The sequence below is a fragment of the Pristiophorus japonicus genome, chromosome 10 (assembly GCF_044704955.1).
Source record: "Pristiophorus japonicus isolate sPriJap1 chromosome 10, sPriJap1.hap1, whole genome shotgun sequence".
NCBI lineage: Eukaryota > Metazoa > Chordata > Chondrichthyes > Pristiophoridae > Pristiophorus > Pristiophorus japonicus.
In genome coordinates this window covers 200,742,341-200,886,519 of record NC_091986.1, presented here as the reverse complement: position 1 = coordinate 200,886,519, position 144,179 = coordinate 200,742,341, and the positions used below count along the sequence as shown (strand labels likewise).

The 144,179-nt window shown below is 46.2% G+C and overlaps 1 protein-coding gene across 1 annotated transcript; it reads right to left on the bottom strand.

Annotated features, from left to right (window-relative positions):
• Positions 1 to 44,159: 44,159 nt before the first annotated feature.
• LOC139274903 (SH2 domain-containing protein 1A-like) lies at positions 44,160 to 142,855 on the bottom strand. Its single transcript, XM_070891630.1, has 4 exons — positions 142,556 to 142,855; positions 137,113 to 137,173; positions 73,560 to 73,701; positions 44,160 to 44,866 (listed from the first exon to the last, which is right to left on the bottom strand). The coding sequence occupies exons 1-4, from the start codon at positions 142,687 to 142,689 to the stop codon at positions 44,823 to 44,825; spliced, it is 381 nt and encodes a 126-aa protein (XP_070747731.1). The 5' UTR covers positions 142,690 to 142,855; the 3' UTR covers positions 44,160 to 44,822.
• Positions 142,856 to 144,179: the final 1,324 nt, after the last annotated feature.

The following is a 144,179-nucleotide window of genomic DNA, read 5'->3' as shown; positions in this document are numbered from 1 at the left end:
TTTTACATGACGGGTCTCTCGGCGATCTGGACGTCGGCGGTTGAAGCTTACACCCTGGCGGTTGTTCTCGCGTTGCATGTCGGCGGTTTGGTCCCGGCGGGCGTGTTCAGATGTGGGCGATACCATGAAAAAACTTAAGTGGAAACTTAAGTGGAAAAACAGCTGTACCACCGAGAAAATCGCCGACAATGAAGGGGAAAGTCTAGCCCTAGATCTTTGTGCTCAAGTCTCTTGGAATGGAACTCACAACCTTCGGACTCAGAGGCGAGGGTACTACCCACTGAGTCACAAGGGAGGAGAGAGGCTGAGTGTCATTGCGGTTCAACCACTACCACAACCTGTGTCAGCTGTGGCTCAGTGGGTAGCACTCTTGCCTTTGAGTCAGAAGGTTGTGGGTTGAAATCCCGCTCCAGAAATTTGAGCATATAAATCTAGGCTGACACTCCAGTGCAATCTTTCAGATGAGATGTTAAACCGAGGCCCCTGTCTGCCCTCTCAAAAGAGGCACTATTTCGAAGAAGAGCAGGGGAGTTATCCCCAGTGTCTTGACCAATATTTATTCCTCAATCAACATAACAAAAACAGATTATCTGGTCATGATCACATTGCTGTTTGAGAGAGCTTGCTGTGCGCAAGTTGGCTACCACATTTCTTCCATTACAACAGTGACTACACTCCAAAAGTACTTCATTGGCTGCAAAGCGCTTGAGATGTCCAAAGGTCGTGAAAGGCGCTATATAAATGCAAGTTTTTCTTTCACCTCTGGAACTTGGATCGAATCCAATTCTTAAGATGAAAGACGTATCTTTCTTGTTGTTGTGAGATTCTTTAGTGAAATTAGTTGGGTAGTCTTGAGCAAATTCTTTGTGGGGCTTGGTGCCCATATTCAGCACTAATTAGCATTAAATTGACCTTGCTTTTCCTCATAGAAGCCATAACACTAGCTAGTTTGAAAAATGAATTGCTACACTGCTGTTGTAGGGGGGGACGCTCTTCTGAGTTAGGGGTTAAGGCATCTCATTGGGGCCATATAGAATAAGTTTTATCGTGCACCTAGATCAGACATGGGAGTGTTTGATGTTGACCCTGTTTGCAAAGGGTAGAGACAACATTCTATTCCTCAGCACTGACATTCCTCACCTTAATGAGCACAAAATGCCCCCCAGCAAAATAGAAAGAATCAAATGGCACAGTCACAAAGATGTGCTATTACTGGCTTGTTGGTTTGCAATGGACAAAGTTAATTTTATTCTCATCGATCACATCAGGTTGTCCTTCAATATTTCCAAACTATAGTAAAGCCAGTTAAACCATTTTGATTAAACCATTCTGCCCCATACAGTGAGCTTGCATTACAACCAATGTTGTATTCTATAAAGCATAATGGGCCCAGACTTTGCACGAGAAATAACGTTGAGGCTCTCCGCATTCGCCATTATTAATCTGTAAATCGGACAGCAGCTTCAGGTGACCACACATACACAGTTAAATGTGGGAATCAGGAAGGTGCTATCCTGCTCCTCCAGAAGTATCTCGGCGAGAGACTTGGCATTGAAACACGTGGAACGGCGTGAAGTTGCTGCACTTACATGATAGATACCCACTAAACTCGCCAGAAAAAGTTAGAGCTTGTCCATAAAAGAAAAAGAAAGACTTGCATTTACAAAGCACCTTTCACAATCACCGGACGTCTAAAAGTGCTTTACAGCCAATGAAGTACTTTTGAATTGTAGTCACTGTTGTAATTGTAAGTAATTTTTTAATGGTATGATAACTCTTAATTATGGCCAGATAACCTCTCTAGCACTGAAACTTAATGTTTACAAGTGTGGAGTCTCATTCCTTCTGATATTAATTATTGTTGGAGATTTTTTTTAAATCAAAAACTTTAAATACGTTTTTAATTTTCTTTCTCTTTTATCTCTTTCTCTTTACATGATCTTTCTTTCTCTCTCTATATTTCACTCTCTGTATACAATTTGGCTTTGAATTAAGCATCCTAACTCACACTTCCTGGTTCAGACTTTGCACACCTCATTAATAATTCTTCAATTTGATTGGTTGAGGAGTTTCTTGCCCTGTTCACACAGGTCCCAGATCCCCCGTAGAGGGCGCCATGCCGAAAGGCTTTCTAATCACAGTAAGTTCCAGTGCAAAACCCTACAGAAAGTCTGTGGGCAAGTGTAATGAACAACTGGCATTGTTTTTCACCGCTGACCGCAAAATCCAGACTAACATGTGAACCTGGATTAAATCCGCTTAATCAATACTCAAAGTTGCATTTGGGCTTAGCAATCTTAATCTCATGTTTTATTCAATATTTTACAGCTGGATATACAACATTCACTTCTCCCGAGCATTTAAATTCATCATCATGGACGGTCCCTCAAAATGAGGATGACTTGCTTCCATGCCAAAAAAGGATGAGTTCACAGGTGTGTCAATGAAGGACCCGAACTACATCCTGAAGGGTGGAAGATGCCCTTGGGTGAATTTTTTTAACATGTGGTGGCCGTTGCACACCAGCCACCACACGGGCTTGACAGAGCAAGGTCTTGGTCCAGTGGCAAGGATTACCCAGGACGACTGGAGACCAGCCCTGCTTCACGGACCTAGTGCCCACACACTATCGTAGTGTGGGCTGGCCCATGATGCCCCCTGGGCCCCTGGCCCCAAACTCACGCCTCCCTTGGGCCTCGATCACGTCCTTCTACAGTCTCTCGCCGCTCCTTCGCCCCGACCTCGCCACTCCTGCTGTATCTGCCCACGCTCCAATCACCGACCTGGACCTTGATGACGTCACTCTTCGCTGCAATCGCCCTCCTGCACCAGCTCGCGCTGCTCCCTGAAATGGCTCCCGAGGCCGCTGTTCGCCACTCCTTTTATGGCCCCGACCTGCCGCTGGTGTTCTCACGCAGGTCGGGGCCTCCACACTGCATTTAAAATAAGGCTGCGCTGATTAACAAGATGAGGCCGGATCAATTTAACCTATTAAAAAGATATTCCTGTCACTAATCTATCACTGGCATAGATTATTAGGCAGCATTTCAGTACGCAGAAAATTATTTCAATTGGATGCAGAAGAAAATGAACATCACAACAACCTACCGTTCCATCAAGCTCTCCAAACTCTTTTGCAATTATCTATGCATTTACACTACGCTGTGTCTTTGTCTCTTATCCTGTCATCTGCATCTTTGAATAGGAAGAATGTGCAGTGCCTCTTTCTTAGTCTCAGCCGCTCCACTCCATATTCTCTACTTTTAAAGCCGTATCATTTCATCAGACTGCGCCGATTCTGACGGTGGAATTAAGAAATCTGAAACCGAGATCTAATCTATTATGAAAGGTGTGTGGAGAGTAGACAGTGAAAGATTGTTTACACGGCTGGTGAGTGGGTAACAAGGGAACGTAAACTCAGAATACTCGCCAGAAGAACAAAGGAGGAAGTTAGAAGTAGTGTTTTCAGCGTTGTTACAGGGTTATTAGAATGTGGGCTGCTTTACCACAAATGGCTCATGAGGCAGATACTGGAACACCATTCCAAAGGGAACTGCGTAAGTAGTTGAAATGGAAGAATCCAAAAGAATATGCGACTAGAGTCAAAGGCCTACAACATGGATTGCGGGCTATTCGGAGGGCGATCCAGGTATAGAGCACGCTGCATGAGCCCAGCGTGACAGGACCGCGGTAAATTGGTTCCCCGGCCTCATTAGCACAGTACCAGCGAGCTGCGAGCACCAGTCCCGGGCCCAGAGGCAGCATTTTGAGCTGAACTTCATTTTGAGGGCACACTTCAGTCAGGGCATTTTTCCCCTCTGGCAATTTACGGAACACTTTTCCAATGCAGTGTTGAGGGCTGCACTGTCGAAGGTGCCGTCGTTCGGATGAGACGTTGAACCGAGGCCCCGTCTGTCCTCTCAGGTGGACGTAAAAGATTCCGTGGCACTATTTCAAAGAAGAGCAGGGGAGTTATCCTGGTGTCCTGGCCAATATTTATCCCTCAATCAACATAACAAAAAAATCAGATTATCTGGCCATGATCACATTGCTGTTTGTGGGAGCTTGCTGTGCATAGGTTGGCTGCTGTGTTTTCAACATTACAACAGTGAATACTCTCCAAAAATACTTCATTGGCTGTAAAGAGCTTTGAGACATCCGGTGGTCGTGAAAGGCGCTATATAAATGAAACATTGTTGGAGGGGCCAACAACCAGAGGGCATAGATTTAAAGTAATTGGAATGAAGGTTTAGAGGAGATATGAGGTGAAATTTCTTCATGCAGAGGCTGGTGGGGGTCTGGAACTCACTGCCTGAAAGGGTGGTAGAGGCAGAAACCTTCACCACATTTAAAAAATACTTGGATGTGCACTTGAAGTGCTGTAACCTACAGGACTACGGACCAAAAGCTGGAAAGTGGGATTAGGCTGGATAGCTGGTTGGCCAGCATGGACCCGATGGGCTGAAATGGCCTCCTTCCGTGCTGTAAATTTCTATGATTCCATGACTCTATGAAGTCTTTCTTTTTCTGAATCTCAACCTTCCTATTCCAGTGAAAGGTTCCACCCTGAACGCTAATCTATCGTTCCCCCTCAGACGCTGATGTCCCCTGCTCTGCATTGCCAGCATTTCTCAGTTTAAATTTCAGATGTCCAGCATTTGCGCGCTTTCTTTCGGTTTATCCTAATGTTGGCCACACCGACGTGTGAAGGATAAACTCTTAGGCACTCTCAAGTTAAGGAGCAACTTTAACAATGCAACATCACTGCCACAATATCCTATAGCCATTCTTCTCATGAAAATATATATATTATTCATACACTTGAGTTTTATGCAAAAGCTAAGTAATTGCTTTCATGAACTAAAGACAACCAACCTGATGCCACAACAGGGGGTGGGGGACAGTTATCTCAAAGGCCTGAATTATATTTAGAATGGACCAATTATTCCAAGGAAATTCCTTTTATGTTATCCTCAATTAAGTTTTCTCTGAAATTCTTCCTCTCTGCTACTTTAAATTGTGTAGATGTCAGTAATGTAGATCAAAGAAAGGATGCTGCAATCAGCAAATCATAGATAACAGGATTTTAAATAATAAATTGTCACACTGAAGATAATCTGAGAGTCTGCAATCAAGATTTATCATCCAGCTTCAGTAACACTGTAAAGTTATGTGTCAATGGGGAGAGGAAGATGAAATCTTATAATGTATATTTTAAGGAGTTTACTGGAACTTTAAAAGCATGTAAAATAAATATGCAAATTAAAATGTTACACGAGGTAGCATATACAGTTTACCATCTCCCTTTAAAGTGCAGCTCCTCGCAAATTTTCTGTTGAGAAATTGAGTACATTTACACCCGTTGGTGCTTCAAGGGTTGAAATTGTGCTGTGCGATATTGGCAAATAGTTTATTTTAAATGTGTTTAGGCCTTTGTCAAGATAGCAGAGTGAGAAATTTCATTGAAACAAACAAGTCACTTTGGTCCCAAGTATTGCGCAGAGTGATCTCAACTCCGAGAACCTTTCGAAGCAGGAATAAGGCAGTAAGCCCGAATGCACCATGGAACATCTTGGTGTTCAACTTCCAACTCTATTGGATGAGCCAAACGGCCATAATCGCACCGCGAACTGTCTTATTTGATATGGGTGCATCAGAAAAATGTATCCCAATATATGTTGACACTGAGGTTTCAGAGTAGCACGTCTTGGAAACTAAAATTCAATCCTGCAACGAGAAAAGTGAAAACATAAATGAGAGATTAATGAAAGGAAACTGCTTGAAACAAAGTCATTGGGGCAGAAATTGCAGTCCCCGTGTCAGCCTACCTTGAGCGTACGTCGCCATAATCTATCGGAATGGCCCCGCTACTTCCGGCTTTCCACATGCATCTGCAATTTGTCAAGGTACGCCTTGACGGATCATACAAACCGAAAGTTAAAGCAATTTTCCCAACAACTGCCCACGGAACACTTACGGCTGGTAAAAGCAGGCGAAGGCCCTGCTTTCATCAGCATAAGGGTTATTATAAATCTTAGATTAAACATTTAAAAATGAGAAATGACGTACAAACACTTTAAATTAGTTTATGCAAATATTGGCCAAGTTTAAGATGTTTAAAATTATTTTTCAAAAAAATGTTTTGTTATTGTATTTGCTGCAATGAAGGGACTTATGAATAAAATTGAAATTCAGAACATTTATATTTATTAGAATTGTGTAAATTCTTTAATTATTTGGGGATTTCATTGCTTGTCATTAGGGAATTCCGTTCGGAAATGACGGCAATGGAATCCTATTTTGTGATTGGAGGACTGGGCCCACGTGATCCCAGGCCCGCTTCCGAACTGCCTGCAAATTCAGCCCCACTGTAATTAAAAACTTGTAACTGCGCAAATCTGGTACATTTGGAAACCAGGAAGTAATGTAATCTAATCTACTGAAAGAAAAAACCCTCAACACACTCTTGTTCTCCTTTTTTCCACAGAACCTTTATAAGGCACTTGGATACCTTGTTACAATCCTATTCTGGCTTCTCTTGATTCTGCAATAAAAGCAGAAAATGCTGGAAATATACTGCACCTGAAGAACAATGTTTTATGCGCGACCTGAGAGTAGGAGCATTTTTTTATATTTGTTCCGGGATGTGGGCGTCGCTGGCAAGGCCAGCGTTTATTGCCCATCCCTACGCTGGGGTTGAACTGCCTTCTTCAACCGCTGCAGTCTGTGTGATGAAGGTGCTCCCACAGTGCTTTTACGGAGGGAGTTCCAGGATTTTGACCCAGCAAAGATGAAGGAATGGCGATATATTTCCAAGTCAGGACGGTGTGTAATTTGGAGGGGAACTTGCAGTTGATGGTGTTCCCATGCACCTGCTGCCCATGTCCTTCTAGGTGGTTCCTTCTAGTTCGCTAAGATTGAGACCATCCGTTCAGCTGCCTCTGCCTCTTCCCTTCCTTCCCCTAGCCCACCGGGACAAACTTCTTCGAAGGATGCCTCCTGCCCTAGCCCTAACCTCACATCTTTCTCCAGTGTCTTTCCGATCTCCCCTTATGACCTTTCCAAGCTCATCCTGTCCATGGGACCCACTTCCTGCTCCCTTGACCCTATTCCCACCAAACTGCTGACCACCTAACTTTCTTTTCTGGCTCCCATGTTTGCTGACATTGTTAACGGTTCTCTTCCTCAGGTTCTCTTCCTCTCCTCAAAAAACCAACTCTCAATCCCTCCGTCCTTGCAAACTGTTGTCCCACCTCCAACCTCCCTTTCCTCTCCAAAGTCCTTGAACTTGTTGTCACCTCCCAAATCCGTGCCCATCTGTCCCTCAATTCCATGATTCAATCCCTCCAATCCAGTTTCCGCGCCTGCCACAGTACCGAAACGGCTCACATCGAAGTCACAAATAACTTCCTTTGTGACTGTGACAAAGGCAAACTATTCCTCCTCATCCGTCTTGACTTGTCTGCAACCTTTGACAATTTAGACCACTGTAGCCTTTTCCGACACCTCTCCACCGTCGTCTAGCTGTGTGGGACTGCACTCACCTGGTCCCGTTCTTATCTATCTAATCGCAGCCAGAGAATCACCTGCAACAGCTTTTTTTCCCAGCCCCGCATCGTTACCTCTGGTTTTCCCTAAGGATCTGTCCTTGGCCCCCTCCAATTTCTTATCTACATGTTGCCCCTTGGCGACAACATCCGAAAACACAGCATCAATTTCCACATGTACGCTGATGACACCCAGTTCTACCTCACTACCACTTCTCTTGACCCTTCCACAGTCTCTAATTTGTCAGACACCTTGTCTGACTGGATGAGCAGAAATTTTCTCCAATTGAATATTGGGAAAACCGAAGCCATTGTTTTCGGTCCCCACCAAAAACTCCGTTCCCTATCCACCGACTCCATCCCTCTCCCCAACTTGTGTCTGAGGCTGAACCAGGCTGTTCGCAACCTTGATGTCGTATTTGACCCTGAAGTGAGCTTTCAACCACATATCCGCAGTATAACTAAGACCGCCTATTCCCACCTCTGTAACATCCATGCATTTGTTACCTCTAGACTTAACTATTCTAATGCTCTCCTGGCTGGCCTCCCACATTCTACCCTATGTAAACTAGAGGTGATCCAAAACTCGGCTGCCTGTGTCCTAACTCGCACCAAGTCCCGCTCACCCATCACCCCTGTGCTCGCTGATCTACATTGGCTTCTGATTAAGCAACACCTCGATTTCAAAATTCTCATCCTTATTTTCAAATCCCTCCATGCCCTCGCCCCCTCCCTATCTCTGTGATTTTCTCCAGCCCCACAACCCCCCACCCCCCCCCCGTCCCCCTGGCCGAGCTGTCTGCACTCCCCTAATTCTGCCCTCTTGAGTATTCCTGATTATAGTCGCTTAGCTATCAGTGGCCATGCCTTCTGTTGCCTAGGCCCCAAGCTTTGTAACTCTCAGCCTCCTAACCTCTCTTTCCTCCTTCAAGACATTCCTTAAAACATACCTCTTTGACCAAGGTCACCTGCGCTAATTTCTACTTATGCGGCTCGGTGTCAAATTTTTATCGCATAATACTCCTGTGTAGCGCCTTGGGACGTTTCATTACATTAAAGGAACTATATAAATACAAGTTGTTGTTGTTGTTGGCAGGTTTGGGAGGTGCTGCCGAAGAAGCCATGGCGAGTTGCTGCAATGCATCTTATCGATGGTACACAATGTCGATCCTACATAGGAACACTCACTGCGCTTCAAAGTAGTTAATTGGAGATGAAGAGCTTTCAGAGTTATAAGGGTTGTGTATCCGCAAGGGATTCTCCTGCTCACCCATCGTTACCTTCAGCGGAAGAGCCAGGAAAATCCCGGGAAAATGCTGCGAATAGAATTTATGCCATTTTTCCACGGTTTCTGTGGCTGTTCTGCTGAAGTTACAGCAACGGGAAAACTGTTAATTTGTGTAAACTTGTATTTACTCTGTACAGCCACCAGAAGGCTCATCCCCTGGAGTCCTAAGGGATCCCATAATCCCTTGGGAGCACAGGTATTTAAGGAGGCCTCACAGGTTGAAGAGGCGCTCTGGAGACCTGCAATAAAAGACTAAGGTCACATGTTACTTTGAGCTCACAGTGTTCAGTCTGACTCTTTCTCCATACATAACAATTGGCGACAAGGATGGGATACAGATTGCGAACCCAAAGATGCAGAGAACAGTGGTCATCCTGGAGAAATTCTCGGAGGGAGATGATTGGGTAACTTTTGTGGAGCGACTTGACCAATACTTCGTGGCCAACGAGCTAGATGGGGAAGAGAATGCTGCCAAATGAAGAGTGATCCTCCTCACCGTCTGTGGGGCACCAACGTATGGCCTCATGAAGAATCTGCTCACTCCAGCGAAACCCACGGAGAAATCGTATGATGATTTGTGCACACTGGTCCGAGAGCATTTCAACCCGAAGGAAAGCGTTCTGATGGTGAGGTACCGGTTCTACATCTACAAAAGGTCTGAAGGTCAGGAAGTGGCGAGTTATGTCGTCGAGCTAAGATACCTTCCAGGACATTATGAATTTGAAGGACATTTTGAGCACATGCTCAGAGACTTTTTCGTACTTGGCAATGGCCACGAAACCATACTTTGCAAACTTTTGACTGTAGAGACCCCAACCTTGAATAAGGCCATAGTGATAGACCAGGCGTTCATTGCCACCAGTGACAATGCAAAGCAAATCTCTCAGCACACAAGTGCGGCTACAAGTACTGTGAACAAAGTGATGTTGTTTTCGAATCATAACGTACAGGGCAGGGCAGGGCAGATGTCTCAGAGTCCACCATCAAGGGTGATGAATGCAAGGCCATTAACAACTTGTTGGCGCTGCGGGGGTGATCATCATTTCCATTCATGCCGATTCAAAGGGTATGTTTGCAAGGGCTGTGGAACAATGGGACACCTCCAACGTATGTGCAGGCGAGCTACAAATCCTGCTAACCTGCAAACCACCATATTGCAGAGGAGGACAGATCCACGGAGGATCACAATGAACCAGAGCATCAGACCGAGGAGGTAGAGGTACATGGGGTGCACACATTCACCACGAATTGTCCCCCGATAATGCTGAACGTTGAATTAAATGGACTCCCGGTGTCAATGGAGCTGGACACGGGCGCGAGCCAGTCCATCATGGGCAAAAATACTTTCAAAAGGTTGTGCTGCAACAAGGCCTCAAGGCCAGTCTTAACTCCAGTTCACAAGAAACTAAGAACTTGCAGAAAAGAACTGATTCCCCTAATCGGCAGTGCTACCGTAAAGGTCTCCTACGATGGGTGGTACTGGGCGATAGTCCCACGATACTCGGTAGGAGCTGGCTGGGAAAGATACGCTGGAACTGGGATGATGTCCGAGCGCTATCGCCCGCTACCGACACTTCGTGTGCCCAGGTCTTAAACAAATTTCTTTTGCTGTTCGAACCAGGCATCGGGAAATTCTAAGGAGCAAAAGTGCAGATCCACCTAATTCCAGGGGCGCGACCCATCCATCACAGGCTAGAGCAGAACCATACATGATGAGAGAAAGGGTAGAGATTGAGCTAGACCGGCTGCAAAGAGAGGGCATCATTTCACCGATCGACTTCAACAAATGGGCCAGCCCAATCATTCCTGTCCTCAAGGGAGACGGCACCATCAGAATCTGTGGCGATTACAAAGTAACTATCAATCGTTTCTCCCTGCAGGACCAATATCCACTACCAAAGGCCGGCGACTTCTTTACAACGCTAGCGGGAGGAAAGACGTTCACGAAGCTGCATCTGACGTAATCCTACAGGAGCTGGAAGAATCATCGAAGAGCCTCACCTGCATCAACATGCACAAAGGTCTTTTTATTTATAACAGATGCCCGTTTGGAATTCGATCAGTGGCGGCGATATTCCAAAGAAACATGGAAAGCTTACTGAAGTTGGTCCCGCACACCGTGACGACATCTTGGTCACAGGACAGAACACAGTCGAGCATCTGCAGAACCTGGAGGAGGCCCTTAATCGAATCAACCACGTGGGGCTCAGGTTAAAATGCTCAAAGTGCGTTTTCCTGGCGCCTGAAGTGGAGTTCCTAGGAAGGAGGATTGCGGCGGACGGTATCAGGCCCACCAACGTGAAGACGGAGGCAATCGAGAACTCACCGAGGCCACAGAACGTAATGGAGCTGCGGTTGTTTCTGGGACTCCTGAACTACTTTGGTAACTTCTTACTGGGTCTCAGCACACTTTTAGAACCACTGCATGTCTTACTACGAAAAGGGGATGAATGGGTTTGGGGCAAAAGCCAAGAAAATGCCTTTGTAAAAGCGAGAAAACTGTTATGCCCAAACAAATTGCTTGTGTTGTATGATCTATGTAAGCGTTTGGTACTAGCATGTGATGCGTCGTCACATGGCGTCGGGTGTGTATTGCAGCAAGCAAATGATTTCAGGAAACTGCAACCGGTTGCTTATGCATCCAGGAGTCTGTCTAAGGCTGAGACAACCTACAGCATGATTGAGAAAGAAGTGTTAGCGTGAGTCTATGGGGTAAAGAAAATGCATCAATACATGTTTGGGCTAAAGTTCGAATTGGAAACTGACCATAAGCCACTAATATCCCTGTTTTCTGAGAGTAAAGGATAAATCCTGATGCATCGGCCTGCATCCAGAGATGGGCGCTCACGTTGTCCGCATACAACTACGCCATCCGCCACAGGCCAGGCACAGAAAACTGCGTCGATGCTCTCAGTAGGCTGCCACTGCCCACCACAGGGGTGGAAATGGCGCAGCCCGCAGATCTAGCCATGGTTATGGAAGTATTTGAGAGTGAGCAATCACCCGTCACTGCCCAGCAGATCAAAACTTGGATGAGCCAGGACCCCTTATTATCTCTAGTCAAAAGCTGTGTGCTTCACAGGAGCTGGTCCAGTGTCCCAGTGGGAATGCAGGAAGAGATAAAGCCGTTCCAGCAGCACAAAGATGAAATGCCTATACAGGCAGACTGCCTTCTGTGGGGCAATCATGAGGTGGTTCCCAAGAAGGGCAGAGATACCTTCATCAATGACCTTCACAGTACCCACCCAGGCATCGTAATACATGTTCGCAGTTAAGCAATGTACCCAGGGAGGCACCGCTAAGCTTATGGTCTTGGCCCTTAAAATCGTGGTCCAGTGTACACGTCGACTATGCAGGCCGTTCTTGGGTAAAATGTTCCTTGTGGTTGTAGATGCGGACTCCAAGTCGGCTATCACGTCCGCTGCCACTACTGAAAGCCTGCGGCCCAGTGAGGGCCCAACAAATGATTCAACAACACCAGCTTTCACACCGAGACGATCAACCAGGGCAAGAAGGGCCCCAGATCGACTCACATTGTAAATAGCTACACTATTGACTTTGGGGGGGGGAGTGTTGTTATATATGTGTAAACTTGTATTTACTCTGTACAGCCACCAGAGGGCTCATCCCCTGGAGTCCCAAGGGATCCCATAATCCCTTGGGAGCACAGGTATTTAAGGGGGCCTCACAGGTTGGAGAGGCACTCTGGAGACCTGCAATAAAAGACTAAGATCACATGTTACTTTGAGCTCACAGTATTCAGTCTGACTCTTTCTCCATACATAACAAAAACTGTCACTGAATTTCACCCCCGTAGCCTTAGAACTCGAGCCAAGCTGTTTTAAAGCAAATCCCAGGAAAAGATGTGTGAGAATTTGGAATACATTGGGCCCCGAGCCCATAGATGCAAAGTCAATTGTGGTGTTGAAAAGGAAGATAATTACTTTGGAAGCAAGTGTATTAAGGGATATAATGATAAGGCAGGACTTTGGGATTTTAAAGGCAGAACTTGCATGAATACCAAAAGACTCAATGGGCCAACTTTCACCTGCTGTTCCTATGACACCATAGAATCAGAGACTAGTACAGCACACAAGGAGGTCATTCGGTCCATCAAGTCTGTACCAGCTCTTTCGAAGAGCAATCCAACTAGTCCCACTTAGAAACATAGAAACTTACAGCGCAGAAGGAGACCATTTTGGCCCATTGTGTCCGCACTGGCCGACAAAGAGCCGCACGGCCCTAAAGGTTACATATAAACCTATGAACAATGACAGAAAGGCAAAGAACTAGCCCCCGGTCTTTCCCCATAGCCTTGCAAATTCTTTCTCCTTCAAGTATTTATCCAATTCCCTTTTGAAGGCTACTATTGAATCTTTCTCTACCACCATATCAGGCAGTGCATTCCAAATCCTCACCACTCGTTGCGTAGATATAGTGTTATATAATTGCTTTAAATCAGCGGAAATGAGTTTACCTTCATTTCAAAGTACCAGTGACCAAGGAGACAACAGAAAAGCCGTGTAGACAAGGACTGCACTTCCCCTCCTTCCCTGCCCTCCACCCGCCCCCCTCCCCCACTCACTCCCAATATTCATCTCTGGTAAGGCAACAGGAAGCAGTGAAAACTATTTCATATATAAACCGTACTTTAGCCAAACTTCAAAATTCTAACCTAATGCTAAGTAACAGCTGGAATTTGAGGGGTATGGATTGGATTACAGATTGAAAAAAGCAAAATCAACCAAGGTCCCTAAATGATGCATAAACTACTCATGGCTCCAGAATATCTAGTATGGTTTAAGTGAGAGGTAGGTGATTCCTAGCTTTTAGCTTAGAACATAAGAAACAGGAGCAGGAGTGGGCCATTTGGCCCCTCGAGTCTGCTCCGCCATTCAATAAGATCACGGCTGATCTGATCATGGACTCAGCTCCACTTCCCTGCCCGCTCCCCATAACCCTTTATTCCCTTAATTGCTCAAAAATCTGTCTATCTCCACCTTAAATATATTCAATGACCCAGCCTCCATAGCTCTCTGGGCAGAGAATTCCATAGATTTACAACTCTCTGAGAGAAGAAATATCTCCTCATCTCAGTTTTAAATGGGCAACCCCTTATTTTTAAACTATGCCCCCTAGTTCTAGATTCCCCCACGAGTGGAAACATCCTCTCTGCATCTACCTTGTCGAGACCCTCAGTATCTTATATGTTTCAATAAGTTTACCTCTTATTCTTCTAAACTCCAATGAGTATAGACCCAACCTACTCATCTTTCTTCATAAGTCAACCCCTTCATCTCAGGAATCAACCTAGTGAACCTTCTCTGAACTGCCTCCAATGCAAGTATATCCCTCCTTAAATAAGGAGACCAAAACTGTACGCAGCATTCTAGGTGTGGCCCCACCAATACCCTGTACAGTTGTAGCGGGACTTCTCTGCTTTTATACTCCATCCCTTTTGCAATAAAGGCCAACATTCCATTTGTATTCCTGATTACTTGCTGTACCTGCATACTAACTATGTGTTTCATGCACAAGGGCCCCCAGGTCCCTCTGTACTGCAGCATTTTGTAATTTCTCTCCATTTAAATAATAATTAGCTTTTTTATTTTTTCTGCCAAAGTGGATAACCTCACACTTTCCCACATTGTACTCCATCTGCCAAATCTTTGCCCACTCACTTAGCCTGTCTATATCCATTTGCAGATTTTTTGTGTCTTCCTCACAACTTGCTTTCCCACCCATTTTTGTAATCAACAAACTTGGCTACATTACATTCGGTCCCTTCATCCAAATCATTAATATAGATTGTAAATAGTTGAGGCCCCAGCACCGATCCCTGCGGCACTCCACTAGTTACCGTTTGCCAAGCGGAAAATGACCCATTTATCCCAACTCTCTGTTTTCTGTTAGTTAGCCATCCTCTATCCATGCTAATATATTACCCACAACCCTGTGAACTTTTGTGCAGTAACCTTTTATGTGGCACCTTATCGAATGCCTTCTGGAAATCCAAATACACCATATCCACTAGTTCCCCCTTATCCACTCTGCTCATTATATTCTCAAAGAGCTCCAGCAAATTTGTCAAACATGATTTCCCTTTCATAAAACCATGCTGACTCTGCTTGACTGTATTATGCTTTTCCAAATGTCCTGCTACTGCTTCCTTAATAATGGACTCCAGCATTTTCCCAATGACAGATGTTAAGTTAACTGGTCTATAGTTTCCTGCTGTCTGTCTGTCTCCTTTTTTAAATACAGGTGTTACATTTGCATTACATTTGTAGTAGGTTTTCTGACATTGGTCCCAGGAATTATTTTATTGGTGAGGTTAGTGATCTCAGAGCTTGGCGCGAGATGTTGTAAGGTATAGAAAAAAAGAAAGACTTGCATTTGTATAGTGCCTTTCACGACCACCGGACATCCCAAAGCGCTTTACAGCCAATGAAGTACTTTTTGAAGTGTAGTCACTGTTGTAATGTAGAAAACGCGGTAGCCAATTTGCGCCAAAGCAAGCTCCCACAATCAGCAATGTGATAATGACCAGATAATCTGTTTTTTTATGTTATGTTGATTGAGGGATAAATATTGGCCAGGACACCAGGGGATAACTCCCTTGCTCTTCTTCAAAATAGTGCCATGGGATCTTTAACGTCCACCTGAGAGAGCAGACAGAGCCTCGATTTAGCGTCTCATCCAAAAGACAGCACCTCCGACTGTGCAGCACTCCCTTAGCAATGCACTGGAAGATACTGGGTCACAAAGCCCAAAACATTGTCACACGCATTGGAAACAAAGTAGCCCAGAAAACTTAAGCTGCTGGAGAAGCGTAAGCTCCATGAGATAAAATATTATCTGGTAGCTATGTGTAGTGACATCAGTGTGTGACAATTTTGTCTGCTCTTCATCTCTAAGTACATTCTGAAAGAGACGCATTTTTGACTTCCTAGAAACCCCGGAAAATATCATAAGCAAGACATTTACGAGCTCAGAGTAACCAATGCAGCTGTAACACCCGTACTGCAAGAAGGACAAATAGCTTGACTGGTGCTTCAAGGGTTAAGCTCCAGCAGCTCTCCTTCCACTGCCTGAAGTGGCGTGTCCTTTCCCCAGTGCCGCATGTGGTCTAATGGCATAAATAAGTCTACTGGGAGCATCCCGAGCAACTAATGAAGCAGCAGCTTCCAAATTATGTCTAAAAGGGATATCATGATTGGGGGGAGAAGGAATTTTCACCCCATCAATCTGCTCGCTCGCACAACATTTTACTTTTTGGCCGTGAGTCCTGTAGCAATGGCCGCTATTAATAAAATTGTGTGTGTGTTGCGGGGGGGGAATAAAACAAATTAATATTTTTATACGGTGCATTTACAGCGTGATGGGGATTTGCTGGTGAAGTGTTTTAGAGTGCTGTCCCTTTACCTCAGGGAACTGAGTTCAAAATAAGTCTCCTTTTGCTCTGACAGCTGTTAGGGGCCCTAAGTGAAATGAATTTAGACAATCGCAAATCACTTCCCTGTGGACGTGAGTTCACAGTACAAAACTGCCCTCAAATTTGTTGCAATTGGCATCTCTTCAGCATTCTCAGGACCTGCGAATAGGCAGTGATCGTGTGAAAACGCGAGAGGTACTGCAGGTGCAGTAAGGGCTGATCTTCTGAGGCCTGAGTTTAGGCCCAGGCTCAGTGCAATGCAGGGTAGCCGAGCTTAGCAACCAGCCTGCCTCAGTGTGTCCTGGGAGCTACATTCACAGAGAATTGTCCCGGCCCTTTGCGATAACACATCTCACTATGACGAGCGCAATGGAGCCAGAAATCAGCCGGAAGTCAGGAAGTGGAAGGCCTAAAAAGTTAGGCCGGAAGCGTGAGATGCCAGGTCCTGACATTCACGCTGAGCGCCTGTAATGTATTTGCTTCATGGATTCTTTGCTTAAGAATTCATAGCAACACATTGCTATTAAGAACAAGTTGGTTTATTCACAAAGTGTTAACAATCACACTACACATTACCCAATCATCCACCAGGCTCACAACTGCATACCTCATCGTGAATGACCTAGACGCAACTGACTGGGGTTTTATTGAGTCTTGTGAACATCACGTGACTGGCTAAGCCATTCACAGTGCAACAGCTCTACAACTATTTTAGTTGATCTGTAAATCAAATGACCCCTTATTAAAGGGACACTAAAAACCGACAAATAACCAAATTAAACTTTGGACATTAAACGGATCAAATTAAAATTTGGTTGCCGGGGGTGATGATGCACTCCAGTCCCTCCGGTGCCCATCTCTCACGGAAGGCCACGAGCGTACTGGTGGACACCGTGTGCTCCATCTCCAGGGACACCCTGACGTGGATGTAACCGTGGAAGAGAGGCAGGCAGTCAGGCTGAACGACCCCTCGACCACCCGCTGCCTGGACCGGTTAATGGCCATCTTGGCCATGCCCATGAGCAGTCTGACGAAGAGGCCTTCCGACCTGCCCCCGCTCCCCTTCGCACCGGGTGCCCAAACATCAGGAGCGTGGGACTGAGGAGCAACCAGAATTTGAGGAGCAGCCCCTTCAAATATTGGAAGAGGGGCTGTAACCTCACACATTCAGCATAGACGTGGAACACGGACTCTTCCAGACCACAGAAATTGCAGGCGGCAACAGCTTTACAACTCTTTTGTTGTGAAACAAATTAAACAGTTAGTTCAAATGCCCCCTGATTAAAGGAAGGGGCAACAGCTCTACAAACCTGTGAGCATACTCACAGGTGCATACATTACACTGCCCATGTGGCATTGTGTGAGGAGTGTCATCTGTTCCCCACAAATATGGATCTTGATGGCGGAAGGGACCTTGGGGGGTGTGTGGGGGTGGGGTGGAAGAGGGGGGGTGGATGGAGGGATTCTTAGGCTGGTAGTTTTTCCAGGATCCAGATGGGCAGAAGACTGGCAGCTCGTACGCCCGGATGAATGATGGACACTGGCTGATGACGGGCCAAAGGTCGGGGCCTACCTGGGAGTCAGGGCCAGAGGCCCACAAAGGGGCATTGAGGTTGAGGGGGAGGTGCATTTGGTACTCTGCGAGCGACTTTCAATCAAAGGCATTTTCCGGCTTTCCTGGTCAGGTGGGTGTCCAGGATACAGCAGTAGTGGTGTGGGCACCTGCCATTGAAATGCCAACTCCAGTGAGCTGAGTGGCAGAGGTTCCCAACTGGTACATCACAGAACTTATGCCAGGAGGTCAGATCTGCAAAATTTGGGCCCCTCGAATATATATACTTTTCCAAGTAATCGTGAAAAAAAATGGACGTACAGTAATTTGTTAAATCCTTACAATTTCTATTTTTGCTGTAATGGATTGAAATCGCACCGTGCAATATAACACATCTTCCTTTATTCCCCTATTTAAACAAAGGTGCTGGGACAGGTTTTGTTTTAATCGGGTGTTTAATCGCCTTTGTGAAATTAGCGGACAGAGGAGTTTGATACAAGCGCATCAACATAGTCAATACCAATCTCCAACCTTGCAATTTGAACCCGTGAATTACTAATGCCTCCATTTCTCGTTTAATTACGCAGGCAGAAAAATGTGTGCAAACGCAAAAAAATAGCTGCCCCACACTCTGCTGCACAAACAACATCTTGTAAATACGATTAGAAGGTTGCAGTACATACTAGCTCTCTATCACAAGCAGCCGATTTAGCTTAGAAATTTACTGACATCAATATTAACCCACTCAGATGATATTTTAATGCCGGTATTAACCCATTTACTTCAAACAGGATGGCACCTCCATTAAAATACTAGAATGTCACATGAATGCATTCAGCCTTTGTCAGTTTGGCACAGTGGTAGCACTCTCAACTCTGAGGCAGGAGGTTGTGGGTTCAAGCCCCATTCTCGGGCTTGAGCACATCACTCAGCTGACTGGTGTATAACTCAAAGACTGGCGTATTGTCAGAGGTGCCAAATTGTGGATAAAACATTAAACCAATGCCCTGTCGACATGATCAAGTGGACGGAAAAGATCCCACGGCATGATTGAAACAAGAGCAGAGGAGTTCTCCTGGTGCCCTAGCCAACGACAATCCCTTATCCAACGGCGGCAGAAATAGATTATCTGGTCATTTATCTCACCGCTGTTTGTGGGATCTTGCTGTGCATACATTGGCTGCTGCGTTCATCTGCATAACAACACTGCTCAGACTTCAAACATTCTCTTTGGCTGTGAAGCACTTGGGCACATCCTGAGGTTATGAAAGGCCCTATATAAATGCAAATTCCTTGCTGCCTGCCTTCCTTTTTCAGTTAACATCAACAACATTCTAGGCACTTAGAATAAACGTACCAGGGGAAATCACACAATAAGAAAATTATGGCACAAGCCTTTCTTCTATCGTTACCATGACCTGTTTTGGGTAGTTCACTGATTTTTGAGAATTACCCTAAATCCTCACTTGCAGAGTCCAGTACGCCTATTACCTCTGTCTTCTCCAAGATTAACTCGCTCCCAGTTTACAATGCCCCAGGGACTTTGCCCAATCTTACCTGAATGACTTTCCCCAACCATCTGTTCCTCCATCTTTGGAATACTGCTCATCTCCCACCACTTAAGGCCGGTCATTCAGTCCCTGGTCTCCAGTCCTTTGGAACTCCCTCCCAAAATCACTTCACCTAGCTACAATGGCTCCTTCTTTCAACAGGCTCTACAACATCGACCTATTGACCATGTCTTTAGTCCCCTTCCCCTTTAATCTTTCCCAAGTCCAGTTGGACATCCCCCTCTCCACCCCCGCTCCACCACCCGCTCCCTTTATAAAATATTCCAACACATGAGGAGTGCTTTATAAATGCAAGTTGTTGTTTTTGAAACTGTCCCCTATGAAATTATCCACACTGTCTAAATCTGTGAAAGCCGGTAATTATAGTGCAGAAACCACCCAATAAATCATGGAAGGCACAATCTTAGCAACTTCATATCTGCAAGGAAGTGATTGCTGAATGAGGAGAACAGCTTTGGCACGGTATGCAACCATTGCAGGAATCCCCTGCAAGCTCATTTCAGGAACTTCGTGACCCTGCAGTTATTGGTGAGCAAACAGGGTCAATGATAACTCGATTACACTTGACTGATGGGCGTGGAAAAGGGCTGTGATGTTCATAATTCCATCCAAACTTATTTGCCATGTCGGCAGTAGCAGAGAAAACAATCGGAAAGAAAGACTTGCATTTATATAGCGCCTTTCACGACCAGACGTCGCAAAAATGCTTTACAGCCAATTAAGTACTTTTGGAGTATAGTCACTCTTGTAATGTACGAAATGCGGCAGACAATTTGCGCACAGCAAGCTCCCACAAACAGCAACGTGATAATGATCAGATAAATCTGTTTTTTTTAATGTTGATTTGAGGGATAAAAATTGGCCAGGACACTGGAGAGGACTCCCCTGCTCTTCTTCAAAATAGTGTCATGGGATCTTTTACATTCGCCCGAGAGAGCAGACGGGACCTTGGTTTAACAGCTCATCTTAAAGACGGCACCTCCGACAGTGCAGCACTCCCTCAACACTGCACTGGAGTTTCAGCCTAGATTCATGTGCTCAAGTCCCTGGAGTGGGACTTGAACCCACAACCTTCTGACTCGGGCGAGTGTGCTACCCACTGATCCACTGCTGACACTTGGAGGTGCTTGGCGCATTCCTTATTCTGAAGCCGGTGATGCCATTTGATTTGTTTTCCATAGATCCAGAGGATAAGCAGCAATATCTGCACCGTTGGTGTGTGTGATCCAGACTGTGAGAAATTAAATTAGTAGCGGGGGGGGTGGCGGGGGGGAGGGGGTTGGTGGAGGAGTGCAATGTCGGGGTGTAGGTGCAGGTAAAAACTTCAAATTGCTAGTTGCACTCCGGACTTGAATAACTTTCGAACTATTGTTGCAAAGAACGCTTTTAAAGCCTTATTCATACAGTAGGCAAGAATAATGCAACTAATGTGAATCTGACTGAAGCATTTCAGGTCTTAAGTGTAGTGCAAGTATAACAAAAGAATGGTGTTAATATGCAGATAGCATCTCCATCTAGTGGTCATTGGTGTCTAGCCAGTATAATGCTGGCAGTAAACGTGTGTTTGTACACTGTACAATTCTGGTTCCTTTGTCCCGAGATAGATTTAATTGCTTTGAATTGAAAGGCATGTGAAGGAATTCAATAATCTCTTTGGCAGATCTGGTATGCGATCAGGTAGATTTTGGGTTGCGAGCCGATTTCATCAGGCCTCCACAACGTTTGCCAAATGTCGAGGTCTCTCGGGCAGGTTTCCAAGTCGCTCAAGGTCTCCTGGATTCTGGGAGGATCGCCAGTCATGGTGGCTGGTCTAGTTCGGACACACAGTCCTCACAGGTCAGTTGAAGGGCTCACGCATGAAGGGCCTTCCCCAGAGGAGAGAGAAATTGTTAGAAATTTTGGGGATGAAATTGCCCTTTTTTATAACCCCATTAGCGCCTCTGGGTGGCGCTAATGGAACGCAATGAGGTTATCGCCCAGGGGAAGAGGTCAATCGCGCCTCCGGAGAAATTGCTCCAGAGGTTTGGGGGGGTATTTGTGGTTAGCGCCGCGCCCCGTGATTTGCGCCCCCAAAATTATTAAGAATTACATAGGATATATGACACAGAAATAGGCTCTTCGACCCAATCAGTCCATGCCGCCGTTTATGCGCCACTCGTGCCTCCTCCCGTATTTCCTCATCTAAATCTATCAGCATAACCCTCTATTCCCTTCTCCCTCATATGCTTATCTAGCCTCCCCTTAAATGCATCTATACTATTCACTTCAACCATTCCCAGTGGCAGTGAGTTCCACATTCTCACCACTCTTTGGGTAAAGAAGTTTCTTCTGAATTCTCTATTGGATTTCTTGATGACTATCTTATACTGATGGCCTCTAGTTATGCTCTTCCCCACAAGTGGAAACATTCTCTCTCTATCCACTCTATCAACACCTTTCATAATTTTAAAGACCTCTATTGGGTCACCCCTCAGCCTTCTCTTTTCAAGCAAAAAGAGACCCAGCCTGTTCATCCTTTCCTGATATATGTATAACCTCACATTTCTGTCTTCACCTTTGTAAATCTTCTTTGCACCCTTTCCAGTGCCTCTATATCCTTTTTATAATATGGCAAACAGAACTGTACATAGATTCCTTACAGGTTTAGCATAACTTTCCTACTTTTCAATTCTATATCTCTAGGTATAAACCCTAGTGCTTGGTTTGCTTTTTTTATGGCCTTGCTAACCTGTGTCGCAACTTTTAGTGTTTTGTGTATTTGTACTCCGAGATCCCTTTGTTCCTCTACCCCACCCAGACTCACACTCTCCAAGTAATAAGTGACCTCACTATTCTTTCTACCAAGTTCTCTCAGGTTCAGTGGTGCCGGTTATTCCCGTATGTGGTCCCCATGTCTTACGTTCAGGAGTGTGCCCATATTGCCCAATATTTCATCTTAGGACAACCTAACCCAGGGTTGTAACAGTATGATCTGGATAGCATATCTTACATTTGTGCCTTCAATCTTTCGCGGAAGATTAGCTCAAAGGTTATAGTAGCCTTTGGTACTGGACTAGCAATCCAAAAGTCATGGGTTTCTAACTGGCTACCAAATATCAATGAGATACTTAACAAAGAGCAGCTTGGAAAGATGGTTCAATTTATAGCACTCTTGCCTCTGAGCCAGAAGGCTTATGAGTTCAATTTATTATATAATCCAGCATCACACTGCAGTACAGGAAGAACTGTAGTTTGGATGTGTCATGAAACCGATGTCCTACCTACCTATGTGAGTTGCTAGATTGGTGTCAGCCATAGCTCAGTGGGTAGCACTCTTCCCTCTGAGTCCGAAATCCAGGGACTTGAGCACAAAAATCTAGGCTGACACTCCAGTGCAGTACTGAGGGAGTGCTGCACTGTCGGAGGTGCCATCTTTCGGACGATACGTTGAACCGAGGCCCCGTCTGCTCTCTCAGGTGGATGTAAAAGATCCCATGGCACGATTTCGAAGAAGAGTTATCCCTGGTGTCCTGGCCAATATTTATCCCTCAATCAACGTAACAACAAAACAGATTATCCGGTCATTATCACATTGCTATTTGTGGGTGCTTGCTGTGCACAAATTAGCTGCTGCGTTTCCTACATTATAAAAGTACTTCATTGGCTGTAAAGCACTTTGTGACGTCCTGAGGTTGTGATAGGTGCTCCAGAAATCTTCCTTTTTTTATATATAAAAGATTAATATTTGACAAAGAGCAGCAAATAATTGCCCTGGTCAATAGTCACAAATCAATGTGCACAAATCATTGAAAGTGGCAGGACAGGTTGGGAAAATTGTTAAAAAAGCATACTGGATCCTGGTCTTCATGAATAGAGGCATAGCGTACAAAAGCAAGATATGAACCTTTATAAAACACTGGTTTGGCCTCAACTGTTGAGTATTGTGTCCAATTCTGGATACTGCACTTTAGGAAAGATGTGAAGGCCTTAGAGAGGGTGCAGAAAAGATTTGCAAGGATGAGGGACTCAGTTATGTGGATAGACTGGAGAAGCTGGGGTTGTTCTCTTTAGACCAGCGAAGGCAGAGAGGAGATTTGATAGAGGTGTTCAAAATCTTGAGGGGTCTAGACAGAGTACCTGGAGAGAAACTGTTCCCATTGGCGGAAGGGTCGAGAACCAGAGGACACAGATTTAAGGTGATTGGTAAAAGAACCAAATGTGACATAAGGGAAAACTTTTTTACGCAGCGAGTGGTTAGGATCTGGAATGCACTGCCTGAAAGGACGGTGGAGGCAGACTCAATCACAGCTTTCAAAAGGGAATTGGATAAGTACTGGAAGGAAAAAAAAATGCAGGGCTACGGGGAAAGGGCGGGGGACTAGGACTAGCTGAAGCGCGCTTGCAAAGAGCTGGTACGGGTTCAACAGACCGAATGCTGTAACCATTGTATGATTCTATGATTCATCTTTCAACCAATGCCACTAATAACCTAAAGGTTATTAAGATTTAGGCCTTAGGTGTTACTATCATGTTCTGCCGTCTCTAATTTCACATCGAGCAGCATTGTCACATTGTCACTTATAAGGTCTTCATTTTAATATTAATTTATATTTATTCTTTCATAATTTACTATCCCAGTGAGTCACAGAGTTAGAGATTTAATCTAGCCCCATGACCCGTTATTAAAATGAAAGTGTTTGGAGTAGTCGACACTGAAGAGGTGTCTATAATTAGAAACATAGAAGAAACATAAAAACATAGAAATTTACAGCGCAGAAGGAGGCCTTTTCGGCCCATCGTGCCCGTGCCGGCCGGCAAAGAGCTACATGGCCCTCGGTCAGCAGCCCTGAAGGTTACATATAAACCTATGAACAATAAACAATGGCGGAAAGGTAAAGAGCATCCGGCCCAACCAGACCACCCCACACAACTGCGATACACCAGGTATCGCAACATTTTACACTCCACCCCACCCAGAGTCATGCAATCTCCTGGGAGAGGCAAAAAAAAGATTAAAAATCCAGGCCAATAGGGAAAACAAATCTGGGATAATTCCTCTCCGACCCATCAAAACTAGTCCAAGAGATCACTCTAGACGTATTCAATTCCCTGAAGTATTTACCATCGTATCTGCACCAGCCAACAAGAGGTTATCCAGTCTAATCGCACTTACCAGCTCTAGGTCCGTAACCCTGCAGATCACAGCATTTCAAGTGCCCATCCAAGCATCTTTTAAATGTGGTGAGGGTTTCTGCCTCTACCACCTTTCCAGGCAGTGAGTTCCAGACCCCCACCACCCACTGCGTGAAGAAACTTCCCCTCAAATCACCTCTAAATCTTCCACCAACCACCTTAAACCTATGCCTCCTCGTAATTGACCCCTCCACCAAGGGAAATAGGCCCTTACTATCCAGTATATCCAGGCCCCTCAAAATTTTATACACCTCAATGAGATCTCCTCTCAGCCTCCTCTGTTCCAAGGAGAACAAACCCCGCTTATCCAATCTGTCCTCATAGCCAAGATTCTCCATTCCAGGCAGCATCCTCGTAAATCTCCTCTGTACCCTCTCCAGTGCAATCACGTCCTTCCTATAATACGGTGACCAGAACTGCACGAAGTATTCCAGCTGTGGCCTAACCAGTGTAGTATAAAATTTAAGCATAACCTCCCTGCTCTTGTATTCTATGCCTCGGCCAATAAAGGCAAGCATTCCGTATGCCTTCTTAACCACCTTATCCACCTGGCTTTTCCCCAATTTGAGACTATTATTCCTGGTCTAATTAACGAAAATCATTGCCATACATTCAATACTCTTCTGGGCCCTAACAGGATAATTAAGAAGGCAGAGTACTACTACAACAGCAAGTTGCATTAATATAGCGCTTTTAACATAGTAAAATTTACCAAGTGTTTCACAGGAGTGCTACCAGACAAAAATTGGCATAGGGCCATAGGAGGATGCATTAAAATTAGTGACCAAAAGATTGGTCCAAGAGGTAGGTTTTAAGGAATACCATTAAGGAGGAGAGAGAGATGGTTAGGCTACTCAAAACCAAGCTTACAGTCAAATCCGACCTGCGATTAAATCAATATGTGCAAACAAATGGATGCGTGTAATCATTTTGAGCGGAAGTTTAGTTCATTTCCTAATCTGATAAACTACATTGCAGAGGGTTACACTGAGTTGACCCATTTACTACTAGATAAGACTTTCTCTTCCTATCCAGCTACATTGCTGTATATTTATTCTTGATCTTACCTGAGGGCCACACGCTGTGCAGGGACTCCAAGTGCCGACAGCTCAGATGTTGACGAGGCCCAGAGGACCAATTTCCTTCGATCCCTGGGCCTCTTGGTTCAGGTGTAAGCTGCCGAAAACGGGCCCACATAATTTATTTTAACCTCACATTCTCTAAGTCGCAAAGCTTTCATCTTTCAAAGTGCCAGTGTTCATAGTCGTTGGAAATGCGTTCAAAGGAAAATAAAAAACAGGATAAATTACCAATGGGAAACACCAAAGAGGACTATCAGATGGTTTCATGTCCATGATTAATCATTCAGTGAGTTCTAGATGTAATGATCAAAGGTGAGAAGGCAGCAGCCACTAAAGGTGAGGCACTTGCCCACTGTGAGCAAAGAGAATATCGTCAGGGGGTCAATTTGCTCTTGGTCCACTGTTTATGTGCTCTTTGCTTTGTTACTTTTTCCCCCCTTTTACCCCACTCTCAGGAGCACACAAGTTTTACACACTTTCCAGGATTTTTGATGTGTTACACCTAATTCACCAGCGAGCAACCAATCAGAACACTCCTTCAATGCTCGTATGGAGCATAAACGCCAGCATGGATCTGTTGGGCCGAAGGGCTTGTTTCTGTGCTGTAAATACTATGTAGTGTGTAATACAATGGTTGTGAACCACTCACTAACTCCCAACTGGATTGATTCCTGGAATGAGAGGGTTATCATATGTGGAGCGATTGAGTAGATTGAAGTTTATAAGAATGAGAGATGACCTCATCAACAGCAACTCAACTTGTATTTATATCATTTCTTTAATGTAGTGAAATGTCCCAAGGCGCTTCACAGGAGTGTTATGAGATTAAAAATTTGACACTGAGCCACATAAAGAGAAATTAGGGCAGGTGACCAAAAACTTGGTAAAATAAATAGGTTTTAAGGAGTGTCTTGAAGGAGGAAAGAGAGATAGAGAGGCGGAGAGGTTTAGGTAGGTAATTCCAGAGTTTAGGGCCTGGGCAACAGAAGGCACGGCCACCAATGGTTGAGCGATTATAATCAGGGATGCTCAAGTGGGCAGAGTTAGAGAAACGCAGATATCTCAGAGGGTTGTGGGGCTGGAGGAGATTACAGAGATAGGATTCAATTTTCCCCAGTGATTTGCACCATTTTTTTGGCGCATGCCGTTTTTTTTGGCCTAAATATAAAATTACAAGTTTCCCCAGTCTTTGTGCACCAGCGTAACTCAGTTAGTTAAGATTTTTTTAGGTTAGTTTATTTTTGCGTCATAGGGGGTGTAACCTGATGTCTGCGCCAGTTTCTCACAATTATGCAAGTTTGGCCAATTTACATTCCTCCCGAAAAACCTTCTGGGCGCTTAAGGAAAACCAGCGCACATTAAAATATTGCCGCAGAAAGACGCCATTGTTTTAAGGCGAAGTTTTGGAGGGAGTCAAGAACACGAATATGCATAACCAAGCTTAAATTTTTAAGAATTTAAACGCAGGAATTGGAAGTTTAATGCCATTCTTTAAGTTTGGATTTTTAAAAAACTGACAAGTCAGCACCGAATGTCTCCAAACCGGGCTCGAGGGTCGGAGCGTCAACCGCAAAATCGGTCCCTCGGCCGGACACAGGGGCTCGGGGCTTGAAAAAAATCTCAGGGGGTTGGGGGGCTGTGGAAGGCGAACGGAAGGCATGAGAAGCCTCACATTATGCATTAAATGAAGCCCGGGGGGTGTTTCCTGATCATTGCGCCTGCTCAGACCTGGGCATGGTCCATACTAGGGCGTCGACCCTGGGGAGAGAGAGACCAAAGAACCTTGTCCTGCTGCTTTGAGCTTCTTGCAACGGTACAATTTAATCATGGGGGCAATACTGACAATGCAATACTTTGTGCAAGCCTTCTGCATGATGGTGCTGCAGAGGAGACAATTAATTCAACGTCATCGCATGAGGAACCTCAGAGTACATAGGGTGATAGGCAAGAGGCCTTATCCATGTTGGGTATATCGAGACAGGCGTTCGTATTTGCACCTGAGTGATGCAGACTGTGTCAGAAGGCAGCGCTTCTACAAAGAAGTTGTAACTGAGATCTGTGAGTTAGTAAAAGCAGACCTGCAACCTAGAAGCATCAGGAGGACTGCTTTGTCAGTTGAAGTGAAGGTTACAGCTGCACTTTCATTCTATGCATCTGGATCGTTCCAGGCCATAACTGGGGATGTGTGCGCCATTTCTCACACATCTCTGCATTTGGCAGGTGACTGCTGCACTATATGCCCAGAGGAATGACTACATAAAGTTCCCCATGATCACCCAGGCAATGCATGACAAGGCTGTGGGCTTCTTCAGGATTGCTGGCTTCCCAAAGGTACATTGATTGTACCCACATCATCATGGGAGCACCTTTGGAGGATTCCGAGATGTACAGGAACAAAAAAGGCTTCCACTCCGTTAATGTGCAGCTCATGTGTGATGGCATTCATCGCATCATGTCAGTTGATGCAAGATACCCTGGGAGAATCCTACGTGAGAGCGTTATATTTGCCATGATTCAGCAGCAGCCAGAAGGGCAGAGCTGGCTACTGGGAGACAAAGCCACCTGGCTCATGACGCCCCTACGCATAAGCCGGACAGAAGCTGACCGGGAATACAACATGTCGCACATTGCGAAGTGCAGCGTAATAGAGAGGACCATTGGCAACTTGAAACAGTGTTTCCGATGCCTGGACTATTCCAGAGGCTACTTGCAATACTCCCTTGAGATTGTCAGTCAGTTCACTGTTGTGTGCTGCATGCTGCATAACTTAGCCATCATGAGGCTGCAGCAGCTGGTAGTGGAAGACCCCCTGAGGTGAGAGTGGCTGATGAAGACGCAGATGATGAGGAGGAGGAGGACGAGGATGAGGAAGCCATGCAACTACCTGAACCCGTAGCACGACGGCGGAGGAGAGCGGGCCGACGTGCCCCTTTAACGATTGCTCGAGCCTTGCACCAGCAGCTCATCTGTGAACGCTTTGCTGCCTGAAGGCTCAGCGGCAACTATTCCACATAAACCATGTTTACTGTTTGGACCTGTTCCATAATGTGGTGTTGTGTTAATGGAATAAATGATGGAACTGATTCTTGTTTACTTCAAAAAGTTGTGTTAACAATGGAACAAATAATGTCAAATGATTCAGTTATAATTTAAAATGTATTTTATTCAAAAGTTTGACAAACATTTGTTTGTACTTAACTTTAAGAAAAATATTCTTGTATCAAACTTTAAAGTTCTCAGCTAAGATCACATACAAACTTTAAGGTAACTTACAAACTTTTAAACTTGTAAATTTACATAACTTACAAAAAACTTTTAATTTGAGAACAGTTACAACAGTAACAACAATAATAATAACAACAACAGCAGCAAAGAAAGGCTGCACCCATCTCTCTTCCACCTTATTCTAAGACCAACCGCTGCGCTTGGTCTTAGTGACTCCACCCCTGCCCGCAGGCAGCGGCGCAGCATTTCTTGGGTTGGTACTAAGCTCATTCTTTCGAACATCTCGGGTAATGTGAACTTTTTGATGGAGGGGCAGCCGGTAATGTGGAGGGCCCGGCTTGGGCATCTTCAGAGGCTGGTCTGGAGATTGGAGTGGGAGTGGCAGTTGATTCTGTCAATTGGCGTGGGGTCTGGGCATGTTCCCTTATTGCAGCAGCTAACTCCAACATTCCCTCCCTCATGTTCACAAATAGTGTGTCAACTACCTGCAACATTCCCTCCCTCATGTTCGCCTACAGTGTCTCAGCTACCTGTGACATGCCCTCCCTCATGTTGAGCAACAGTGTGTCCACTACATGCAACATTCCCTCCCTCATGTGCTCTGACAGTGTGTCAGCAACCTGCGACATTCCCTCCCTCTTGTGCACCGACATTGTTTCCACTGCCTGTAACATTTCCTCCCTCATGTTCCCGTACAGTATTCCCATTTCGCGTGAGAGTGTTGCTACTTCTCCCAACAATCCCAATACCTCATCACCCAACCCACTGATGGTGTCCTGGAGTGATCGGGTAAGGTCAATGCTTTCCGCACTCATTGCCATCATCTGAATGACATCTGATAGATCCTGCACCTCTCCTTCCTCTCCTCACCCTGGGTGTGCCTTGCTGCGTCCCACTGGGACCCGCAGCCTCAGACAGTGGTGCCCTGGGTGTGGCTCGCTGCACCTCACTGGGACCCGCAGCCTTGGACAGTGGGGCACTGGGTGTGCATCGCTGCACCCCACTGGAATCTCCAGCCTGGGACTGTGGGAAACCATGGAATGTCCCAACACTTGTACCACAGGGAAGGAGTTAGCAACTAAATGGGCGCCACCTGCACCTCCTCCAGAGTCAATACAACAGTGGGGGATTTATCCATCCTCTCCCTCCCCCTCCTGCTCTTGGTCTGGAAGGTGGGATTGGAAGATGTTCTCCTCTTCAGGCTCGTCCACGTCTGCATCTTCTTCTGCATCATCCGGGTTGGCCTCAAGTTCTGTAAAATATAACAGAACAGACAAATGGTTAGCAGCAAAGGAGGGGACAGGGTAGGTGGTATGAGTAGGCTCACACAGTGCAGGCAGCAGGCTCATTTGAAGAACCACGATGAATGATAGCACATTGCATCAACTGAAGCGTAGCTGACAGACATTCCCATGAACCGAAGCATGGCGAGGCCTCGCAGTACTTAACATTTCGCAAAGCCAGACTGTGGAATTTGCGGGACACAGAAATATAGAAAATAGGTGCAGGAGTCGGCCATTCGGCCCTTTGAACCTGCACCACCATTCAATACAATCATGGCTGATCATTCGCCTCAGTACCCATTTCCTGCTTTCCCTCCTACCCCTTAATCCCTTTAGCCGTAAGGCCCATATCCAACTCCCTCTTGAATATATCTAACGAACTGGCATCAACAACTCTCTGCGGAAGAGAATTCCACAGGTGAACAACTCTCTGGGTGAAGATGTTTCTCCTCATCTCGGTCCTAAATGGCTTACCCCTTATCCTTAGACTGTGTCCACTAGTTCTGGACTTCCCCAACATCGGGAACATTCTTCCTGCATCTAACCTGTCCAGTCCTATCAGAATTTAATATGTTTTTATGAGATCCCCACTCATTCTTCTAAACTCCAGTGAATACAGATCCAGTCGATCCAGTCTCTCCTCATACGTCCGTCCTGCCATCCCGGGAATCAGTCTGGTGAACCTTCGCTGCACTCTCTCAAATAGCAAGAACGTCCTTCCTCAGATTAGGAGACCAAAACTGAACACAATATTCCAGGTGAGGCCTCACCAAGGCCCTGTACAATTGCAGTCAGGCTTCCCTGCTCCTATACTCAAATCCCCTCGCTATGAAGGCCAACATGCCATTTGCCTTCTTCACCACCTGCTACACCTGCATGCCAACCTTCAATGACTGACGTACCATGACACCCAGGTCTCGTTGCACCTCCCCTTTTCCTAATCTGCCGTCATTCAGATAATATTCTGCCTTCATGTTTTTGCCCTCAAAGTGGATAACCTCACATTTATCCACATTATACTTCATCTGCCATGTATTTGCCCACTCACCTAATCTGTCCAAGTCATCCTGCAGCCTCCCAGCATCCTCTGGAATAGCACAGATGAATACGTGGCTTGAGCAGTGGTGCAGCAGGGAGGGATTCAAATTCCTGGGGCATTGGAACCGGTTCTGGGGGAGGTGGGACCAGTACAAACCGGACGGTCTGCACCTGGGCAGGACCAGAACCAATGTCCAAGGGGGAGTGTTTGCTAGTGCTGTTGGGGAGGAGTCAAACTAAAATGGCAGGGAGATGGGAACCAATGCAGGGAGACAGAGGGAAACAAAAAGGAGACAAAAGCAAAAGACAGAAAGGAGATGAGGAAAAATGGAGGGCAGAGAAACACAAAGCAAAGAACAAAAAGGGCCACTGTACAGCAAAATTCTAAAAGGACAAAGGGTGTTAAAAATACAAGCCTGAAGGCTTTGTGTCTTAATGCAAGGAGTATCCGCAATAAGGTGGATGAATTAACTGTGCAAATAGATGTTAACAAATATGATGTGATTGGGATTACAGAGACGTGGCTCCAGGATGATCAGGACTGGGAACTCAACATCCAGGGGTATTCAACATTCAGGAAGGATAGAATAAAAGGAAAAGGAGGTGGGGTAGCATTGCTGGTTAAAGAGGAGATTAATGCAATAGTTAGGAAGGACATTAGCTTGGATGATGTGGAATCTATATGGGTAGAGCTGCAGAACACCAAAGCGCAAAAAACGTTAGTGGGAGTTGTGTACAGACCTCCAAACAGTAGTAGTGATGTTGGAGAGGGCATCAAACAGGAAATTAGGGGTGCATGCAATAAAGGTGCAGCAGTTATAATGGGTGACTTTAATATGCACATAGATTGGGCTAGCCAAACTGGAAGCAACAGGGTGGAGGAGGATTTCCTGGAGTGCATAAGGGATGGTTTTCTAGACCAATATGTCGAGGAACCAACTAGGGGGGAGGCCATCTTAGACTGGGTGTTGTGTAATGAGAGAGGATTAATTAGCAATCTCGTTGTGCGAGGCCCCTTGGGGAAGAGTGACCATAATATGGTGGAATTCTGCATTAGGATGGAGAATGAAACAGTTAATTCAGAGACCATGGTCCAGAACTTAAAGAAGGGTAACTTTGAAGGTATGAGGCGTGAATTGGCTAGGATAGATTGGCGAATGATACTTAAGGGGTTGACTGTGGATGGGCAATGGCAGACATTTAGAGACCGCATGGATGAACTGCAACAATTGTACATTCCTGTCTGGCGTAAAAATAAAAAAGGGAAGGTGGCTCAACTGTGGCTTTCAAGGGAAATCAGGGAGAGTATTAAAGCCAAGGAAGTGGCATACAAATTGGCCAGAAATAGCAGCGGACCCGGCGAATGGGAGAAATTTAGAACTCAGCAGAGGAGGACAAAGGGTTTGATTAGGGCAGGGAAAATGGAGTACGAGAAGAAGCTTGCAGGGAACATTAAGACGGATTGCAAAAGTTTCTATAGATATGTAAAGAGAAAAAGGTTAGTAAAGACAAACGTAGGTCCCCTGCAGTCAGAATCAGGGGAAGTCACAACGGGGAACAAAGAAATGGCAGACCAATTGAACAAGTACTTTGGTTCGGTATTTACTAAGGAGGACACAAACAACCTTCCGGATATATAAGGGGTCAGAGGGTCTAGTAAGGAGGAGGAACTGAGGGAAATCCTTATTAGTCGGGAAGTTGTGTTGGGGAAATTGATGGGATTGAAGGCCGATAAATCCCCAAGGCCTGATGGACTGCATCCCAGAGTACTTAAGGAGGTGGCCTTGGAAATAGCGGATGCATTGACAGTCATTTTCCAACATTCCATTGACTCTGGATCAGTTCCTATCGAGTGGAGGGTAGCCAATGTAACCCCACTTTTTAAAAAAGGAGGGAGAGAGAAAACAGGGAATTATAGACCGGTCAGCCTGACCTCAGTAGTGGGTAAAATGATGGAATCAATTATTAAGGATGTCACAGCAGCGCATTTGGAAAGAGGTGACATGATAGGTCCAAGTCAGCATGGATTTGTGAAAGGGAAATCATGCTTGACAAATCTGGAATTTTTTGAGGATGTTTCCAGTAGAGTAGAAAGGGGGAATCAGTTCATGTGGTATATTTGGACTTTCAGAAGGCTTTCGACAAGGTCCCACACAAGAGATTAATGTGCAAAGTTAAAGCACATGGGATTGGGGGTAGTGTGCTGACATGGAACTGGTTGTCAGACAGGAAGCAAAGAGTAGGAGTAAATGGGTACTTTTCAGAATGGCAGGCAGTGATTAGTGGGGTACCGCAAAGTTCTGTGCTGGGGCCCCAGCTGTTTACACTGTACATTAATGTAGTATCTCCAAATTTGTGGATGACACTAAGTTGGGTGGCAGTGTGAGCTGCGAGGAGGATGCTATGAGGCTGCAGAGTGATTTGGATAGATTAGGTGAGTGGGCAAATGCATGGCAGATGAAGTATAATGTGGATAAATGTGAGGTTATCCACTTTGGTAGAAAAACAGAGAGACAGACTATTATCTAAATGGTGACAGATTAGGAAAAGGGGAGGTGCAACGAGACCTGGGTGTCATGGTACATCAGTCATTGAAGGTTGGCATGCAGGTACAGCAGGCGGTTAAGAAAGCAAATGGCATGTTGGCCTTCATAGCGAGGGGATTTGAGTACAGGGGCAGGGAGGTGTTGCTTCAGTTGTACAGGGCCTTGGTGAAGCCACACCTGGAGTATTGTGTACAGTTTTGGTCTCCTAACTTGAGGAAGGACATTCTTGCTATTGAGGGAGTGCAGCGAAGGTTCACCAGACTGATTCCCGGGATGGCGGGACTGACCTATCAAGAAAGACTGGATCAACTGGGCTTCTATTCACTGGAGTTCAGAAGAATGAGAGGGGACCTCATAGAAACGTTTAAAATTCTGATGGGTTCAGACAGGTTAGATGCAGGGAGAATGTTCCCAATGTTGGGTAAGTCCAGAACCAGGGGTCACAGTCTAAGGATAAGGGGTAATCCATTTAGCACCGAGATGAGGAGAAACATCTTCACCCAGAGAGTGGTGAACCTGTGGAATTCTCTACCACAGAAAGTTGTTGAGGCCAATTCACTAAATATATTCAAGAAGGAGTTAGATGAAGTCCTTACTACTGGGGGGTTCAAGGGGTATGGTGAGAAAGCAGGAATGTGGTACTTGAGTTGCATGTTCAGCCATGAACTCATTGAATGGCGGTGCAGGCTCGAAGGGCCGAATGGCCTACTCCTGCACCTATTTTCTATGCTTCTATTTTCTATGAGTCCCAAGGGATCCCATAATCTCTTGGGAGCACAGGTATTTAAGGAGGCTTCACAGGTTGTTGAGGCACTCCGGAGACCTGCAATAAAAGACTAAGGTCACACTTTACTTTGAGATCAGTGTTCAGTCTGATGCTTTCTTCTTACACAACATATGGCGATGAGATACAGATAGCGAACCCAAAGATACAGAGAACAGTTAGCATCCTGGAGAAATTCTCGGAGGGAGATGATTGGGAAACCTTTGTGGAGCAATTCGACCAATACTTCGTGGCCAATGAGCTAGATGTGGAAGAGAGCGCTGCCAAACGAAGGGCGATCCTCCTCACCGTCTGTGGGGCATCAACGTATGGCCTTCTGAACAATCTGCTCACTCCAGCGAAACCCGCAGAGAAATCATACGACGATTTGTGCACACTGGTCCGAGAGCATTTGAACCCGAAGGAAAGCAGTTTGATGGCGAGGTACCGGTTCTACACCGACAAAAGGTCTGAAGGCCAGGAAGTGGCGAGTTATGTCGCCGAGCTAAGACGCCTTGCATCACATTGCGAATTTGAAGGACATTTGGAGCACATGCTCAGAGACTTTTTCATACCTGGCATAGGGCACAAAACCATACTTTGCAAACTTTTGACTGTAGAGAACCTAACCTTGAGTAAGTCCATAGCGATAGCCCAGGCGTTCATTGCCACCAGTGACAATACAAAGCAAATCTCTCAGCACACAAGTGCTGCTACAAATACTGTGAACAAAGTGATGTTGTTTTCGAATCGTAACGTACAGAGCAGGTCACACATATCGGCAGTTACATGTCCGCAGATGTCTCAGAGTCCACCATCAAGGGTGATGAATGCAAAGCCATTAACATCTTGTTGGTGCTGCAGGGGTGATCATCGTTTCCATTCATGCCGATTCAAAGAATACATTTGCAAGGGCTGTGAAACAATGGGACACCTCCAACGAGTGTGCAAAGCCTGTTAAGCCTGTTAAACCTGCAAACCACCATGTTGCAGAGGAGGACAGATCCACGGAGCATCACAATGAACCAGAGCCTCAGATCGAGGAGGCAGAGGTACATGGGGTACACACATTCACCACGAGTTGTCCCCCGATAATGCTGAATATTGAACTAAATGGACTCCCTGTGTCAATGGAGCTGGACACGGGCGCGAGCCAGTCCACCATGGGCAAAAAGACTTCAGAAAGGTTGTGGTGCAACAAGGTCTCAAGGCCAGTCTTAACACCAGTTCGCACGAGACTAAGAACTTACACGAAAGAACTGATTCCCCTAATCGGCAGTGCTACCATAAAGGTCTCCTACAATGGAGCGGTGCACAAGCTACCACTCTGGGTGGTACCGGGCGATGGTCCCCCGCTGCTCGGCAGGAGCTGGCTGGGAAAGATACGCTGGACCTGGGACGACGTCCGAGCGCTATCGCCCACTGAAGATACTTCGTGTGCCCAGGTCTTAAATAAATTTCCTTTGCTGTTCGAACCAGGCATCGGGAAATTACAAGGAGCAAAAGTGCAGATCCACCTAATTCCAGGGGCGTGACCCATCCATCATGTCATGTATTTAACTGTCATTGTAACCCATGTATAAACTGACCTACGTTGTGCACTGTGAGAACATTGACCACTAGGTGGTGAACTTGTGGGAGACACTCCTAACCTGGATTTTCAGGTATAAAAGGGGAAGCTCCACCCACCTTCATCACTTCAGTGCTGGCTAATAAAGGTTACTGGTCACAGAGTGACCTTCTCTCAAGTATGGGCCTCGTGTGCATTTATACTGTATAGTAAGGACATATTATTGGCGACGAGAAACTGGGATTTAAACCACGCGAGCATGGCCTCTAGCAGCACAGACGAGAGATACTGTGTTGGTGATGATTGGGACGATTTTATTGAGAGACGACAGCAAATTACGTCACTAAGGAATGACTGGGACAGGATTCGGCCGACAAACGCAGGGCTCATCTCCTGATGGTTTGTGGATCCAGGACGTACTCCCTGATGAAGGACCTTCTAGCGCCAGAGAAGCCGGCAGACAAGACTTTTGAAGAGCTCAGTAAGTTGATCGGGGAACACTTTAAACCGGCGAGCAGCATGCACATGGCGAGATACCGGTTTTACACGCACCAGCGGCGAGAAGGGCAAAGCGTTCCAGACTTCGTAGCAGACCTCCGGCGACTGGCAAGCCTATGTAAGTTCCCAGATGCAAGCAGAGCAGAGATGCTGCGAGACTTTTTTATTGAGGGCATAGAGCACGCTGGGGTTTTCAGTAAACTGATTGAGACCAAAGACTTGACCCTGGAAACGACGGCTTTGATGGCCCAGACATTTATCTCAGGGGAGGAAGAAACCAGAATGATGTTTGACAAAAATCTTGGTTTAAATGCAGCAAATGGACAGGGAGTCAACATTGTTAATGCGGCACACAGTTCTCTAGGCAGACAAAGGCATTCGGACATGCCCGAGCATGTAGTCGAACCCAAAGGGGGAATTCAACAGAGACAATGGCTAGCTGAATGGCGATTCATGCCATCGCAAGGGACAATGCAGCCAGTAATGGGGCCATCAACACCTGTCAATGGTGCGTTTAAGAACAGTTACAGAGACAGTCAGAGACGATCGACTGGTAATGGACCTTTTGTTTCCAACAACGGCTCATGTTGGAGGTGTGGAGGCAAACACACAGCCAGAGCTTGCAGGTATCAGCAATATACCTGCAGAAACTGCAACGCCAGCGGTCACTTGGCGCGTATGTGCAGGAAGCCTGCAGCCAGGTTGATGTACGAGGAGGACGGGTCCGATGTAAGCCCTACGAGACCAAATGAATACTGGGGGAAATCGCTGGAAGCTGAAGTTCAGCGAGTTCATGTGGAGCACATATACAGTTCATACACCAGGACGCCACCGATAATGATGAAAGTGCTCCTCAATGGCATCCCAGTATCAATGGAGCTAGACACAGGGGCCAGCCAGTCCCTGATGGGTATCAAACAGTTCGACAAGTTCTGGGCGTCCAAGGACAGGAGGCCAAAATTATTGCCAATTGACGCAAAGCTACGGACATATACAAAGGAGATCATTCCGGTGCTAGGCAGAGCCACAGTAGTCATGACCCACAAAGATTCAGAGAACAGGTTGCCAATCAGGATTGTCCCGGGGGACGGTCCCGCACTGCTGGGGAGGAGTTGGCTGGCTGTCATGAACTGGAAATGGGGCGATGTCAATGCAATTTCTTCTGTGGAGCGAATATCATGCTCACAGGTCCTGGACAAATTTGACTCACTATTTCAACCCGGAATTGGCACTTTCATGGTAGTGATTCACATAAACCCGGACACCAGGCCAGTACACCACAAGGCCAGAGCGGTGCCATACGTGATGTGGGAAAAGATAGAAGGCGAATTGGACCGCCTGTTGAGGGAAGGCATCATCTCACCAGTCGAATTCAGTGACTGGGCGAGCCCGATTTTGCCGGTGCTCAAAGCAGATGGGTCGGTCAGGATATGTGGTGATTACAAGGCCACCATCAATCGGGTGTCACTCCAAGACCAGTACCCGCTACCGAGAGCGGAGGACCTCTTTGCGACGCTATCCGGTGGCAAACTTTTTTCAAAATTGGACCTGACCTCAGCTTACATGACCCAGGAGCTGGCGAGTGAGTCGAAGAAGCTGACCACCAATACGACACACAAGGGGTTGTTTGAGTACAACAGATGTCCGTTTGGGATTCGCTCAGCCGCCGTGATCTTTCAACGAAATATGGAAAGCCCCCTCAAGTCGATTCCAAGGACAGTGATTTTTCAAGACGACGTCCTCATCACGGGTTGTCATACTGAAGAACACCTCCGCAACCTGGAGGAGGTGCTACGCAGACTGGACCGGGTAGGTCTGCGACTGAAAAAGGCGAAGTGCGTCTTCCTAGCTCCAGAGGTAGAATTCCTGGGGATGAGGGTAGCAGCACACGGGATCAGACCTACTGCGTCCAAAACAGAAGCGATCCAGAGAGCACCCATACCCCGTAACACGACGGAGCTGCGTTCGTTCCTGGGGCTCCTGAACTATTTTGGTAACTTTCTTCCCAAATTGAGCACGCTGTTAGAACCGCTAGACGTGCTCCTACGCAAAGGTCGCGAATGGGTCTGGGGGGGCAGCCAGGAAAGGGCTTTTGATAGAGCACGAAATTTGTTGTGCTCCAACAATCTGTTAACGCTATATGACCCATATAAGAAACTCATTTTAATGTATCGTCCTATGGGTTTGGTTGTGTGGTGCAGCATGTTAATGCCAAGGGTCAGTTACAGTCGGTATCCTATGCCTCCAGAAGTCTGTCCCAGGCAAAACGGGGCTACGGGATGGTAGAAAAGGAAGCGCTTCATGTGTATATGCTGTAAAAAAAATGCACCAGTACCTGTTTGGCAGGAAATTTGAGCTGGAGACAGATCACAAACCCCTAACATCCCTTTTGGTCGACAACAAGGCCATAAATGCAAATGCATCGGCCCGCATACAGAAGTGGGCACTCACGTTAGCCGCCTATGACTATACAATTCGGCACAGACCGGGCACTGAAAACTGCGCCAATGCACTCAGCAGGCTCCCACTAGCAACCACCGAGGGGGCAACCGAGCATGTTGCTGAGATGGTCATGGCTGTTGAAGCTTTTGAAAGCGAAGGCTCACCCATGACAGCCCGTCAGATTAAAGTCTGGACAAATAGAGACCCGCTACTGTCTTTAGTCAAGTAATGTGTCCTGAATGGGGACTGGGCAGTCACGTACGGGGCATGCCCTGAGGAATTCAAACCATTTCACAGGCGCAAGGATGAACTCTCGATTCAGGCAGATTGCCTACTATGGGGAAACCGAGTAGTCATGCCCTAGATGGGCAGAGAGATGTTCATCAGAGAACTCCACAATGAGCACCTGGGCATTGTCATGATGAAGGCAATTGCCAGGTCACACGTTTGGTGGCCAGGGATAGATGTAGACCTGGAACTTTGTGTTCGCAGGCGTAACACGTGTGCCCAGCTGGGCAATGTGCCCAGGGAAGCCCCCCTTAGCTCCTGGTCCTGGCCCGCCAAGCCATGGTCACGCATCCATGTGGACTACGCAGGTCCTTTCATGGGAAAAATGTTTTTGGTTGTAGTAGACGCCTACTCCAAATGGATCGAGTGTGACATTCTCAATTCAAGCACATCCTCTGCCACGGTAGAAGGTCTACGGGCAATGTTCGCTGCCCATGGTCTACCGGACATCTTGGTCAGCGACAATGGCCCGTGCTTTACCAGCATTGAATTCCAGGACTTCATGCCAGGAAATGGTATCAACCATGTCAGAACGGCACCGTTCAAGCCAGCCTCAAACGGCCAGGCGGAACGAGCAGTGCAGACAATCAAACAGGGGATGCTCAGAATCCAAGGGGGTTCATTACAAAGCCGCTTATCACGCCTCCTGTTGGCCAATAGATCCCAACCACACTCGCTCACAGGGGTCCCATCCGCAGAGCTGCTAATGAAAAGGACGCTCAAAACCAGGTTATCCCTATACACCCCACCATGAAAGAAATTGTTGAGAGCAGGCACTAGTCACAATGTGACTACCACGACGGGAATGCGAGGGCGCGATGTATTGATGTCAATGACCCTGTCTTTGTCCTCAACTACGCTGCAGGCCTAAATAGCTCGCAGGCACTGTGATTGCCAAAGAGGGGAATAGGATTCTGGTAGTTAAACTTACCAATGGACAAATCTGCCGCAAACACGTGGATCAAACTAAAAGGAGGTTCAGCAACGCTATAGAAGAAGCAGAGGAAGAACACAATGTAGAGTTCACTCCTCCACAGGTGATCGAACACCGGAACAAAGCGGAGGAGAGCCCAGTCACTGTGGGCAGTCCGGACAGGCCTGAGGCAGCGCAAACAGCAAACACTCAGGCCAGCGCCCAACAACCGGAGCCCCAACTCAGGCGCTCTACAAGGGAGAGTAAACCACCAGAGAGACTTAACCTGTGATCCCAATAAGACTTTGGGGCGGAGGTGATGTCATGTATTTAAATCATTGTAACCCATGTATAAACTGACCTAAGTTGTACACCTTGAGAACATTGACCTCTCGGTGGTGAACTTGTGGGAGACACTTCTCACCGGGACTTTCAGGTATAAAAGGGGAAGTTCCACCCACCTTCATCACTTCAGTGATGGCTAATAAAGGTTACTGGTCACAGAGTGACCTTCTCTCAAGTATGGGCCTCGTGTGCATTTATATTGTATAGTAAGGACATATTACATCACAAGGCGAGATCAGTACCGTACATGATGAGAGAAAGGGTAGAGATCGAGCTAGACCAGCTGCAAAGAGAGGGCACCATTTCCCCGATCGAGTTCAATGAGTGGGCCAGTCCTATCGTTCCAGTCCTCAAGGGAGGCAGCACCATCAGAATCTGTGGCGATTACAAAGTAACTATCAGTCGTTTCTCCCTGCAGGACCAATACCCACTACCAAAGGCCGACGACCTCTTTGCAATGCTGGCGGGAGGAAAGACGTTCATGAAGCTGGATCTGACTTCAGCCTACAGGAACTGGAGGAATCATCGAAGGTCCGCACCTGCATCAACACGCACAAGGGCCTTTTTGTTTATAACGGATGCACGTTTGGAATCCGATCGGCGGCGGCGATATTCCAGAGAAACATGGAAAGCTTACTGAAGTTGGTCCCGCACATTGTGGTCTCCCAGGACAACATGTTGGTCACAGGTCGGAACACAGTCGAGCATCTGCAGAACCTGGAGGAGGTTCTTAGTCGACTCAACGCGTGGAGCTCAGGTTAAAACGCTCTGGCACCTGAAGTGGAGTTCCTGGGAAGGAGGATTGCGGTAGACAGCATCAGGCCCACCAACATGAAGACGGAGGCAATCGAGAATGCACCGAGGCCACAGAACGTGATGGAGCTGCAGTCGTTTCTGGGACTCCTGAACTACTTTCGTAACTTCTTACCGGGTCTCAGCACGCTGTTAGAACCACTGCATGTCTTACTACGAAAAGGGGACAAATGGGTTTGGGGCAAAAGCCAAGAAAATGCCTGTGTAAAAGCGAGAAAATTGTTATACTCAAACAAATTGCTTGTGTTGTATGATCCATGTAAGTGTTTGGTACTAGCATGTGATGCGTCGTCATATGGCGTCGGGTGTGTATTGCAACAAGCTAAAGATTTCGGGAAACTGCAACCGGTTGCTTATGCATCCAGGAGTCTGTCTAAAGCTGAGAGAACCTACAGCATGATTGAGAAAGAAGCGTTAGCGTGTGTCTATGGGGTAAAGAAAATACAAGACTACCTGCTTGGGCTACAATTCGAATTGGAAACTGACCATAAGCTACTTATATCCCTGTTTTCCGAGAGTAAGGGGATAAATACCAACGCATCGATCCACATCCAGAGATGGGCGCTCACATTGTCTGCATACAACTACGCCATCCACCACAGGCCAGGCACAGAAAATTGCGCCGATGCTCTCAGAGGCCGCCATTGTCCACCACGGGGGTGGAAATGGCGCAGCCTGCAGATCTAGCCATGGTTATGGAAGCATTTGAGAGTGAACAATCATCCGTCAATGCCCGGCAGATCAAAACCTGGACAAGCCAGGACCTCTTATTATCTCTAGTCAAAAGCTGTGTGCTTCACGGGAGCTGGTCCTGTGTCCCAGTGGAAATACAGGAAGAGATAAAGCCGTTCCAGCGGCGCAAAGATGAAATGTCTATACAGGCAGACTGCCTTCTGTGGGGCAATCGAGTAGTGGCCCCCAAAAAGGGCAGAGACACCTTCATCAATGACCTTCACAGTCCCCACCCAGGCATCGTAATGATGAAAGAGATAGCCAGATCCCACGTGTGGTGGCCCGGTATCGATGCGGATTAAAGTCCTGCGTTCACAGATGTAATACATGCTCACAGTTAAGCAGTGTACCCAGGAAGGCGCCACTAAGTTTATGGTCTTGGCCCTCCAAACCGTGGTCCAGGGTACACATCGACTATGCAGGCCCATTCTTGGGTCAAATATTCCTTGTGGTTATAGATGCGTACTCCAAGTGGATTAAATGTGAGATAATGTCGGCTAGCACGTCCGCTGCCACCACTGAAAGCCTGCGGGCCATGTTTGCCACACACGGCTTACCCGATGTCCTGGTGAGCGACAACGGGCCATGTTTTACCAGTGCTGAGTTCAAAGAATTCATGACCCATAACGGGATCAAACATGTCACATCTGCCCCATTTAAACCAGTGTCCAATGGTCAGGCAGAGAGAGCAGTGCAAGCCATCAAGCAAGGCTTGAAGAGGGTAACTGAAGGCTCACTGCAGACTCACCTATCCCGAGTTCTGTTTAGCTACCGCACGAGACCCCACTCACTCACTGGGATCCCACCTGCCGAACTTCTCATGAAAAGAGCACTTAAGACAAGGCTCTTATTAGTTCACCCTGATCTACATGAACAGGTAGACAGCAGGCGGCTTCAACAAAGTACATACCATGATAGCGCAATTGTGTCACGCGAGATTGAAATCAATGATCTTGTATGTTCTTATGTCCTTATTATTTGCCCAACTTCTGCCCAGCGAATGCCCGTGAAATTCTAACACCTGGTAAAAGCAGGCGTAAGGCTTGCTTTTATCAGCTTAAGAGTTTAATCAAACGTTTGTTTTTTAAATTCAATTGTTTAATCATTAAAAATCCTGTGCAACAAGGTATGTTTATTCTTAGCCCATTTAAAACATTTAAATTTATTTTTCAAAAAATAAAAATTTTGTTTTAAACATTAAATGGAATTTTTTCATTTACTTGAAGTGTAGATGTATTTTTTGAGGGTATTTCCATTGATGCTTATGGGGATTCCATTCATACGGAATCCCTATAAGTATGAATGGGGATCTCCCTTCTTTCATTCGTTGTTCCGGCCCACATGATCCCAGGAGCGCTTGCGAACCGCGTGTTCCACTGCGATACGTGGGCCTCTATCCACAGGTACCCGGAGAGGCCCAGGAGCTCAAGCCTCCGTACCTCACGGACCATTTTTATTTGTGGATCAGAGGCATTTCCCCGCGGGAAGCCTCCAATCGCAAATTCAGGGCTAATTATCTTTCAAAATGGACGCACAGTTGGGGGGGGGGGTGGGGGATTGTTGACCACTGATAATGACAAACAAGACAGCATTCCAAAGTATCATCACATCAGCCTGCCTGAACCTATGACTCCCCTCCACCAAATACAGAGCAAGGCAGTGAAAAAGTTCAGCTATTTATTCAAAGCTTACACAGTCATGAATTCCTCATTTACACTCTTAAACTTCGGAGGTGGGGGTGCGAGGGGGGGGGGGGAGGTGTAATTTGACTTCTATTTTATGAACAAACATGATACATTATTTCCATTCATTATAGTCAGGGCCAGCCTGCCCTCTTGGGTCAATTGGCCAGCTCTTTCAAAGAGCCAACACAGGCACGATGGGCAGAAATGGCCTCCTTCCGTGCTGTATCGTTCATCCCGAATTTGGTTAACCTACTGCCGACTGCCCTCAGCGGTCTACCTGTTTTTCCGGCGCTCTCCCCCCCCCCCCCCCCGTGCGAGTTTGGCGAGGCCCTTACGCCGGCGGTTTGAATGGACCGCTGGAGAGCATGCAACGCCGAATAAAGTCCTCCCGCCCGAGATTCATCCGAGCGGTCCTCCGCTCCAGCAGGAGTAAAGACCGCCGAGTGGAAGCCGGTTTTACCTGGTATGAAGACCTGCAAGAAAAGGTGAGTGAGATGGGCTGCTTTATTTCTTTTGCAGCGATTTTGTTTGAAAGGGTCCTCTGAACCTCATGTCATGGTTTGTTTTTCATTTGTTGAAGAATTTTTCTTTCCTTGCGTTCCCCCTTCCTTGGGCCCGACTCCCGCCTCGGCCTCTGCCGCCCAGAATCGCCATGTAATGCCCATTTTTTCCGCCAGGCATTTTTTTTCCCATTTTTTCACCAAACTTCTGCCCAAAGTACCGTCAGGGCGGAACTTGGGTTTGAACAAATTCGGACCCAATGATTCTATGATTAGATGGGATGAGGTTACATCAGATCATTTTACATTTGTGAAATTTAAATTCTATAAAAAAACAACACATCCAAAAGATTAAATGAGGCAGATCAGACAACACTAGATTTTTACATGTTTAGGGATACAGAGCATTTAAAGGAACAAAACATTGACAAAAAAAATCAACGAATATACAAAGACAACATTTAAGCAGAAGATATTTCATTTCAAGATAATCCTTTCGTGGCTGGAGGCCCCTCTGTTGTACGCTTGCTGTTGTCATATGCCAAGTATTTCCATGTACTCTCGCTCTTCCTGCAAATCTATAGAAAAGGAAACGATTAGAATTGTATAATGGAACAGTTTAAAGAATTAAGCATAAACGGTTTAGATCATGTAGATAGGGAGGAAGTGCTTCCACTGGCAAGAGGGTTGGTAAGCAGAGAACTCAGATTTAAGATCATTGGTAAGAGAACCAGAGGCGAGATAAGGAGGGTTTTTTTTTAACGTAGCGTGTTGTTGCAATCTGGAACGCACTGCCTGAATGGTCGGCGGAAGCAGATTCAATTGTAACTTTCAAAAGGGACTCGGATACATAGTTCAAAAGAAAACATTTGGAAGGCTAGAGAAACAGCGGGGGAATAGGACTAATTGGACTCTTTCAAAGAGCCGGCACAGGCACGATGGGCCGAATGTCCTCCTTCTGTGCCGTATGATTCTACACTTCTCTGAAATATCGCAACTCATTGAACATGAGATGGAGCTCTCCTCCTTTCACTATTTCTAGTGAAATTGTAAACCCATTCAATTAAATACTTGAACATTTTGCTAGAAATAGCAAACAGAGGCAATCTTCCCGCAATATTTACGATGCCGCAGTCATCTGTAGAGGAGGCGTGGTAGTTGAGGCAATTAAGGATTAGCGGCCTTAAAGGATTAGCGAGTTATACGTGTCACTTAATAACCAGTCGAGCAAAATATTTTAGTTCCATAACTTCCCCGTTGGATTTTATTTCAGACTGTACACTGGGCAGTATTTTTTTTTGAATTCATTCACGGGATGTGGGCATCTCCAGCAAGAGCAAGAGCCCTTGGGGAAGAGTGACCATAATATGGTGGAATTCTACATTAGGATGGAGAATGAAACAGTTAATTCAGAGACCATGGTCCAGAACTTAAAGAAGGGTAACTTTGAAGGTATGAGGCGTGAATTGGCTAGGATAGATTGGCGAATGATACTTAAGGGGTTGACTGTGGATGGGCAATGGCAGACATTTAGAGACTGCATGGATGAACTACAACAATTGTACATCGCTGTCTGGCGTAAAAATAAAAAAGGGAAGGTATCTCAACCGTGGCTATCAAGGGAAATCAGGGATAGTATTAAAGCCAAGGAAGTGGCATACAAATTGGCCAGAAATAGCAGTGAACCTGGGGACTGGGAGAAATTTAGAACTCAGCAGAGGAGGACAAAGGGTTTGATTAGGGCAGGGAAAATAGAGTACGAGAAGAAGCTTGCAGGGAACATTAAGACGGATTGCAAAAGTTTCTATAGATATGTAAAGAGAAAAAGATTAGTAAAGACAAACGTAGGTCCCCTGCAGTCAGAATCAGGGGAAGTCACAATGGGGAACAAAGAAATGGCAGACCAATTGAACAAGTACTTTGGTTCGGTATTCACTAAGGAGGACACAAACAACCTTCCGGATATAAAAGGGGTCAGAGGGTCGAGTAAGAAGGAGGAACTGAGGGAAATCCTTATTAGTCGGGAAATTGTGTTGGGGAAATTGATGGGATTGAAGGCTGGTAAATCCCCAGGGCCTGATGGACTGCATCCCAGAGTACTTAAGGAGGTGGCCTTGAAAATAGCAGATGCATTGACAGTCATTTTCCAACATTCCATCGACTCTGGATCAGTTCCTATCGAGTGGAGGGTAGCCAATGTAACCCCACTTTTTAAAAAAGGAGGGAGAGAGAAAACAGGGAATTATAGACAGGTCAGCCTGACATCAGTAGTTAGTAAAATGATGGAATCAATTATTAAGGATGTCAAAGCAGCGCATTTGAAAAGAGGTGACATGATAGGTCCAAGTCAGCATGGATTTGTGAAAGGGAAATCATGCTTGACAAATCTTCTGGAATTTTTTGAGGATGTTTCCAGTAGAGTGCACAAGGGAGAACCAGTTGATGTGGTATATTTGGACTTTCAGAAGGCTTTCAACAAGGTCCCACACAAGAGATTAATGTGCAAAGTGAAAGCACATGGGATTGGGGGTAGTGTGCTGACGTGGATTGAGAACTGGTTGTCAGACAGGAAGCAAAGAGCAGGAGTAAATGGGTACTTTTCAGAATGGCTGGCAGTGACTAGTGGGGTACCGCAAGGTTCTGTGCTGGGGCCCCAGCTGTTTACATTGTACATTAATGATTTGGACGAGGGGATTAAATGTAGTATCTCCAAATTTGCGGATGACACTAAGTTGGGTGGCAGTGTGAGCTGCGAGGAGGATGCTATGAGGCTACAGAGCGATTTGGATAGGTTAGGTGAGTGGGCAAATGCATGGCAGATGAAGTATAATGTGGATAAACGTGAGGTTATCCACTTTGGTGGTAAAAACAGAGAGACAGACTATTATCTGAATGGTGACAGATTAGGAAAAGGGGAGGTGCAACGAGACCTGGGTGTCATGGTACATCAGTCATTGAAGGTTGGCATGCAGGTACAGCAGGCGGTTAAGAAAGCAAATGGCATGTTGGCCTTCATAGCGAGGGGATTTGAGTACAGGGGCAGGGAGGTGTTGCTACAGTTGTACAGAGCCTTGGTGAGGCCACACCTGGAGTATTGTGTACAATTTTGGTCTCCTAACTTGAGGAAGGACATTCTTGCTATTGAGGGAGTGCAGTGAAGGTTCACCAGACTGATTCCCGGGATGGCGGGACTGACCTATCAAGAAAGACTGGATCAACTGGGCTTGTATTCACTGGTGTTCAGAAGAATGAGAGGGGATCTCATAGAAATGTTTAAAATTCTGACAGGTTTAGACAGGTTAGATGTAGGAAGAATGTTCCCAATGTTGGGGAAGTCCAGAACCAGGGGTCACAGTCTAAGGATAAGGGGTAAGCCATTTAGGATCGAGATGAGGAGAAACTTCTTCACCCAGAGCGTGGTGAACCTGTGGAATTCTCTACCACAGAAAGTTGTTGAGGCCAATTCACTAAATATATTCAAAAAGGAGTTAGATGTAGTCCTTACTACTCGGGGGATCAAGGGGTATGGTGAGAAAGCAGGAATTAGGTACTGAAGTTGCATGTTCAGCCATGAACTCATTGAATGGCGGTGCAGGCTCGAAGGACTGAATGGCCTACTCCTGCACCTATTTTCTATGTTTCTATGTAAGACCAGCATTTATTGCCCAACCCGAATTTCCATCGGGAAGGTGGTGGTGAGTCGCCTTCTTGAATACAACTCAGTGGCTTGCTCGGCCATTTCAGAGGGCAATTAAGGTTCAACCACATTGCTGTGGGTCTCGAACATAAGAAATAGGAACAGGTGTAGGCCATATGGCCCCTTGAGCCTGCTCTGCCATTCAATAAGATCATGGCTGATCTGATCCTGGCCTCAACTCCACTTCCCCGCCCGCTTCCCATAACCCTTGACTCCCTTATCTTTCAAACATCTGTCTATCTCCACCTTAAATATATTCAAAAATCCAACCTCCACAGCTCTCTGAGATAAAGATTCACGACCCTCTAAGAGAAGAAATTCCTCTTCATTTCTGTTTTAAATGTGCGACCCCTTATTCTGAAACTATACCCCCTAGTTCTAGATTCCCCCATGAAAGGAAATATCCTCTCTGCATCTACCTTGTCGAGTCCCCTCAGAATCTTATATGTTTCAATAGATCACCTCTCATTCTTCTAAACTCCAAGGAGTATAGGCCCAACCTGCTCAACCTTTCTTCTGCAGTCACATATAGGCCAGACTGGGAAAGGACGGCAGACTTCCTTCCCTAAAGGACATTAGTAAAGCAGATGGATTTTTACGACAATCCGGTAGTTTCGTGGCCATCATTACTGACACTAACATTTTTTATTCCCGATTTATTTAATTAACTGAATATACATTCCCCAGCTGCCATGGTTTGAACTTATGTCTCGGGATCATTAGTCTAGTCCAGTAACATAACCACTATGCTGCCATTCCTTCATTGTCGCTGGGTCAAAATCCTGGAATTCCTTCCCTAACAGCACTGGGGGAGCATCTTCACCACACGGACTGCAGCGGTTCAAGAAGGCGACTCGCCACCAATTTCTCAAGGGCGATTAGGGATGGGCAATAAATGCCAGCCTTGCTGACGATGCCTGTATCCCAACAATGAACTTTTTAAAAACGTTAGCCAATTTTCCTCTTTCTCCTCTTGTCTGACCTGCTGCGTATTTTCTGTTATCTGCAAAGAAAATGAATTGTCAATGCTTTCCTGCAAGAGGAGGTAAACTGGGGAAAACACAAAGAACAAAATAAATAGAAGGGGGGCTAGGAGGAGGAAGAGACGCTCAGATCACTGCTTTCTCTGCTGCTGGGACTGCTCATACTGATGTAATACATAATAACAAATGAAAATCAATATAATAGAAAAATATTGACAAATTAAATTGATCTGACTGACACCAACTGGTGAAGAGTGTAGGCATCCTAACAGATATAAATGAAATGTAATCCAATTGACTCACTGCATGAAAACATGAAATTTGTAAGTTACCTGACAATTATAAAAAACAAGCCAAGCAAAAAACACAACCGCAAAGTGTCTTGATATATGGACTTAAATCGAGGCCTAATTGAATTTATTTTATTTATTTTTAAAGACCAGAGCTTGAATGTTAGTGTAATAAAGAGAGCAGTGTCTGTGCTAAATGAATCAGATAAGTTGATAAGAGAAATTGGTTTGAGAACTGAATTGAAGGAATTTTCTAGAAAAGCCCAGATCAATCAGAAGACCAGTCTGCACCTGTTTGGCTTGGCCTTCAATACATACTGATTTATGTGTGATCTGAACAACTGCAGCTCCACATACCAGTCTTATTCACTCAACATCATATGGAACGTCCGTACGATACAAAACTGGTAAAATCACCTCACACGGCCAGAAAAGGGGGTAATTTTAACCCAACTTGTTCAGCAGAACCCTGGTGGGTAGGCAGTTAAAATCTCCCTGGCTTTTAACCTATCCAAAAGCCACCATGATTGCAACATCGGCAATTTTGACCTGCTCTCCTAAGCAGGCAGCAAGGACACATGCCCGGAGCCAACAGGGTCCTTCTTTACCGAGGCATGCTGCGGCCCGATGACATCATTCAGACCCGACTGTAATTTTAACTCTACCCTGAGCCGGGAATCCACCTGGAGTTAAAATCGGGGCCATCTGTGATCTGAAAGTAATGTGCTTCCACCAGGTTTGCATTGTTTTAACGGAATTATCTAATTGAGCTTTTCAAGCTGTCGCCTTGCCTCAGTTGAATAGCGCTCTTACCACGAGGTTAGAAAGCTATAGGTTTGAACATCCAGGACAAAGCAGCCCACTTGTTTGGCACCCCATCCACCACCTTCAACATTCACTCCCTCCACCAGCGGCGCACCGTGACTGCAGTATGTACCATCTACAGGATGCACTGCAGCAACTCGCCAAGGCTTCTTCGGCAGCACCTCCCAAACCCGTGACCTTTACCACCTAGAAGGACAAGGGCAGCAGGTGCATGGGAACACCATCCCCTCCGAGTTCCCCTCCAAGTCACACACCATCCTGACTTGGAAATATATCGCTGGTCCTTCATTGTCGCTGGGTCAAAATCATAGAACTCCCTCCCTAACAGTACTCACCACCACCTTCTCAAGGGCAATTAGGGATGGGCAATAAATGCTGGCTTTGCTAGTGATGCTCACATCCCATGAACAATTTATTTTTTTAATTAAAAATTTGAACCCTCTGCCAGGTTTGAGTTTGAGCTCATAATCTAAGCGGAGACTCCAATGCCGTATGAAAGGAATACTTTCTTGTCAGAAATGCCAAAGTTCAGATGGTGCATGTTAAAGACCCAATGACACTCTTTAAAGAGTAGGCAGCTCTCCCAGTGTCCTGGCCAACAACATATACCGCCCAATATAGAATAGCTGGCCATTCATCTCATTTCCCATAGAGAATAGTCACTGCACTAGATTAACAGTCACTGCACTCCGAAAAAGAATTCTGACATGACAACATTTCAATGTAAATTAAAATATTGTTACAAGATTATGACCACAACTGACAAAAGTTGATCAAGGCAAATTGTTCAATGTGGCAAAGGGTTCAGTTGCCACAAGACAAGAAAAATACCAGGAAATCTGGGAGAAAGAGGAGAAGTTAGGTGGAATTTGTTTTATAGAGAGAATAATAAAGTTGGGAATAAGTCATTGGGGAAAGAATTTGAAATTTGAGAGCATAAATGAGTTCAAGAGTCAACTGGATGGGGAGAGAATGGATCGAGAGAGATGGTAAGAACACAAGTAGATGGGGTTTAGCAAAAAATGGTGAACTTTTAAGCCAAATGACCTTTTGTATTTCCTAAATATTGTGATGGTCTGAAAGGCTCGAGTTTGCTTTTTGCAGACATAAGCACAAATAAAACTGAACCAGATCCTCCAGTGAAACCTTTAGTCAGCATCACAGATACACCTTTGAATGTTACTTCAGCAACCACGTGCAATACCGTATATTGTTTATTCGTGTCTTTCTTTTTTAAAAAGATTTATAAATATGATACCAGAGCTGAGAGGTTATAACTATCAGGATGGACTGAACAGGCTGGGACATTTTTCTCTGGAAAAGAGAGGTCGGAGGTCCTTTAAAATTATGAGGGGTTCGATCAGGTGGACATAGAGAAGATCTGGGAGAATTCAAAAATTAGGGGACATGAGTATAAGTTAGTCACTAATAAATCCAATAAGGAATTTAGGGGTAACTTCTTTACCCAGAGAGTGGTTTGAATGTGGAACTTGCTACCAATTGGAATAGTTGAGGTGAATATCAGAGATGGTTTTAAGGGGAAGCTAGATCGACACATGAGGGAGAAAGGAATAGGATTACAAAAGAACATAAGAACATAAGAATTAGGAACAGGAGTAGGCCATCTGCCCCTCGAACCTGCTCCGCCATTCAACAAGATCATGGCTGATCTGGCCATGGACTCAGCTCCATTTACCCGCCCACTCCCCGTAACCCTTAATTCCCTTATTGGTTAAAAATCTATCTATCTGTGATTTGAATACATTCAATGAGCTAGCCTCAACTGCTTCCTTGGGCAGAGAATTCCACAGATTCACAACCCTCTGGGAGAAGAAATTCCTTCTCAACTCGGTTTTAAATTGGCTCCCCCGTATTTTGAGGCTGTGCCCCCTAGTTCTAGTCTCCCCGACAACCTCTCTGCCTCTATCTTGTCTATCCCTTTCATTATTTTAAATGTTTCTATAAGATCACCCCTCATCCTTCTGAACTCCAACGAGTAAAGACCCAGTCTACTCAATCTATCATCATAAGGTAACCCTCTCATCTCCGGAATCAGCCTATTGAATCGTCTCTGTACCCCCTCCAAAGCCAGTATATCCTTCCTTAAGTAAGGTGACCAAAACTGCACACAGTATCCCAGGTGCAGCCTCACCAATACCCTATAAATTTGCAGCAGGACCTCCCTGCTTTTGTACTCCATCCCTCTCGCAATGAAGGCCAACATTCCATTCATCTTCCTGATTACCTGCTGCACCTGCAAACTAACTTTTTGGGACTCTTGCACAAGGACCCCCAGGTCCCTCTGCACCGCAGCATGCTGTAATTTCTCCCCATTCAAATAATATTCCCTTTTACTGTTTTTTTTTCCAAGGCGGATGATCTCACACTTTCCGACATTGTATTCCATCTGCCAAACCTTAGCCCATTCGCTTAACCTATCTAAATCTCTTTGCAGCTCTCTGTGTCCTCTACACAACCCGCTTTCCCACTAATCTTTGTGTCATCTGCAAATTTTGTTACACTACACTCTGTCCCCTCTTCCAGGTCATCCATCTATACTGTAATCAGTTGTGGTCCCAGCACCGATCCCTGTGGCACACCACTAACCACCGATTTCCAACCCGAAAAGGACCCATTTATCCCGACTCTCTGCTTTCTGTTAGCCAGCCAATTCTCGATCCATGCTAATACATTTCCTCTGACTCCGCGTACCTTTATCTTCTGCAGTAACCTTTTGTGTGGCACCTTATCGAATGCCTTTTGGAAATCTAAATACACCACATCCATCGATACACCTCTATCCACCATGCTCGTTATATCCTCAAAGAATTCCAGTAAAATTAGTTAAACATAATTTCCCCTTCATGAATCCATGTTGCGTCTGCTTGATTGCACTATTCCTATCTAGATGTCCTGCTATTTCTTCCTTCATGATAGCTTCAAGCATTTTCCCCACTACAGATGTTAAACTAACCGGCCTGTAGTTACCTGCCTTTTGTCTGCCCCCTTTTTTAAACAGAGGCGTTACATTAGCTGCTTTCCAATCCGCTGGTACCTCCCCAGAGTCCAGAGAATTTTGGTAGATTATAACGAATGCATCTGCTATAACTTCCGCCATCTCTTTTAATACCCTGGGATGCATTTCATCAGGACCAGGGGACTTGTCTACCTTGAGTCCCATTAGCCTGTCCAGCACTACCCCCCACTGATAGTGATTGTCTTAAGGTCCTCCCTTCCCACATTCCCGTGACCAGCAATTTTTGGCATGGTTTTGTGTCTTCCACTGTGAAGACTGAAGCAAAATAATTGTTTAAGGTCTCAGCCATTTCCACATTTTCCATTATTAAATCCCCCTTCTCATCTTCTAAGGGACCAACATTTACTTTAGTCACTCTTTTCCGTTTTATATATCTGTAAAAGCTTTTACTATCTGTTTTTATCTATTAGACAAAGAGGAGTGGGAGGAGGCTCGTGTGGAGCATAAACACCAGCACAGATCTGTTGGGCCGAACGGCTTGTTCCTGTGCTCTAAATACTGTGTAATTCTACCATTGGTCACGCAATCTGTAGAAAAATCCCTTTCGTGAAAACTATCTCTCTGTGGGAGATAAGCATTCGTGGCTTGGAGCATATGAAAAAGAAACAAAAATGTAAAACAAAGATGTGCGTGCGCTGAGTGCATTTAAATTACATTACAATCCTAGCTGCTATGTCAGCTGTGGCTCAGTGGTTAGTACACTTGCCTCTGAGTCAGAAGGTTGTGGGTTCAAGTCCCACTGCAAGGATTTGAGAACAAAAGAAATCTAGGCTGACACTCCCAGTGCAGTGCTAAGGAAGTGCTGCACTGTCGGAGGTGGCATCTTTCAGATGAGACATTGGGCCCAAGTTTCGGGCTGTGCCTAAAACGGCGCAGCCCCGATCTGGACGCCTGTTTTTCACGCCACAAGGTGCGCCTGAGAAAAACTTACCTATTCTCCGGCTTCCTGCAGGTCCTCGGGAGCTGGGCGCGGCGCAGCACGAGCTGTGGGGGGGCGGAGCCAGGCCCCTGTGCTGAAAACAGTGCCGGGACCTCTGCACATGCGCGCTACAGTGGCCGCGCATGTGCAGTAGCTCCAGGCGCCCAAAACTGTGTGGGAGGGGCCCAAAGCACGCAGCCCCTAGCCCTGGCTGAATGGCCTCACTGGGGCTGCGTGGATAAGGCTGCCTCCCACGCCCAGCTCCTGCTTCCCCCTGACCGGACCCGACCCGACTTGACTCCCGCTCCCCCCCGCCCCCGGACCGGACCGGACTGTCCCCCCCCCACCCCCCGACCTCCGCTCCCGGACCCCCGCTCCCGACCCTCCGCTCCCTACCTCCACTCCTGACGCCACCTACCTGTCAATCCGGTAAATCAAAGCCCGAAGTCTTGGGCCTGGCTTGGCCCAGCCCGTTCAGCCTCCCTCTCCTTTCTTTCTTTCTCTCCCCCTTCCTCCCTTCTCTCCCCTCCCCCTTCTTTCCCTCCCTCCCCTCCCCCTTCTCTCCCTTCTCTCCCCTCCCTCCCTTCTCTCCCCCACTCCCTCCCTTCTCTCCCCCCCTCCCCTCCCTCCCTCCCTTCTCTCCCCCTCCCCTCCCTCCCTCCCTTCTCCCCACCTCCCCTCCCTCCCTTCTCCCCCCTCCCCTCCCTCTCTTCTCTCACCCCCTCCCCTCCTCCTCCCTCCCTCTCCTCCCTCCCTTCTCTCCCCCACTCCCTCCCTTCTCTCCCCCCCTCCCCTCCCTCCCTCCCTTCTCTCCCCCTCCCCTCCCCTCCCTCCCTCCCTTCTCCCTTCTCTCCCCCCTCCCCTCCTCCTCCCTCCCTCTCCTCCCTCCCTTCTTCCCCCTCTCCCCTCACCTCCTCTCCCCTCCCCTCCCCTCCTCTCTCCCTGACCCCCTCTCCTCCCTTCTCCCTGCCCCCCCTCCCCTCCCTTCTCCCTGTCCCCCCTCCCCTCCCTTCTCCCTGCCTCCCCTCGCCTCCCTTCTCCCCCTCCCCTCCCTTCTTCCTGCCCTCCCATCCTTTCTCACTGCCCCCTCCCCTCCCTTCTCCCTGCCACGCCTCCCCCTGCCCCCTCCCCCTCCCCCCATCCTCCTCCCCAGCCCCCTCCTCCTCCCCCTCACCCCCCCTCACCCCCCTCCTCTCCACTCCCTCACCCCCCCCTCCTCTCCACCCCCCCTCCTCACCCTCTCTTCGCTGTCAGAAACACAGACACTGACAGACAGAGAGTGAGAGAGACACACACAGACAGACAGAGAGATAGAGACACTGACAGAGACACACTGGGGGAGCCGTCCCAGCACGCTGTTGGAGGATTCCCGGTGCTGCAGTCGGTAAGTAGAAAATGTTTTATTTATTGATTTTTTTAAAACATTTTTATTTTTTTATTAATTTTTTTTGATTGATTTATTGGTTGATTTATTGATGGATTTATCATTGATGATGGCTCTTTATTTGTAAAACTGAAGTGTTTAATGTTTGTAAACTTCCCTTTAAACCCCCCCCCCCCATTCCCTACGCCTGATTTGTAACCTACGCCTGATTTTCTAAGTGTCGGCAAGGTTTTTCTGAGCATACAAAAATCTACACTTATTCCATTCTAAGTTAGTTTGGAGTAAGTTTTCACTGCCTAAACTTTCAAAACGGGCGTAAGTGGCCGGACACGCCCCCTTTTGAAAAAAAAAATCTATTCCAAACTGAAACTGTTCTAACTGACTAGAACTGGAGCAAACTAAATGCCGAGAATTGCAATTTCTAAGATACTCCATTCTAAACCAGTTGCTCCAAAATAACAGGAGCAACTCAGGCCGAAACTTGGCCCCATTAAACTGAGGCCCCGTCTGTTCTCTCAAGTGTACGTAAAAGATCCCATGGCACTATTTAGAAGCAGAGCAGAGGAGTTTTTCTAGTGTCCTGGCCAATATTTATCCCTCAATCAACATAACAAAAAAACAGATTATATCTGATCATTATCACATTGCTGTTTGTGCAAGCTTGCTGGTATGCAAATTGCCTGTTGCGTTTCCTACATTACAACGGTAACTACACTCCAAAAATACTTCAGTGGCTGTTGCAATGTATTTGCTTCATGGGTTCTTTGCTTAAGAACTCATTGCTACTAAGAATTAGTTGGTTTATTAGCAAAAGGTTTAACAATCACACTACACATTACCAGTACAACCACCAGCCTCATCGTGAATCCTCCAAACCTAACTGGCTGGGGTTTTATTGAGTCTTGTGAACATCATGACACGTAACTGGCTAAGCCACTCCCAACTCAACAGGTCTACAACTATTAAATCAAATGCCCCCTTTTAGCAAGGGCACTCTCAACAGCTCTACAAACCTGTGAGCATACTCACAGGTGCATACATTACAGCTGTAAAGCGCTTTGAGACGTCTGGTGGTCGCGAAAGGCGCTATATAAATCCAAGTCTTTGTTTCTTTCAAATTATCACCCTAGATATAAATCTGCTTTCTGTGAGGAGCGAGTAGGAATTAAAAGAAAATCAGTAGACAGGAACTTTCAGAATATTAAGTGATTGGTCTACAGCCATCTTTACGTCAGATCAAGGAAACAAATAGTCTGCTTTAAGGTCCTCTTGCAGCTCCCTTCTTACTGATCTGTGACACGCTGGAAAAGCCTCACCACATTACATTCAAGTCCTGGACAAACACGGAATTTGTAAAGAGTTAGAGTTGTTAAAAGAAAAGCAATGTCATGTATGAAAGGGGAAATCAAGCATCTTGGAGACAGTTTTAGCAATGGAGGGAATGTGGAATCATCATTTCAGGTCAGAAGGTATTGCAAGTCCAGAAAGAAGTCAACAAAGTAAAGGACTAATGATGGTGGTGGCATCAAAAGTGATTGGTGATAACTGTTGGCAAGCTTGCAAGAGATATGAAGAAATACTGCCCTCTAAAAATTTGAAGAAACCAGATTTTCATTGCCCTATTGAAAGAGCATAGCCATCTGGGGCCAAAATTGCCTCTTTCTATAAGGCCTCTGTCTGTCTGAAAGTGACAGCCACGGGTTGGTGCGGACTGGCCGCTGAGTCTCCGCTGGGGGGCCGCCATTTTGAAAATTGCACTTCCTCAGTTTTGGAGCGGTGTCCGGGACCACTCCGTCTGTTTCCCCGTCACGGTGTGCACGCGCCAACCCCTTACCGACTGGCGGGGACCCCTTCCCGAAATTGCCCCTTTCCAGGACTTGCCCCATGGGAGCAGCCCCCCCACCAGTCGGTACCCCCAACAGCTTTTGCTGTTGGTACATTCTCTGGCACCAAACTTATGGTTTACAGGCTGTAGTGATAACCGCCCTCCTGTATGGCTCAGAGACGTGGACCATGTACAGTAGACACCTCAAGTCGCTGGAGAAGTACCACCAACGCTGTCTCCTGTAAATCCCCTGGCAGGACAGATGCACCAACATTAGTGTTCTCGATCAGGCCAACATCCCCAGCATCGAAGCACTGACCACACTCGCCCAGCTCCGTTGGGTGAGTTACATCATCCGCATGCCCGACACGAGACTCCCTAAGCAAGTGCTCTACTCAGAACTCCTACATGGCAAGCGAGCCCCAGGTGGGTAGAGGAAACGCTTCAAGGACACCCTCAAAGCCTCCTTGATAAAGTGTAACATCCCCACCGGCACCTGGGAGTCCCTGGCCAAAGATCGCCCTAAGTGGAGGAAGTGCATCCGGGAGGGTGCTGAGCGCCTCGAGTCTTGTCGCCGAGGGCATGCAGAAAACAAGCGCAGGCAGCGGAAGGAGCGTGCGGCAAACCAGACTCCTCACCCTCCCTTTCCTTCAACCACTGTCTGTCCCACCTGTGACAGAGACTGTAATTCCCATATTGGACTGTTCAGTCACCTGAGAACTCACTTTAGAGTGGAAACAAGACTTCCTCAATTTCGAGGGACTGCCTATGATGATGATGAAATATTGTCCAGGACACTGAAGATAACTCCCTTGTTTTTCTTCAAAATAATGCTATGGGATCTTTTACGTCCACCGGAGAGAGCAGACGGTGCTTAACGTTGGTTTAACGTCTCATCCGAAAGATGGCACCTCCGACAGTGCAGCACTCCCTCAGTACTAGATTTTGTGCTCAAACTCTGGAGTAGGACTTGAACCCACAACCTTCTGACTCAGAGGCGAGGGAGCCACCCACTGAGCCACGGCTGACCCCCATAGCAGCAGGGGGAAGGGTAGTGAGTCCCGCAGGTCTCTTTATCCTGTTTTATTTGCATATTGTTGTGTTTAATTTTTGTGGCCTCAATTTGTAATTCACCAATCCTGCGAGTGTTATTCATCTGAGGAGAGAATTTTTGTTTTCAGTGAATTTGAACTAGTCAGCTTTTTAAAAATTTCACTATGTTTCTGTGTGCGTGCTAAATATGAACTGGGTTTAAAATGTTTTTTTTGTAAAGGCTGCAGTAAAGGCAGCCATTTGAATTTGCAACTGTGGCACTTTCATTTCCGATCACAATGGAACTAAGTTCTCACTACGTGTGGGTGCACCACCTTACAAGCCCTTTTTTTCGGTGCTAGATCCCACGTGACAGGTTTATTGCTGCTATGTTCTCCAATTCGTCATGCTTTCGAGTTAAGAAAGGAAAAATCAGTAATGCCTATAATCCCCTGTTAAAATCAAACCCATTCCCAGCATGTACGTTTTGAAGGCACGAAAGTGGGCAGGGAAGTGGACCTGAGTCCATGATCGGATCAGCCATGATCGTATTAAATGGCGGAGCAGGCTTGAGGGACTCTGTGGACTACTCCTGCTCCTATTTCTTATGTTCTTGTGGTGAAGGAATAACACCAATGTGCACCCATGTGGTTTCCTGCAGAGATCTGGAACCTCCAAGTCGCACACAATCCTGACTTGGAAATATGTCGGCCGTTTCTTCTTCGTCGCTGGGTCAAAATCCTGGAACTCCCTCCCTAACAGCACCGTGGGAGCACCTTCACCACATGGACTGCAGCGGTTCAAGAAGGCGGCTCACCATCACCTTCTCGAAGGCAACTAGGGATGGGCAATAAATGCTGGGCTTGTCTGCAGCGTCCCTATCGCAAGAATGGTGCCAGGGGATGTTTTACATTACGGTTAAAGTGCCATTATAACAGAACAGAAGGGGGGAAAGCATTGGGCTAGAAATTCGTTGTCTTTGCGCCGCCCATTAGCGCCCGAGAGGGGCATTATCGGGCCGCCGTGCACTTACCGCCCGAGCGCCGCGCTGTGACAGCCTGCCGCCAATTTCACTGGTGGTTTAGCAGCGTGCGCTGTCATTTAGTGCTGCGCTCTCTGGCGCCACCCATTTGGTGATGTCATGCGCGTGCAACACCCTCTTACCGCCCGGGCGTGATGCTGTTAACGACACCTATCATATTGGGCGTGAGTTTAGCGGGATGCTACAATGTTGCGCCCCGATCTCCTGCGCCAGGAGATCGTAACGTCATAGCCGCACGCATCGCCCCGTTAGCGCCCCAGCCCCGAAATTGGCTCTTGCCTCCTGCGACAGCGCCGGGCGAAAACACCGACATCTCTAGGGGATGCGTATCGGGCGGCCGGCCACTACTGGGGTGAAGATTAAAGGCGAGGTGGCCGAGTGCTGATCGCACGGCAACCCCCTCCATGCTGGTCCAGGTGGGTGCCTTTTTCTATTGCAGAGTCGGCAACGTGGGCCCGTCCCTTTCAGGGAGGTAAGGGCCCCTCGGACACGGCAGCACTAGATGGCCCAGTGTACAACGCTGCTGAGGCGTCTGTCCCAGGAAGGAAGTGAAGTGCTTGAGTTAGCGCTCCGCTTTGTTCCGGGGGCAGTAACCCCAATTTCTCGAGAGGGGTGGGACTGCCGCGCCTGGCGCTAAGTCTCGCGTATCCCGGATGTTACCGCCCCCAGACAGGGTGATAATGAATTTCACCCCCAAAGCCTTTAGCTGCCTTGCTCCAATTCACTGAAACTTCCCTCCCTCAAAGGGAAGGGCCAATGCTGAGGTCGATTGAAGGTAAGGCTTTGACTGGTCGGCCACGGCACCTGCGATGACGAAGACCTGCCCCACGGGAGGTGCAAAGGAGGCCAATTTCTCCCCCAAAATCTCCTCTCCCTGTTGCCTGTAAGGGTCCGACGTGAAATCCGTTTAGCTAGACTTACCCAGTAGCGTGAATCCACAGTATAAAACCACCTACATCTCAGCACAAATTGTCACTCTCCCTCACTGGTGCAGCACAGGGTGTTCTTCTGGGTGTCGGTACGACACATTCTAGGAATAACATAAAGGAGGCTTTAATCTGCCTTCCACCATGGGCCAAGGCTCACTGAGATAAGGGTGCTTGATGTCAAGGGATGAAATTTTTCCTGTTGATAATTTTACAGAAAACATTGTACTCGGGCTGACTTTTGAGTGTCAGAAGTGCCTTTGTTCCTGAGCTTGAGTATCTTTCACATCAAAGAGTGCCACATTTTACAAAGCAATTCATTTATTTACTTTTGGGAATTACATGAATGTAAGTACTAAAGCAAATGGCAGAGAGAAAATCCTTCGTCACCTCATCAAAGTGCTTCTTTAAGTCCTCGTCGCCATCAGGCAACAACGGATTTGAAAGATAATTTTGTGTTGTTTTACTGTGGGCCGTACAGTTTCACGATAATGAACTGTGAATCATTTCTTCGGTCTGCATCACAACTATTTACCCTCCAGTGTTGCAGATGTGGCTTCCAAGTAACAGTAACTTTTGGCCTCTGAAAGGTTTTTTTTTGAAAGTGGCTTTGTGATTTATGCTTTGTGATGGTTTGTATTCTTCCCGTGCCAATGGGATGCCTGGCTGTGACACACATCACAGACTGGGCACAGGAAAGAATGCCACAGATCTTGCTCTGATCAAGTACAGCTGTGCCAGGCCCCAATTAAAATTCAACGGCGAGAACAAAGGGCAGCAACCACCTCAATCACAAGTCATTTCAAAATACGGAAACAAAAAAACACGAGCAATGCTGGAAACACAACATCAGAAAGAGAAAAGCCAGGTTGCTGTCCTGGGTGTCGGCTTTCTGTCAGAACCGGTTTCCACCCAAAACCATTCAAGCATTTTCCATTTTGTGTTTCAGATCTCCAGGATTTCTCAAGCTTTCCTGTGGGGAAGGAAGGGTAGGTTGGAGGCCAAGCAGCCCAGGCCTTTTCTGCGCACATTTTTGGCAGCTGTTTAGAGAGTGGCGCTGTCTGAGATTGGCAAGCAGGCCAATATCATGTTCCCAATTGGCAGCCAACAGTGCACCAGGCTGGTGGGAGTCATGTGGGGACCAGCCTAGGGTACCTCGACCTCCGATGTTTCCCTCCTTTTGTGGGGCAAAATACCTGCCCTCTATTCAACGCTTCCTTCTGCGATGGTGTGACTTAGAACAGGACCTTGCCGACAGGGGAAATCATTGGAGAATACTCACGTCCCAACAATCAATGGCAAAGAGCTTCAGACCTCTTTTAACACTCTACATCAAAGCCCTGTCATAATCATTAACTTGCTTCCTGTATCCAAAGGTCACCCATAGTGCAGATTCATATTCACAGTGCTGTTATTTAATATGTTGCAAAGTAGTCTTACAATCTCGTGATGAGTCAACAATTCAGAATGACTCATATGAAAGGAAGAAAACTTTCTCTTGGATTCCAGAGTGTTTCATTCAAGTTGGAGTAGGGGTGAGTATTACCCATGTACAGCCTGTTCATTAAAAGGTTGTTTACTATTTCGATCAGTTATGATGAATATGTCAGTTTTTTTCCTCCAGTTGCAGTGCAGAATGCTCAAGATCCACTGTGCAATTCAAAAAAACACCCAAAGCAAGTGTTTTGCCACTGGCACACGTCACTGAAATGACATGGCGCCGAATAACCCTTTTGTGAACTGAATATCTTTTAGAACTTGCACGTTTGTTAACTGCCAATGGGGAGAGCATGTAGTTATATTCAAACACTAAGGGGGCGGGGGGGGTGGGGGGGATGAAATGAGTCTTGTCGTACCGCAATATGGGCGATAGCCAATCAGCAGCCGGGTTTGCAGCCCGCCAAAACGGACTATCAATTCGTTATCGCCCAATTTGAGCTACCACCCAAGACTCACTTCATCCCCTTAGTCTTTAAATATCATCATCATCATCATCATCATAGCCAGTCCCTCGAAATCGAGGAAGACTTGCTTCCACTCTAAAAGTGAATTCTTAGGTGACTGAACAGTCCAATACGAGAATTACAGTCTCTGTCACAGGTGGGACAGACAGTCGTTGAAGGAAAAGGTGGGTGGGACTGGTTTGTCGCATGCTCCTTCCGCTGCATGCTCTCGGCGATGAGACTCGAGGTGCTCAGTGCCCTCCCGGATGCTCTTCCTCCACTTCGGGTGGTCTTTGGCCAGGGACTCCAAGGTTTCGGTGAAGATGTTGCCTTTTTTCAAGGAGGCTTTGAGGGTGTCCTTGAAATGTTTCCTCTGCCCACCTTGGGCTCGCTTGCCGTGTAGGAGTTCCGAGTAGAGCGCTTGCTTTGGGAGTCTTGTGTCGGGCATGTGAACAATGTGGCCCACCCAACGGAGCTGGTCGAGTGTGGTCAGTGCTTCAATGCTGGGGATGTTGGCCTGATCGAGGACGCTAACGTTGGTGCATCTGTCCTCCCAGAGGATTTGCAGGATCTTGCGGAGACATCGTTGGTGGCATTTCTCCAACGATTTGAGGTGTCTACTGTATATGGTCCATGTCTCTGAGCCATACAGGAGGGCGGGTATCACTACAGCCCTGTAGATGTATAGCTACATGCTCTCTCCATGGACTAGTTGGTACAAAGCCATACAGACCAGAAGATTCCCAGATCTGGAGACTGATCTTTGCTGAGGGATCTAATTTGACCTACAGCAACTGTTGAGATGCTACCGATGGTCTCAGTACCCCTAGTGTAGGGTAAAGGGAGAATAAAATCAGCCAATGTTCCCATTCTTGTCCGTTGTCAAGTGATGACGATTGGAAAGTGCGTTGTGAATGTTCGGTGAGGACAGGATCAAGCTCAGGACACCCAGAATTGAAAAGGGTACTGAAAGGTGGACTCTTGGGCAAGATACTGGTGAGCTGCCAACACTTGTTCAAAATCATGAGGGGTCTGGACAGAGTCGATAGAGAGAAACTGTTCCCATTGGCGGAAGGGTTGAGAACCAGAGGACACAGATTTACGGTGATTGGCAGAAGAACCAAAGGCGAAACGAGGAAAAACCTTTTTACGCAGCGAGTGGTTGGGATCTGGAATGCGCTGAGAGGGTGGTAGAGGCAGATTCAATCGTGGCTTTCAAAAGGGAATTGGATAAGTATCTGAAGGAAAAAAAATTGCAGGGCTACGGGGAAAGGGCGGTGGAGTGGGACTAGCTGAAGCGCCCCTGCTGAGAGCCGGCATGGCCTCCTTCTGTGCTGTAACCATTCTATGATTCTACCTGCAAAGGAACCCAACAAAGGATCATCGATTCCATTCGAGGAGGGGAGAAGATCTCAGGGTGAACAAAAGATAGGTACATGGAGCTGCCAGTGAGACCAAGAGATGGCCACTGATTAAAATTGGATTATTTTTCCTTCCATTTTGTGAGCAGTCACAGCACAGCTAAGCCTTGTGCAACAATTGATGCATCCCCCGTTTTACTAAAACACTTTCTTCCTATTGTTTATTTGCACAGTTTAACCCTCAAAGCACTTTACAGCCAATGAAGTACTTTTGGAGTGTAGTCACACCATCAACATGTGGTCTGAAAACGACTTCAATTGCAGTATGGGCAAGAGGGCTTGTTGCTGTTAAGAAGCCCAATACGTAAACACTCTTGATGATATCAAGAGTGTACGCTCAGCTACAAGTAATCTGAAGCACAGAAACCAAAACTATCTAGAGCAAAATGCACAAAAAGGCCCCAAAGTCTAACAGTGAACACAAACTTCCTGTTATCAGGTGCTTTATGAAGATTAACATCAATAGATGGATTGATAAGCACAGCAAAGTAATCATTTGAGTCTGCTGAGGTTTTATCAATGGGTGGGAAATTCACAATGTTCTGTTTATGTAAGTTTTCTCTTCCTCCGCTGAAGGCACGGACCCCCGCTTGGTTATGATCTTGAAATGCATTTAACTGGATGCTAGATAAACACATGAGGAAGAAAGGAATAGAAGGATATGTTGATGGGGTTAGGTGAAGAAGAAAGAAAGAGTTGGATTTATATAGCGCCTTTCACGACCACCGGACGCTTCAAAACGCTTTACAGCCAATGAAGTACTTTTGGAGTGTCGTCACTGTCGTTATATTTTGCCCCTTTGTGGTGTTCATTCGAAAGGCCTTTTCGATTGCTGCGTTTTGAACTATTTTGCTCGATTTGACACACAGGAAGGGCTTGATGCAAATGCTTTGCTGCCATTTTAGACTTTTCTAAAATTACCATGAAGTAATGTGACTTCAGCAATAACTAGCAGTCAACAGGCCAGGGAACCTGGTGCCTGTAATCTGGTCTTAATGTGTCACTGTCATCCCACAGAAATCTTCAGGACAGCTCCTCCCAAGTTCAAACTAGAGAGCTTGAAAGTGTGCTGTCAATATTGGCAATGAACGTGTTGGCATGTTCGTGTGAAAGTCATCTGCTGCTAGCATAACGGACATTCGGCGGTTTATTTTAAACATGCATTAAAATAGAGAACACAGGAACTTCATAGGAGCGTGATAATTCATTCATTACATAACCATATAGTGCAATAGAGTAATAGAGTCACAGCTATGCGATATATTTTCATAGAATGAAGCCATTCGGCCCATTGTACCTGTGCCAGCTCTTTGAAAGAGCTCTCCAATTAGTCCCACTCGCCTGCTCTTTCCCCAGAAACATTCAAATTCTCCTTTTCAAGTATTTCTCCAATTAACTTTTGAAAGTTACTATTGAATCTACTTCCCTTTCAGGCAGTGCATTCCAGGTTGTAACAATTCGTTCATTTCTCCCTTGCATTTTTTACCAATTATCTTATATCTGTGTCCTGTGGTTACCGACCCACCTATCAATGGAAACAGCTGCTCCTGATCAACTCTATCAAAACCCCTCATTATTTTGAACGCCTCTATTAAATATCCTCTTACTCTAAGGAGAACAATCCCCGCTTCTCTAGTCTCTCCACAAGTCCCTCATCCCTGATACCATTCCGGTAAGTCTGCTCTGCATCTTCTCGAAGGCCTTGACATCCTGAAGTGTGGTGCCCAGAATTGGACACAATACTCAAGCTGAAGCCTAACCAGTGATTTATGAAGATTTACCATAACTTCCTCGATTTTGTCTTCTACGTCTCTATTTATAAAGCCCAGGATCCCGTATGATTTTTTAACAGACTTATCAATTTGTTCTGCCACCTTCAAAGATTTGTGTACATACACCCCCAGGTCTCTCTGCTCCTACACCCCCTTTTGTTTTCACAGTGGTCAAAAGTCAAGGGAAGAAACTGTACAATTATATTAATGAGCATATTGTAAAGGCAGTGAGTATGTTCCAACTGCTGCATCACAAGCATAACAGCTTCATTTGTGTCCTAAAGCCTTAGATAAAGGGAAATTACAATGTCTCATTACCCAGTTGATTTATTTTGTGGCCATTATTTTTTTTGTGCTGCCTTTTGAACATTTTATTCTTGCGCTCATCAAAGTGTAAGATATCAGTGACCAGAATGAATCTCTTCTTTTTTCAGCATCAGGTATAGATAGACTGAACACCACTTGTGTATCTGTAAAGCATGCACTCCCATGTTCCGCCACCAGGGAGCTCACCCCCTGAAGTCCCAAGGGATCTCAGCATCCCTTGGGAGAATTGTATATAAGCCGGCCCCTAAGGCCTGTTCCTCACTCTGGAGTGTCTTATTAAAGACTGAGGTCACTGTTACTTTAACCTCCCTGTGTGCAGCCTCATCTGTGTTCGGAACACAATACTGGTGACGAGAATATGAATCCAACGCAAAGATGCAGCAAACTGTGGGCATCCTGGAGAAGTTCTCGGAGGGTGAGGACTGGGAAGCCTATGTCAAATGGCTAGACCAGTACTTTGTAGCCAACGAGCTGGACGGAGAAGGAAGCGCTGCAAAAAGGAGAGCGGTCCTCCTCACAGTCTGCGGGTCACCGACCTACAGCCTCATGAAGAATCTTCTGGCTCCGGTGAAGCCCACAGCTAAGTCGTATGAGGAGCTGTGTACACTGGTTCGGGAGCATCTTAGCCCAAGGGGATGAGCTCCCTGGTGGCAGAACATGGGAGTTCATGCTTTACAGATACATAACACCACTAATATTTCTTCTTCTTATGCAGTCCCCCGGAGTCGAGGATGACTAGCTTCCACACTAAAATGAGTTCTACGTGGGACCTACAGTCTCTGTCACCGGTGGGACAGACGATGGTTGGAGGGACGGGTGGGTGGGGTGCTTGGGTTGTCGTGCGCTCCTTCCGCTTTTTGTGTTTGGCTTCCGCGTGCTCCCGGCAAAGAGACTCGAGGTGTTCGGTGCCTTCCCGGATGCTTTTCCTCCACTTTGAGCGGTCTTGGGCCAAGGATTCCCAAGAGTCAGTGGGTGCAAATAAGGTGGTTAAGAACATAAGAACATAAGAAATAGGAGCGGGAGTCGGCCACATGGCCCCTCGAGCCTGCTCCTCCATTTAATATGATCATGGCTAATCCGATCATGGACTCAGGTCCACTTCCCTGCCCGCTCCCCATAACCCCTTAACCTCTTATTGGTTAAGAAGCTGTCTATCTTTGTCTTAAATTTATTCAATGTCCCGGCTTCTACAGCTCTCTGAGGCAGCGAATTCTACAGATTTACAACCCTCTGAGAGAAGAAATTCCTCCTCATCTCAGTTTTAAATGAGCGGCCCTTTATTCTAAGATTATGCCCCCTAGTTCTAGTCTCCCCTATTAATGAAAATATCGTTTCTGCATCCACCTTGTCAAGCCCCCTCATAATCCTATATTGGAATTCAGAAGAATGAGAGGTGACCTCAAGTTGTTAATATAGATTGTAAATAGTTGGGGTCCCAGCACTGATCCTAGTTACTGATTGCCAATTCGAGAATTAACCATTTATCCCGACTTTCTGTTTTCTGTTAGTTAGCCAATCCTCTATCCATGTTAATATATTACCCCTAACCCCATGAACTTTTATCTTGTGCAATAACCTTTTATGTGGCACCTTGTCAAATGCCTTCAGGAAGTCCAAATACACCACATCAACTGGTTAAGAAGGCATATGGAATGCTTGCCTTTATTAGCTGAGGCATAGAATACAAGAGCACGGGGGTTATGCTTGAACTGCATAAAACACTGGTTAGGCCACAGCTAGAGTACTGCGTGCAGCTCTGGTTACCGCAATACAGAAAGGACGTGATTGCACTGGAGAGGGTACAGAGGAGGTTTATGAGGATGTTGCCAGGAGTGGAGAAGTTAAGCTATGAGGACAGATTAGATAGGCTGGATTTGTTTTCATTGGAACACAGAAGGCTGAGGGGAGACCTCATTGAGATGCATAAAATTATGAGGGGCCTAGATATAGTGGATCGAAAGGATCTATTTCCCTTAGCAGAGGGGTCAACAACAAGGGGCATAAATTTAAAGTAATTGGTATAATGTTTAGAGGGGATTTGAGGGGACATTTCTTCACGCAGAGGATTGTGGAGGTCTGGAACTCACTGCCTGAAGGGTGATAGAGGCAGAAACCCTCACCACATTTAAAAAGTACTTGAATGTGCACCTGAAGTGCCGTAATCCGCAGGGTTATGGATCTAGAGCTGGAAAGTGGGATTAGGCTAGATAGCCTGTTGTTGGCCGGTGCGGACATGCTGTAAACTTCTATGAATCTATGATTCTATCAAATTCATTGGCAGGATAGGAGCACCAATGTCAGCGTTCTCTCTCAGGTCAACATCCCCAGCATCGGGGCAATGACCACACTCGACCAGCTCCGGTGGTCGGGCTACATTGTCCGCATGCCCGATGCTAGACTCCTGAAACAAGCACTCTACTCCGAGCTACATCACGGCAGGCGAGCCCTAGGAGGGCAGAGAAAACACTTCAATGACACCCTCTAAGATTTATGTGTAGGAAGAGACGAGGAGATAAATCAAGAAGTGCAGGTTGATGCCACCAGCTTAGGTTTTAAAAATCTGTACACTTTGGAGAATGGAAAGTACTGCGAATCATTTGGCACATAACCACCCCTCCACACGTTCAGAACCTATACCAGCAAAGTGCCTATGTGGCATACAAGACATCTGTCCAAAACATTTCCCTTTCATGATTCAGAACTTCCAGGCATGTAACGGGGGTGCTTCTTTTGGTCCATGTGTGAGACCCAGGACCAGACTCTGAGGTGGGTTTGTGGTTAAAAAGGGGAAGTGGTTGCAGGGAGGGAGAGCGCCAGCCTACGCTAATGTCTGGAAGTGGAATCAGCCTCACAGTGAGCCACAACTCTTTGCCTTTAAGCCTCTTACATGATGGCCTGGATTAAACTGCTGCCAATAAGAAAGCCTGGAATAAAAACAGAAAATGCTGGAAATCTCAGCAGGTCAGGCAGCATCTGTGGAGAGGAAGCAGAGTTAACATTTCGGGTCAATGACCCTTAGTCAGAACTGGAGAGTGTTCGGAAAGAACAGATTCTTAACAAGCACTGAAAGGGGGAGGGGAAGAAAGAACAAAAGGGAAGGTCTGTGATAGGGTGGAAGAAAAGAGAGATTAGAGAGACAAAAGGGATGATGGCCCAAATTCAAATGGTAATGCCAGGGGTTAGAAAAACATTAGTCAAGATAGGGTGTGAATGGCGGGATAATGACCATCTGCCATTAGAGACAAGGAGATAAAAAGAAAGAAACAGGCTCTGGGGGGGAGGTTAGCGGGGGTTGGGGGGGGGGGCTGGCAGGGGGAAGCGAGCCAACGATTGGCAGCGGTTTTGCTTTGAAATTTTTGAACTTGAGGTTGAGTCCAGAAGGCTGTAAAGTGCCTAAACAAAAGATGAGATGTTGTTTCTGGAGCTTGCATTGAGCTTCGTTGGAACAGTGTAGGAGACCGAAGACAGAGAGGTCAGAGTGAGAGTGGAGTGGAGAATTAAAGTGACATTTTGTTCTTTCTCCCCCTTTTGTTCTTTCTTCCCCTCCCCCCTTTCAGCGCTGGTTAAGAATCTGTTCTTTTCGAACACTCTCCAGTTCTGACTAAGGTTCATCGACCCAAAACATTAACTCTGCTTTCTCTCCACAGATGCTGCCTGACTTGCTGAGATTTCCAGCATTTTCTGTTATTATTCCAGATACCAGCATCTGCAGTATTTTGCTTTTGAATAAGAAAACCTGGCTTATCTCATTGAGTTTGGGCATCTAGAACATCAAAGTGGCTGGCACACTGCAAACTGTCTTGAACAGCTCCTTCCATCAAGCTGAAGGTGGATGTCCATCATATACTGACGAGGACACTAAGATTTGGATTGACAACTGTCAGAAGACATTGTCAAGAAGCTGAAGACATGTGCTCATACATCCAGAATTTGGTGCCTACTATTATTGGGCTGTAGAAAGGCAATTGGTTGCTGCTGAAGCTCTGCACCTCCAACTGTTTGATGGAAGATGGAGGATGGTGAAAATGCACTCACCCATTTTATAGTGAGTTATGTTACCATGTTCTGAGGAGCTCCTTGCACCGGCTATCCACCTAGTGAGAGCTCAAACCTGTGCTCGTCACTTGACTATCCTCCTTGAGGGGGAAGTAAGGGGGTAAAAGTCTAACTTCTAATGGAACAATTCGATCAAGTCAATCCAAGTAGTAGACTCAATAATCTGATACCTGAGCTCGGCAGGCCCACAACACTACAGGACACGGCTGATGATTGACCAACCAACATGGTTCATTAATGGGGGGGGGGGTTTGGGTGGGGGTACACCTGAGGTTAGGGTTCATTCTCGTCTGGATAAACCTGAAAACCAATGTCATAACAAGTACAGTGGTCCTAACTGGGCAAACAGCAGGAAGCGTACATTTACTCTGCATGATATGCTGCATGATATTAGCTGGTCAAACTCGAGCAACACTCGGTTCTTGCCAACCTGCACCTACATGTTCTGGACTTGGGTGTGTCTCTACAGGGACATCCATATCAGTCAAACACAAGAAATAGGAGCAGGAGTAGGTCATACAGTCCCTTGGGCCTACTCCGCCATTTAATAAGATCATGGCTGATCTTCAACCTCAACTCCACTTTCTTGCCCGATCCCCATATCCCTTGATTCCCTCAGTGTCCAAACAAAAAGAAAGACTTGCATTTATATAGCGCTCTTTCATGACCACCAGACTTTTCAAAGTGCTTTACAGCCAATGAAGTACTTTTTGAAGTGTAGTCACTGTTGTAATGTGGGATATGCACAGCCAATTTGTGCACAGCAAGCTCCCACAAACAGCAATGTGATAATGACCAGATAATCTGTTTTTTGGTTATGTTGCTAACTCCGTTGCTCTCCTTCGAAATAGTGCCATGGGATCTTTTACGTCCACCTGAGAGAGCAGGCAGAGCCTCGGTTTAACGTCTCATCTGAAAGATGGCACCTCCGACAGCGCAGCAATCCTTCAGCACTGAATGGAGTGTTAGCCTAGATTTATGTGCTTAAGTCCCTGGAGTCATACTTGAACCCACAACCTTCTGAGTCAGTGCTACCCACTGAGACCTACAACAATAGTCTCCTCCACTTGTAATCTAGATTGGATACTTATGTCTTTTGCACATGTGTTTCTTTAATCTCTCTGAGTAAGGCGGCATTGTCAAGTTGGCAATGCATGAAACAAAGTTTGGCTTGAATCATAAGCTGCTTTATTCCACAGTAGGGCGAAACATACCACATGATCATTTGGTTCAAACGGGTACATCTATATTCCCATACATGAGACAAATTAAAGAACGAGTAAAGAACTACCCAACTTCAGTGGGTCATCATTACTCAAGCTAAACATATAAAATTCCGAAAGGCCTTGACAGGGGAGGATGTAGAACGAGGGGTCACAGTCTCAGAATAAGGGGTCGGCCATTTAGGACTGAGATGAGGAGAAATTTCTTCATTCAGATGGTGGTGAATCTTTGGAATTTCCTACCCCAGAGGGCTGTGGATGCTCAGCCGTTGAGTATACTCAAAGCTGAGATCGATAGATTTTTGGATGATAAGGGAATTAGGGATAAGGGGATAGTGCAGGAAGGTGGAGTTCAGGTGGAAGTTCAGCCAGGATCCTATTGAATGGCGGAGCAGGCTCAAAGGGCCAAATGGCTGACTCCAACTCCTATTTCTTATGTTCTAAACAGAATGATCTCTCTGTAACCGGCCCTGCAGCCCAGAGCACAAACACTCTCTCTGTAGTCTCCTGTCTTTTTCTTTAATTCCTTGCAGCACATCATTGCCTAACTGACTTGTTAGTGTTTGTGTTCCTTTCTTTAATCAGCCTGGCTCCAGTGTCAGTATTTAGTCATAACTGGCTAAAGGAACTAAGCCCCCCCCCACCCCCGCCCCATGGACTTGCCCCAAGAACGAAATGCACTAACCTAACTTGGCAATGGTGTCTGCTGAGTTAAAATCAATAAAATTACCGCAGCAGCAGCGAGTGTCAGATTGGCCCAAAAATTGCGTCCTCTCCGGTGCGTACGATGTGCGCACTCACCCGAAGAGGCCTCACAAATGTCGGTTCTCGGCGCGCGATGCTCATGTGGTGGGGACCAGTTTTTACGATCTATCAAAAAGATTGCACGCATCCCCGGGAGAAGGACATTTGCGGGCGGAGATTTGGCCTATTCGCCCAACTCTTGCCCTGCAAATGGCCTTCAAACTCTTGCGCCTCGTAAAAGCAGGCATATAATCTACTTTTATTAACGTAAGAGTTTTAAAACATAGAAAAATTAAATGTTATCACTTATTTTTATATGTCTATGAAGGTAAGTTTAATTTTAAACCTATTAAAAAAAAAAATTTTAAATTTCAAGAAAATAATTTTTTCTCTAAAACATTTAATTTAATGCAATTTCTATTCATTTTAAAAAAGGGAAGTGTTTTTTTAATTTATGTTTGTGTTTTATTTGATTTTAAGAGTATTCTCATTGAAAGTAATGGGAGCTCGGAGCTCGGAGCACCCATCACGATGACTGAGAATACTGCATTGTGATTGGTGGTCCAGGCCCACATGATGCCAGGATACACATACGATCCTGGAAGACATGTTCCCGTACACTGGACTGTGCAACTAGGCCTCGGAATGCAATCCTACATTCCTCCGGGACCACCAGGTATTTTCATTAAAAAATTTCAGTCGGAGGTGTTCGCCCGCAGGAAGCCTCCAACCACAATTATCAGGCCATTATCTTTCCATGTCTCAAGGATGCTAGATTCATCATCATCATCATAGGCAATTCCTCGAAGCGAGGATGACTTGCTTCCACGCCAAAAAGGGATGAGCTCACAGGTGTTTCAATGAAGGACCTAATATTCCAGGTCCCGAACTAATCTTGAAACATAGAAACATAGAAAATAGGTGCAGGAGTAGGCCATTCGGCCCTTCTAGCCTGCACCACCATTCAATATGATCATTGCTAATCATGCAACTTCAGTACCCCATTCCTGCTTTCTCTCCATACCCCTTGATCCCTTTAGCCGTAAGGGACACATCTAACTCCCTTTTGCAATATATCTAACGAACTGGCCTCAAGGGTGGAAGATGCCTGTGCGTGGATTTTTTTAACGTGTGGTGACCGTTGCACACCAGCCACCACACGGGCTTGACAGAGCTAGGTCTTGGTCCAGTGGCAAGGATTACCCAAGACGACTGCAGACCAGCTCCCCTGCACGGACCTAGCACGCACACGTATCGCAGTGTGGGCTGGCCTGTGTTGCCCTTGCGCCCTCGCCTCTTCTGAGCCCCAAACTCACGCCTCTCCTGGGCCCCAGTCACTTCCATCTACAAACTCTTGCCGCTCCTTCGCCCCTCCTGCTGTACCTGCAGTCAGCTTTGCAACCGTTGCCCTCTTGCAGCAGCAGGCGCTGATGCCTGCAGTGGTATGCCGCCGCACGCTGCTCACTCGAATGACCCCAGCCTGCCCATGGTCTTGAAGGCCGGGACCGCACCGATACACCCTGTTTTAATACACCCTGTCTGAAAACTAATATAAACCTGGAGACCTTACTGTTGTGTGACTTCAACAAATTTAAAGCAAACTTTAACTTAAAAGCACATTTTAAGATAACTAATACAACCAGGATGGAAAAATGGTCAAAAAATATTCAGAAATATGACAGCACCCTACAAATGCGAGTTTTTCCTTGACATTTTTAAACATGGACCTAGTCACCGGTTGATCACAACAAACACTGTACCTGTCTGTAGATAATAGAGTCAATTATAATTATCATGAACACATTACACATATCACTCTTCTCACCTTCATTCTGGCTTCGGATTTTGTAGCATTTATATTCCACTGGGTGCAGTAATGGTACAACCGTACCTTGCCCTGGTTTCTCATAAGTCACAATGAGATTTTCTACGCTGCTGAAAAACCGAGGAAGAACTCCTTTCGACGTCTGTTGCGTGGAAGAATAAAATTAAAATAGATTAGATGATGATACTTGACCCTGCAGTATAAGCCAGTCAGAGTGTTCAAGTTCACCAGGTTAGCTGCTAACTAAACAGAGCGGGACACCTCTCAAACCCGTGACCTCCGCCACCTAGAAGGTCAAGGGCACCGCATGGGGTCACCACCACCTCCAAGTATCTTTCCAAGTCACACACCACCTTGACTTGGACATATATCGCCGTTCCTTCATGATTTCTGGATCAAAATCCTGGAACTCCCTCCCTAACAGCACTGTGAGTGTACCTTCAACACATGGACTGCAGCGGTTCAAGAAGGCGGCTCACCACCACCTTCTCAAGGGCAACTAGTGATGGGCAATAATGCCGACCTTGCTAGTAATGCCCATTTTTTAAATATTAATGAGTCTGCCATGGGTCCCATGCATGCAATATTCATTTTGCAATTAAAAAGGATTCTGTATGGGCTAGTAAATTGTTTTGTCGAAAACAATGTACTCTAACCAGCATTGGGTAACTTAACAATGCCTTGCAGTCAGTAAGTGACAATATGGGAACTAAAAGTACTGTACTTTCAGATGATAGTCCTCCCACTGTGGAGTTAATATTAGTTTAATCAGCGTGCTCTCTTTTAATTCGATACTGGAAAGCTATCTGCAAAGGTTTTATTGGAGGTGCATTCTTGAAAAGTTATTTAACTCTCCTGTGGAACCAGTTGCTTAGAATTCCCAATTTGTAACCGTTTATTTGAATCTGCCCTTTCATGCACTTAAAACCCTCCGAGATCTCCGTGCTACTCCAATTCTGGCCTCTTGCGCATCCCCAATTTTCATCACTCCACCATTGGTGGCCGTACCTTCAGCTGCCTCGGCCCTAAGCTCTCTATCTTTCTCTCCTTTAAGACGCTCCTTGAAACCTACCTCTTTGACCAAACTTTTGGTCACCTGTCCTAATACCTCTTTATATGGCTCAAATGTTGTCTGATTACGCTGCTGTGAAGCACCTTGGGGCATTTTACCATGTTAAATGTGCTATATAAATGCGATTTGTCGTTGCTGTGAAGCAGAACTGCCATGCTGTTCTTGTGATCGTAATATGACTCCTGCCTTTGTTGCCAAACTGAGTAAGACAGTTCTCACTGAAAGTAAACCAATAGACTAAAGAAATGAACAATTTCTTGACCATGAACTTTATGAAGTTCTGCGTTGATTCTCAAGATATCTAAGTTGCAACCATGAGACCAGGTCTATTTTGAAGAACTAAGATAATAATTGAACGATTTGCATCTATTTAGTACAGTCTCAGAAACATTTCAAAGTGATTCATGCGCATTTTGATAGTTATCTGGGACTGATAATCTGAGGAAAGTGTCTCTAGATAAACACTCCAAAGTTATACCACAACAAGACAGCAAATCTAATGATATGATTTTCATTTATATATTGTATTAATTGAAAGAACAGAAACTTTTAGTGACCAGACCCAATAACCACTGCTGGCATTGAAGTGCAAGCTTATGATGTGAGGTGTTGGTCCTTCAGAGTCTCATAAACCACCATTGTCTCAATTTAAAAATTCTCATCCTCATGTTCAACACCTCCATGGCTTCTCCTTTTCTATCTCTCTAACCCACTCTGTACAGCCCTCCGAGAACTCTGCGGTCCTCCAACTCTAGACTCTTTTGCATTCCCCACTGCCTTCGCTCCATCATTGGAGACCACGTTCAACTGTTGAGGCCCTGAGCTGCCTAAACCTCTCCGCCTTTAAGACACTCCTTTTCACCCAACACATTTTCGTCATCTGCCCTCATATCTCCTTATGTGGCTCGGTGTCAAATCCTGTGAAGCACCTTGGGATGATTCACTACGTTAAAGGCGCTATATAAATGCAAATGGTTGTTATTTCATTCAGTCATGCCGACATTGAACAGTGCCTCTCAGAAAAGCTGCAGGGCCACACAAGATTCCTAAGCTGGCAAATCAGCTGATTACCCAGGTCTCCAGAAAACTCCGAACCCAATTCATGACCAGAATTTCACCCTATCCAAGACATTGTAGGATCAAGAGTGTGATTGAAATGTAGCATCTGTTTGATTAACATTATTACACACTGTTTGAAATTCAAGGCTAAAGCATTGTTTTCCTTCACATTTTGATCTTTTCTTCTGTTAAAAAAAAAAGATCTGTTCCTTCCACCCATTCTTGAGCTCACCCCCTTGTGCCACGTGGCAGTCCCCTAACATCAGATTGGTCACAAGATCTGCTCCCAGTGTTCAGCACCACTCTGTAACCAGCCACTGGGGAGCATGATGATCCAGAAGTAAGTCAGACAGCGCTTCCGGTGGGGAAACACCTGATACCTGTTCTGTGCAAGGCTATGGGTTATTCAGGTTACAGGGCTTTGCTACTTCACAATCCATATTCAGGGGCTGCAATAAGGATATTTCAATAAAGTGGTTACAGCATCAGTCTGCTGCTGCATGTTCTAATGTTGATGTTATTAAAATTTGTGTGATAATGCAAATAGAAGTTATCTTGTTGTCTGAGTTGGACTGGAAGTTCCCATAGCCCTAATCTACACCACCCCTTCAATGGGTCAATCAAGATCAAGTTATACCCAAGGGTCACAATGAAACCAGGTTCACGATCTGTTCTTTCTTGTAGTACACCATAGAAACACAGAAACATAGAAAATAGGTGCAGGAGTAGGCCATTAGCCCTTTGAACCTGCACCACCATTCAATATGATCATGGCTGATCATGCAACTTCAGTACTCTGTTCCTGCTTTCTCTCCATACGCCTTGATCCCTTTAGCCATAAGAGCCACATCTAACTCCCTTTTGAATATATCTAACGAACTGGCCTCAACAACTTGTCGAGAACCCATGTAGGGATGCCACCTCTTACCAAGTCCAAAAGCAGACATGGGCACATAGCAATACCCTAGCTTCAGCACCAGAGATCTCCTAGATTTCAGAAAGTGATGGAACAAACATTCTGTCAGATCGTGGCCCAAGCTATAAACTACAGAGCAGATTTATTAACAGTACTAGATAAACAGTAGCAAAGACATTGCAGCCGATCTATTTTGTCAGGTGTACAGAATGTCAGATTAAATTTTCCACTGCCAAGAGTGGGAAATGGGCAGGTGTTCCGCCTCACCGAAGCAACACCAGATTTCAACTGTGGCATTATTTCCAGAGGGAGGGAACTCGTGACGTACATTGTGCCCACCTCAAACAGATGAGTGCATAATTCAAATATTTATTTGGGGTTATGGAAGTCCTGTATGCCATTTGCCCAATGTTTGGGAGTGCAGGATCATAGAATCATAGAAAATTATGACACAGAAGAAGATCATTCAGCCATCATGTCCGTGCCGGTCGAAAAAGAGCCACCCAGCCTATTCCCACCTTCCAGCGCTAGGTCCGTAGCCTTGTAGGTTACGGCTCTTTAAGTGTACATCCAAGTACATTTTAAATGAGGGTTTCTACCTCTACCATCCTTTCAGGCAGTGAGTACCAGACCCCACCATCTTCTGGGTGAAGACATTTTTTCTCATTTCCCCTCTAAACCTCCTACCACTTACTTTAATCTATGTCCCCTGGTTATTTCCCCGTCTGCTAAGGGAATAGGTCCTTCCTATCCACTCTATCTAGGCTCCTCATAATTTTATACACCTCAGCCTCCTCTGTTCCAATGAAAACAGCCCCAGTCTATCCAATCTTTCGTCAAAGCTAGTTTTCCAGTCCTGGCAACATCCTCCTAAATCTTCTCTGTACCCTCTCTAGTGTAATCACATATTTCCTGTAATGTGGTGACCAGAACTGCACGCAGTACTCCAGCTGTGGCCTAACTAGTGTTTAATACAGTTCAAGCATAACTTCCCTGCTCTTGTATTCTATGCCTCGGCTAATAAAAGCATTCCATATGCCTTTTTTAACTACCTTATCGACAGGATGTTGTCTCTAAAAGAACTCCCTGTGAAATGGACATCCAAGGGTTGCTAGGAAATCAGCTGGTTTAAAAGGCACAGAAAAATACATCGAATCTGCAATATATCAGTCATTTCTTGACCGTTTTCTTTTTCTCTCTGCTAGCAATTCTGAGCCTGTCCAGAGATTTTTTTTCCTCCACAGGCTGACAGTCACCTTTAATCCTCTCCTTCTGTTTAAATGTTATTTATAAACCTCTGGTGCGCTCCCACTGCTGCACCTCCCAAATCTGCACCTGCAGCTATGCAGGTGAGATAACCTCAGAAAATTGGAACACACTTTGATTAGAGTCTGTCTCATCTGCACCAATAGCAGGAAATCCATTCCTTCTTGAACATAGAAAATAATAAAACAGTCGCAATCTAGCATGAAGACTGGCAATAAAGCTGGACCGACGATGTGTTTCCTTAGCAATAACTCTACATGTGGTTCATTGTCTAATTGCCATGAAGTCTCCTGTTTCTCCTTTGATGGCCTCAGAAGAACTGCTGAACTGGAATATAATCCTGGTACCCTTTCAAATTTACCAAGGAACAGAGATAATCAGCTGAAATAAAGCTGCCAAGGTTGGCTCACTAGTAGCACTGAGTCAGGGAGGTTGTGGGGTCAAGCCTCACTCCAGAGACTTGAGCACATAATCTTGGCTGGCACTTATCATCATCATCATAGGCAGTCCCTCGGAATCGAGGAAGACTTGCTTCCACTCCTAAAGTGAGTTTTTTGGTGGCTGAACAGTCCAATACGAGAACCACAGACCCTGTTATAGGTGGGACGGACATTCGTCGAGGGAAGGAATGGGTAGGACTGGTTTGCCGCACGCTCCTTCCGCTGCCTGCGCTTGACCTCTGCATGCTCTCGGTGCTGAGACTCGAAGAGCTCAACGCTCTCCCGGATGCACTTTCTCCACCTCGGGCGGTCTTCGGCCAGGGTCTCCCAGGTGTCAGTGGTGATATCGCACTTTATCAGGGAGGCTTTGAGGGTGTCCTTATAACGTTTCCACTGCTCACCTTTGGCTCGTTTGCCATGAAGGAGCTCCACATAGAGCATTTGCTTAGGGAGTCTCGTGTCTGGCATGCGAACTATGTGGCCTGCCCAGCGAAGCTGATCAAGTGTGGTCAGTGCTTCAATACTGGGGGTGTTAACCTAGACGAGGACACTGATGTTGGTGCACCTGTCCTCCCAGGGATTTGCAGGATCTTGCGGAGACATCATTGGTGATATATCTCCAGCGACTTGAGGTGCCTTCTATTCACCGTCCATGCCTCTGATCCATACAGGACGGTGGGTATTACTACAGCCCTGTAGACCATGAGCTTGGTGGTAGATTTGAGGGCCTGGTCTTCAAACACTCTTTTCCTCAGACGGCCGAAGGCTGCACTGGCCACTGGAGGCGATGTTGAATCTCCGCATCAATGTCTGCCCTTGTTGATAGGAGGCTCCAGAGATATGGGAAATGGTCCACGTTGTCCAGGGTCGCGCCGTGAATCTTGATGATTGGAGGGCAGTGCTGTGCGGCGAGGACAGGCTGGTGGAGGACCTTTGTCTTACGGATGTTAAGTGCTTTCATATGCTTCAGTGAATACATTGACTATATCCTGGAGTTCAGCCTCGGGCGTCGTCCGCGTACTGCAGCTCAACGACAGAGGTTGGGGTGATCTTGGACCTGGCCTGGAGGTGATGAAAGTTGAACAGCTTCCCACTGGTTCTGTAGTTTAGTTCCATTCCAGCAGGGAGCTTGTTGACTGTGAGGTGGAGCATGGCGGCGAGGAAGATTGAGAAGAGGGTTGGAGCGATGACACACCAGTGCAGTGCTGAGGGAGCGCTGCACTGTTGGAGGAGCTGTCTTTCGAATGAGACGTTAAACCGAGACCCCGTCTGCCCTCTCAGATGGACAGAAAAGATCCTAGGGCACTATTTGAAGAAGAGCAAGGATGTTCTCCCCGGAGTCCTGGCCAATATTTATCCCTCTACCGACATCTAAAAACAGAAGATCTGTTTTTTTTAAATCTGTTTGTGGGAGCTTGCTTGTGCACAAATTGGCTCTACGTTTTCTACAGTACAACAGTGACGACACTTCAAAAGTACTTCATTGGCTGTAAAGCATTTTGGGATGCCCTGAGGTTGTGAATGGTGTTTTAAAATGCAAGTCTTTCTTTTTTCTTCTTATGTACACAGAGAGTAAGCAGTTAATAGATACCAATTACTGAATCCACTTGTCAGATAGTTGCAACCTATTTTACTCTGATGGACCATTCAGAAAGTATAACAAGCCATTGTGCTATTAGTTCTCAGCTGAAGAACATCTACTCTTAATGATATTTTGCAAATGCAATGTTTTTGCACAGCAAGAATGACCCGGCTATTCAATTGAATACAAAATTCCTGTTGTCGCAGCTTGTAGATTTTGAGCAGAATCCTGGCTGAGATCAAAATTTAAAGAGGCTGTCAGTTTCCTGTCGATAGATGCCAAAATACATAGACTTATGAACAGAATTGAGACTGAAATTACCCGTTGTTCACAGTGCCCGATAACTCCGAAAGAAAGGACTTGCATTTATATAGCGCCTTTCACGACCTCAGGACGTCCCAAAGCGCTTTACAGCCAATAAAGTACTTTTGAAGTTAGTCACTGTTGTAATGTAGGAAACGCGACAGCCAATTTGCGCGCAGCAAGTTCCTACAAACAACAATAATGACCTGATAAACTGGTTTTTAGCGATGTTGATTGAGGGATAAATATTGGCCAGGACACCAGAGAGCACTTCACTGCACTTCTTCGAAATAATGCCTTGCAACCTTTTACTTCCACCTGAGAGGGCAGACGGGACCTCGGTTTAGCGTCTCATCCGAAAGACGGCAGCTCTGGCAGTGCAGCACTCCCTCAGCGCTACACTGGGTGTTTCAGCCTAGATTTTTTTGCTCAAGTCTCTGGAGTGGGACTTAAACCCATGACCTTCTAACTCAGAGATGAAGATGCTACCCACTGAGCCACTGCTGACAACCCAAGAGAGGAGTCTGATTGTTCAGTTAGCCAACATTTTGTGCAGCCTCCCCTCTCTTGTTGCACATTGTCACCTACCCCCCGCCCCCACCCTCTCCAGAGACTCTCAGCTAACTTGCCTCTTGCACATCATAGTACGTTACTGAGCCAGAAACACTAAGAAGATCCTGATTTCAGTCCATGTACTGAATTAACAGATCTCAGCTGGAATAATGGAGAGAGGGTTACAATTGAGAGTGTGCTTGTGTACAAGTCAGGTAAAGACAGGATCTGCCTCATAGAATCATAGGGTAATGCAGCAAAGAAGGAGGTCATTCAGCCCATTCAGCCCAGAAAGAGCTATCCAATTACTCCCACTCTTCTTCTTTTTCCCCATTGCCCTGCAAGTTTTTCCACTTTAAGTATTTAGCCTAGTCCCTCCCGAAAGTTATTATTGGATCTGCTCCTACCACTGTAATATATGCACCTGCGAGGATGCTCACAGGTTAAGAGCTGTTGCCTGGCCAAGGTGGCCATTAATGGGTCCAGGCAGCGGGCAGTCGAGGGAGTCGTTCAGCCTGACTGCCTGCCTCTCTTCCGCGGTTACATCCGAGTCAGGGTGTCCCTGGAGATAGAGCACACGGTGTCCACCGGTATGCTCACGGCCTGGAGTGCTTCATCACCCCCGGTAACCAAATTTTAATTTGACCATTTAAGGTTCACAAAGTTTTATTTGTTAATTTGTCGGTTCTAGTGCCCCTTTAATAAGCTTTATAGTTTAATTAAAATAGTTGTAGAGCTGTTGCATTGTGTGTGGCGTAACCAGTCACGTGATGTTCACAAGACTCAATAAAACCCCAGCCAGTTGGGTTCAGGGGATCCACGATGAGGCAGGTGGTTGTGAGCCTGGTGCATGGACTGGTAATGTGCAGTGCGATTGTTAAACCTTTTGCTAATCAACCAACTAGTTCTTAATAGCAATGCGTTGCTATGAATTCTTAAGCAAAGGATCCATGAAACAAAAACGTTACAACCACCCTTTCAGGCAGCACATTTTAGATCATAACAACCCGCCGCGTATAAACATTTTTCCTAATGTCGCCTCGGGATCTTTTGCCAATTACCTTAAAATTCTCCCACATTAGGAATGGTTAGAAGGGGGCGGAGAGGGCCACTGGTGCCAATGGAATTGTATCATTGGTGAGAGGATTCTTTTCTTAATGCTAATGCACAAAACAGATGCCTGCCTCATGTACATTCCCGTACAAAACATAAATCACTTGAATTGCATGCCTTAAAATTAAAGTCAACTGACAAAAAGCACTGCAAGCCTATTGAGCACAGACAAGGAAACGGACACAATGCCCTCAGCACATGGCTTCCCTGACCTCGGCTGGCAGTGAGGGTTAAGGAAGGATGTCTGAAGTGGTATAAATAGGTACGACGCATTAGGGAGGGCCGGAACCACATCATATGCATGAAAGTAGCCCCATGACATTAATAAATCTTTGCAAATGACCCATTACTCACCGTGTCACACCTGCGGTATAAACCTGTGTTGTGATTTGAGAAAACATCAGCCCTTTCTCATGCACGGTAATGAAAGCTGTCATCTGTGCAGGACTGCAAGTGCATAGCTGATGGAAAACAGGTGCAATCCAGTTATTATGTGCCTTAAAGAATGATAGCTCAGCCATCTGGGTCAACGACTCTTGATTCTCTGAGGCAGCTGCTCAGAATGTGTGCTCTGTCTGGAGTAACAGTGAACCCCCCCCGCCCCCCCGCTCTTCCCCCTCCCCTTCCTTGCTATGCAGATGTTTCAATGTCATCTCTGGCTCACGAAGGCAGGGCCACTGGTCGTTCATGAATTCATTCCACAGCAGTAAGAACAATTACTGGAAAATGAGGGATATTGTTTCGCGCGAGCAACCCGTGATTATTAGATAAAGGTTTTGAGTTCCAGTGCAGCAGTGCTGTTGACAGCGAGGGACGGTGTGGGTAATCTCGGCTGGGGTCAACGCCCTTGGACAAGGGAAGAGGGGAGGGGAGGCGGAATTCAGCCAGGATTCCTAGTCCAGCAATGACCCCTGCTGGAAATTGTAAGGAGCAGTTCAGACTCAGCTGTAATGTCCTCCATGGTTAGAAAGCCTGCTGACACTCTCGGCTCGCACGTAAATAATGTCCGCTCGGACAAGATACCAGAGATACTTGTGGAATTATATTCCAGTGTGAGTTAGTGACCTTCGTGTCAGCGTGACTCAATGGGTCACACTCTCGCCTCTAAGTCAGAAGGTTGTGGGTTCAAGTCACACTCCAGACACTTGAGCACAAAAATTTAGGCCGACACTCCAGTGCAGTGCTGAGGGAGTGCTGCACTGTTGGAGATGTGTCTTTCAAATGAACTGTTAAACCGAGGCCCCGTCTGCTCTCTCAGGTGGATGTAAAAGATCCCATGGCACTAATTCGAAGAAGAGCAGAGAAGTTATTCCCAGTGTCCTGGCCAATATTTATCCCTCAATCAACATCACTAAAACAGACTATCTGGCCATTATCACATCACTGTTTGTGGGAGCTTGCTGTGCACAAATTAGCTGCTGCATTTCCTACATTACAATAGTGACTACATTTCTAAAGTACGTAATTTGCTGTAATGCGCTTTGGACATCCTGAGGTCATGAAAGGCATTGTATAAGTTCAAGTCTTCCTTCAGGACATAAAGGAGAAAAAATTTGGAGGAGAAAATAAATAATCAAATATGAAAAATTAGCCAGCCCTGTGTTTTGCTGAGGCAAGGAATTACTAGAAATGATTGGACAGCTGTGATTATTACATGAAGAGTCTGATCTCCTCCATTCTTCCTGTCTGAGCCTAGATAGTAAGAGTCAGCTGGCTACTGGGAGGCGGGTGGGGGGGTGTGCGATTTTTACCCTGTCTGCCTGGCAAAAAACGGGCAGGTGGGCAGTTAAAGTCTCCCAGGTTGCTTCGAAGCTCTGGAGTGGTCAGAAGCAGACCGTTCCCGAATTTAACCTGCTCAACTGAGCAGGCGGCAAGTACCGTGGAGCCTTTTTCTCCTACATATGCAGGTTAGGTCTGGATGATGCCATTGGACCCTGACTGCAATTTTAACTTGGCGGAACGAGCGGGAAGACGCAGTGATTCCCCCCGCCAGGGGAAGACAGCGCCAAAGACGATCTGTGCCAGAAAAGGCCCAAACAGGTAAGATTTTTTTTTAATGTCTTTACTTATGGTGCTCCTCATGGCCCCACAAAGAATGCTTAGGTCTCCCATGCCACAGACTTGCCCCCGCCCCCCCCCCCACCCCCGCCACCCCGGCATTCCTGATCAAGAGACCCCCCACAGAATGGCCCTAGCAGCCAATCCCTCCAACTACCCGCTGTTCGCTTCTGCAAATTGGAGGGAGAGGAGGAGATGGAGAAGGAGGTTGTCACTGTTCACTTGCATGAAGCGTGTGCCATTTTTAATTTGCGTGAGGAGAAGAATGCCCATTGGCCCGATTTTAACGCCGGACCGGTTTGGGGTGGGCGAGTAGCAGTGTGAATGTCATCATCATAAGCAGTCCCTCGGAGTCGAGGATGACTTGCTTCCACATTAAAAATTAGTTCTTAGGTGACTGATAAGTCCAATGCGAGAACCATAGTCTCTGTCGCAGGTTGGACACACGGTGGTTGAAAGGACATTTGATATGTCTTTACTATACAGTATAAATGCACCCAAGACCCATACTTGAGAGAAGGTCACTCTGTGACCAGTTACCTTTATTACCAAGACCTCAAGTGATGAAGGTGGATGGAGCTTCCCCTTTTATACCTGAAAGTCCAGGTTAGGAGTGTCTCGCACAAGTTCACCTCCTTGTGGTCAATGTGCTCAAGGTGTACAATTTAGGTCAGCTTATACATGGGTTACAATGATAGTTGAATACATGACAATGTTGGTTGAATTGCCGGTTTGTTGAAGTGCTTGAGTTGTCGAGCGCTCCTTCTGCCGTTTGCGCTTGGTCTCCAATTGCTCCCGGCAAAGAGACTCAAGGTGTTCGGTGCCTTCCCGGAGTATTATCTTCCACTTTGAGCGATCTTGCGCTAGGGATTCCCAGGTGTCGGTGGGGATGTTGCACTTTTTTCAAGGAGGTCTTGAGGGTGTCCTTTAAGCGTTTCCTCTGGCCACCTGGGGCTCGTTTGCCCTGTCGGAGCTCAGAGCGCTTGCTTTGGGAGTCTCGTATCGGACGATGTGGCCCATCCATCGGATCAGATCCAGCGTGGTCAATGCTTCGATGCTGAGCATGTTGGCCTGAGTGAGAACACTGACGTTGTTACGCCTATCCTGCCAATGGATTTGCAGGATCTTCCGGAAGCAGCATTGGTGGTACTTCTCCAGTGCTTTGAGGTACCTGCTATACATAGTCCATGTCTCTGAAGCATATAGGAGGGCGGGTATCACTATTGCTCTGTAGTGATACCCGCTTTGTACCGTGTTTAAGGTTCTGGTCTTCAAACACTCTCTTCCTTAGGTGACCAAAGGCTGCGCTGGCACACTGAGGGTGGTATTGGACTTGTCATCGACGTCTGACAGTAGGCTCCCGAGGTATGGAAAATGGTCCACATTGTCCAAGGCCCCATCATGGATTTTGATAATCGGGGGACAAGGCTGTGTGGCGGGGGCATGTTGATAGAGCACCTTTGTTTTACGGATGTTTATAGTAAGGCCCATGGTAAAGGTTTTTGACGATGGTTTGGAGTTCGTCCTCCGAGTGAATGCAAACACTCGCGTCATCTGCGTATCGTAATTCGATGACAGAGGATGGCACGACCTAGGATCTGGTCTGAAGACGACAGAGGTTGAACAGTTTCCGGTTTGTTCTATAGATTATCTCCACTCCAGCGGGGAGCTTGTTGAGGGTGAGATGGAGCATTGCAGCAAGGAAGATCGAGAAGAGTGTTGGTGCGATGACACAGCCTTGCTTCAACCTGGTTCACACATGAATTGCATCTGTGGTGGATTCATTGGCCAGGATCACGGCTTGCATGTCATCGTGAAGCATACGGAGGATGGTGACAAATTTTTGAGGACAGACGAATTTGAAGAGTACACTCCATAATCCATCATGGTTGACAGTGTCAAAGGCCATTGTCAGGTCAAAGAAGGCCATGAACAGAGGTTTGTGCTGTTCCCTGCATTTCTCTTGAATTTGTCACGCGGTGAAGATCAGGTCCATTCTGCCCCTTAGTGGGCGGAATCCGCATTGCGACTCTGGTAGGAGCTCTTCTGCACCATCATAGGCAGTCCCTCGGAATCGAAGAAGACTTGCTTCCACTCTAAAAATGAGTCCTTAGGTGGCTGACCAGTCCAATACAAGAACCACAGTCCCTATCACAGGTGCGACTGATAGTCGTCGAGGGAAAGGGCGGGTGGGACTGGTTTGCCGCACGCTCTTTCCGCTGCCTGTGCTTGATTTCTGCATGCTCTCAGCGATGAGACTCGAGGTGCTCAGCGCCCTCCCATATGCACTTCCTCCACTTAGGGCGGTTTTGGCCAGGGACTCCCAGGTGTCGGTGGGCTGTTGAACTTTATCAGGGAGGCTTTGAGGGTGTCTTTGTAATGTTTCCTCTGCCCACCTTTGGCTCACTTGCCGTGAGGGAGTTCTGAGTAGAGCGCTTGCTTTGGGAGCCTCGTGTATGGCATGCAAACGATGTGGCCTGCCCAGAGCAGTGTTTCAATGTTGTGGATGTTGGCCTGGTCAAGGACGCTAACGCTGGTGCGTCTGTCCTCCCTTCGGATTTGTAGGATCTTGCAGAGACATCTTTGGTGGTATTTCTCCAGCGACTTGAGGTGTCTACTGTACATGGTCCATGTCTCTGAGCCATACAGGAGGGCAGGTATTACTACAGCCCTGTAGACCATGAGCTTGGTGGAAGATTTGAGGGGTTGGTCTTCAAACACTCTTTTCCTCAGGCGGCCGAAGGCTGCGCTGGCGCACTGGAGGCGGTTTTGAATCTCGTCGTCAATGTCTGCTCCTGTTGTCTGCTTCAGGGAGAAGGCGGTTGTGAAAGATTCTTGCAATAGCTTTCCCTGTGGTTGACAGCAGGGAAATTCCTCTGTAGTTACCGCAATCGGACTTATCTCCTTTCTTGAAGACGGCCACAATTACGGCGTCTCTGAGATCCGCATGCTCTCCTCCTTCCAAATAAGAGAAATTAGCTCATGTATTCGCACCAATAGTGTTTCTCCACCATGCTTTAGTGCTTCGGCGGGTATTCCATCGGCCTCTGAGGCCTTGTTGTTCTTCAGTTGTCGAATGGCCTTTTCAACCTCATGCAAGTTTGGGGCTGTGCTGAGATGGTGGCGCATAGCGTGGAGTCGAGTACACACACGTCGAAGACAGAGTCTCGGTTAAGGAGATCTTCAAAGTTCTCCTTCCGCGAGCACTGACTGCCTCTCTGTCCTTGATGAGAACTTCTCCGTTCTTCGACCGCAGTGCGGTAGGGCCTCGGATGCTTGGGCCGTAGTTGGTCTTTACTGCACTGAAGAATCCACACATGGTTGTTGGCAAGTTGCTTTCTCCACCCACCATCTGTTCTTTAGATCGCAAATTTTTTGTTGGGCCTCGGCCTTCAGATGTCTGTAGATCTGCTCTCTTGCGCTCGAGTTGTCTTGCTGTTTCCAATTGAAGAATGCCTTGCGCTTGCAGCTTATTAACTCCTGGAGCTCCTGGTCACTCTCGTCGAACTAGTCTTGATGTTTCCTGGTCGAGTGACAGAGCGGCTCCTCACAGGTCTTAAATATGGAGGCCTTGAAGGCAGACTGCGTCTCTGGATCACTTTGAGTCGCCAGACTGAAGAAATGTTTCCTCATCTCCCCTCGAATCCTCCCACCAACTACTTCAAATCCATGCCCCCTGGTTATTGACTCCACTGCAAAATGAAATAGGTCTAGAGTGGCTATCTAGACCCCTCATAATTTTATACACCTCAATTAAATCTCCCCTCAGCCTCCTCTATTCCAAGGAAAACAACCCCAGTCTATCCAATCTTTCCTCATAGCTAAATTTTTCCAGCCTGGCAACATCCCCATAAATCTCCTCTGCACCTTTTCTAGTGCAATCACATCCTTCCTGTAATGTGGTGACCAGAACTGCACGCAGTACAGTGCAGATGTGCCTCATCACCCAATAGTGCAGGACTCCAATGCATGAGGAGCCTTTGATTGCATATCGGCCCCAATGGACGTTGAAGAATGAGAAAAATATGTTTGGTGGCCCTGACATCCCTCAAATCAAAATGATTAAACGTGACAATGCCACTGACAGCCATCTGGCATCCAGTCTGATTCTTACAGGCCCTCTGGTTCCTGGCAACATCCTGATTCAATTGTACTTCCTTGTTGTGGCTACATTGTACCCTGTTGTTCTCCCGCAAAAAAAAATAGATTCCTGAACTGCAAGCTGGCATCTCGCAAAACAACTGAGGTGTCCGACCAAGTTTTCTCGAGAATAGCAAGAAGGTAAAAGGTCTTCGAAGTATAATGTTAGCACTGGAGTAACAGCTCAGCAGTTTTACTTTAGCCCTTGTTCATCTGCCTCTGCAGTTTTCAGGTAATGGTCATATTTAAATGAGGGCCGTGCCAAATAGCTGTCTCCTTCATTTAAGGCCCTCCTTCCACATTTTAGAGCAACCGCTGACAAGGTCCCTGACTCTGATGAATCATCGGATGATGTGAACCTTCAAGCATATAAAGCACCAAAGTGACTCATGGGTCATACTCTCAAGTCAGTCACAACCTACACGAGCAGTCATTCCCTACTATACATCCTCCATCTTACAAGAAACACTGTACGTTTGAATTACATGGAAAATACAGCACAGAAACAGTCCATTCAGCCCACCTGGACCATGTCGGTGTTTGTGCTCCACACCAGCCTCCTCCCATTCTACGTCATCTCACCCTTTCAGCATATCCGTCAATTCCTTTCTCCCTTGGGTACTTACCTAGCTTCCCCTTAGATTGAAGGTGTATGAAAATAATAAAATCTACAGTTTTTAATACTAAAAGAACCAGCTATAGTGTAATGGTCCAAAGTGCAGGAACGAATGCCATGATCATATTGAATGGTGGTGCAGGCTCGAAGGGCCGAATGGCCTACTCCTGCACCTATTTTCTATATTTCGATGTTTCTATGAAGCTAGGCTAAAAAAGATGAGATAAAAGATGAGGTGAGTAAATTATTCTCAGGTAGAAAGAATAAGGTGGATAACGGGCCACACGTTGAGCATTCATGCGTGATGGAAGCAGCTGGCTGGCTGGCCTCACATCATAATACAATGTCAGTTAATTTCATGTTTTGTGGCACTCCCAGTGCTTAGTATAGGACCACCATAGTAGTTGGAGAAATGGATTATCAGTTATTCCATCAGTTAAAGAAAGAAAGACTTGCATTTACATATGCCTTTCATGACCACCAGATGGGTCTCAAAGCACTTTACAGCCAACGAAGTGCTTTTGGAGTGTAATCACTGTTGTAATGTTGTAATGGCAGCTCAATTTCCGCACAGCAAGCTCCCACAAACAGCAATGTGATAATGACCAGATAATCTGTTTTTGTTATGTTGATTGAGGGATAAATATTGGCCAAGGAGAACTCCCCTGCTCCTCTTCGAAATAGTGCCATGGGATCTTTTACGTCCACCTGAGAAAGCAGGTGGGACCTCGGTTTAACATCTCATCTGAAAGTGTGGGACCGGAAAATATAATTCTCAAAAAGGGAGTATTTGGCAGATATCCTAACATAGACAGATAGCGTAGAAAAACTAGACGAATTATCTAGAATAGGGAAACTTTATCTTAGAAGAACACGAGATAATAATACAAAGGAGGATTGAAACACTCCAGTTTGTCTGTCATCAATAACAAATATAATCAAGGGCACATAGGTCTAGGAACAAGTTCTTTATAATTACTTAACTGTAAAATAATGATGTAGCACGTAACTAATCAGATAAGAGGAGCACGGAAGTGACATAATGAAATTGTATGTACCAATGAAATTGTTGTAACTAGGCGAGGATTTGTGACATGTTAGGGAAAACAACCAATGGAAAACTTCAGCACGTATGCTTCATGATTTTGTATGTATTTTGAATGTATAAAAATAGCAGCCCCGAAGCAGCTCAGAGAGAACGGCTGGTTTGGGTCACTGAGTTAATGAACTCGAATTGAAGCTGTCTCTCCCTCAATCGAGTGCTTTACAATAAACGATTCTTTTCTCCGAAACAGACCAGTGTTGAGTATCTTTGTAATACTCCACAACATCCACCAACTGTGAGGAGACAGATTTTAATTGACTGAAAATTACTTTAAAAATCTATACAGAACCATTTATAGTTTAATTAGTGTACACAAGTCAGTTTGGTAGAAATTACATATTTTTTAATATTTAAAAACTTCTAAAAGGTGTCTATTAGTGTCCTTGCACCTAAAAAAAAAAGCTTAATTTTAAGAATATCCTCGAAGGGCCGCAAATGGGCACAATTAGCGGAATCTCGCCATGGTGACTAATTCGTTCTGGGGGCGTGATCAGTTATGTGGGTGATGCCAGCTTCCAGCACAATTTTTTTAAAGCCCAAAAGATCTCAGAAACTCGATTTGCGCAGGACATAACTTGCGCTTTAAATTCCGTGATCTTTTGCGTGGTTTGCCCGATTTCGGAAGAGTTGCGCAGGAAAACCAGAGAGCTGTGGAGGCTAGGTCATTGAATATATTTAAGGCGGAGATAGACAGATTTTTGAGCGATAAGGGAGTAAAGGGTTATGGGGAGCGGGCAGGGAAGTGGAGCTGAGTTTATGATCACATCAGCCATGATCTTATTAAATGGCGGGGCAGGCTCGAGGGGCCGTATAGCCTACACCTGCTCCTATTTCTTATGTTCTTGTTCTTATGAAAAACCAGCAGAACCTAGCGGAAACACTATCCCAATGGGTCTATCTCATAATTTGGTCACACGTGTGACAGTGTGGCAGCAGTGTGGGATTTATCCATTGAAACCAAAAACATTGTTTACATGCCATACATTGGCAAAGTAACAATTGTCATAATTTCCTTTCAGAAAGTCAAATGAGAAAGAATTCAAATGTTGCTCCTAATATTATACACAATGTCTCTCTGTCTCTCTCTCTTGTCTCTCTCTCTGTCTCTCCCTCTCTCTGTCTATCCCCCTCTCTGTCTCTCCCCCTGCCCCTCTCTCTCTGTCTCTCTCTGTCTCTCCCTCTCTCTGTCTATCCACCTCTCTGTCTCTCCCCCTGCCCCTCTCTCTCTGTCTCTCCCTCTCTCTATCTCTCCCACTGCCCCTCCTTCTCGGACGATTGTTCTAAGTGATTGCCCCATATTATTCCCAGTGGTGAGGCTGCTGTATTATCACCGTGTGGGGCCTGTTTCTCTATGTCGACCTGCCATGGGTCCTGGTGCTATTTTCGTGTTGTACACTGAAGTCCATCTCACTCCCTGCACACCCTGTCTGATATAAACTCTGCCAGAGACAGTCAGTCCTCCCTCAGCTACGGAGGGTGTAAGGTTCTGCAAAACCAACCACGGAGACATGTGGCAGGGAGAATGGGAAGATGCCATGTTTTAAATGACCAACTGCAGCCAACAGCCTGTAAACCGCAGAGGATGATGGGACTCTGGCCACCCTGTACAGACAAAATCTCCCCAGTAAATACACAAGGCAACACAAAGGGTATCAGTTTGAATAATTAAACAAAGGCCCACAGGTCTGATGCAATCAGTTTGGCCAGCCCAGATGGAGTGGCACCTCTGTCGAGATAGTGAACAATCATCTTCATTCCAGACAGATCGATACACATCGAATTGCCATTCACACCCTATGAACAGACGATAAGAAAAGCTGCAAAAACACACAAGGAAGTTGGAGAGGTTGGAGGTTTTGGAAGCAGCTGGAGAGAGGTTTGAAGCAATTGGAGAGAGCTTTTGGTTGTTGGAGTCAGCTTGTGGGAGTTGTCAGCTTTTCACAGGACCCTCGCTCTGGGGAAGGTGTGCTTAACTCCAGCAGCTTTTTGCTTAGGAGACAACCGAGAGGCAAAGAGAAGAAACCGACGCAACATCGAGGAGAAAAACCGAACTGACCAACAATGTAAAACCCACCCCAGAGGGACCCGAGCTGAAATAAGTGCACCCCCGAACCCCGGAGTTGATAGGATTGTGAGTGTAGCCCAAACCCCCTCACAGACTCAATTTAGGATAGGAATTGGTAGGAAGGGTGGAAGTGGGAGGTGGGGTTGTGTGTGAGTGGAATGTTTTGACCTCTTATTTTCCCCGTCCCTGCTGTGAGATTTTTCGTGTTGTTGAGTGAGATTGTGCCATTACTGCTATTTATGACCTCTTCCTATGCCCTCTATCTTGGTGTTTACTATTCTAAATAAACATTAGCCATTTTGTACTCTTATCCACTATGTCTGGTGCCTCATTACTCATCCATCCTCATAAATCGCACGTACAGAACTCCAGGGGAGTGTGGATTCGAACCCACACCCCAAGCTCCCCTTACCATGGCGACCACGAAGAGACGTGCGTTGAGTGAGGGTGAAGAGACAGTCAGTCTTGGTGGAGAGGAGTATAAAATAGAGGGTAGGATTGCTACGTATGTAACAGCAAGGATAAACTGCTCAAGGAAGTGGGTGCAGGCGCTGCTGAGGGCTGAACGGCCTGAGGACGCAGCAGCCAGGTGGACCCAGAGTAAAGATTATAAAAGATCAGTGGAAATGGCAGTGCGGCTGATTTGCTTTCAGAAGCAAATACAGGTCTTGGACAGGCAGGTAGACGTCCTGCAGACAGAATTAGCTGAGCAGAGAGAGGAGCTGGTAAAGACCAGCAAAGAAAAGGAAAAGCTGGATCAGGATTTAAAGTGGGAGTGGCAGGAACGAGAGAGAGATGGAGAAAGCTATCGCAACCACAAGGAGTACCTTCAGTCCCAGGTAACTGAGGGAAAAGGTTACGTCAGGGGACTGCAGGAGGAACTTGCCCAGGCTCAGAACCAGGAAAAGTTGGGAGAGGGTAAGAGTCTCCAGCTACAGGCTGCGCTTCAAGCGTGCCACAGCAGGGCAGAGGTGGATCATCGTTCCTTTCAGGAACATATTGATCGGCTCACCCTGGCTCTGGCTGAAGCCAAAGCAGCCCTGTTCTAGCCAGAGCAAAAGCTCTGGAAGTGCCCAAGACTCGAACCCCCACCCGGCCCGACTCTGGATCAGTTCCTATGGAGTGGAGGGTAGCCAATGTAACCCCACTTTTTAAAAAAGAAGGGAGAGAGAAAACAGGGAATTATAGACCGGTCAGCCTGACATCGGTAGTGGGTAAAGTGATGGAATCAATTATTAAGGATGTCACAGCAGCGCATTTAGAAAGAGGTTGACATGATAGGTCCAAGTCAGCATGGATTTGTGAAAGGGAAATCATGCTTGACAAATCTTCTGGAATTTTTTGAGGATGTTTCCAGTAGAGTGGACAAGAGAGAACCAGTTGATGTGGTATATTTGGACTTTCAGAAGGCTTTCGACAAGGTCCCACACAAGAGATTAATGTGCAAAGTTAAAGCACATGGGATTGGGGGTAGTGTGCTGACGTGGATTGAGAATTGATTGGCAGACAGGAAGCAAATAGGAGTAAATGGGTACTTTTCAGAATGGCAGGCAGTGACTAGTGGGGTACCGCAAGGTTCTGTGCTGGGGCCCCAGCTGTTTACACTGTACATAAATGATTTAGACGAGGGGATTAAATGTAGTATCTCCAAATTTGCGGATGACATTAAGTTGGGTGGCAGTGTGAGCTGCGAGGAGGATGCTATGAGGCTGCAGAGCGACTTGGATAGGTTAGGTGAGTGGGCAAATGCATGGCAGATGAAGTATAATGTGGATAAATGTGAGGTTATCCACTTTGGTGGTAAAAACAGAGAGACAGACTATTATCTGAATGGTGACAGATTAGGAAAAGGGGAGGTGCAACGAGACCTGGGTGTCATGGTACATCAGTCATTGAAGGTTGGCATGCAGGTACAGCAGGCGGTTAAGAAAGCAAATGGCATGTTGGCCTTCATAGCGAGGGGATTTGAGTACAGGGGCAGGGAGGTGTTGCTTCAGTTGTACAGGGCCTTGGTGAGGCCACACCTGGAGAATTGTGTACAGTTTTGGTCTCCTAACCTGAGGAAGGACATTCTTGCTATTGAGGGAGTGCAGCGAAGGTTCACCAGACTGATTCCCAGGATGGTGGGACTGACCTATCAAGAAAGACTGGATCAACTGGGCTTGTATTCACTGGAGTTCAGAAGAATGAGAGGGGACCTCATAGAAACGTTTAAAATTCTGATGGGTTTAGACAGGTTAGATGCAGGAAGAATGTTCCCAATGTTGGGGAAGTCCAGAACCAGGGGACACAGTCTAAGGATAAGGGGTAAGCCATTTAGGACCGAGATGAGGAGAAACTTCTTCACCCAGAGAGTGGTGAACCTGTGGAATTCTCTACCACAGAAAGTTGTTGAGGCCAATTCACTAAATATATTCAAAAAGGAGTTAGATGAAGTCCTTACTACTAGGGGGATCAAGGGGTATGGCGAGAAAGCAGGAATTAGGTACTGAAGTTGCATGTTCAGCCATGAACTCATTGAATGGTGGTGCAGGCTAGAAGGGCCGAATGGCCTACTCCTGCACCTATTTTCTATGTTTCTATGTTTCAAAGCTCTGGCCCTAGCTGAGGCAAAAGCCCTTGGCTGGGCTGAAAGCAAGGCACCCAGTAAAGGAGTGGTGTGCCTTATCAGCCCAGCCGAGGTGCAGAAGGGGGAGCATAGTGAAACAGGCTGTGGAGAGGAGGATAGGGAGGAAGAATCCTACAGGCCCTCTCCCACAGCCCCATTGGGGATCCCGGAGGAGAGGCAGTGTGAAATGCTGGAATCTAAACCTCCGGGACCAGCCCCAATGTGTCCCATCAGGCAGGGTAGATTCGGCACACCCGCAGTGGGTCAGGCTGAGGGTCCCCTACAGAACCAGTACGTGGTTCCCCACAGTGCGACCCAGCTGCGGCAGATGGTGGCCCATGTGAATAAACTTATCCGAAAAGGAGACCCCTCTGTTCACTTTATGGAAGTAGAGCAGGTAGGAGACATAAATAACTGCGATGAGGCCGAACAGAGCAAACTGCTCCTGTTCTCACTGGACCCAGCCCTGTGTCAGGCTCTCTCTGCTGAGAACAAGAGGGGTCAGCGAACAGTGGCCGCTCTCCAGGAGGATATCCTGGAGGCCATGGGGTTGAACGACGGCTGTCCGTTCGACCGGGTACAGGCCACTGTCCAGAGACCCAGGGAGACCCCCCAGGCATTCGCAGATCGACTGTGGCCAGTGTAAGGGGAAGACAGTGGGGGGGAATTTGGACCAAACCCAGCTGGATGCACACCAACGTGGTCGCTGCTGCGTGCACTAGTGGCAAACAGCCTACCTGAGTTGTGCGCTCATGCCAACCTGTGGTTCGATTTCAGAGACCCCCAAGCCACAGAGGAGACGGTGCTGAGGCAGCTGACCCTCTCTTTTCGCAATGGCAGAATCGGGGGGAGAAACCCACCAAGGGGAAGGTGTGTGAGACCCGCCCCGCTCTGATAAGAGAGAGTGGAGGCAAGAAGGGAATTGGCAGGCAGGCAGAGAGGTGGTTTGCTACAGGTGCGGGGAGATAGGGCACATGAGGAGGGGATGCCGGGGGATCCGAGGCAGGAAAAGAGAGGTCCACAGGCTCCAACCTCAGCCCCAGTCCCCACGGCCGCGAGCCCTCCCAAACCAGCTGTGCCCAGCTCTGCCGCCCCACTCGAGGGTCTCCTCGCGGCTCTGCAGGCACTCTTTACCCAGACTGGGAAGGTCACAGCCGTGACCGGGGGAGAAATCCCTCAGGCCCAGACCAACACCCCCCAAAGACTAGATTCCGAGGAACCCGTGTATCTCTGCCCGGTCACCTATGATGCAGTGGAGCAGACCACGTGTCATGATGGGGGTTGAGGTGGTCCGGGGGGAGTATCTGCTGGACACAGGGGCCTCGTGCACCCTGGTTCATATAGACGACCCGACCACCTCACCCCTATCCAGTGGGATCCCCTACTGCCTAACCAGCTTCACTGGAGAAGAACGCGAGGGCTTCTTCTCCAAACCACTGCAGATACACATAGGCACCCTCCACACCATGTGGAAGTGTGTCCTTCTGCCGTGGGAGGGAGTGGGTAAAGACATCCTAGAGGCAGATTTCCTCAGTGGCCAGAAAATTCTGGTCGGCCTGAGGAACCACTGTCTGTGGGGCACAGCTGACGCCGGGAGGGGGAAGGTACAGCAGTCATCCACGGGAAGCAGGGGAAGGGTTCCCTCTGCACTGTAAAGCCGTAGGAGGGATATGACCTCGGCGCTCTGGTAGACAGCATCCCGATGATCTATCAGGCTTTTATGCAGGCCAACCTGGCGGCATTTGCCAGGCATAAGCACGACTGTGGACGGGTAAATGGGGTCGAGGTCAGAGTAGATGGGGACCCCATGTCTAAGTCCCAGAAGCAATATAATTTTCCCAGGAAGGCTGAGATAGGCCTAGAGGTCGCATTGGGATCTCTAGGCAGACAGGGAGTGTTGAGACTAATAGCCACACATGTGACCTCTCCACTTTGGCCGGTTAGGAAAACGGACAATTCTTGGAGGGCCACGGTGGACTACCGAGTCCTCAATAAAAATGTCCCTGCCTGTGCGCCCACAGTGGCAGCCGTAGCCAACCTAGTCGCAGCCAGCCCCACGTCCGCAGACGTCTTTACGGTACTGGACATCTCGAATGGGTTCTGGTCCATCCCGCTGCGGAGGGAGGACCAGTACAAATTGAAGCCTTCCCTTGCTGAACAGCCACAGCAGCGGGGACCGCCAGGATATTGGTTAGGGAGGTGTTCTCCAGGTGGGGACTTCCACAGTACGTGGAGTCCGACCGGGGGAGCCACTTCACGGGACAGGTCATGCAGGCAACCCTTCGAAACATAGAAACATAGAAAGTAGGTGCAGGAGTAGGCCATTCGGCCCTTCTAGCCTGCACCACCATTCAATGAGTTCATGGCTGAACATGCAACTTCAGTACCTCATTCCTGCTTTCTCGCCATACCCTTTGATCCCCCTAATTGTAAGGACTTCATCTAACTCCTTTTTGAATATATTTAGTGAATTAGTCTCAACAACTTTCCGTGGTAGAGAATTCCACAGGTTCACCACTCTCTGGGTGAAGAAGTTTCTCCTCATCTCGGTCCTAAATGGCTTACCCCTTATCCTTAGACTGTGTCCCCTGGTTCTGGACTTCCCCAACATTGGGAACATTCTTCCTGCATCTAACCTGTCTAAACCCATCAGAATTTTAAACATTTCTATGAGGTCCTCTCTCATTCTTCTGAACTCCAGTGAATACAAGCCCAGTTGATCCAGTCTTTCTTGAAGCCCAGGCCCCCAGCCCACCACTGCAGCCCCACTGATCCCACCACAAGGAGCAGTGAGTTGCTTCACAGGTACAAACTACCCACAGATTTGGGACCCACAGGAAGGGGGATTCCCACCCTACATATGGGACGAGGATTCACCTCCACCCGTTAGGAGATCCGCTCGGACTCCACAGCCAAGGGTGCCACCGTCCCTAGCAGCCTGTTTTACTTTCCCGAGAAGTACTAAGGGAAAAGGGCCGCGCAGGGCAGGCAGCCAGTCACTGGACGTGACCCCGCAGCCAAGGTCTCCTGACAGGGAAGGGGTTGTACCGGAGACAGGGGCCGCCGACAGTGAGGAGCCTGTCGGGGCTAGCCTAGCCTTCGGTGCGGACAGCCCAGAGCCTGCAAGCGAGATCGTGGCGGCGGGACCCAGCAGTGAGTGGTCCTTGGAAGAACGAGAGTCTCCTGACAGGGAAGGAGTTGTACAGGAGGATGGGGCCACCGACACTGAGGAGCCTGTCGGGGATAGCCTAGCTTCTGGTGCAGACAGCCCGGAGCCTGCAGGAGAGAGGGTGGCGGCGGGTCCCAGTAGTGAGTGGTCCCTAGAAGAACTGAGGAAACGCTGTGAGAGTATCAGCTGCGAGTGGGTTCGGGTGGAACCCTTGTACAACCCAAAGCCCCCAGAAGATACGGGAGTCCCAGGCAGTGAGGAGCCTGCCGGGGGAATTTTCGTTGCTCCCGAGGGCAGTGAGCCATCCCTGGAGGGGGTGAGGGGCTGTACCAGCCCAGTAAGCACCACCCGAAGCTCGGGGGACACCTTAGCAGGGGAGACAGAGGGGCCGCAGAGGTCGGTCCGGCCCAAGAGGCCAAAGAAGAGGTGGTCTCCCCGCTACATTCCCCCGCATAAAAGGAGAACCAAGGAGCATCCCAGGGATTAGCACAGCCACCCGGGAAGGGTGGCAAGCAGGTTAAAAAGGACAGCAGTATGTGTGTACAGATATATATAAAGTTTTCTCTAGTGTAGTGGGGCTCAGGTGGCCTCTGCAATATAGGGAGTATAACAGTGAGGCTTTTGAGCCAATAGAATAGGGAGCCTGGACTTCTTATTTTTCTCTCACTTCCTCTTTTGTGTAAGGTTTGTTTGTTGTTTCAAGTGTTTATTAGTTGAAACCCCTTGACTTCCACAGTAAAATTGCGGTTTGCGGCCAGACCGATAGACACACACAGTTTAAACCCCTGCAGGGGTACTGTGAGGTGTAGACAGAGTGGAAAATGGGGGAGGGATGAGCCAGGGGGCTCAGAGTTTTTGAACCAAATGAGGTTTTGTCTTTCAGAAGAGGAAACAGTGATGAGGAAAATCCTGCTCCTGTGCACCTACATCAGAATGTGCATCGACTACAGGGGAGAGACTGATGAAGCCATTATTTTTGGATGCTCAGAGGGGCAGGCACCGACTGTCACCACAGGAGAAGGGACACCAGGTGTAGAGGGGACCGCAATATATACCCAAAGGGGAAGGTGGCCAGGGTGATTGGGGTCCAATTCCACTAGATACTCCAGCCACCCCGGGGTCACATATGGGGAAGCATCAGTCTCCTGCCCCAGCATTGAGGTGACCACATCCCGAGTTAGGGTAGTGGTTGGGAAGAGGGCTCGCCTGACCTGTAAGGGGCACATCCCGGTGGGAAGGTGGTGGTGGCTTAGGAAGCTGAGCAAGGACATGGGAAACTCGACAGCAGATTGTGAGAGACTGGACAACAGCACCTACCGGACCATCACGGGCACCCCGGGGTCTGGAGTGAGTGTGTGTTGGGATAAATGGTGGGAGGCGGAGTTAGGAGTGTATGTGTGCATGTGGGGATCAGAGAAGACATGCCCGGCAGGCATCTCCATAGCATTCTCCCGACAATGGCGGGATGAAGGGGAGGGGATGGGATGGGACCGGAGCATGGTCGCATGCATAGTAAGCCACCCCAGCTCCATCCACGCCACCGAGTTAAGAGCACACCCCAGGCAGCCCCTGCCCACAGCCCCGACCGAACCAACTGACACGGACAGATGCCCTACCACCACCCAGGGACCAAAGAACAGTTTGGTTTTGGTTCCCACAGACAAGCTGCTATAAGACTTTGCTGTACTGTCTACAACCCAAAGACAACATCAAACCGAAAAGACACAGAAGAGAGATCTGGAATGATGTTTTTACCGGTTTCAACACCGGGTCACCAATTATGTAGCACATTTCGGATACCACATTCCATTTTTACCAGAGCACCTGACAGATCTGTTCAAAGCAGCACAAAAATCCCAGAAACATTATTTCACCCTACAACAAAAAAAACAGTAAAATTAGGAGCCCAGATCGCTGACTTAAATTCAAGGCCCTGGTGGGATTGGGGGTTGGACATAGAGGTCCCGGCCTGGGACCGCAACCTCTCTCATGCCCTGGTAGTGGCACAGCTGATCATCGTAGCCGATTTGCTGGCGATCCGCTGCCAGCTTAGGAGAAAGGGCCGTCATTTAAAAATTGAGAAAGCTATGCGGGAGGCCAAGTCAAAGGCCAAACGAAAAGAGAGGGCTAGCAAAGTCTATACAGTATGACGGGACTGATTGTGCGAGCCGAATGTATTGCACTGTAAAGAAAAGTCTGCACCTTATAAAAGGTCCGTACCTCCCTATCTGTAAAACTATGATGTGTGATACTATGTCCTATTATGATTTTGGTGAAGAGTATTAGTTGAGAAGCATTTTTACAGTTTCAGTATTGTATTGATTCCAAATATATGAATACCATTGGTGTATTTTAATGTTTTATCGTGGGTTTAGGTAAGATTTGGGGAAGGTTGGCTCTGTGAGAGGGAAAAGGTTTTGCTTCACATTTTGAAAACACCCTGAGACAGAGTGTTTTAACGGGGGACTGTAAGGTTCTACAAAACCAACCACGGAGACATGTGGCAGGTAGAATGGGAAGATGCCATGTTTAAAATGACCAACTGCAGCCAACAGCCTGTAAACCACGGAGGATGATGGGACTCTGGCCACCCTGTACAGGCAAAATCTCCCCAGTAATACACAAGGCAACACAAAGGGTATCAGTTTGAATCATTAAACAAAGGCCCACAGGTCTGATGCAATCAGTTTGGCCAGCCCAGACAGAGTGTCACCTCTGTCGAGATAGTGAACAATCATCTTCATTCCAGACAGATCGATACACATCGAATTGCCAATCACACCCTATGAACGGACGATAAGAAAAGCTGCAAAAACACACAAGGAAGTTGGAGAGGTTGGAGGTTTTGGAAGCAGCTGGAGAGAGGTTTGAAGCAGTTGGAGTGAGCTTTTGGTTGTTGGAGTCAGCTTGTGGGAGTTGAGTCAGCTTTTCACAGGGCCCTCGCTCTGGGGAAGGTGTGCTTAACTCCAGCAGCTTTTTGCTTAGGAGCCAACCGAAAGGCAAAGAGAAGAAACCGACGCAACATCGAGGAGGAAAACCGAACCGACCAACAATGTAAAACCCACCCCAGAGGGACCCCGAGCTGAAATAAGTGCACCCCCGAACCCCGGAGTTGTTTGGATTGTGAAGATAGCCCAAACCCCCTCACAGACTCAATCTAGGATAGGAATTGGTAGGAAGGGTGGAAGTGGGAGGTGTGGTTGTGTGTGAGTGGAATGTTTTAACCTCTTATTTTCCCCTTCCCTGTTGCGAGATTTTTCGTGTTGTTGAGTGAGATTGTGCCATTACTGTTTTTATGACCTCTTCCTATGCCCTCTATCTTTGTGTTTACTATTCTAAATAAATAACATTAGCCATTTTGTACTCTTATCCACTGTGTCTGGTGCCTCATTACTCACCCATCCTCATAAATCGCACGTACAGAACCCCAGGGGAGTGTGGATTCGAACCCACACCCCAAGCTCCCCTTACAAGGGCCAAGTGGGACCCAATTAATCATCTCCGAACACTGTCTGCCATGTGCCCACACCGTAAGACCCATCTCTTCTTCCCTCCTTGCACAATGTCCCTGAGACTCCTTCTCCTGAACATTACATTCCAGCATAGCCCTTACTGACACGGGGTGGGAGGAGGAGCTGGTGAGGCTGATGTGGTGCATGTCACTCTGGGAGGGTTTCTGTCCCGGTGTGGAGACCAGGGTGTAGCTCCAGAGGGCCCTCCCAGGGTGACATGTGCCACGACGGTTTTGCCGGCTCCTCTTCTTCCCTGCTGGTATGAACGCTGCCAGAACTGCTTCTCTGATACACCGACACAGGCTTGGAGCAAACTCTGGTCCTCCAGCATTGCAATGGTCTTCCTGGAACATCTTGAGCCGTCCCGACCTGTGTGAGAACACCACTGCAGGTCGGGACTATAAATAGAGTTGGAGCGCCGGGCCCTGGAACATCGTGGGTGAAGGTGCAGCGAATGAGGGTATGGGGTCCAGAAAAGCCGAGGGCCCAGGGGCAGCACGGGCCTGCCCACACTGCGATATGTGCGCGCACAAGGTCCGTGTAGCAGAGCAGGTCTCCAGTCGTCCTGGTTAATCCTTGCCACTGGATAAAGGCCTAGCTCTGTCAAGCCCGTGTGGTGGCTGGTGTGCAACGGTCACCACATGTTGAATAAAATCCACGCACAAGCATCTTCCACCCCATCAATTGGAGTTCAGGACTGGAACATCAGGTCCTTCATTGAAACATCTGTGAACTCTTGTGGAAGCAAGTCACCCTCGTTCGAGGAACCGCCTATGATGATGATGACACAATGTGCTCATTGTTGTTTCAACAGAGATGCAAATCAGAGATGAGAGGTTGGGTTCCCCTAGTACAGATCCCACAGTGCATCATGTTTAATGAAGGTGTTATTATATCAGTTTTTAATGCAGATAGAAATTAGAAAAAGAAAGACATGCATTTAAATAGCGCCTTTCATGACTATCGGACATGCCAAAGCACTTTACAGCCAATTAAGTACTTGTTAAAAATTCATTCCTGAGATGTAGGTGTCGCTGCCAAGTCCAGCATTTATTGCCCTTCCCTGGTTGCCCTTGAGCAGGTGGTGGTGAGCTGCCATTTCAGAGGACTGTTAAGAGTCAACCACATTGTTGTGGGTCTGGAGTCATATATTGGCCAGACCGGGTAAGGACGGCAGATTTCCTTCCCTAAAGGACATCAGTGAACTAGTTGGGTTTTTGCAACAATCCGGCAGTTTCATGGTCACCATTACTGACACTAGCTTTTTATTCCAGATTTATTTAATTAACTGAATTAAAATTCCCCAGCTGCCGTGGTGGAACTTTTTTGAAGTGTAATCACTGTTGTAATGTGGGAAATGCGGCAGGCAATTTGCGCACAGCAAGCTCCCACAAACAGCAATGTGATGATGGCCAGATAATCTGTTTCAGGATTGTTGATTGCGGGATAAATGTTGGCCAAGATACCGGGGATGACTCCCCAATTTTCTTCGAAATTGTGTCATGCGATCTTTTACAGCCACCTGAGAGAGCAGACTTGGTTTAACATCTCATCCGAAAGATGGCACCTCCGACAGTGCAGCACTCCCTCAGCCCTGCACTGGAGTGTCAGCCTAGATTTTTGTGCTCAAGGCTCTAGGGTGGGATTATGAACTCAACCTTCTGACTCAGAGGTGAGGGTGCTACAAACTGAGCCACAGCTGATGCAAATTATAAACTCAATAACAGGTCACTAGGAGTTACAATGCAGTAATCCAATTTAGTTTAGAAAGCCTTGCTGAAGATTGGATATTTATTATCCCTCTTTAATTGTTTTTCTCCTGCTGACTGAGAGGTGCTAATTGTTGCTGGTGTTTACTGTCAACATTTCACAAATTCTAGGTGTAGAATTTTGAGTGGTAAACCATGTACCTCATGTTCCACTTTATGAAAAAAAAGAGCAAGAACTCAAGAAAACAAAAAGACTATTGAGAATTTCTGGCATAGACCTTAAACATGGAAGACTGCATTATGTTAGAAACTTGCATTTATATAGCGTCTTTAGCGACCTCAGGACATCCCAAAGCACTTTACAGCCAATGAAGAACTTTTGAAGTGTAGTCACTGTTGTCATGTAGGTTGGCAGGAGATCAACTGCGGGAGAGTTATTAGGCCTGACTAACTCTACGGCCATTAATTTCCTGGGGGGTCAGCGGGCGCAATTGGGTGGGACCCCACTGTGAACCCGCTGCCTCATGCCTTTCCAAATGTCGTGTCTGTCAGGGCTGAGCTGACCCGACATGCAGCAGGAGACCCAATTCAGGTCATTATTATTGTGTTCCTAACACAGATGAGGCTGCACACAGGGATTTAAAGTAATAGTGACCTCAGTCCAGAGTGAGGAACAGGCCTTAGGGGTCGGCTTATATACAGTGCTCCCAAGGGATGCTGGGATCCCTTGGGACTTCAGGGGATGCGCTCCCTGGTGGCGGAACATGGGTGTGCATGCTTTACAGATAAACAACATCACTCCGCCCCCAAAGTCAAAGTGAAAACTATTTACAAGGTGAGGCGATCAGGAGCCTTTCTTTCCCTGGTGGACCGCCTCGGTACAAATGTCTGTTCTGGTGTATTGGCTGTGCCCTCGCTGGGCTGGCGTGTTGTTGGTCCTGCAGGGCTGCTGGGTGAACCTGGCCTTGCTGGGCTGTTGGGCGTGATGGGTTCGATTTCCTGATCCGGGGTGGTGTCGTTGATCCTTTGGGTGTGTGTTATGGGCTCGAAAAAGGTGATGTCTGCTGTGGGTTGTTCAGGGCAGTCAGTGAACCGCAGCCTCGTTTGGTCCAGGTGCTTTATGCAAATTTGTCCAGTCTCTAGTTTGACAACAAGCACCCTATTCGCTTCTTGAGCTATCACCATGCCCGCGATCCACTTGGGACCATGTCCATAGTTTAGCATATACACAGGGTCATTCAGATCAATTTCTGGTGACACAGTAGCGTGACCATCGTTTATATTTTGTTGCTGCCGCCTGCTCTCTACCTGATCATGCAGGTTGGGGTGAACCAGCGAGAGTCTGGTTTTAAGTGTCCTTTTCATGAGTAGCTCAGCCGGAGGCACCCCTGTGAGCGAGTGGGGTCTCGTGCGGTAGCTGAGCAGTACTCGGGACAGGCGGGTTTGGAGTGAGCCTTCTGTGACTTGTTTAAGGCTCTGTTTGCTGGTTTGTACTGCCCGCTCTGCCTGCCCATTGGAGGCTGGTTTAAACGGGGCCGAGGTGACATGTTTGATCCCATTGCGGGTCATGAATTCTTTAAATTTGGCACTGGTGAAACATGGCCCGTTGTCACTGACCAGTATGTCAGGCAGGCCGTGGGTGGCAAACATGGCCCTCAGGCTTTCAATGGTGGCAGTGGCGGTGCTTCCCAACATTATTTCACGTTCAATCCATTTTGAAAAAGCATCCACCACCACCAGGAACATTTTACCGAGAAACGGGCCCGCATAGTCGACTTGGATCCTCGACCATGGTCTGGAGGGCCAGGACCACACACTTAGTGGTGCCTCTCTGGGCACGTTGCTCAACTGAGCACACATGCTGCATTGCCGTACACAGGACTCTAAGTCAGAATTGATACCGGGCCACCACACGTGGGATCTGGCTATCGCTTTCATCATTACAATACCTGGGTGTGTGCTGTGGAGATCCGAGATGAACGTCTCCCTGCCCTTTTTGGGTAGTACTACGCGGTTACCCCACAACAGGCAGTCTGCCTGAATGGACAGCTCATCGTTTCGCCGCTGGAATGGCTTGATTAGCTCTTGCATTTCAACGGGGATGTTGGCCCAGCTCCCATGCAGTACACAGTTTTTTACTAGGGACAGCAGAGGATCTTGGCTGGTCGAAATCCTAATCTGGCGGGCCGTGACAGGTGATTTATCATTTTCAAACGCTTCCATGACCATCAACAAGTTTGCAGGCTGCGCCATTTCCACCCCCGTGGTGGTAGCCGACTGAGAGCATCTGCACAGTTCTCGGTGCCTGGCCTGTGACAGATGTTACAGTTATAAGCTGATAGCGCGAGTGCCCACCTTTGTATGTGGGCTGAGGCATGAGTGTTTATCCCCTTGTTTTCAGCGAACAGGGATGTGAGGGGCTTGTGATCAGTTTCCAGCTCAAATTTGAGGCCAAACAGGTACTGATGCATTTTCTTTACCCCGAACACACACGCTAATGCCTCTTTCTCAATCATGCTGTAGGCCCTCTCGGCCTTAGACAGGCTCCTGGAGGCATAGGTGACAGGTTGCAACTTCCCCGCAACGTTAGTGGTATACACATCCGACTCCGTACGACGACGCATCACATGCTAGCACAAGTCTTTTACACGGGTTATACAATACAAGCAGCTTGTTGGAGCATAAAATGTTTCTGGCTTTCTCAGAAGCAATTACTTGGTTTTATCCCCATACCCAGTTCTCACCTTTACGCAATAACACATGTAGGGGCTGTAAAAGGGTGCTCAACCCTGGTAGGAAGTTACCAAAATAGTTGAGGAGTCCCAGGAACGACCGCAGCTCCGTGACGTTCTGTGGCCTGGGCATGTTCCTGATAGCCTCTGTCTTGGCGTCTGTGGGCCGAATGCCGTCCGCTGCAATCTTTCTCCCCAAAAACTCCACTTCTGTTGCCATGAAGACGCATTTCGACCTCTTCAGCCACAGCCCTACGTGATCCAGTCGCTGGAGGACCTCCTCCAAGTTTTGTAGGTGCTCGACGGTGTCCCGACCCGTGACCAATATGTCGTCCTGAAAAACCACTGTGCGTGGTACCGACTTGAGTAGGCTCTCCATGTTTCTCTGGAAGATCGCTGCAGCCGACCGAATTCCAAACGGGCATCTGTTGTAGATAAACAGTCCCTTGTGCGTGTTGATGCAGGTGAGGCCCTTCGAAGACTCCTCCAGCTCCTGCGTTATGTAGGCCGAAGTCAGGTCGAGCTTGGTGAGCATCTCGCCTCCTACCAGCGTCGCAAATAGGTCGTCTGCCTTAGGTAGCGGGTATTGGTCCTGTAGAAGGAGAAATGATTAATAGTTACTTTATAATCACCGCAAATCCTGACCGTGCCATCACTTTTGAGTACTGGAACAATCGGGCTGGCCCACTCGGTGAGTTCCACTGGGGAGATGATGCCCTCGCGTTGCAGCCTGTCCAGCTCGATTTCCACTCTCTCCCTCATCATGTGAGGTACCGCTCGCGCCTTGTGGTGAATGGGTCGTGCCTCTGGGACCAAGTTGTTCCGCACCTTCATCCCGGAAAAGTTTCCATTGCCTGGCTCAAAAAGGGAAGGAAATTTGTTAAGAACCTGGGTACATGAGGCCTCATCCCAGTTCCAACGGATTTTGCCCAACCAGCTGCTTCCAAGTAGTGTAGGGCCATCACCCAGGACAATCCAGAGTGGTAGTCCATGCACCGTGCCCTCGTAGGTGACTTTGACCATGGCGCTGCCCAGGATAGTGATGAGCTCTTTGGTTTACGTTCTCAGTTTCGTGTGGATGGGGCTCAGGGCTGGTCTGAGTGCCTTGTTGCACCACAGTCTCTCAAACATCTTTTTACTCATGATGGATTGGCTAGCGCCAGTGTCCAGTTCCATGGCTATGGGTAAGCCATTCAATTTTACATTTAGCATTATAGGTGGACATTTTGTCGAAAATGTGTGCACCCCGTGTACTTCAGCATCTGCCTCCTCTCTCTGAGGCTCGAAATTGCTTTGATCCACCATGGACTGATCTTCCTCTGCCACGTGGTGGTTAGCAGGTTTTGCAGAGCTTGCAGCTCATCTGCAAGCTCGTTGGAGGTGCCCCATTGTTCCACAGCTCTTGCAAACATACCCTTTGAAGCGGCATGAATAGGCTGAATGGAAGCCTCCACAACGCCAACAAGATGCGAATTGCCTTGCATTCATCCTTTGTTGCGGACTCTGAGTCATCTGGGTCACCTGAGGCCTGCTGGCAGTTGCAGACTCGTGGTTTCTGCCCTGTACATTTCTGCTCGCAAGCACAGTTCCATTTAATTTATGAACATTGCTAGCACTTGTGTGCTGAGAGATTTGTTTGGTGTTATCACTGGTGGACATAAACGCCTGTGTTATCGCAATGGCCTTACTGATGGTCGGTGTCTCTACAGTGAAAAGTTTTCTGAGGATGGTCTCGTGGCCAATGCCCAGTCCAAAAAAGTCTCTGAGCATCTGCTCCAGGTAGCCATCAAACTCACATTGTTCTACAAGTCGCCTTAGCACGGCGACTTAGCTCGCCACTTACTGACCTTCAGATCGCTGGCACGTGTAGAACCAATACCTCGCCATCAGCACGCTCTTCCTCAGGTTAAGATGCTCCCGAACCAGTGTACACAGCTCCTCATATAACTTATCTGTGGGTTTCACCAGAGCCAGAAGATTCTTCATGAGGCTGTAGGTCAGTGCCCCGCAGACCGTGAGGAGGACTGCTCTCCTTTTTGCAGCGCTTCCTTCTCCGTCCAGCTCGTTGGCTACAAAGTACTGGTCTAGCCGTTCGACATAGGCTTCCTAGTCCTCACCCTCCGAGAACTTCTCCAGGATGCCCACAGTTGGCTGCATCTTTGCGTTGGATTCGTATACTTGTCGCCAGTTATTGTGTTCCTAACACAGATGAGACTGCACACAGGGAGGTTAAAGTAACAGTGACCTCAGTCCTTATTAAGACATTCCAGAGTGAGGAACAGGCCTTAAGAGTTGGCTTATATACAGTGCACCCAAGGGATGCTGGGATCCCTTGGGACTTCAGGGGATGCGCTCCCTGGTGGCAGAACATGGGAGTGCATGTTTTACAGATACACAACAATTATGACCTTGTTTAGAGATCATTAAGAATACATTTGAGTTCACCTTTTGATTTTATGTGCAAACCTGCGGGGTTTAACGTCTGTTAAGCTGAGGCGGAAGTTCAGTGGCCATTGAAGCAACTGTTGAGTTGACAGCTTCAAATGTATTGTAAAAGCTCCCACCTTACAGAGATATCTTCCCTCAGCCACAAGTTCTTCCTCACTGCATTTCCACATCAGATTCACAATGCTGCAAGTCTTTACACTCGTCTCCATCCAGTCTGACCTCATTACCACTCTCACCATTGGCAGATGACTTCTGTCTTCTCCATTTCACCTGCCATCTATGCCCTTTATACACTCTCACCTTTCTCCTCAGAATCCGACCATGATCAGCCCCAACACCAGTGGCACCAGGCACACCAGCAGCACCAAGAACAACACCAACCTTCTCCACAATCACTTAATGCTGCACAGGACAGAGGACATTGTTGCCTAGAAGGCCAGGGATGTTGCCACTATGGCCAGATTTACTTCACTTGACGCTGCACACCCTGGCTGCCACATGATGCACCAGGTTGACACCATCCCACACCAGCACCATAAAGCATCCCTACAATGTCCAAGCCATTCCTTTCACACTCATGACCATTGCGGGAGGTACCGTTATGTCTCACCATTCACTGTAACTCGCTAACCACTTCCAATGGTGAACACACATCTTTCCAAGATCACAAAGTGTTGAAAACAAAGGTTCCAATATTTGACACCACATTAACAGAAACTTTACATGAACAATGCATAAAACACCCAAGTGCCTACCCTTGTGTGTCGTTAGTTGGTATGATTGCACTAGGATGAGGGTGAGTGTGAGGGGTGGCTAGTGAGATGGGGATGTGATAATATAGATAGAGAGAGATGGATGGGTGGATGTGCAAGGTAAGTTGGTGTGAGTAAGGATGTGCAGGAGTAGGGTAGGGAAGGCAGAGTGATGGGGATGTGATGAGAGGCACAGCAGGATGAGGTGGAGTGTGGCTTTGTACTAACATTTTGTGATCTACTGAGATCATTGAAAGGATTGCGGCACTGCACCGAGGACCTCCTGACCCCATCTCTGCTTGTGCCCTCCTGTGCAATGCGCAACCAGACTGTGTTGATCTCCTGGGGAGGTCTCTTCCACCCATGGGAAGGGAAGTGGACCACCCAGTGCTGTGACTCCCTTCATAAGCATCTGGAGGGAGTCATCAGAGAGCCTGGGTGCAGCCCTGTGCCATTGTGTAGTAATTGTCAGTGTTTGCAGCACCTCAATGCTGTAGAACACTGACAACACAAATGTCAAATGGTCCCTTTAAGGAAACCGGCTGATGACACTTCATCAAATGATGTTACCAGACCCGCTTCCTCTAATTGTCTGGGAAATGCGCTGGGTGGGCTTAACACGCTCCATCAAGAGAATTTCATTTCAAAGAGCCAGATGGAGCCAACAGCGGAGTCAGAACATGCCACCGACATCGCCCACCACAGACCCACCAAGGTAAGCACAATCCCGGCCCAGCTGCTTTAAAATGTTTGATTTCTCTCCCTTTAATGTGGCCGCTGCCAATGCCGCTGGTCAATTTATCAGCCAACACCTGTTGTAGAGATATTTATCAGGACACAATGGTGGTGAGGACATAATCACAATCTATAAATATAAGAAAACTCTAGAAACTTGTGAAGTTGTGGCTGCTGTATATTACAATCTCCACGATGCACTGCAGCACTCTCGCCTAGGTTACTTCGACAGTATCTCCCTCCCCGCAAACTCTGTGTGCCAACTGTGGCTCAGTGAATAGCACTCTCGCCTTCTGAGTTTGAAGGTTGTGGGTCCAAATCCCACTCCCAGTCCAGTGCTGAGGGAGCACTGCACTGTCGAAGGTGCCGTCTTTCGGATGAGAAGTTAAACCAAGGCCATGTCTGCTCTCTCAAGTGGATGTAAAAGATCCCATGGCACTATTTCGAAGAAGAGCAGGGGAGTTATCCCTGGTGTCCTGGCCAATATTTATTCCTTAATCAAAAAAATAGGTTATCTGGTCATTATCACATTGATGTTTGTGGGAGCTTGCTGTGTGCAAATTGACGACTGCAATTCCTACATTATAACAGTGACTACTTTCCAAAAGTACTTCATGGCTGTAAAGCGCTTTAAGATATCCGGTGGTCATGAAAGGCACTATATAAATGTAAGTCTTTCTTTCTTTGCCACCACGAAGGACAAATGCGGCAAAGTTGTGGGAGATCCATCAACATCAAGTTTCTCTCCACACCCCACAGCATCCTGACTTGGGCATAAAACACCGTCCTTGATTGTCTCTGGCTCACTATTGTAGAAAAAAAAATTTAAGTAGAGGCAACCTAATTAATCAGAAGGAAATTAATCAAGTAAGGTTAAAACCATAAGTGAGGTTCACAGTAAAGACAGAAAAGACACATGTTACTGAACTCGACACTCTGAGAACAGAATGCTGTGGTACCTCTGCACTCATTAATCAGTTTGCTGTTATCAAGGCTAAAACAAAGAGCAAAGCAAATGAATTCTCCTTAGAAAGGGTCATAGCTGAGGTCAAAGAACTCTCAGGAAGATAGATCATTTTATCACGGTATAAACCAGACAGTTGGTAAAAATACACTCCAAAGCTAGTTCACATGGGATGGTAAGAGATTATGGGAAACAAAAGACGATTGAAAATCATCTCTACTGGTTGAAAGTGGTGAGGCCAAGAGAAGAAGAGTTCACAGACCTGAGAATGACATGGCATGGAACTTACCAGATAAACGGCGCACAGGGGAGGTAACAAAGTTTGCTGTCAATATAATTGTAGTAACCAATTAATTATAGTAGATAGGTGAAAAGTTTGGCAGGGAAACAACAAATGGAAAGCCTCTGCACGGAACTTCATGATTTTGTATGTATTTTGATTGTATAAAAACAGTAACCCAAGATTGTTTGGGGAGAACAGCTGGTTTGGGTCACCAAGTTACTGAACTCGTGTAGAAGCTGTCTCTCCCTCGATCGAGTACTTTATAATAAACGTTCTTTTCTCCAAAACAGACTTGTGTTGAGTATCTTTGTAATACTCCACGACACTATCCTGGAACCCCCTGTTGTGGACATTAACCATAACCCCCTACCTAACACCATTGTGGGATCGCCATCGTCAAAATGTTGTGGGCAGTCCCACTCCAGGGACTTGAGCACAAAAAATCTAGGCTGACACTCCAATGCAGTGCTGAGGGAGCGCTGCACTGTCGGAGATGCTATGTTTTGAATGAGATGCTAAACCAAGGCCCCGTTGGCTCTCAGGTGGATGTAAAAGATCCCATGGCACTATTTTGAAGAAGAGCAGGGGAGTTATCCTCGGTGTCCTGGCTAATATTTATCCCTCAATCAACATAACAAAAACAGATTATCTGGTCATTGTCATATTGCTCGTGCGCAAATTGGCTGCCGCAATTTCCACATTTCCAACAATGACTACACTTCAAAAGTACTTCATTAGCTGTAAAGTGCTTTGAGACGTCCGGTGGTTGTGAAAGGCGCTATATAAATCCAAGTCTTTCTTTTTTCTTTCTTTTTATAACACTCCTTAAAACCTACTTCTGTGACCAAACACCTATTCTAATATCTCCTTATGTGGCTCGGTGTCAAATTTTGTCTGATAACGCTCCTGTGAAGAGTCTTAGGACGTTTTACTATGTGCATGCTCTTGTTGTTTTCATAATCTAATTCAAGTTGCCTGCTTAGAACGACCTTATAATAAATTAAATTACTTAGTTGAAGCAACTATAGCCACATAGTTACTAGCCCAAGTATTGTCTAGCTTGGTCTCCAAGACGAGCTTGTACATGTGTGTATATATAGTGCCAGCCACTGAGAGTGCTGGGGAGAACTGATTGTGTCTGATAACAGTGTATGAAATGTCCAAAAATAAATACAGCCTGACGTCTTCTCTGAATAACGTCAAAGAAACAGAATGGCAAAGTATGCATCATCTCTGTCTCTCCACATTTTAGAAGCCTTTTCAGAGCAAAGAGTCGGAGGTGTTGTCACACTGTGTGGGAATTTGAATTCCCTGAAGGCATAGAATATGCTTATTGGGATATTTACTGCAGTCTGGGAGGAGTAGTTACATGAAGAGTAAGCTACTGACTTTCATAGCGACAAGTCAAACAAACAGTTGCAATTTGGTAGGGAACACAATCCTGAAGAGTTTAGCACTGGGTGAATCCATTGGACTCTATAAAATTGGAGAGAACTTCTTTCAAGTGAATCAGAAGGTTGTGGGTTCAAGTCCCACTTCAGGGACTTCAACACATAAATCTAGGCTAACCAGTGACGTGCGGCAGGTTGCTGATTGTAGGAGCTTGCTTGTGCGCACATTGGCTGCCGCGTTTTCCACATTACAAAAGTGACTACACTTCAAAAAGCATTTAATTGGCTGTAAAGCGGTTTGAGATGTCCAGTGGTCGTGAAAGGAGTTATATCAAACCAAGTCTTTCTTTTTTCTTTCTTTCTAAAGTGCTTTGAGACGTCCGGTGGTCATGAAAGGCGCTGTGTAAATGCAAATGTTTCTTTCAAATAATGAGGATTATTTGAAGGATTTAATTTGGTTTGAGATTCAACTGAGCAACACAATGAAAAGAGTTTAACATGACATAATTTTAAACACTAAAACCGTGAAATTATGTTGTGGGGACATCAATGTAATAACACTTAAAACGTTCTGTGTTTTTGTTCATTTCTGTTCACTGTTTAAAAGAATCCTTAACCTGCCATTTAAGGGCCCTCTCAGCTTTAATAGGATTGGTTTCTGCTTATTAGAAGGTGTTCGCAGCTGAAGAAGAGTTAGGTCTATGAAGATATAAATTGAAACAATATGCATTACTGAAGTGTATCCTCAATCTATAAAATGCAATGTTATTACTGAAACATTTGTAAATTTATTTTTCAAAAGAAAATCAAGAAAAATGCGAATCCGAACAAGAAATGAATGGGTAATTTTATCAGCTTCCCACCAGGAGCGATAGGTATGAAATGAGAGGGGTTTTCTGATGTTTAGTGATTTATGACATGAATCAGTGTGACTTTATGAGGTTGCACTGCGCCAGGCGCTCTGTGCATCCAGTCTGTGGTAATTAAGTATTTAATGCCTTTCACCAAATTACAGAAAACCAAAGATTAAATATTACAATGAGACAGTAAATCATCGTATTAATCCAATTGGAAGTAGTCAAGGTAATTTTTATTTATTTTTATTTCAAGAATTAGATGCGAGGTTTGTGTATGTAATGTGAACCATGTTGGTGGGGGTTGACGGGCAAGGGTCACGGTGGCCTGCTTTTTGTTATTTATCCGGTTTTTTTTTACAAGATATAAAGAATCCCCTGAAGCTGCACAATTAGGATGAGCATCAGGCCAAGGAGAACTGAGTAGAGGTTTACTCAGACTGGATATTGATGTTAAGACCATAGCATCATAGAATCTCAGAAATCTATGGCACAGAAGGAGGCCATTCGGCCCATCATGTCTGTGCCGGCTGAAAAAGAGTCTTATAGCCTTATCCCACTTTCCAGCTCTTGGTTTGTACTGATACCAGGATGGCAAGTCATGCTATAAGAAAGGTCTTAGATTTAATCTGGAGCATCTGAAAGGTCAGGCTAATAAATGGGACACATATTTTCAGCAGATAAGTGGACATTATATATGCAGGAGAATAAAAATCAGACAATCAGGGCAAGTGATAATATGGAGAGAGGAAGGCGCAGGTGGAGCTGGGAATTTCTTGGAGCTCCTATACAATGAGATACCATTGGGTGCCTTTTGTGCCCTACTCAACTTTCTTTGGCTAAGCTTGAGTCTGACCAATGTTCCCCTCCCCTGCTCTCTTTTAGTATTTTTCTCAAGGGAAGACAAACCAAGTTATGCAACCTGTCTTCACAATTGAGATAGATTTTTTGAGTCTAGGGGAATCAAGGGATATGGAGATCGGGCAGTAAAATGGAGTTGAGGTTGATGATCAGCCATGACATTATTGAATGGCGGAGCAGGCTCAAGGGGCCATATGGCCTTCTTCTGCTCCTGTTTCTTATGTTCTTAATTTAACCCTTTAAGCCTGGTGTCATTATGTTGGCATTTAATAAAGTATACCCCTGACTATAGAAGATTGAGAGGTGATCTGACCAAGGCGTCTGCAATGTTAAAAGGATTGGATAAGGTAGGTACAGAGAAACTATTTCCTCTGATGGGTGAATTCAAGAACGAGGGGGGCATAATCTTAAAATTAAAGCTCGGCCATTTCGGAGGGAAATCAGGAAGCATTTTTTCCACACATAGGGTAGTACAAATCTGGAATTCTATCATGGAACATAAGAATTAGGAACGGGAGTAGGTCAAAAAGATCATGGCTGATCTGGCTGTGGACTTAGCTCCACTTACCCGCCCGCTCCCCATAACCCTTAATTCCCTTATTGGTTAAAAATCTATCTATCTGTGATTTGAATACATTCAATGAGCTAGCCTCAACTGCTTCCTTGGGCAGAGAATTCCACAGATTCACAACCCTCTGGGAGAAGAAATTCCTTCGCAACTCGGTTTTAAATTGGCTTCCCCCATATTTTGAGGCTGTGCCCCCTAGTTCTAGTCTCCCCGACCAGTGGAGACATCCTCTCTGCCTCTATCTTGTCTAGCCCTTTCATTATTTTAAATGTTTCTATAAGATCACCCCTCATCCTTCTGAACTCCAACGAGTAAAGACCCAGTCTACTCAATCTATCATCATAACGTAACCCCCTCATCTCCAGAATCAGCCTAGTGAATCGTCTCTGTACCCACTCCAAGGCTAGTATATCCTTCCATAAGTAAGGTGACTAAAACTGCACACAGTACTCCAGGTGCGGCCAATACCCTGTACAGATGCAGCAGGACCTCCCTGCTTTTGTACTCCATCCCTCTCGCAATGAAGGCCAACATTCCATTCGCCTTCCTGATTACCTGCTGCACCTGCAAACTAACTTTTTGGGATTCATGCACAAGGACCCCCAGGTCCCTCTGCACCGCAGCATGTTGTAATTTCTCCCCATTCAAATAATATTCCCTTTTACTGTTTTTTTTTCCAAGGTGGATGACCTTACATTTTCCGACATTGTATTCCATCTGCCAAACCTTAGCCCATTCGCTTAACCTATCTAAATCTCTTTGCAGCCTCTCTGTGTCCTCTACACAACCCACTTTCCCACTAATCTTTGTGTCATCTGCAAATTTTGTTACACTACACTCTGTCCCCTCTTCCAGGTCATCTATGTATTTTGCAAACAGTTGTGGTCCCAGCACCGATCCCTGTGGCACACCACTAACCACCGATTTCCAACCTGAAAAGGACCCATTTATCCCGACTCTCTGCTTTCTGTTAGCCAGCCAATTCTCGATCCATGCTAATACATTTCCTCTGCCTCCGCGTACCTTTATCTTCTGCAGTAACCTTTTGTATGGCACTGGAAATCTAAATACACCACATCCATCGGTACACCTCTATCCACCATGCTCGTTATATCCACAAAGAATTCCAGTAAATTAGTTAAACATGATTTCCCCTTCTTGAATCCATGTTGCGTCTGCTTTATTGCACTATTCCTATCTAGATGTCCCGCTATTTCTTCCTTAATGATAGCTTCAAGCATTTTTCCCACTACAGATGTTCCCCAGAAGGCTGTGGATTGTAGGACAATTGGAGCTTTCAAGACTGAGGTCAATAGAGTTTTGTTAGATATATATCCATAAGGTATATGGAACAAAGGCGGGTAAATGGAGTTGAGGTATTGATCAGCCATGATCTAATTGAATGGCGGAGCAGGCTCGAGGGGCAAATGGCCTACTCTTGTCCCTATGTAGAATTTTTTGAAATCACCAATCAGATAGATAAAGGTAGCTGAATGTGTATTCGATTACCATAAGGCATATGATAAGGTGTCCCTCAATAGGCTTCTTAAAAGGTATAAAAGAAAATGTAACAATGCCAAAGGGCAAAAAAAGTTAGTGGGAGTTGTGTACAGACCTCCAAACGGTCGTAGGGATGTTGGGGAGGGCATCAAACAGGAAATTAGGGCTGCATGCAATAAAGGTGCAGCAGTTATCATGGGTGACTTTAATATGCTTATAGATTGGGTTAAGCAAACTGGAAGCAATACGGTGGAGGAGGTTTTCCTGGAGTGCATAAGGGATGGTTTTCTACACCAATATGTCGAGGAACCAACTAGTGGGGAGGCCATCTTAGACTGGGTGTTGTGTAATGAGAGAGGATTAATTAGCAATCTCGTTGTGCGAGGCCCCTTGGGGAAGAGTGACCATAATATGGTGGAATTCTACATTAGGATGGAGAATGAAACAGTTAATTCAGAGACCATGGTCCAGAACTTAAAGAAGGGTAACTTTGAAGGTATGAGGCGTGAATTGGCTAAGATAGATTGGCGAATGATACTTAAGGGGTTGACTGTGGATGGGCAATGGGAGACATTTAGAGACCGCATGGATGAACTACAACAATTGTACATCCCTGTCTGGCGTAAAAATAAAAAAGGGAAGGTGGCTCAACCGTGGCTATCAAGGGAAATCAGGGATAGTATTAAAGCCAAGGAAGTGGCATACAAATTGGCCAGAAATAGCAATGAACCTGGGGACTGGGAGAAATTTAGAACTCAGCAGAGGAGGACAAAAGGTTTGATTCGGGCAGGGAAAATAGAGTACGAGAGGAAGCTTGCAGGGAACATTAAGACGGACTGCAAAAGCTTCTATAGAAATGCAAAGAGAAAAAGGTTAGTAAAGACAAAAGTGGGCCCCCTGCAGTCAGAATCAGGGGAAGTCATAACGGGAACAAAGAAATGGCAGACCAATTGAACAAGTACTTTGGTTCGGTATTCACTGAGGAGGACACAAACAACCTTCCGGATATAAAAGGGGTCAGAGGGTCTAGTAAGAAGGAGGAACTGAGGGAAATCCTTATTAGTCGGGAAATTGTGTTGGGGAAATTGATGGGATTGAAGGCCAATAAATCACCAGGGCCTGATGGTCTGCATCCCAGAGTACTTAAGGAGGTGACCTTGGAAATAGCAGATGCATTGACAGTCATTTTCCAACATTCCATTGACTCTGGATCAATTCCTATCGAGTGGAGGGTAGCCAATGTAACCCCACTTTTTAAAAAAGGAGGGAGAGAGAAAACAGGGAATTATAGACCGGTCAGCCTGACATCGGTAGTGGGTAAAATGATGGAATCAATTATTAAGGATGTCATTGCAGCGTATTTGGAAAGAGGTGACATGATAGGTCCAAGTCAGCATGAATTTGTGAAAGGGAAATCATGCTTGACAAATCTTCTGGAATTTTGTGAGGATGTTTCCAGTAGAGTGGACAAGGGAGAAACAGTTGATGTGGTGTATTTGGACTTTCAGAAGGCTTTCGACAAGGTCCCACACAAAAGATTAATGTGCAAAGTTAAAGCACATGGGATTGGGATAGTGTGCTGACATGGATTGAGAACTGGTTGGCAGACAGGAAGCAAAGAGTAGGAGTAAATGGGTACTTTTCAGAATGGCAGGCAGTGACTAGTGGGGTACCGCAAGGTTCTGTGCTGGGACCCCAGCTGTTTACATTGTACATTAATGATTTAGACAAGGGGATTAAATGTAGTATCTCCAAATTTGCGGATGACACTAAGTTGGGTGGCAGTGTGAGCTGCGAAGAGGATGCTATGAGGCTGCAGAGTGACTTGGATAGGTTCGGTGAGTGGGAAAATGCATGGCAGATGAAGTATAATGTGGATAAATGTGAGGTTATCCACTATGGTGTTAAAAACAGAGAGACAGACTATTATCTGAATGGTAACAGATTAGGAAAAGGGGAGGTGCAACGAGACCTGGGTGTTATGGTACATCAGTCACTGAAGGTTGGCATGCAGGTACAGCAGGCGGTTAAGAAAGCAAATGGCATGTTGGCCTTCATAGCGAGGGGATTTGAGTATAGGGGCAGGGAGGTGTTACTACAGTTGTACAGGGCCTTGGTGAGGCCACGCCTTGAGTATTGTGTACAGTATTGGTCTCCTAACTTGAGGAAGGACATTCTTGCTATTGAGCGAGTGCAGCGAAGGTTCACCAGACTGATCCCTGGGATGGCGGGACTGACATACCAAGAAAGATTGGATCAACTGGGCTTGTATTCACTGGAGTTCAGAAAAATGAGAGGGAATCTCATAGAATCTGACAGGTTTAGACAGGTTAGATGCAGGAAGAATGTTCCCAATGTTGGGGAAGTCCAGAACCAGGGGTCACAGTCTATGGGTGAGGGGTAAGCCATTTAGGACCGAGATGAGGAGAAACTTCTTCACCCAGACAGTGGTGATCCTGTGGAATTCTCTACCACAGAAAGTTGTTGAGGCCAATTCACTAAATATATTCAAAAAGGAGTTCGATGTAGTCCTTACTACTAGGGGGAATCAAGGGGTATGGCGAGAAAGCAGGAATGGGGTACTGAAGTTGCATGTTCAGCCATGAACTCATTGAATGGCCTACTCCTGCACCTATTTTCTGTGTTTTCTATGTTGATCGAAAGTTGGTTGATGAATAGGAAACAAAATGTTAGGATAAATAGGTATTGCTCAGTCTGGAGAAGGGTGGAAGTGGTAAACTTCATGGTCAGTACTGGGTCCACTTTTGTTCTTGGAAAAATAGATGATTGAGAGTTGGATATAAGGAACATAATCACAAATTTGCCAATGAGGCAAAAGTAGCAGATTTGTAAACAGTGAGCAGGACTGTAAAAGTGTTTAGGAATACATAGATAGGTCAGCAGAATGGCCAGACAGGTAGCAGATGCAATTTAATTCAGATAAGATTGAGGTGATACATTTTGGGAGAAAAACAAAGAATGGGAGCATTCAATTAATGGAAAGATACTGAAAGGTGTGGATAGACAAAAAGATCTAAGGGTTTAAAGTGTGAGTGCAGATAGATTAAGCCATAAAAAGACCAATAGAATCTTGGGATTCATAAATAACAGTATAGACTACAAGAGATAAGAAATAATCAACAAGTTATTTACAAAATATGGGTTAGGTCAAGTTACAGTACTGGGTACAGTTTTGGACACTGTATTATGAAAAGGACATTAAACCATAGGAAGATTCCAGCATAGATTCAGCAAAATTATGCCGGGAATGGAGAAATATAGTTATGAAGAGATGCGAGATATAGGAACTATTTCCACAAGAAAAATAAAGGTTAAGAGAAGATTTTGTCAAGTTTTCTTTTAAAATTACGAAGCGTTTTGATAAAGTGAATAGGGAAAGATGACTTCCTCTAGTTGGGGAGTCAGTGACAAGGGGTTATTAAGCTAAAGTTATACATAAACATAAGAACTTAAGAAATAGGAGCAGGAGTAGGCCATACGGCCCCCGAGCTTGCTCTGCCATTCAATAAGATCATGGCTGATTTGATCATGGACTCAGCTCCACTTCCCTGCCTGCTCCCCATAACCCTTTACTCCCTTATTGTTCAAAAATATGTCTATCTCCACCTTAAATATATTCAATGACCCAGCCTCAACAGCTCTCTGGGGCAGAGAATTCCATAGAGTTACAACCCTCTGAGAGAAGAAATTTCTCTTTATCTCAGTTTTAAATGGGTGGCCCCTTATTCTAAGATTATGTCCCCTAGTTTTAGTTTTCCCTATGAGTGGAAATATCCTCTTTGCATCCACCTTGTCGAGCCCCCTCATCATCTTATGAGTTTCAATTAAGATCATTTTTCATTCTTCTGAACTCCAATGTGTATAGGCCCAACCTACTCAACATATCCTCCTAAGTCAAGCCCCTCATCTCCGGAATCAACCTAGTGAACCTTCTCTGAACAGCCTCCAATGCAAGTATATCCTTCCTTAAATACGGAGACCAAAACTGTACGCAGTACTCTAGGTGTGGCCTCACCAATACCCTGTACAGTTGTTTCAGGAATTCTCTGTTTTTATACTCTATCCCCCTTGCAATAAAGGCCAACATTCCATTTGCCTTCCTGATTACTTGCTGTACCTGTATCATGAAGAAAGTGATAGGAGAGAGGTTAAAATTAATTTCTTTACACCAAATGTTTTTGGATCATGGAACACTTTGCTACAGGGTGTATTTGAGGCAGAAACCATTGCTTGATTTAAGGGAAAATTGCATAAATGTTTGAAGCATAGAAAGATACATTGTTATGGGGAGAGAGCAAAGCGGAAGGAGTGGCTTTGCATCATTCTAGCAAAGGGCCAGCAAAGACATGAGGAGCCAAATGGTCCTCTTTGCTACAGTAAATTTCTATGGTTCCATGATTCAAAATACAATGGGTGTTGTCCATATGACTACGGTTATACTGCGCCACTGACACTAACTGCAGAATGCAATGCTTAGGCTGACCAATTCTATTGCCTGTGTTCAGATCACACACAGGCTGCTGAGGGAGAGTTCTGTTTATTTATGTTTACATGCATAGGCAATGCTCGGACAATAAATGTTGAATGTTTTGAGAGCCCAGACGGAAGCAGCCATTTCCTCAAAACAGTAGACTCTGCTGTAGCTTTATGAGGTGCTGGGAGGTCCAACAGGTCGCCTGTCTACCAGCCGAACATTGATCTGGGGCTATACTCTGCAAATTACTAAATGAAGGTGATGCACAACTTCCCTGAGGAGTTTCTCAAAGCACTGTATTCCAGATTCAGATTAGGACCCAACTGTAGTTATACTGCGTTTTGCACAGTGATGCACAGCAGAAACCACTTTGCATTGACATGAAAGTGGTAGTATGAATTAAGTTAAATACGTGGCTTGAGCAGTGGTGCAGCAGGGAGGGATTCAAATTCCTGGGGCATTGGGACCGGTTCTGGGGGAGGTGGGACCAGTACAAACCGGACGGTCTGCACCTGGGCAGGACTGGAACCAATGTCCTCGGGGGAGTGTTTGCTAGTGCTGTTGGGGAGGATTTAAACTAATATGGCAGGGGGATGGGAACCAATGCAGGGAGACAGAGGGAAACAAAAAGGAGCCAAAAGCAAAAGACAGAAAGGAGATGAGGAAAAGTGTAGGGCAGAGAAACCCAAGGCAAAGAACAAAAAGGGCCACTGTACAGCAAAATTCTAAAAGGACAGAGGGTGTTAATAAAACAAGCCTGAAGGCTTTGTGTCTTAATGCAAGGAGTATCCGCAATAAGGTGGATGAATTAATTGTGCAAATAGATGTTAACAAATATGATGTGATTGGGATTACGGAGACGTGGCTCCAGGATGATCAGGGCTGGGAACTCAACATTCAGGGGTATTCAACATTCAGGAAGGATAGAATAAAAGGAAAAGGAGGTGGGGTAGCATTGCTGGTTAAAGAGGAGATTAATGCAATAGTTAGGAAAGACATTAGCTTGGATGATGTGGAATCTATATGGGTAGAGCTGCAGAACACCAAAGGGCAAAAAACGTTAGTAGGAGTTGTGTACAGACCTCCAAACAGTAATAGGGATGTTGGGGAGGGCATCAAACAGGAAATTAGGGGTGCATGCAATAAAGGTGTAGCAGTTATAATGGGTGACTTTAATATGCACATAGATTGGGCTAGCCAAACTGGAAGCAATACGGTGGAGGAGGATTTCCTGGAGTGCATAAGGGATGGTTTTCTAGACCAATATGTTGAGGAACCAACTAGGGGGGAGGCCATCTTAGACTGGGTGTTGTGTAATGAGAGAGGATTAATTAGCAATCTCATTGTGCGAGGCCCCTTGGGGAAGAGTGACCATAATATGGTGGAATTCTGCATTAGGATGGAGAATGAAACAGTAATTTCGGAGACCATGGTCCAGAACTTAAAGAAGGGTAACTTTGAAGGTATGAGGCGAGAATTGGCTAGGATAGATTGGCGAATGATACTTAGGGGGTTGACTGTGGATGGGCAATGGCAGACATTTAGAGACCGCATGGATGAAGTACAACAATTGTACATTCCTGTCTGGCGTAAAAATAAAAAGGGGAAGGTGGCTCAACCGTGGCTATCTAGGGAAATCAGGGATAGTATTAAAGCCAAGGAAGTGGCATACAAATTGGCCAGAAATAGCAGCGAACCTGGGGACTGGGAGAAATTTAGAACTCAGCAGAGGAGGACAAAGGGTTTGATTAGGACAGGGAAAATGGAGTACGAGAAGAAGCTTGCAGGGAACATTAAGGCGGATTGCAAAAGTTTCTATAGGTATGTAAAGAGAAAAAGGTTGGTGAAGACAAACGTAGGTCCCCTGCAGTCAGAATCAGGGGAAGTCATAACGGGGAACAAAGAAATGGCGGATCAATTGAACAAGTACTTTGGTTCGGTATTCACTAAGGAGGATACAAACAACCTTCCGGATATAAAAGGGGTCAGAGGGTCTAGTAAGGAAGAGGAACTGAGGGAAATCTTTATTAGTCGGGAAATTGTGTTGGGGAAATTGATGGGATTGAAGGCAGATAAATCCCCAGGGCCTGATGGCCTGCATCCTAGAGTACTTAAGGAGGTGGCCTTGGAAATAGCGGATGCATTGACAGTCATTTTCCAACATTCCATTGACTCTGGATCAGTTCCTATGGAGTGGAGGGTAGCCAATGTAACCCCACTTTTTAAAAAAGGAGGGAGAGAGAAAACAGGGAATTATAGACCGGTCAGCCTGACCTCAGTAGTGGGTAAAATGATGGAATCAATTATTAAGGATGTCATAGCAGTGCATCTGGAAAATGGTGACATGATAGGTCCAAGTCAGCATGGATTTGTGAAAGGGAAATCATGCTTGACAAATCTTCTGGAATTTTTTGAGGATGTTTCCAGTAAAGTGGACAAAGGAGAACCAGTTGATGTGGTATATTTGGACTTTCAGAAGGCTTTCGACAAGGTCCCACACAAGAGATTAATGTGCAAAGTTAAAGCACATGGGATTGGGGGTAGTGTGCTGACGTGGATTGAGAACTGGTTGTCAGACAGGAAGCAAAGAGTAGGAGTAAACGGGTACTTTTCAGAATGGCAGGCAGTGACTAGTGGAGTGCCGCAAGGTTCTGTGCTGGGGCCCCAGCTGTTTACATTGTACATTAATGATTTAGACGAGGGGATTAAATGCAGTATCTCCAAATTTGCGGATGATACTAAGTTGGGTGGCAGTGTGAGCTGCGAGGAGGATGCTATTAGGCTGCAGAGTGACTTGGATAGGTTAGGTGAGTGGGCAAATGCATGGCAGATGAAGTATAATGTGGATAAATGTGAGGTTATCCACTTTGGTGGTAAAAACAGAGAGACAGACTATTATCTGAATGGTGACAGATTAGGAAAAGGGAAGGTGCAACGAGACCTGGGTGTCATGGTACATCAGTCATTGAAGGTTGGCATGCAGGTACAGCAGGCGGTTAAGAAAGCAAATGGCATGTTGGCCTTCATAGCGAGGGGATTTGAATACAGGGGCAGGGAGGTGTTGCTACAGTTGTACAGGGCCTTGGTGAGGCCACACCTGGAGTATTGTGTACAGTTTTGGTCTCCTAACTTGAGGAAGGACATTCTTGCTATTGAGGGAGTGCAGCGAAGGTTCACCAGACTGATTCCCGGGATGGCGGGACTGACCTATCAAGAAAGATTGGATCAATTGGGCTTGTATTCACTGGAGTTCAGAAGAATGAGAGGGGACCTCATAGAAACGTTTAAAATTCTGACGGGTTTAGACAGGTTAGATGCAGAAAGAATGTTCCCAATGTTGGGGAAGTCCAGAACCAGGGGTCACAGTCTGAGGATAAGGGGTAAGCCATTTAGGACCGAGATGAGGAGAAACTTCTTCACCCAGAGAGTGGTGAACCTGTGGAATTCTCTACCACAGAAAGTAGTTGAGGCCAATTCACTAAATATATTCAAAAGGGAGTTAGATGAAGTCCTTACTACTCGGGGGATCAAGGGTTATGGCGAGAAAGCAGGAAGGGGGTACTGAAGTTTCATGTTCAGCCATGAACTCATTGAATGGCGGTGCAGGCTAGAAGGGCTGAATGGCCTGCTCCTGCACCTATTTTCTATGTTTCTATGTTTAATATTATAATGACCCGCTCAATTGAAAAACATATAATCTAGTCAAATCCTCATATTCTGTCCTCTTGAGCATTCCTGATTATAATCGCTCAACCATTGGTGGCCGTGCATTCAGCTGCCTCAGCCCCAAGCTCTGGAACTCCCCCCTTAAACCTCTCTGCCCCTCTATCTCTCTTTCCTCCTTTAAGACGCTCCTCTTTTAAAACCTACCTCTTTAACCAAGATTTTGGTCAGCTGCCCTAATTTCTTTTTATGTGGTTTAGTGTCAAATATTTGTCTTATAATACTCCTGTGAAGCACCATGGGATATTTTACTACGTTAAAGGCACTATATAAATACAAGTTATTGTTGTTGTTAATAGGTGCTGTATTTCATTTAAATATATATAAACTGGCCCAGAAATCGGCAAGACCATCAGCAGGCCAGAGCCATTACAGGGAGCGACGTGCAGCGGCCTACCACTGCAGAGAGCAGTGCGTGCAGCTGCAGGAGGGCGACGTCTGACTGCAGTGCGGGCAGGTACTGCAGGAGTGGCGAGGTCAGGGCGAAGGAGCGGCAAGAGTTCGTAGAGGGATGTGATCGGGGCCCAGCTAGGTGAGAGTTCGGGGCCAGAAGAGGCGAGGGCCCAGGGGCAGCACAGGCCAGCTCACACCTCGACTGGTCTCCAGTCGTCTTGGTTAATCCTTGCCACTGGACCAAGACCTAGCTCTGTCAAGCCCATGGCTGGTGTGCAACGTCCACCACACGTTAAAAAACTCCACGCACAGGCATCTTCCATCCTTCAAGATGTAGTTCGGGATCTGGAATATTAGTTCCTTCATTGAAACACCTGTGAACTCATCCCTTTTCTGCCTGGAAGCAAGTCATCCTCGTTTCGAGGGACTGCCTATGATGATGATGATATAAACTGACATGTTTATCCTTTTATTCATCCTTTCCTCTTTCAATAGTTATATCTATTGGATGATGTGGGATATTTAATGAATGTTCTATAGACTCAAATACTCTTTACAAAACAGTTCCAAGTTCTACTGATAGAGGCAGTCAATGTGTTGATTATAAGGTTGACAATGTGTGGTTGGAACAGGGGTAAGGGTGAATTTAGAAATCAGTGGTTCGGGCCTAATCAAGTCACCAATCCATGTGTAAACATGATGTTTTCTGCATTGGTCGTTGGGCTTCTGAAAAACCGCAGTGCGTGTGAAATGAGATGTCTTCACTTTGTAGATTCTGCATACCTGCTCATTCAAACAGGCGTCAAACAAGTCCGAAAGACCAAGATCTGAAACTTCGACCATTGGTACAATGGACCACTTCTGAGGGAAAACGAACTTTCTACCCAATGTAACTCGGTGACCTACACAATACATTGGACTCCCTATTTCCCTATTTTTAGTAAATAGAGCTCCGTGCCTTAAAAAAAAGTTGAATTTAATTCAGTGCCTGTTGTTGATTTAAGTTGTTTTAAACACAATCACGCAGATCAGGAGCGTTGACAGGCCAGGGTTTAATATCTTCTACATAACTATGTGTGTGAACTATCACCATCATATATTATGATGATGATGATATTATTGAACCATCATCATTAATAATATGTTGGCTACTGTCAACATTGTCATATGATTCCACATTACAACAGTGACTGCTCTTCAAAAGTACGTCATTGGCTGTAGAGTGCTTTAGGACGTCCCGAGCTCATGAACGGCGCTATTTAAATGCAAAGTCTTTCTTTTCTTTCTATGATGCTACAAATCGCAACAGTTGGCTTTCTTGCACCTGTGAACTACAGCATCTACTACATGGAGCACCTTAACTATGTTGCTTTTGCACCCAGTCCACGTCATGGGAGTGCTTTAGATTGTTGGCCCCGTGTTTCAAGATCCATTCAGGAAATATTTTACCACTCATCTATGATTTGACCCTGAAATGAGCTTTCGACCACATATCCACAGCCTATTTCCACCTCCGTAACATCATCCAGCTCATCTACTGTTGAAGCCCTCATCCATGCCTCGGTTACCTCTAGACTTGACTATTCCAATTCACTCCTGGCTGGCCTCCTACATTCTACCCTACGTAAGCTAGAGGTAATCCAAAACTCGGCTGCCCGTATCTTAGCTCACACCAAGTCCTGTTCACCCATTACCCCTATGCTCGCTGACCTACATTGGCTTCCGATTAAGCAAGGCCTCGATTTCAAAATACTCATCCTTATTTTCAAATCGCTCCATGGCCTCGCCCCTCCCTATCTCTGTAATCTCCTCCAGCCTAATAACCCCCCGATATGTCTGTGCTCCTCTAATTATGCTCTTTTGAGGATCCCTGATTATAATCGCTCAACCATTGGTGGCCGTGCCTTCTGTTGCTTAAGCCCCAAGCTCTGGAACTCCCTGCCTAAACCTCTCTGCCTAAACTCTCTCCCTCTCTTTCCTCCTTCAAGACGCTCCTTAAAACATACCTCTTTGACCAAGCTTTTGGTCACTTGCGCTAATTTCTAATTATGCTGCTCAGTGTCAAATTTTCTATCTCATAATACTCCTGCGAAGCGCCTTGGGACCTTTCACTATGTTAAAGGCGCTATATAAATACAAGTTGTTGCTGCTGAATCCTGTCGCATCCATTTGAAAGCGGTGGACGCCGATACTTCAGATGAATAGTAAAATGTTGAAGGTAGAGTTGCTACTTTCTGCAGATCACCAAACCCACCAGGGAACAAGGTGGAGTTGAGGCAGGGGTGGGATAATAACCTGATTTATGATATTTCATTCGCTTCTGATAAAATACATAAGATGCCTTAATAATCAATACCTCAACACATCAGTCAGCCTGACATCGGTAGTGGGGACAATGTTGGAATCAATTATTAAAGATGTAATAGCAGCGCATTGGAAAGCAGTGACAGGATTGGTCCAAGTCAGCAGGGATTTATGAAAGGGAAATCATGCTTGACAAATCTTCTAGAATTTTTTGAGGATGTAACTAGTACAGTGGACAAGGGGGAGCCAGTGGATGTGGTGTATTTGGACTTCCAAAAGGCTTTTGACAAGGTCCCACACAAGAGATTGGTGTGCAAAATTAAAGCACATGGTATTGGGGGTAATGTACTGATGTGGATAGAGAACTGGTTGGCAAACAGGAAGCAAAGAGTAGGAATAAATGGGTCCTTTTCAGAATGGCAGGCAATGACTAGTGGGGTACTTCAAGGTTCAGTGCTGGGACCCCAGCTATTTACTGTTTTATATGCTGACTATGGATGTACTCTATGTGTAGTCACTGTGAGATATTATAAAATGGAGAATTGTTTACCTGATGTACTATCAAACAAGGTTCACACCATGTACATATATGCTGGCACCACTACAGTGTGCAACTGGTGCAAACACGGTGTTTCCTGCCCTGGTGGCAGGGCCCTGTATAAAAGGCTGCATACTATGTTTGCACAGCACTCTGGAGTTTGGAATAAAGGACCAAGGTCACTACAGGTCAAGTACAACACATTGCCTTGTGGAGTCATTCATAAGTACATTATAGACATGACATTTACAATATACATTAATGATTTGGATGAAGGAATTGAGTGTAATATCTCCAAGTTTGCAGATGACACTAAGCTGGGTGGTGGTGTGAGCTGTGAGAAGGATGCTAAGAGGCTGCAGGGTGACTTGGATAGGTTAGGTGTGTGGGCAAATGCATGTCAGATGCAATAGAATGTAGATAAATGTAAGGTTATCCACTTTGGTGGCAAAAACAGCAAGGCAGAATATTATCTGAATGGTGACAGATTAGGAAAACAGGAGGTGCAATGAGACCTGGGTGTCATGGTACATCAGTCATTGAAAGTTGGCATGCAGGTACAGCAGGCGGTGAAGAAGGAAAATGGCATGTTAGCCTTCATAGCGAGAGGAGCAGGGAGGTCTTACGACAGTTGTACAGGGCCTTGGTGAGGCCACACCTTGAATATTGTGTACAGTTTTGGTCTCCTAATCTGAGGAAGGACATGCTTGCTATTGAGGGAGTGCAGCGAAAGTTCATCAGATGGATTCACGGGATGACAGGACTGACATATGAAGAAAGACTAGATCGACTAGGCTTATATTCAATGGAATTTAGAAGAATGAGAGGAGATCTCATAGAAACATATAAAATTCTGATGGGATTGGACAGGTTAGATGCAGGAAGAATGTTCCCAATGTTGGGGAAGTCCAGAACCAGGGGTCACAGTCTAAGAATAAAGGGTAAGCCATTTAGGACCGAGATGAGGAGAAACTTCTTCACTCAGAGAATTGCGAACCTGTGGAATTTTCTACCACAGAAAGTTGTTGAGGCCAGTTCATTGGATATATTCAAAAGGGAGTTAGATGTGGCCCTAACGGCTAAAGGGATCAGGGGGTATGGAGAGAAAGCAGGAATGGGGTACTGAAGTGAATGATCAGCCATGATCATATTGAATGTTGGTGCAGGCTCGAAGGGCCGAATGGCCTACTCCTGCACCTATTTTCTATGTTTCTATGTTTCTATGAGAGAGACATGGAAATTATTTTAGCAATAGGACTTCTGATGGTGGTGGTTGTACATATTACTTAATTCCATATAGAAAACTGAAAAACAGGCTATTGCTTGTGTCCTATTTGAATATCTCTAAAGAGAGTCTGAGTTCATGAGAAGTTGGGCATGGTTTTCAGATAGCCGGGCACAAATGCAAAATGCATTTGAAAAATTATTCCCGCAATTGAAACCATTTAAAAAAAACATTGGCAGTCAGCGGTGAAGTGACGACGATTGCCGCTGGCCCGAATTAAGCTTCCCACAAAGGTCTTGCAATCTCTGTGGAGCGAAGTTCGGCTTTTCCAACACGTAATTAAAATCAATGCAAGTTGATGGGGAATCCCTAACCCAAGCTGCCGTGACATCAACAAGCTGTCTAGGCAGCCAATCAAAATTCAGAATTCTCACCGACCGGGAACCAGGAAGTGGGAAAGCTCCTTTGATTCTAACTTTTTTTTAAATGTTAGAGCGAGAGCGAAACAAAGACTGGGGCTCTCACTTGAAATAAAGATGAACAAATTTTAGAAAAAAATTGAAATATGTTTTAATTTCTTTAAAAAATTATTTTTTATTAAAATGGATAAGTTTGACACTCCACAAAAATAAAATTAGTTTCCCAGAGCCATAACCCTGTTTAGCAGTCAATACTCTGTTAAAACCCCAGTTACACCTAATCCAAAAAGGTCTAATTTTTAATGGGGTATTTAACAGCGGTATTACAGTGGAAGAAACAAAGCTTTCGTCAGTTTCCATGATTTGACAGATTACAAGTTGCGGTTAGTTTCAAAGGCAGAATGATGATGAACGCTGCCAATTCGCTGAGATCAGGGCCACAAATTCTGAGTCATTATCTGACCTATTGTAATAATCATGTGGGGTCTGGTATTTGCACCATCATAGTGATGTTCAGTGCCTATATTTGAGCTGTGTCTCATCTGACCTGTCCCTTTAAGGCAAGTCAGCATGTCAACAGTCAGTTTGAGATTCACTGTTGAAGAAAATTTCTGTAGCTTGGCAGTTGCTTGTAAGTCCCAGCTCCGCTCTTTGGGCATGGGCCAGGTTATCGAAGGCAGAATTTGTTCAGGTGTGATAGACATGCACTAGATTCATGAACCACGGCGTGGCCTTGGACAACATGGGCCACTTTCCATACCTCGGGAGCCTATTATCAGCAAGGGCAGACGTCGACGACAAGGCTCAACACTGCCTCCAGTTCGCCAGTGCAGCCTTCGGTCACCTGAGGAAGAGAGTGTTCGAAGATCAGGCCCTCAAATCTGGCAGGAAGCTTATGGTCTACAGGGCTGTAGTAATATCTGCCCTCCTGTATGGCTCAGAGACATGGACCATATACAGTAGACATCTCAAATCGCTGGAGAAATACCACCAGCAATGTCTCCGGAAGATTTTAATATATTCAAAAAGGAGTTAGATGAAGTCCTTACTACAAGGGGGATCAAGGGGTATGGCGAGAAAGCAGGAATGTGGTACTGAAGTTGCATGTTCAGCCATGAACTCATTGAATGGCGGTGCAGGCTAGAAGGGCCAAATGGCCTACTCCTGCATCTATTTTCTATGTTTCTATGTTTCTATCCTGCAAATTCCCTGGGAGGATAGATGCACCAACGTCACTGTTCTCGATCAGGCCAACATCCCCAGCATCGAAGCACTGACCATGCTCGACCAGCTCCGTTGGGCAGGCCACATTGTTCGCATGCCCGACACAAGACTCCCAAAGCAAGTGCTCTACTCGGGACTCCTACACGGCAAGCGAGCTCCAGGTGGGCAGAGAAAACGTTTCAAAGACACCCTCAAAGCCTCTTTGATAAAGTGCAACATCCCCACCAACACCTGGGAGTCCCTGGGCAAAGACCGCCCTAAGTGGAGGAAGAGCATCTGGGAGGGCGCTGAGCACCTCGAGTCTCGTCTCCGAGAGTATGCAGAAAACAAGCGCAGGCAGCGGAAGGAGTGTGCGGCAAACCAGACTCCCCACCCACCCTTTCCTCCAACCACTGTCTGTCCCACCTGTGACAGAGACTGTAATTTCCGTATTGGACTGCTCAGTCACCTGAGAATTCATTTTTAGAGTGGAAGCAAGTCTTCCTCGATTTCGAGGAACTGCCTATGACTGAAATGCATGGTTTTTATATTATACTAGCTGATCTCCTGTAGCGTTGCACTGAGGTAGTCCGAAATTCAGTTCTGCTTTTAACCCTATTCGCTCAGCAGAAACCAGGCAGGCGGGCAGTTAAAATCGCCCTGGGCTCTTAGGCTGCCTGAAAACCCCGAAGATCGCAACATCTGCAATTTTAACCTGCTCTCCTGAGCAGGCAGGAAGGACACGCACCCGGAGCCAACAAGGTCCTTCTTTACATATGCCAGTCATCATAGGCAGTCCTCGGAATCAAGGAAGACTTGCTTTCACTCTAAAAATGAGTCCTTAGGTGGCTGAACAGTCCAATACGAGAACCACAGTCCCTATCACAGGTGGGACAGATAGTCTTTGAGGGAAAGGGTGGATGGGACAGGTTTGTCGCACGCTCTTTCCGCTGCCTGTGCTTGATTTTTGCATGCTCTCAGCGATGAGACTCGAGCTGCTCGGTGCCCTCCCGGATGCACTTCCTCCACTTAGGTCTTTGGCCAGGTGTCAATGAGGATGTGGCACTTTTTCAGGGAGGCCTTGAGGGTGCATGCTTTACATGTGCATGTGCAGACCAATGACATCATTGAGACCCGACTGTGATTTTAACTCAGGCCTGAGCAGGGAATCCACCTGGAGTTAAAATTGGGGCCTAGCTGCTAAAATAGCGCAATGTTTAAATTGGCCAGACCCTTTAAGGCCTCTTGTTTGGAAGCGATCATGTGTATTCGTAGTGTCAATTAGAAAGCAGCTGTGCTTGCCTGTAAATTTCAAGCTCCAAGTCAGAAGAAACCAGCTGGCTGGCTTTCTCCTTTTCAAACAGGTTTTGTATCTGTATCAAGTATGTCACTTTGAAGTTTGGAGTTAGAGTATTACATACTTGCTAGATGCAAATCTTTTCAATTGGGAGATATGATATGGGTTCATGTGCGCTGTTTTCAAATGTTCATGGCAAATGAGCCAAAGGTGGGCAGAGGAAACGTTACAAGGACACCCTCAAAGCCTCTCTGATAAACTGCAACATCCCCACTGACACCTGGAAGTCCCTGGCTATAGACCGCCCTAAGTGGAGGAAGTGCATCTGGGAGGGCGCTGAGCACCTCAAGTCTCATCGCTGAGAGCATTCAGAAATCAAGCGCAGGCAGCGGAAAGAGCGTGCGGCAAACCAGTCCTACCCACCCCTTCCCTCAACGACTATCAGTCGCACCTGTGACAGGGACTGTGGTTCTCATATTGGGCTGTTCAGCCACTTAAGGACTCATTTTTAGAGTGGAAGCAAGTCTTCCTCGATTTCGAGGGACTGCCTATGATGATGATGATGATGATTTCAAATGTTACCACAAGAGCACTGAAAAAGACTGGAGTTTATATTAGCTCTGGTGTTCATACGTGGGATTCCAAATATTGGCCCGAAATTTGCGATCAGCGGCCACGCAAAGGTACTCGTGGCTGGCTCCAAATAAGCTTTGCACAAAGGTCTCTATGTCTACAAGCTTTGGTTTTCCAACATGTAATTTAAATCAATGGAGTATAGTGGGGATAGAAACATAGAAACATAGAAAATAGATGCAGAAGTAGGCCATTCGGCCCTTCGAGCCTGCACCACCATTCAATATGATCATGGCTGATCATTTTTGCAACTTTAGTACCCATTATGCTTTTTCTCCATACCCCTTGATCCCTTTAGCCGTAAGGGCCACATCTAACTCCCTTTTGAATATATCTAACGAACTGGCCTCAACAACTTTCTGTGGTAGAGAATTCCACAGGTTCACAACTCTCTGAGTGAAGAAGTTTCTCCTCATCTTGGTCCTAAATGGCTTACCCCTTACCCTTAGACTGTGACCCCTGGTTCTGGACTTCCCCAACATCGGGAACATTCTTCCTGCATCAAAACTGTCCAATCCCGTCAGAATTTTATATGTTTCTATGAGATCCCCTCTCATTCTTCTAAATTCCATTGAATATAAGCCTAGTCGATCCAGTCTTTCTTCATATGTCAGTCCTGTCATCCCGGGAATCAGTCTGATGAACCTTCGCTGCATTCCCTCAATAGCAAGAATGTTCTTCCTCAGATTAGGAGACCAAAACAATATTCAAGGTGTGGCCCTGTACAACTGCAGTAAGAGCTCCCTGCTCCTATACTCAAATCCTCTCGTTATGGAGGCCAACATGCCATTTGCCTTCTTCACCACCTGTTGTACCTGCATACCAACTTTAAATGACTGATGTACCATGACACACAGGTCTCATTGCACCTCTCCTTTTTCTAATCTGTCACCATTCAATAATATTCTGCCTTCCTGTTTTTGCCACCAAAGTGGATAACCTCACATTTATCTACATTATACTGCATCTGACATGCATTTGCCCACTCACCTAACCTGTCCAGGTCACTCTGCAGCTTCTTAGCATCCTCCTCACAGCTCACACTGCCACCCAGCTTAGTGTCATCTGCAAACTTGGCGATCCCCTAACGCATGCTGCTGTGATGTCAACAAGCTGCCGAAGTAGCCAATCAAAATGCAGAATTCTGATAGAGAGCAAACCACGAAGTGGGCAAGCTCTTAAAATCCTCAATTTTAAAAAATGTTACAGAGAGCCAAAAAAATATTGGGGCTCTCACATGGGGAAAAGGCAAATGTGAAATAAACATGAACAAACTTAAAAAATATATATTTTAAAAGTTTCTTAAAAAGTTACATTTGTATTAAAATGTTTTATTAAAATTGGACACTGCACAACATTTTTATTAGTTTTTCAGGCCCATAACATTTGTTTAGCAGTCAATATGCTGTTAAAACCCCAGTTATACCTAATCCGTTTGGATCTGTTAGTGGGGAATTTAACAGCGTACTTACTGCGGAAGAGCCGAAGTTGGTTTCCCTGATTTGAGAGATTTCACTGATTGCCGGCTCTGTTGTTGGGGGTGTGGGGCGGGTAGTGGAGGCACTGCTGTCAATGACAGACCGCAACTTCAGGATTTCTGCCTGCGCGCACGCCAAGTCCCGAAGTTGCGGTCGGTTTCCGAGGTGGAATGATGGCGAACCAGTTCGCCATCATCTGGACCGCAAGTTCTGAGCCATTATCTTTCCAATGAACAGACTAACTGGCCATTTATCTTATTGGAGCCTGTGGGATATTGCTGTGCCATGTTGGCCTGCATGATTATGGTCACACTTCAAAATTATTCGCAGCGGTGAAGCGCCTTGGAACATTCAGGGGACTGCCTGCCTCTCTTCCGCTCTTACATCCGGTCCAGGGTGTCCTTGGAGATGGAGCACGCGGTGTCCACCGGTACGCTCGCGGCCTTCCGCGAGAGGTGGGCACCGGAGGGACTGGAGTGCATCATCACGCCCGGCAACCAAATTTTAATTTGATTTTACGTTTTTAAGTATAATTTGTTTTAATTGCCGGTGCTTTTAGTGTCCCCCTTCCCTTTTATAGGGGGCACTGGAAAAATTTGATTTTAGCGCCCCAAAAAAAAACCAAAAAACAAAAAAAAAAAAAGGGGCCTTGAAAATGTCTGGAGTGTCACCCAGGTCGGGTGGCACCGTTTAATGTTTTTTATGTTTTGCAGGTAAACTCAAAAGAGTTTCAGGGGATATGAAAGGCTCTGTATAAATGCAAGTGCGTTCTTCCTTTCAATAGTTAACCATCAGCCGATCTCAGAGTCTGGTGTAAACATCCTGCATCAGATTTGAGATGCTGCCAAGTTTACTTGCAGCCAGTTTTGTTTTATCTTTAAACAAACATTAAAATCCCCCGTGAGTGCATTCAGGTGTCAGTGCAGATAACAAACCCCCAAGAAATATGCATCCGCAGCGATTGTGGAGGCAGAAAAAGTTTTCCACAAGCACCAATATTGCTCCGTGGGGTAAGCATTGGCACAGAAACTTGTAAAACAGCAGTAATGTGTAACCCATTAATTGGGCAAAAAGGAGCCAATAGTCAGACAGGTGTTAAATACAGTCTTCGAGAGTGGATAAGCATGTGTTCTTTGACAGCCAGGCTGCTTTTGTCTGCTTTGCTCCAGACTGATAACCAGCCCCAGTGATCTCCGGCCACACAGGCCAGCCCTTCCACTCATATAAATGGTTATGCAAAGAGCGGCTTATTGAAATTGATTTTATCTGGTAGAAATATTAGTCTTAACACTTTTTAACGAATTGTATATTATTTCCTAGCATGAAAATTGTTTGGGAAAGTTTGCATTTAAAATGATTTTGCCACGGCCTCTGATACTGTCGTCGTTTTTTTTTGTGGCAGGGATCGCAAACATGGCGCCCTGGGAGTTAACCTTTAAAGGGACTTACTTGTTGATTTTACTGTTCAAGTATTACTCAAAACAAACAATTCGAAAATAAGTTTTTACTGTTAAAATCGGGATTTTTTTTTGTGTTTAGGTATTGTTGACCAAGTTTTGAAGAAAGACCCGCCGAGAAATGCTGCTGACATTATTTTTCAAAAACTGTTTTTGACACTTGCTTCCAAACTTCTAACATATACATATCAATGTTAGACTGCTGTTAACCATAGAGTATTTTGAGGAAGGTGCGAAGGTGCTGTGAATGGGGGTTCGGGGTCCAAAAGAGCCAAGGGCCCAGGGGCAGCACGGGCCAGCCCACACTGCGATATGTGTGCGCTCTAGGTCCATTCATCAGAGTAGGTCTCCAGTCGTCCTGGTTAACTCTTGCCACTGGATAAAGGCCTAGCTCTGTCATGCCTGTGTGGTGGCTGATGTGCAATGGTCACCGCACGTTAAAAAAATCCACGCACAGACATCTTCCACCCTTCAGTTGGAGTTCAGGACTGGAACATCGGGTCCTTCATTGAAACATCTGTGAATATCTTCATTGAAACATCTGTGGATGCAAGTCATCCTCGTTCGAGGGACCGCCTATGATGATGGTTCTTTGTATTTCTATATAGGCCATGACTTTGTGCAACAGTGTGTTAGCTGTGGCTCAGTGGGTAGCACTCTCGTCTCTGAGTCAGAAGGTTGTGGGTCCAAGTCTAACTCCAAGGACTTGAGCACAGAAATCTAGGCTGACATTCCAGTGCAGTGCTGAGGGAGTGCTGCACTGTCGGAGATGAGACGTTCAACCGAGGCCCCATCTGCTCTCTCAAGTGGACGTAAAAGATCCCATGGCACAATTTCGAAGAGCAGGGGAGTTATCCCCGGTGCCCTGGCTAATATTTATCCCTCAGTCAACATCACAAAAACAGATTATCTGGTCATTATCACATTGCTGTTTGTCGGAGCTTGCTTGTGCGCAAATTGACTGCCGCGTTTCCTACATGACAACAGTGACTACACTCCAAAAGTACTTCATTGGCTGTCAAGCGCTTTGAGACATCTGCTTACTGTGAAAGGCGCAATATAAATACAAGTGTTTCTTTCTTTTTTAATATTTTTAACATTTGCAGATTTTATGAAAGACAGCACTTCAACATAATACAAGCGATAACTGAACATAAGGAGTGCATGTTTCATGTCTTTATTTATTCAATTGTAATATCTTACATGGTACGGTAGCATAGTAGTTATGTAACTAAACGTGAGTTCAAATCCCACCATGGCAGATGGAAATTTAAATTCAGTTAATTAAATAAATCTGGAATTGTAAAACTAGTATCAGTGATGATGACCATGAAACTACCGGATTGTTGGAAAAACTCATCTGGTTCACTGATGCCCTTAGGGAAGGAAATCTGCCGTCCTTACCCGGTCTGGCCTATATGTGACTCCAGATCCCACAGCAATGTGGTTGACTCTTAACTGCCCTCTGAAATAGCCCAGTAAGCCATCCAGTTGTACCAAACCGCTACAACAAAGTCAGCATTGTGGGAACACCTTCATCACACAGACTGCAGCGGTTCAAGAAGGTGGCTTACCACCACCTTCTCAAGAGGTGATTAAGGATGGCAATAAATGCCATGCCAGTGACGCCCACATCCCATGAATGATTAAAATACACCAAATATGAGCATCAATTAATCCCTCTTGTAACAGCAATAGTTTACATTCCTCTAGGTTTTTCAAGAGCAACTTTACCCCTTTTATTTCCTTAAAAAAAACATTTGGTAATATCTTTTGAAATGTGGAGTTTCACTATAATGTGTCCGAACAGCTCAGTTAGTTCATGTTTTCAGAGGTTTTTCTGACATTCCTTATCCTTATCCAATTCAGTTTATTTAATCTGTTATTTATTTCCGAAGTACCTGTCTTTCTGTGTAAATATTGTCCTATTTTACCGCAGGTAGGGACAGTAGAATGGACAAACTCTCTCAGATCCGGGATTCAGTGTGCTGCGATTAGCTTCAACAATTCCTTACCTGAACAGACCAATTTCCAGAAATTTCAGAAATCCGGTAAGTATGAACAAATGTTCGATTCCTGGAGGAAAAAAAAATAAGGAAGCGACTAGTAATATTTTAAAAGCGAGCGACCCACCCAAAAATTAGGAAATGTGCCTTAAGTGTCAGCCATGGCTCAGTGGGCAGCACTCTTGTTTCTGAGTCAGGAGGTTGTGGGTTCAATTCCGACCTGAAAGATTTGAGCACAAAATCTAGGCCGACACTCCAATGCAGTACCGATGGAGTGCGGCACTGTTGGAGGTGCCAGCTTTCCAATGAGACTATAATCAAGTCTGCCCTCTTAGGTGGATGTAAAAGATCAAAGAAGAGCAGAGGAGTTGTCCCCAGTATCCTGGCCAATATTTATCCCTCAATCAACATCACTAAAACAGATGATCTGATCATTATCACTTTCCTGTTTGTGGGAACGTGCTGTGCGCAAATTGGCTACTTCAAAAAAGTACTTAATTGTCTGTAAAGTGCTTTGGGACCTCCTGTGATCGTGAAAGGCGCCATTTAAATGCAAGTTTTTCTTTAAAATCCATGGAGGGTGTAATCCAGACAATGTTCGTATCTTGGGATTTCAACTGTGAAATCCACAGGTGCATTTTACCGTTCTCTCTGGGAAACTGGAGAACTGAGGTGTGCTGAGTGAGAACCAATGACGTAACGGTACCAAATGGGAAAATAAGTGTTTTAAATATTTGTGTAAAGTTAAACGTGGTCAATCACTCTGAGTAGTGGCGTGTTTTAGCACCTTGTAAAGTTACTCGCTGTCAGTCTCTTTCAGCTTTTCATGGACCTGTTGGGCACTTTACAGCCATGGCATTTCCAGCATTCGCTGTTTACTTTGCAAATCGGGCAAGCTGACGCCGTTAATGGAAAATTCCTCTGTTGTCTTTTCGCTGGCGCTCTGCAATTGCTTCAAAATGAGGTAGAGTGATCTGAAGTTAAAGATGTTTTTGCACCAGTTCCTGTGTGTAGCCTGCAAGAGCTTAGCTGAAGTAGATAGGAATAGATGTGGTTCACACCTTTCTCATGACTTGTCTCCATTGCCAGGTTTGTTTGTTTTAACAACTCACTCTTGTTTAGTCCCACGGACGCTCAGAATAACAACGGGGACAAAACAATAAAGCGCTTCCCACAATTATCTGCAAGCATATTCAAATTTTTTGCCTATCGGTTTTGGAGCACCGAGCGGAGTTGGTGAACAAATTGTGGAAAACGGTAAGTTGATAAAAGGACGACAAAGGGTAGACCACGGCTCAGCCTGTACTCACACCCTCAAATGGTGCTGTGTAGAACTGTCTAAAAAGTTCACTTATTCGGCGCTGTTGATATTAATACAGTGAACATCCGAATTATTCTATCTGAGATCAGTAATTGAAATATTTCAAGCTAATTTATAAATCGACATTATAAACCTTAAACTGAAACACAAGACAGTGGCACATTCTTGTTACCTACTGTCTTAGCTGTTTTTGAAAGGGACAGCATGTTATCTTATAGTCATTTAAAGTAATAGGTCGGCTGTTTTGGTTCATCTTCGCCCCAAAGCAACATGCTCCCTCCAGCAGGCGAGTCAAAGAGGTAACGCGGCGGTTCTCTGGATCCTGGGTATATTTATTCAGGAGATCGGTACCCAAGGGAGTGGTGCCCAGAATGAGTGGTGTCCCGAGGGAGTGGTGCATAAGGGAGAGTGTGGTGCCTAAGGGAGTGGTGCCCAGGGGGTGGGGGAGAGTGTGGTGCCCAGGGGGAGTGGTGCCCAGGGGAGAGGTGCCCAGGGGAGAGGTCCCCAGGGGGAGAACTGCTCTCTGCAATCAATCATAGGTACTTTGAAAACAGCAATGCGGTTAATAAAAGTGGGACTCTTGTAAATGCCGCTTACCCATGCCCCCACCTCCAGCCCTTCGCCTATCTCAACCCTTAAACGAAGACATTTTCAGAAGTTTCATATTTTAAGGAATGCGCACGCCGCGAGCTGAGATCAGTCAAGCGTTTTGACCACATTCGGTGTGAGTCCCACGGTTTTGCTGCTCCGGAACGAACGCTCCGGCTGCTTCTGTGGTTTGCGTCCGTTTTCAGGAGAAGCAATTAAAAGGTCCTTAACATGTAAAACACTTCATGGGTCTCAATCCTAAGACGCATTAAATGCCACCTCTGTTAATAAAAGGGTCCACGGAACGTCAAAGAGCTATAAAATCTCCACTAAATTTAAGTCATATTTCGACCAATCTAATTTTGAGATAAGATAGCTCTCCTCGTTTAATTCTAAATGTTCTCTCTCCGACAGGCAGCAGAGTTCCAGAGCATCATGTTCTCAATATCTGAATGAGTATCCCTGTGCATGCATTTCGAGACATGTGGAATATTGCATTAATGTGCTTGTTCTGAAATGGGGTTTGTTTTACAAGACATTCAATTACAATTCTGATGAAGGGAGGAGAGGCGGGGGCCGAGGCCGGGGGGTAATTCCAGGCACTGATCAGGAGAGTATATTCCCTCGCCCTTGATTCTTAGCACTTGTCTAAAATCTCGTTACATGAAGTAATTAATGCACGCGTGCTGAGTGTTCGCCGAATTTGCAGGAAGAGCAACATGCTTCAAAGTACCGCCACCGCCGTTCCTTTCAAAGGCTTTCTTCCACCCACCCTCCCCATCTCACCCCCCTCTCCCGCCACACACCCCGTGCCCTTTACACTGCCCTTGAGCGAGTTATGAACATTTATAGTTTGCGGGACAAAACTTGCAGTGTGTATATTAAAGTGCAAAGCAAAAGATGGGCGCAAGGGTCGGTTTGCTGCTCAATTCCCTTCAGAAGGTTCCCCGAGTCAGAAGGTTGTGGGTGCAAGTCCCACACCAGAAAACTTGAGCACAAAAATCTGGTGTGGGACTTGAACCCACTCCAGTGCAGTGCTGAGGGAGTGCTGCACTGTCGGAAATGCAGTGGAGGCACCATCTGCGCTCTCAGGTGGACCTAAAAGATCCCATGCCACTATTTTGAAGAAGAGCTGGGGAATTATCCCCAGTTCCCAGCTAATATTTATCCTTCAAACAATATCACAAAAAACAGATTATCTGGTCATTATCACATTGTGCTGTGCGCAAATTGGCTGCCACCTTTCCAAAAGCGACTACACTTCAAAAGTACTTCATTGGCTGTAAAGCGTTTTGGGATGGCGTGAAAGGCGCTGTATTAAAGTAACTTGCTGAGGATTTCAAGCTCGCTAGTACAGTAGTAAACTTGGTTAAAAAATCAAGCCACAGGAGTGAATTACTTTCTTTTAAAGTTCACAAATTAAACATATAGACCGAGACTAGTGTAAAGTCAAAATCTTCCCACACAAAAAAAGGATCTATGTTTAGTGTGTGTGTGTGTGTGGCGTATTTCACTAGATTTTAAATCAAAGATTTTCTGCTGATCCCTATGAAAAGGTCCAAACAACGAGGAACAGATAAACAGATCAGATCACATATGAAAAATTTCATTGGGAAAATGTATTTATCGCTGCGAAATTCGAGCGGAATTCCCCGCAGTTTTCCTGGCATTTGTTAAAATCAATTTTTAACGGCTTTTGAGCTCCCCCACCCCGTCTAATTGTTTTCATTTGCTATGAAGATTATATTTGTTTTTAGTCACTGAGACCTATTCGGCTGTTAGACTAGGAGGCGAGCTGTGACAGTGCAGCATTCTTATTTTCATTTTTATTAAATTCTCTTCGGACTTTCAATTCCCTGTAGCCATCGAGGGTCCCAAAAGGCGAGGAATAAAATATTGTTACGTTTGGTAACGCAATTTCCCTTGCTTGCCTTCAACGACCTCGTGGTTCAATTTCCAACTCTTCCCTGGGGACTCGCTATATTATAACGCATTATATCCCACGGAGAGGCTCGCGTATCCCCGCATTGTTGAGGCAACTTGACTCGAGCCGGAATATTCAACGGCTCCTTTTTGCACACAACAAAAATAGCGTGATGGATGCAAGGCTAAATGTTTTGACTAGTGTACACCAAAAGGAAGACGATTTAAATATTTATTGGAGAGAGAGATTTTATGACCCGCTCCATCTTGTACCAAATTCTACTTCGCAAAGTGTGGAATCAATTTTTTTTAGTGTCCATTTGGTTTAAGTCCACTTTCAAATAGATTTTGAAAATCATCCCTGCATATCAATTTCGTTAATGTTTTCCAAAATTGCGGGAAGGTTCGACATTGTCACTAATGTAACATTTGCGTTTGACATAAAAGGTTACATTTTTACCTAACTTTCCCGGGATGTCAGTTACGGGTTTGTAAATGAATGTAAAATTAGATTAGAAAAGGAAATACAAATTGTGGCGGGATAAAGACTCCGCGTTTTTTTTTAATTAAAAAAAGTGAAACATAACTTAAATGCGGCAACGGTCGGTGCGCACTCTCCCAGCTGCAGACTGGCAGAAAGTAACAGCCATCATTAAGTGTTGGTGTTACTCCAAATCTAGATGAATTGTGTTACCTCATAATAATCCGGTGACCAAAGATTCCTATCCACATATTTTGCCTAATCGAGGTATGTGCAGGAAGCGTTGCACGGGCATAAACACACTAGTACAACACCGCGGCTTTGTCAATTGCTTCAGACAAACTCATAACGGCTCACTAGACTTCGTCTTTAAAAGAAACTCATCGAATATTTGCCTCAGTGTTGGGTTGTACTTGAACTTCGATTTTAAAGTATGTATTTGTGTCAGATGTCTAAAGTTGGATCCTGCGAAATTGGACGAACGATGTGCCTTTTATTGGGTCAATGATACCTTGCTAAACTGATCCTTCACATTTGTGCATTGGACAGGTTGAAGAGACGTGATGTACACACGGGGATTAACCGAATGGATGGGATGTGGTTGGGACCGGGTGGCAGGCACTACACGTCTAGTCAGTAACACTTCTGAAATTGTCGCTCCCGAGTATACCTCGACCAGGTGCAACCTATCCGCGCCGGCCAAAACCCACTGTTTACAAACAGGCGGAATCCGCATGCAGTTCGTCCATTCAATGTAGCAGGACTGACCTCAGATGCGAACGCCTCAAGGGAGAGCCAGTACAATAAATAAACTCTCTCCAAGAGGGCCAGCTGAATTTTCCTGCCTCGTTTTCCATTCGTTCGATATTTCGTTGCTGGGAATCAAAACTCAACGCTAAGCCACTCCAGTTCTTCTGATCCTCGCCACTCTCTCAAAGTGGTTGAGTTGATCATTTATTTAAAACAGGCAATTAATATTTATGTTTATTTTTAGTATACTCGATCCTCACCACTTTGTCTCAAAGTGTTTGAAGTTTATCATTTATTTTAAACAGGCAATTAATATTTATGCCTATCTTTAATAAACTCGCCCCCCCCCCCCCCCTTTCCTTTAAATGCCAACTTGTGTTCATACTTACAGCACACACAGGCAATAGGTCCCGGGCACGGTCTCGCTGTCTCGGATCAGGAAGCTGCCGTCTTTGCCTGACGATGCCAATAGGTCCTCGGTCTCTGCCTTGCTGATTCTCCCGTGGTAGACGGGCAATCTCATGGTTTTAGTGAAGGGCCTCTGAGCGACAAAGGTGTTCTCTCTCTCGTCCTTTGCTTCACTGCATGAGGTTGCGGGAGGGGAGTGGTGGGGTGGTTGGAGTATCTTACGCCGTGTGTAGTGCTTACTAACCAGCCTGACTTCCTGAATGAAAACAATACTACGTACAGAGAAGTATAGACAGAGACACTTCCCCATTCTGTACGTGGTTCAAGGAGGCTACAGCTCACATTTTTTATCTTCTCACAATCGAGTTCAAGCATCCGGCTGCTCTACAAATCGACAGTAAACACAGGCCTTCCGATATTTTGCACCTTGCTCTCGAAGTGTTGTTTTATACTCACTGTGCAAGCAGCCTAACTTTAAAAACTTGTGTTTGAGACTTTGAAATAGATTTGTACTGCAGAGGTTGCACGAGTTGGGACAATGGGAATCGGCGAAGAATTCATAAAATCATCGAATGATACAGCGCAGAGGGAGGCTATTCGGCCCATCGTTCCCGTGCTGGCCCTTCTAAAGAGCTATCCAATTAGTCCCACTCTCCTGCTCTCCTCCCCCCCCCCCCCCCCCTTTAAGTATGCCAATATTATTTCACATAATCTGACCAGTTTTATATGGTGGGATTTGTGTGCAGAAAGCCCCGACCAGTTTCGGTGTGCCTTGGCCAAAACGTGAACCCCAGCGCGTGGTTAACAAGGTAACAAGTCCACTCTCTGTATTTGACATCTCTCCTGGAGTGAACCCGCTGCTTGAGCGGCGATTGGCTGCGAGTGTGCATCATTGGAGCGGACCCAGACAATTCAGACAGCAATAGAGTGCGAGGACCTCTAGTGGCACAGCCCGGGGCAAGAAAAAAAAGTCAACCAAACTGTAATTCCTGTACAACGCCACGTGTTTGCAGCAAATCGAGTTGATATTTTGAAAGTTAGTACAATTGACAGTTCCGTTAATAAATACAGAAAATGCTGGAAACACTCAGCAGCATATGTGGGGAGAGAGACAGAGTTAACATTTCAGGTCGATGACCCCGCCTCAGAACTGGAGAAAGTTAGAAATGTAACATTAATAAGTAAGTGTATTCTCAAATCACTGGAGAAATACCACCAATGATGTCTCTGCAAGATCCTGCAAATCCCCTGGGAGGACAGACGCACCAACATTAGTGTCCTCGACCAGGCCAACATCCCCAGCATTGAAGCACTGACGACACATGACCAGCTCCATTGGGCGGGCCACATTGTTCGCATGCCTGACACAAGACTCCCAAAGCAAGCGCTCTACTCGGAACTCCTACACGGCAAGCGAGCCCAAGGTGGGTAGAGTAAACGGTTCAAGAACACCCTCAAAGCCTCCTTGATAAAATGCAACTTCCCCACTAATACCTGGGAGTCCCTCGCCAAAGACCACCCTAAATGGAGGAAGAGCATCCGGGAGGGCGCTGAGCACCTCGAGACTCAACGGCGAGAGTATGACGAAAACAGGCGCAGGCAGCG

Bases quoted from the DNA above. Each gene is read 5' to 3' on its own strand.
- LOC139274903 (XM_070891630.1), bottom strand. From the start codon at position 142,689: ATGAGATTGCCCGTCTACCACGGGAGAATCAGCAAGGCAGAGACCGAG. The intron at 137,174-142,555 runs GTAAGTATGAAC...TTTTTCCTCCAG, and splicing joins ACCTATTGCCTGTGTGTGCT to GAATCGAACATTTGTTCATA. The intron at 44,867-73,559 runs GTGAGAAGAGTG...CCTTTTCTATAG, and splicing joins AATCCGAAGCCAGAATGAAG to ATTTGCAGGAAGAGCGAGAG.